The following is a 144,179-nucleotide window of genomic DNA, read 5'->3' on the forward strand; positions in this document are numbered from 1 at the left end:
AGGTCTGTTATTTGATGAATTGACCCTTTTAACATCATGAAATAACCCTGTTTTATTTTTCTAGTAATAATCTCATCTTTAAAAAAATTACTATAGTCTAATATTTCTTGTTAATTCTCACTGCAGTTTGAGGTAGGTACATTATTACATTTATAGTTTTAAAGACTGAGTGAAACTGGCCAAGATTATATAACTAGTGAATATGGTAGAGTATGCTAAAGTTTTTGAACTTGACAGCAAGTCTCAGAAGTTATAGGTACTTTAATTCAAACAATCTTCTATGATAAAGTCCTATAACATGTCTTTTAAAAATTTTTTGGTTTTCACAATATTTATTTATTTAATATTTATTCCTACACACGAGTCAGTATTCTTCTTACTAATATTCATGCTTCTTTCATTGTTCTTTGCCTCCACTATGTTCATTCCCACCATAACACAACATAATCAAAGTAAGCCATGACCCAGAAATTAAAAGGAGCTGAGAATTGAGCCTTCTAAAAAAATCTTCAATTATAGCAAAATAATGTATCATGACGTATTTTCTTGTTTGTAAGAAAGAAATATTCATTAATGATTGTAAAGTCAAGTATAAAATTATGTGATGTAGTTATTACAATGTGCTTCTTTCATAAAATCACAGAACCTGATTTTATTTTATATTTTTTGGTTTCAAAGTTTACTACATTAAAAAAAAAAGAATGAAAACTTCTCTTGATCTTCTATTTTGAATGAATCAATCCTCTGTTTTAAATTGAGTAAAGGTTAATAGCTCAGATTGTTTTTATAGTCTACTCATGTCTCAGTCTTCTGTATTATTATTCAAATTATACAAAAAACATTAAATATTAACCCAAAATCCAATTGAAACTATCAATCCCTGAGATGAGAACGTTAGGGTCATATTACAGCTTTCCTTTGCAAAACAAGGAAAAAAAGTTTAGTGCATGGAATGCAGAAAATCCTGACAAGATTTATTTACAACTATTTGCTTTTTCTTTTTCAGGTTACCAGAATAAATATTTGTGCAGCTGAAAGTGTTGCTAGTAGCAGGTTCTTGATGGCTTCTCAGACAGGGCAAATATCTAGTCATAGCTTGAGTGTCAGGTTTGGGAGCAAAAACTGGCCTATTATATAAAGTGTTCTCATTGTCCATGCATGGCTTTAGCTTTGCCGGCCTAGACTCTCAGCACCCCATAGTGGTTGAATATATGCAACATCCACGATGTGTTCTTTTTTTTTTTTTTTTTTTTGCGGTACGCCGGCCTCTCACTGTTGTGGCCTCTCCCGTTGCGGAGCACAGGCTCCGGACGCGCAGGCTCAGCGGCCATGGCTCACGGGTGCAGCCGCTCCGCGGCATGTGGGATCTTCCCGGACCGGGGCACGAACCCGCGTCCTCTGCATCGGCAGGCGGACTCTCAACCACTGTGCCACTAGGGAAGCCCCATGATGTATTCTTAAAGTATCTTGGTGTAGTATGTACACATTTCTCAGGCTGCAAACTGAGGCAGGCAAACATATAACTATTTTTCTAAAAGTGGATTTAAATTCTATCTTGAACCTCCTATTTCTATCACTGACAGGCAAATTCAGCAGCCTTGGTCATTTGAAGTTTATACTTAGGCTTCTGCTCCTCGCATTTTCTCCCTGTTGTGACATCTGAGACCTGAATGGACTTATTAGTATTCAGGTGTTGGGGTTGAATGGGTGGGTAATGAACACAAAGTATACATTCTTTTAAGAGGTGAGTCTTTGGATTCTGGCTCTATCCCTGGTGCACCCACTGCCAGTATATGTCCCTTTAGGTACTTTTCCATACAGAACTGACTTCAGTGTTTTTCTGCCTCAGTCTGGGGCCCACAGAAAACTTAGACAGTGGTTTCAGTTCCTCCTACGTCTAACTATGCCGTGTCACCACTTCAATATTGCTGTTCCCTTATCACCATAGCATGGAGCACACATGCAAGAAAAGTTTCCTACCCAAGTCTCAGATGGACAGCAGGGCACAGTATGTCTCTACTTGTATTAATGAGGATAAGTTAGATTATGATGTGGTGACAAATGCTCCCCAAATCTCAGTGGCTTAAAAGGACAAAGGTTTATTTCTCACTTGTGTGTCATTCCTGGGTCAGTCATGGTACTGCTGGTCCATGCCCCCTTTACTCCTGGATCCAGTAACTGGATGATGGAACTGTCTCTGTCTGGGACATTGCTGATATCAGCATAGAGGAAGAGAGAACAGGAGGAACTTTGTTCTGGCTAGTAGTCCAGCTCACACTTTATTGACCAAAGAAATCAAATGGATAAGCAGAGAAGTATAATTCTTCCCCAGGGAGGGGTAGCTTATGTTTTTAAATAATACACTCTACCACACTATTCCTGGGTTCATAACTTAAGGGAAGGATCTATGTTTCTCTGATAATTTAGCTTGAGGACTGGTGAGGAGTCAGCTACTTCATGCTCAAGGCTATCAGTGTTGCTTCTTCTCCAGCTCAGTTCTCCTCTCCAGTAAGGGAGAACATTATCTAGTCTCCAGGGAGGCTGGTCTTGTTCTTCATCTGCTTTCTTTTAGTTGATTGTTTATGGGGAAAAAAAAGTTTATGTTCAGCTTCTTTCAGCATTTAGCCCTTTGAAGCTCAAGAGCAGCCATCTTTTGCAAATCACAGATCTGGGTCCCAGGACATCTTAGTTATGTTTTTATAATGTATTTTCATATCTGCTAAAGCAATATCCCCATCATGACTTTTATTTTCAAAATTGGTCACTCTTTTTGCAAACATAAAACTACGCAGAATTAAGTAGTGATGGGATGAATATTTAAGAAGTATTTTTGAATGATTCACACATGTCATATGAGATGGTTTGCTCAATTTAAATGAAGTTTAAGTTGATGTTGAATTTTGGTATTTGGGGACTATTACTGGGATTTTCAATACGGCTTTCCACTTGAAGTTACATGCAGTTGAGAGATACTCTACATGGCCATCACCTTGCTTGTGCCATCTCTCTTTTCCTTTGGTTTCTTTAGAGTTAACCTTTTGCTCAGGCTTTCCTCAGAACCTTCTAGCTAACTGTTATTTTGAGTACCACTCACATCTCACTTTACAGCTGCCATTCCACTTCCTCATACCATTCACCTGCTGTAAGCATCCTCATTGCTAATTAGTACAGATGAGCAAAACTGAACAGTGATTCAGTTCATATACTTCCCAAAGATAAGAAGAACAAATCTGTGAGCTCCTGCCCTTACACTTGGAGGTCCCAGCTGAGTTGGGGGCAGAAGAACATGAACCTCTTTTCATAAATCCTGAGAGGGAGAAGTTGTGCCTCTGTCCCACATTGCTTCTCACTGTGGCAGGTGGCTGGCCTGTTTTTAGTTTTATTTGCTTATTTATTTATTTTGCAGCATTTATTCCCTGCCAAGGAAATGCTGGCTGACACAAGTTCTCCAAGGCCATAATTGTTCCTTCAGCCATCGCTATTCCTTTCTATCAAGCACTGTAGAATTCCAGCCCCCCTTCCCCTTATAGAAACAATGTTATAAATCTTCACATCTCCAGGAACACAAAATACAACACTTTGTATACAGGAAGCTGATCAGCAAATGTTTGTTGAAAAAGTTTTGAATGATTTTCCAGCCAGTGCTCTTTAAGGCAAAGTATACCCTCAGGCTTTGTGTTCACCATTTTTTGATGTTAATTTTAATTTGGTTTTACTGATTTAAAAAAAAATTTGGTAGAGAAGTGAGACACTGTAGAGCCTATGAGGACTTAAAGAAAGTTCTGGTGGATAATCCCTGAGTTTCTTCCTAAAAACCAGAATTGGGGGCCACATCTTTCTCTTTACTTTGCCTCTTGTCTTCTTTTTCCTGTTCCTGACTGTAGGTCAATAAACTGGATGTTCTCTCTGCCCCCTCCCCTCTGCATCTCTTTCCTACATCACTTCCTTGTCTTGTGCTCAGATCTGAGCCACATTTGTTGAAAACCATCTAGTTAGAATGTCTTCTTCCTTTTGCAACACAGCTCACCATGTTTCCTTATCCTTTCTTCCTTTTTAAGGATTCATACATTAAAGGTAATCGCATCTGGCTCTACAGAATCCAGTTCAGGAAGTTCTCAAGTTACAACATAATGTGTTGCCAAAGTGCCTTTGCTAATAAGTTGTTTGGAACTTGGAACAAATTTCCCAGCAAAAAGTAGGCTTTAAGTGGTACTTAACAGTTCCCAGTCCAGCCTACAACAAGTTACTCACTCAATATACTACATATCTGTTGAGTCAAGCATTTGCTACGTGCTGGTGGTTGAGAATTTTTGTGTTCATTACATTGCCCTTCAGCACTGTGCTATTTGAGTTGAGCTGTTCACTCCCCTGGCCTCATTCTCATCTGCAAGAATTTTGCTTGTGCGGGTAAACATGATCGTTCTTTAGCGTTAACATTGTTAAGTTGTACCTCTCTCTACGCAGTTCATCTGTAAGACAACAGAGTCATTTTCTGCACACCCAGGTGAAGCAACAATAATTTGGGCACATGTTGATCAAAATATAGCCTCCCTGTGAAGGTTTGAGGCACACCATGCTGTCATGGCCTATGGGATGAGATCCACTGCACAAGGAATAAAGCATTATAAAAACATTATTTTCAGAGAGAGTGGAATTTCTTTGATGGTAAAAGGCAGGTCCAGATTGTTTCCTGGGATATGGTTCCTAGTTGGCATACAGAAAGACCTAATATCAATACTGAATGATGAATGAACGAACGAATGAATGGCAAAGGGCTACAGGAAGACATGTCCCGCATATGCTCTCAGTTTTCCCCAAGGTTTTAAAGAATGAGGAGGAAGGACTCACAATATTTCCCTCCTGAGGTCACCGGGAGAACCCAACTCTGCACGCCTGTGCCCTCTTTTTGCTTTGCAGAGCTCAGAGAGAACAAAGTCTTCACGACAAACATTGTTTTACTTTGCACCTTTCTTCTTTACCAAATGCGGGTCAGTGGAGGTTTTATGTTTCAGCTTTGAAAAACAAAGTATCCAAGAGTATTGACCCCAAGAGGCCCAGATTTCTCTTACAAGAACTTAAAATATCTTTTGTTTCCTGTTTCAATAAAAAGGGGCCCAGGAAGGGTCCCAAGCCAAATGTCTGTGAACACCTGTGACCTCTGGGGGCTGCCTGCTCCCTCAGATAGCTTTGGAGCTGGAGTTTTAGAGCAAGCGGTCAGCCTGGCGGTGAGCTTGCCTCACACGTGGGCTGTACTTCCCTGAAGCCACTTCAAACAAATCTCTCGTCGCAGTGTGAGGAGAGTGAGGAGAGGGACAGGAGGACAGTGATTTAATACGGGGCTCCGAGGTACGGCCCTGTAGGGCCTGTGGGTGCTAGCGGTCCTTGAGTGGGCGCCATCTCCCCCTGGAGGCCGGCCACACTCCTGGGGACCAGTCCCGGGCAGAAGGGCATCAGCAGAAGAGCCCCCGAGCGCCGATCCGTGCCTCGCCAGTGGGGGGCGCTCTCCCGTGGGAAAGGTCGGGCAGGGCGGGGAGGGGCAGGGCGGGACTCGGCCCCTCCGCCCCCTTGGCGCCACCCCTCGCTCTGCCAAACTTTCCTCGGGTTCCGGGCGGGTCTCAGCGTCCGCTGGAGAGGAGGCGCGCCGCCGCCTGCCCGCTCGCCGCGTCGCCCTCGGCTGCTCGCGCCCGGCCCCCGGTCTCCCTGTCGCGCTCGGCCCCGAGGGCATGCGGCAGCAGCAGGGGTCTCCGCTCCCGGGCTCCGCGGCGCGGGCGAGCGTGAGCGGTGAGTGGGTTTCCGGAGCGGCGGCCGGCCGGGGCGCGTGGGGAGGCTTTTCGGGGTTGCCTGGCGTCCAGCCCGGGCCCCAGACCCATTCCGAGTACCTGGGACAGCCTTCTTTGGGCGGTGTGTGGCGCATCTTGCCCTTTCCGCCTTCTTTAAAATTTTTTTTTTATTTTAGGGGGGAGAAGCAGTCGGGATGCAGAATCCGCGTAGCGCCCGCCCCAGCTGTGGGCTGGTGGGCTGGGCGCAGAGGAGCGCAGAGCGGGGCGCAGGCTCCGCTCTGCTTTTGCACAGGTGCTTCTTTTCCAAACTCGGTTTTACAGCCGTCGATGGTGAACTGAGGTTCTCTCGTGGAGCCTAGGGATATAACATTTTCCAGCCTTCAGTTACTCCCTAGCCCGTGGTGTGTTAGGCAACAGCTCGAACCAAGCAAGGCATCCAAAGATTCGGGAAATGGTTATTACGAACTAACTAGTGACACTGTTGGGGGTTGTGCTTTGAGAGTAAGTGACGGTCCCCGCGGTCCCCCTCTCACCATCGGCAGACAAAAGTGCTTTGTTCTGTAGCAGCGTTACTTTATTGCTTTCCTTCAACAAGTTGCGACTACCTAAAATGGCTTAGAAATTTCTCAAGCAAGTACTTTGAGGAGTGACTGTGAGTATTGGAAACAATTTAGTCTTATTACGGTCATCATTTAAACTGCCCTCAAAAGCATTTTTAAACTGAGTATTTTCCACGAAGTGTGTTCCTGGTGCTTCGTTACTGTCATTGTTGTACACTTCGCCCTCCTCACTTCTTTGCTGCCCTGAGTATTACCTGGCCTTGGAACGTTACTTTAGAAGTTAAGGGCCTCTTAGCTTCTCAAGGTTCCTACTTGCTTTTTGTAAGTCGGAGAATAAAGTAATTGCCAAACGGGTGATCTCTTTACAAGTCGCGTATTATTTCATGCACTGCACAGCATGTCATTAATGCATGAACTTTTGTGTTGCTAAGGAGAGTTGCTGGGTTTTCCAGTGAACTACCTCTCAGCGGTTGCTAGCCCAGCTTACAGTGAGGAATTGCATCCAGCTTTGTGTGGTCTGAGTCCTGGGAATAGAGTTTTCCTCTTTTTTGAACAGAAGTGATACAGTTAAAAACACACAACCTTGGCTCTATTAACACCATGCTAGTCTAAACAAACTGAGCCATTCTAAAAAGACCAGCAAGCAAACCCTACCAGTGGGGTTTATGTACTTGAGATAAGCTTCTGGACTTGTTTCTTGTGCCATGAGACTGTATGACTGTATCATGTAGGGACTGGACATCCAATCATCTGGATGTAACTTATATTGATCGTTACTACCAGGTAACTAGGACAATAGATTATTTTGGCACATTTTCAGGTTTTCTTTTGTCTTTAGAGTTCAAAACTTTGTAGCTTCGATTAAACGAGAAATAACACATTTCTTTTCTAAATCTGACAAATGCATAAATAGTAGTTACCAGCCTCTTTATATTGTTAGATCAGATCTATTTTAGGTATCTGGCTGTTTTACAAGATGTTTGATAGAACAGATCTGCATATGTTTTCTCTGAATGAAGACTGAAATGAAAACATTCCAATATGGGATTATTTTCATGTATGTCCATCAGAGCCTACTTGAAAATCTACATGCTGATTCTCTCTCAGTTTTCCAAAATACACAGGCACAGAGGAACCACTGCACACACAGCATTGTAGCCAGGCAGCAATCAAGGTACACATTCTCAAAGTGGTGCACACATGCCCAAGGCTGGCTGCCTCTCCCCCAAGTTTTTCATCTTGGAGCAGAAATCCACCATAACTTAAGCCCAGCGTCTTATTTCTTTGGGCCGCGGCAGGGGGAATCACTGTAACTTGAATGGGAATTACTATAACTCGAATTACCCATTAACCATTCTCCTTGGACTGTACATTAGTTCAAAATGCTCTGTAGCCTGTGATTATAACCAGCATAGTGGTTAAGTCTGATTGCAAGGTTCTAAGTGGCAGAGCCCAGGCCTAAGGTATTATTAATGTGGTGTAAAGAGAAGAGCAGGGCTTTGCAGAGAGACCGGGCTTTGTTCCAGGCCAGGCTTCGTAACCTTGTATACTTTGCTTCACCTCTAAGCCTTAATTTCCTTGTCTGTAAAAATGAAGATTATATCCACCTCCCAAGATGAAAAGAGAAAACACTTAGCAGGGTCTCTGATATACAGGAAGTATTCCTTATATGTTGGTTGCCCTCTTTTCCTCCTAGGTAAAGTATTGACATTTCTATAAACATGGTGCAAATGTACATTGCACTGGTGAGAGTGCAAAGGTAGATTCCCAAGTCCTGGGTGATTTAGAGATGTTCTGCTCGCGTTCCTTACTTGCTTTCCTCCTCCCTTGCCATGGTCCTTTTGCTCTTCCCTCCATCATTTCTCCTGCAGGTACTGAGCTGCCTCCTGTCTGGCCTTGCTGATCCTTTGTCCCTCATCCTGGATTCTGTGTTTATGTGGAGGAGACCCCTGGAACTTAGTTCTACCATGGATGGGAGAGATGGAGGTGAGGGGTTTAGAGCTGTCTGCAGAAGCCCTGAGAGTTTGTGCTTTCACAGTGCTGGGTTAGAGAGGCAATTTGGAGTACAGGGGTCTGGGTTCTAATCCCAGCCCCACTCCTGTGACCTTGAATAAATCACTTATCATCTCTGAATCAGTTTTCTCATTCACACGATGGGGATAATAATTCCTTTTCTAGCTACCTGCATGGGTTGTGTTGGGTCCCATTAAGTCAGGCATGTGAAAAAGCTTTGTACCTGGTGAGGGCCACATAAATGTTGGATAAAGAGACAGGGCCTCCAGATGTGGGACACCCCAGGCAGGCTGTAGGGGGTGGGAGGATCTCCATGTGGGTGTTGGACGTGCTAAGTGGTCATTGCTGCCGTCTCTCCACACCCCTCTTTCCTGCCTTCTGATGGCAAATCCTTCTGATTTCAAGGAGGAAATCCTGCCAAAGTTTGAGAAACTGCTCTGTGGGAAATATGAAAGGAAGAGAAATTTCAGGGCTGAGATTACCTAACATTGTGTGATCGAAGGCACAGGGCAAAAGGTCCAAAGAAGTTTTAATTCCCTCTTAGAACTACCTGTACTGTCTGCTCATCTCAGTTCTTAGTGGACAGAAACATAGGGTTAACTAATCAGCCAGTGAGATGGAGGAGAGTGGTACTGGAGATCATCAGACGTTGAATTGGGGTGCCCTGTGCCATCCTCACTGGCCTGTGCCTTCTTGCTAACTTAAGTCTCTGAGGTTCACTCTGCAAAGCACTAAACTGACTCAAGGCATCCCCCCACCCCCCCACACAAACAACTAAGCTAATTATTTAATTCAATCTGAGAGGTGTGTCTTGCTCTCTGCCTGACCTGCCTCGTGAGCCAGGAGAGTAGTGCCCAGTGAGAGGAAGATCTGACTTCCTGGATTGTCCCCGCCCCCTCTTTCCTCCCCAGACTGATGCCAATCATCCTTATTCCTCTTCATCTCCTGGCCTGGCCTCTGCGGCCCCTGACCCCTAGCCTCTTGTCCTGTCTGCCTACTTCCTTGAACTCCATTGCCTGTGCCCCTCCCTGCTCCCATGGACCTTGCTTCCCCTCCTCAGATGTGAATCATTCATATACCTTAGTCCAGGCCAGACTGGGTGTCGCTCTGGAAAACAGCCTGCCCAGTATAGCCTGCCTCACCCCTTCCAAACAATGTTAGTCAGCCCCGTAATTACTCATTAGCTAGTCCTATGTCTTTATTGTTCCCTGGGACATTAAGCTGCAGGACCTACTAGCCCTGGTTTTGTTTTGTTTTGTATTTTACGCAGGCCTCTCACTGTTGTGGCCTCTCCCTTTGCGGAGCACAGGCTCAGCGACCATGGCTCACGGGACCAGCCGCTCTGCGGCATGTGGGATCTTCCTGGACTGGGGCACGAACCCGTGTCCCCTGCATCGGCAGGCAGACTCTCAACCACTGTGCCACCAGGGAAGCCCTAGCCCTGGTTTTGATGCAGCCGTGTGCAGATTCAGTGGTATCATCAAGGGTGGCTTGGCAGGTGCCGGGGGTGGGTCGGACGGCACTTTAGCCTCCCCCATAAGTGCCACTAGTTTGCCCAAAGGCTCTGCAAACAAACATGCAGTCTAAATAAAAGCAGCGTGCTTGCTTTGCAAATGCAGCTTTAAGGCAAGCCCCCTTTCAGTCAGTCTGCCCCCAAACCCCTCCTCTTCAGAAACTCTGGAGCTGTCTCCAGATGGACTCAGACCATGTAAATCAGAGGTGGTCAGTGGAGTCAGTCAGAGGCATTCACTTCCCAAGGAGAGCTAGAAATTTAACGTTAAGGCTCAGAGCCCTTGAGAGTAACTAGTTATTGAAGCTCAAAGCAAGGCATCAGGTATAGAACATCACTGAATCATTTGCCTCCTGCCCTGTTTGATTTTAATAGGCCAGTCCTTTAAATGGGAGCCCTTTCCCTGAACTAAACTGTCACATGGGTCTGGCAAAGAGAAAATACATATAATTTTTTTCTATAAAAATGGCCTTAGGATTAGCGTTCTCCAAAGGGATGGAACCAATAGGACATATATAGCTGTTTATAAGTGGAGGTTTATTATAAGAATTGGCTCATGGGATCATGGAGGCTGAGAAGTCCTGCGGTCTTGCCATCTGCAAGCCGAAGAACCAGGAAAGCTGGTAGTGTAGTCCAGTCTGAGTCTGAAGGCCTGGGAACAGGAGCTCTGATGTCTGAGGGCAGGAGGAGATGTACATCCCAGCTCAAGCAACCAGGCAAATTTGCTGTTCTTCTGCCTTTTTGCTCTATTCCGTCTCTCAGGGGATTGGATGAAACCCAGCCACATTGGTGAGGCTCATCTTCTTTACTCAATCTACAGATCCAAATGCTAATCTCTTCTGGAAACACCCTCATGGACACACCCAGATAATGATTTACCAGCTACCTGGGCATCCCTTAACCCAGTCAAGTTGGCCCATAAAATTAATTCTTGCACCACCAAACCAGGAAGTTGACGTGGGTACAACACTACCGTCCACAGAGCCCATCCATATATCATCAGTACTTCCCCAAGTGTCTATTTTTCCTGTCTGATCTAGGATCCATGTTAAATTTATTTGTCATGTCTTTTGTAAAATAGTTCCTCAGACTTTTCCCTGTTCCTAAAGTCCTTGCAGTTGTACAGGTCTTAACATTTTGTAGATGACTCTCAACCTGGGTCTAGCAGGTGTTTCTTCAGAACCAGACTTAGGTCATATGTTCTTGGCAGGGTACTCTGCTCTTCTCAGCACATCACATTAGAAGGTACACAATGTCAGCTTGTCCACCACTGGAATATTGGCCTTAATCACCTGGTTATGTTGGTGTTTGCCAGATCTCCCCACCTTAAATTCACCATTTTTCCCTTTGAAACTTACTGGTATTTGTGGGGAGGTGTTCTGAGGTTATGCTAATAGCCTGTTTCTCATTAAACATCCACCTACAGCCTTATCATTCACTGATGACCTCTGCCTGAATCAGCCACTTCTCTGAAGGTTGCCAAATGGTGATTCTTTATTTCCATCACTCCTTCCACATTTGTTAGTTGGCATTCTGCTATTAGGAAGAACTTTCTTTCTCCTTCATGCATTTATTCATTTATATTAGGAAGTATTCATGGATTCCTTTTGTATACAATATGTTGAGATCTCTTACTATAATTACTTATTTTGATGCTCAAATTGTTCTCAGTTTGGCCGGTGAGAGTCTCTTTGAACTGGCTCCTTTGTCCTTTTGACATCCTTATCATCCATTGAACATTTAAAAATTTTCTGTCACCACAAGGCATCCCAGGCTCATCTTGTACTTTCCCTCTCCTGGTTAGTCATCCTTTTCGGTAGAGAATGGTATTTAGAAACCAAGATACAGAAGGTTGATTGTGTCCATTTTTACTGGGGTATCTTAGATCTCTCAAAGGACAGAGCTAGGAAATATATGTATATATGTATTTACACATACACATTTATATATTTTCTACATTAGGCCATATATTGTAAAATCATGAGTTCATACTAATACCTCCAATTCCAGTCCAACACCCAAGGACCTTTCTAGTCTTATCCCTTTATATCTTTTTACATATCTTCTCTGGCAGTTAGAAACTTGACTCTCATTACCTTCAATATTTTTACTTATTTGCTCAGAGTAGCCCGCCTCTCAGCCACAAAGGCCATCCTGCCTCTGTCCATCTCTCTTCCCACTGCTGCTCATCTTTGGTGCCAGGCCTGCTAACCCGTGTGTCTATGCAACTTTATTATCAGCCTCCAGTCCCTCCAGCTCACTACTCTGTGTGGCTCCCCAGCCACAGCCCATGCTTCTGTGCAACTCCCCAAACTCTCTCCATCATGCTGCGTTCTCAGCCACATGCTGACCCCTCAGTTCTGGGGAGGGAAGAAAAGAGAAGGCAGAGGAAGAGAGAAGAAGATGGGAATGAAAGAAATCAAAGATAGAAACAGCATATACATTTTTAAAGGTTTCCATGGATTGCTACTAGGTCATTACTAGCCTTTCTCATTTAATTTCCAGCCTAATTTCTATAGTCAGATAATTGATGTCTGTGGCCTAGTTCAACTGGTAGTCTCTATTTTGTTGATGGAGAAAGTAAAATGCTTTAGGAGAAACTGTTTCTTACGTTATATCGTTCAATATGTTAGAAGTAAACTGGGTTGCTTGCTCTTCTGAGCTTTCTCTGAAGCAGGCAAACTGACTAATCATCGCTATTTTCTATCGTGTATTTAGAGTTTTATTCAGTCCTTTTCATTTGATTATGGATTTTTCCCATAAACTCTTGTCAACAATTCTAAGTAGAGATACATTTACAAATTTTTATTGACATTTACCACAACCACATTATATTACGTCTAGAATCACTAAATATTTGCAAAAGGCATTAATGTCATTATGGAGAACAAATCTGCATTTTTATTTCTCTTGGGGTTAGAGGATTAACTAACGAAAAAAGGCTCCAGTGGTCAGGGTGGTGAAAAGAGCCCTGGGCTAGAAGGATGAGAGCTGGTCAAAGTGAATCAGTGTCTCCCAGTTTTAATTTTCTTCTCTGTAAGATGGAGAAAGCTACACTGCCCATCTCACCATGGGATCAAATGGCAAAAGAGACATGAACTCACTTTGAAAACTGTTCAGTGGTATATTAGTGAATATATATATATATATATATATATATTTTTCCCTTTTCTCCACATCCTTGGATGTTTATTTATTTATTTTTATTTATTTTTAACATCTTTATTGGGGTACAATTGCTTTACAATGGTGTGTTAGTTTCTGCTCTATAACAAAGTGAATCAGTTTTATATATATACATATGTTCCCATATGTCCTCCCTCTTGCATCTCGCTCCCTGCCACTATCCCTATCCCACCCCTCCAGGCTGTCACAAAGCACCGAGCTAATATCCCTGTGCCATGCGGCTGCTTCCCACTAGCTATCTACCTTACTACGTTTGTTAGTGTGTGTATGTCCATGACTCTCTCTCGCCTGTCAAAGCTCACCCTTCCCCCTCCCCATATCCTCAAGTCCGTTCTCCAGTAGGTCTGCGTCTCTATTCCCGTCCCACCCCTAGGTTCTTCATGACATCCTTTTTTTTCTTAAATCCCATATATATGTGTTAGCATACGGTATTTGTCTTTTTCTTTCTGACTTACTTCACTCTGTATGACAGACTCTAGGTCTATCCATCTCATTACAAATAACTCAATTTCGTTTCTTTTTAAGGCTGAGTAATATTCCATTGTATATATGTGCCACATCTTCTTTATCCATTCATCCGATGATGGGCACTTAGCTTGTTTCCATCTCCGGGCTATTGTAAATAGAGCTGCAATGAACATTTTGGTACATGACTCTTTTTGAATTTTGGTTTTCTCAGGGTATATGCCCAGTAGTGGGATTGCTGGGTCATATGGTAATTCTATTTGTAGTTTTTTAAGGAACCTCCATACTGTTCTCCATAGTGGCTGAACCAATTCACATTCCCACCAGCAGTGCAAGAGTGTTCCCTTTTCTCCACACCCTCTCCAGCATTTATTGTTTCTAGATTTTTTGTTGATGGCCATTCTGACTGGTGTGAGATGATATCTCATTGTAGTTTTGATTTGCGTTTCTCTAATGATTAATGATGTTGAGCATTCTTTCATGTGTTTGTTGGCATTCTGTATATCTTCTTTGGAGAAATGTCTATTTAGGTCTTCTGCCCATTTTTGGATTGGGTTGTTTGTTTTTTTGTTATTGAGCTGCATGAGCTGCTTGTAAATTTTGGAGATTAATCCTTTGTCAGTTGCTTCACTTGCAAATATTTTCTCCCATTCTGAGGGCTGTCTTTTGGTCTTGTTTATGGTTTCCTTTGCTGTGCAAAAGCTTTGAAGTTTCATTAGGTCCCATTTATTTATTTTTGTTTTTATTTCCATTACTCTAGGAGGTGGGTCAGAAAGGATCTTGCTCTGATTTATGTCATAGAGTGTTCTGCCTATGTTTTCCTCTAAGAGTTTGATAGTTTCTGGCCTTACATTTAGGTCTTTAATCCATTTTGAGCTTATTTTTGTGTATGGTGTTAGGGAGTGATCTAATCTCATACTTTTACATGTACCTGTCCAGTTTTCCCAGCACCATTTATTGAAGAGGCTGTCCTTTCTCCACTGTACATTCCTGCCACCTTTATCAAAGATAAGGTGTCCATATGTGCGTGGGTTTATCTCTGGGCTTTCTATCCTGTTCCATTGATCTATCTTTCTGTTTTTGTGCCAGTACCATACTGTCTTGATTACTGTAGCTTTGTAGTATAGTCTGAAGTCAGGGAGCCTGATTCCTCCAGCTCCTTTTTTCGTTCTCAAGATTGCTTTGGCTATTCGGGGTCTTTTGTGTTTCCATACAAATTGCGAAATTTTTTGTTCTAGTTCTGTGAAAAATGCCAGTGGTAGTTTGATAGGGATTGCATTGAATCTGTAGATTGCTTTGGGTAGTAGAGTCATTTTCACAATGTTGATTCTTCCAATCCAAGAACATGGTATATCTCTCCATCTATTTGTATCATCTTTAATTTCTTTCATCAGTGCCTTATAATTTTCTGCATACAGGTCTTTTGTCTCCTTAGGTAGGTTTATTCCTAGATGTTTTATTCTTTTTGTTGCAATGGTAAATGGGAGTGTTTTCTTGATTTCACTTTCAGATTTTTCATCATTAGTATATAGGAATGCCAGAGATTTCTGTGCATTAATTTTGTACCCTGCTACTTTACCAAATTCATTGATTAGCTCCAGTAGTTTTCTGGTGGTCTCTTTAGGATTCTCTATGTATAGTATCATGTCATCTGCAAACAGTGACAGCTTTACTTCTTCTTTTCCAATTTGGATTCCTTTTATTTCCTTTTGTTCTCTGATTGCTGTGGCTAAAACTTCCAAAACTATGTTGAATAATAGTGGCCAGAGTGGACATCCTTGTCTTGTTCCTGATCTTAGTGGAAATGCTTTCAATTTTTCATCATTGAGGATGATGTTTGCTGTGGGCTTGTCATATATGGCCTTTATTATGTTGAGGAAAGTTCCCTCTATGCCTACTTTCTGCAGGGTTTTTATCATAAATGGGTGTTGAATTTTGTCAAAAGCTTTCTCTGCATCTATTGAGATGATCATATGGTTTTTCTCCTTCAATTTGTTAATATGGTTTATCACATTGATAGATTTGCGTATATTGAAGAATCCTTGCATTCCTGGAATAAACCCCACTTGATCATGGTGTATGATCCTTTTAATGTGCTGTTGGATTCTGTTTGCTAGTATTTTGTTGAGGATTTTTGCATCTATGTTCATCAGTGATATTGGCCTGTAGTTTTCTTTCTTTGTGACATCCTTGTCTGGTTTTGGTATCAAGGTGATGGTGGCCTCGTAGAAGGAATTTGGGAGTGTTCCTCCCTCTGCTATATTTTGGAAGAGTTTGAGAAGGACAGGTGTTAGCTCTTCTCTAAACGTTTGATAGAATTCACCTGTGAAGCCATCTGGTCCTGGGCTTTTGTTTGTTGGAAGATTTTTAATCACAGTTTCACTTTCAGTGCTTGTGATTGGTCTGTTCATATTTTCTATTTCTTCCTGATTCAGTCTTGGCACGTTGTGCATTTCTAAGAATTTGTCCATTTCTTCCAGATTGTCCATTTTATTGGCATAGAGTTGCTTGTAGTAATCTCTCATGATTTTTTTTATTTCTGCAGTGTCAGTTGTTACTTCTCCTTTTTCATTTCTAATTCTGTTGATTTGAGTCTTCTCCCTTTTTTTCTTGATGAGTCTGGCTAGTGGTTTATCTATTTTGTTTATCTTCTCAAAGAACCAGCTTTTAGTTTTATTGATCTTTGCTATTGTTTCCTTCATTTCTTTTTCATTTATTTCTGATCTGATTTTTATGATTTCTTTCCTTCTGCTAGCTTTGGGGTTTTTTTTGTTCTTCTTTCTCTAATTGCTTGAGGTGCAAGGTTAGGTTGTTTATTCGAGATGTTTCCTGCTTCCTAAGGTGGGCTTGTATTGCTATAAACTTCCCCCTTAGAACTGCTTTTGCTGCATCCCATAGGTTTTGGGTCGTTGTGTCTCCACTATCATTTGTTTCTAGGTATTTTTTTATTTCTTCTTTGATTTCTTCAGTGATCACTTCATTATTAAGTAGTGTATTGTTTAGCCTCCATGTGTTTGTATTTTTTACAGATCTTTTCCTGTAATTGATATCTAGTCTCATGGCGTTGTGGTCAGAAAAGATACTTGATACAATTTCAATTTTCTTAAATTTACCAAGGCTTGATTTGTGACCCAAGATATGATCTATCCTGGAGAATGTTCCATGAGCACTTGAGAAAAATGTGTATTCTGTTGTTTTTGGATGGAGTGTCCTATAAATATCAATTAAGTCCATCTTGTTTAATGTATCATTTAAAACTTGTGTTTCCTTATTTATTTTCATTTTGGATGATCTGTCCATGGGTGAAAGTGGGGTGTTAAAGTCCCCTACTATGAATGTGTTACTGTCGATCTCCCCTTTTATGGCTGTTAGTATTTGCCTTATGTATTGAGGTGCTCCTATGTTGGGTGCATAAATATTTACTATTGTTATATCTTCTTCTTGGATCGATCCCTTGATCATTATGTAGTGTCCTTCTTTGTCTCTATTAATAGTCCTTATTTTAAAGTCTATTTTGTCTGATATGAGAATTGCTACTCCAGCTTTCTTTTGGTTTCCATTTGCATGGAATATCTTTTTCCATCCCCTCACTTTCAGTCTGTATGTGTCTCTAGGTCTGAAGTGGGTCTTTTGTAGACAGCATATATAAGGGTCTTGTTTTTGTATCCATTCAGCCAATCTGTGTCTTTTGGTGGGAGCATTTAGTCCATTTACATTTAAGGTAATTATCGATATGTATGTTCCTATTCCCATTTTCTAAATTGTTTTGGGTTCATTATTATAGGTCTTTTCCTTCTCTTGTGTTTCTTGTCTAGAGAAGTTCCTTTAGCATTTGTTGTAAAGCTCTTTGGTGGTGCTGAACTCTCTCAGCTTTTGCTTGTCTGTAAAGGTTTTAATTTCTCCATCAAATCTGAATGAGATCCTTGCTGGGTAGAGTAGTCTTGGTTGCAGGTTTTTCTCCTTCATCACTTTCAGTATGTCCTGCCACTCCCTTCTGGCTTGTAGGGTTTCTGCTGAGAGATCAGCTGTTAACCTTATGGGGATTCCCTTGTGTGTTATTTGTTGTTTTTCCCTTGCTGCTTTTAATATGCTTTCTTTGTATTTAATTTTTGACAGTTTGATTAATATGTGTCTTGGCGTATTTCTCCTTGTATTTATCCTGTATGGGACTCTCTGTGCTTCCTGGACTTGATTAACTATTTCCTTTCCCATATTAGGGAAGTTTTCAACTATAATCTCTTCAAATATTTTCTCAGTCCCTTTCTTTTTCTCTTCTTCTTCTGGAACCCCTATAATTCGAATGTTGGTGCGTTTAATGTTGTCCCAGAGGTCTCTGAGACTGTCCTCAGTTCTTTTCATTCTTTTTTCTTTATTCTGCTCTGCAGTAGTTATTTCCACTACTTTATCTTCCAGGTCACTTATCCGTTCTTCTGCCTCAGTTATTCTGCTATTGATCCCTTCTAGAGTATTTTTAATTTCATTTATTGCGTTGTTCATCGTTGCTTGTTTCATCTTTATTTCTTCTAGGTCCTTGTTAACTGTTTCTTGCATTTTGTCCATTCTATTTCCAAGATTTCGGATCATCCTTACTATCATTATTTTGAATTCTTTTTCAGGTAGACTGCCTATTTCCTCTTCATTTGTTAGGTCTGGTGGGTTTTTATCTTGCTCCTTCATCTGCTGTGTGTTTTTCTGTCTTCTCATTTTGCTTATCTTACTGTGTTTGGAGTCTCCTTTTTGCAGGCTGCAGGTTTGTAGTTCCCGTTGTTTTTGATGTCTGTCTCCAGTGGCTAAGGTTGTTTCAGTGGGTTGTGTAGGCTTCCTGGTGGAGGGGACTAGTGCCTGTGTTGTGGTGGATGAGGCTGGACCTTGTCTCTCTAGTGGGCAGGTTCACATCTTGTGGTGTGTTTTGGGGTGTCTGTGGCCTTATTATGATTTTAGGCAGCCTCTCTGCTAATGGGTGGGGTTGTGTTCCTGTTTTGCTAGTTGTTTGGCATAGGTTGTCCAGCACTGTGGCTTGCTGGTCGTTGAGTGAAGCTGGGTGCTGGTGTTAAGATGGAGGTCTCTGGGAGATTTCCGCCGTTTAATATTATGTGGAGCTGGGAGGTCTCTTGTTGACCAGTGACCTGAAGTTGGCTCTCCTACCTCAGAGGCAGAGCCCTGACTCCTGGCTGGAGCACCAAGAGCCTTTCATCCACACGGCTCAGAATAAAAGGGAGAAAAAGTAGAGAGAATTAGTAGAAGTATGAGGAAAGAAAGAAGGAAAGGAGGAAAGGAAGGAAGGAAGAAAGAAGGAAATAAGGGAGGGAGGGAGGGAGGGAGGAAGGAAGGAAGGAGGGAAAGAAGGAAAAAAGACAGAAAGAAAGAAGATACAGTAAAAATAAAATAAAGTATAATATAGTAATTGAATTAAAAAATATTTAGAAAAAAAAAAAGGGACGGATAGAACCTTAGGACAAATGTTGGAAGCAAAGCTATACAGAGAAAATCTTACACAGAAGCATACACATACACCCTCACAAAAAGAGGTAAAGGGGGGAAAATCATAAATCTTGCTCTCAGAGACCACCTCCTCAATTTGGGGTGATTCGTTGTCTAAAGGAGGGAAGGAAGGAAGGAAAGAAAGAAAGAACGAAGGTAAAGTATAAAAAAGTTATTACAATTAAAATTAATTATTAAGAAAAAAATTTTTTTAAAAAACCATGGACGGATAGAGCCCTAGGACAAATGGTGGAACCAAGACTATACAGACAAGATCTCACACAGAAGCATACACGTACCCATTCAGAAAAAGAGGAAAAGGGAAAAAAATCATAGATCTCGCTCCTAAAGTCCACCTCTTCAATTTGGGATCATTCCTTGTCTATTCAGGTATTCCACAGATGCAGGGTATATCAAGTTGATTGTGGAGCTTTAATCCGCTGCTTCTGAGGCTGCTGGGAGAGATTTCCCTTTCTCTTCTTTGTTCTCACAGCTCACAGGAGCTCAGCTTTGGATTTGGCCCTGCCTCTGCGTGTAGGTCGCTGGAGGGCGTCTGTTTTTTGCTCAGACAGGACGGGGTTAAAGGAGCCGCTGATTCGGGGGCTCCGGCTCACTCAGGCCGGGGGTGGGGGGGGAGGGAGGGGCACTGCGTGCGGGGCGGGCCTGCGGCGGCAGAGGCCAGCGTGACGTTGCTCCAACCTGAGTCGCGCCGTGCGTTCTCCTGGGGAAGTTGTCCCTGGATCCCGGGAACCTGGCAGTGGCGGGCTGCACAGGCTCCGCGGAAGAGGGGTGTGGAGAGTGACCTGTGCTCGCACACAGGCCCCTTGGTGGCGGCAGCAGCAGCCTTAGCGTCTCCCGCCCGTCTCTGGGGTTCGCGCTTTTAGCCGCGGCTCGCGCCCGTCTCTGGAGTTCCTTTAAGCAGCGCTCTTAAACCCCTCTCCTCGGGCACCAGGAAACAAAGAGGGAAGAAAAAGTCTCTTGCCTCTTCGGCAGGTGCAGACTTTTCCCGGACTTCCTCCCGGCCAGCCGTGGTGCACTAATCCCTTCAGGCTATGTGCAAGCCGCCAACCCCAGTCCTCTCCCTGCGCTCCGTCCGAAACCGAAACCCGAGCCTCAGCTCGCAGCCCCGCCCGCCCCGGCGGGTGAGCAGACAAGCCTCTCGGGCTGGTGAGTGCCGGTCGGCACCCATCCTCTGTGCGGGAATCTCCCCGCTTTGCCCTCCGCACCCGTTGCTGTGCTCTCCTCCGCGGTGCCGAAGCTCCCCCCTCCGCCTCCCGCAGTCTCCGCCCGCGAAGGGGCTTCCTAGTGTGTGGAAACTTTCCCTCCTTCACAGCTCCCTCCCACTGGTGCAGGTGCCGTCCTTATTCTTTTGTCTCTGTTTATTCTTTTTTCTTTTGCCCTACCCAGGTACGTGGGGAGTTTCTTGCCTTTTGGGAGGTCTGAGATCTTCTGCCAGCCTTCAGTAGGTGTTCTGTAGGAGTTGTTCCACGTGTAGATGTATTTCTGGTGTATCCGTGGGGAGGAAGGCGATCTCTGCGTCCTACTCTTCCGCCATCTTCAAGCCGTCCTCCAGTGAATATATTTTGATGGATTACTCTACGATCCAGATAGAGTAGTCTAGAGGAAGCATGGTAATATGATTAGAAGGTTAAACATCAGGTTTCCAACCCCGCTGGCTAAACTCCTTTTATACTTATTCTCTGGGACTAAGTAGTTTCAACTGATAGTGAAAAACACCAGTTAGTGACCCTGGACAGGGTGGTAAAGGGGAGAAGTTCTTGGGGTTGTAATGCCGATGACCCACCCTGTCTGAGGGAGGGATTGCCTCCTTTGACCTCCCCTCCCTGGTAATCTCTCTTGGGATCCCCCTCCCCAACCTATTGGGAACAGACTTACCCTGTTGCTTTACTGGACTTGTCTCACTCCTCTGGACCTGGACTTTACATTGGCTATTTCATTCACTTTGCCCCAGTAACCCAGTAACCTGACAAGTTAGATCTTGTCTCCCTTTTGTAACAGAGGAAATTGAGGCTCAGAGAGGTTAAGTAACTATCCTCAGGCCCCACTGATAATAACAGTAATGAAATTAACACTCTGTGTCAGAGGCTATTCTAAGCACCTTATTTAAATCTCCCTATAGTCTTAGGAAGAAGGTGCTGTTGTTATCCCCATTTTATAGATGACAGAATTAAGGCACAGAGAGGTTAACTAACTTGCTGGTACGTAAGGCTTCACACTCAGGCCAGTTACCTCCAGAGGCCATGCTCTTTTGCTCTTTTGATATCCAGTTTCCCCAACACCATTTGTTGAAGAGACCGTCTTTTCCCCATTGTATATTCTTGGCACCTTTGCCAAAGATCAATTGATCATATATGCATGGGTTGATTCCTAGGCTCTCTATTCTGTTCCATTGATCTATATGTCAGTCTTTATGTCAGAACCATACTTTTTTGATTACTGTAACTTTGTATTACTATTGCTTTGTAGTATATTTTGAAACCAGGAAGTATGAGGCCTCTAGATTTGTTCTTTCTCAAGACGGTTATGGCTGTTTGGAATCCTTTGTGCTTTCATGTGAATTTTAGGATTTCTTTTCTATTTCTGTAAAAAAAAAAAAGATGCTGCTGAGATTTTGATAGGAATTGTTCTGAATCTGTAAATTACCTTGAGTTGTATAGCCATCTTAACAATATTAGATTCTAATCCATGAACACAGCATGTCTTTCCATTTATTTATGTCTTCTTTAATTTCTTCCATCATTGTGTTGTAGTTTTGAGTATACAAGTCTTTTGCCTTCTTGGTTATGTTTATTCTTAAGTATTTTATTCAGTGTGATACTATTGTAAATGGGATTGTTTTCTTAATTTCCAAAAAGCTTGCTCGTTGTTAGCGTGTAGAAATGCAGCTGATTTTTGTATGTTGATTTTGTATCGTACAACGTTACTGAATTCATCGATTAGTTCTAACAGTTATTTTTTGTGGGATCTTTAGGGTTTTCTACATATAAGATCATATCATCTACAAACATGATTTTACTCCTTCCTTTCCGATATAGATACCTTTTATATCCTTGTCTTGTCTGGCTAGGACTTGAGATACTTTGTTGAATAGAAGTGGCCAGAGTGGGTCTCCTTGCCTTATTTCTGGTCTTAAAGGAAAAGCTTTCAGTTTTTCACTGTTGAGTATGATGTTCATTCTGGGGGTCATGCTCTTTAACCACTCTGCTTACCTGCTTATCTGCTGATATTTGAACGCAGAACCTGAAGCCTGTGTTCTTCTGCCACACCACATTGTCTCTCCTCTGCTTCCTCACCCACTTCTACACTCCTGCCTCCCTGCTTTGTTTCACGCAGCAGAAGAGGGAAGTGGCAGTCTCTTAAGCCTAGTCACTGTGGCTCTAGGCCCATACTCTTAGGCAGGAGAAGAGTCTTTCCTGGACTGTGGTTATTTTAGTGTAAGTATAGGATGCCTTTGTTATTGGTCCTTGTTAAATTGAAGTGTTAGAGCATGAACAGTTAAAATTCCAGAATGCCAGTTGTATATTCTATTGAGTTTTGGGGAAATTTTGAGTTAACTTTCTTGGGAGGTACTATCTACCATTTATTGAGTATACCCTATGTCCTAAGCATCTTGCTACACACTTTATATACATTGCTTTAATTATCCTTTCAACAATCCTATATAGTTGTTGTAGTTATTATGTTGTAGTTATTTTTAGAGAGGAAGGAAAAGTCTCTGGCCAGATCGGCAGTATGCCAGGTTAGAGCCATCGCTGAAAGCGGTGAGCCTACATCTGACCCAGGTTCAGCTGATGCCAAAGCTTCTGCTCCTTTCCCCCCCGCTACCTGGCCCTCCTATGTGTCACAGCCTGCCACGCTCTCCTTGAAAGTGTTTAGGTGACCAGAGCTCCACGGGTCTGGCCTTCCATCCTCTAAACCCTGTTTTAAATACCCATGCTAAAATGTCCATTTCTTTATTTATTCTGACCAACGAACGTCCATTATGCACTGGAGGAATAGAAATAAGCAAACCACAGCAAAACAAAACAAAGCTCCCATTCAGAAGAAAGGGAGACATGCAGCAGACATGATGGAACCCCGCTGGGCAGCAATTAAGACTTCCCTGCCCTGGTCCCTTCCTCTGCTGTATGTGAGAGGCTTCCTGGTGGTCCTGACTTTGACTCTGTTCCCTGGGAAGTTCTTCCTTGTCCATTACCCTCTGTGGCCATATCTGAAATGGGTGTTGGAAAGTGTGAGCTCCAGGCCACTCTGTGGCTTCCACAGCAGTATAATTCCTTAAAAAGTTTATAGGCTTCTGGTCTGTTTGCTTCTAGTCAGTTCCATATACCAGTTACCACATCCAAATTCTATTTTGGATCAAGGTCTTAGGCATTTCTTTCTTCCCAACTTCTATGCTGGGCCCATCTCTCTTTTCCTCTCCTTAGTGGTTTCTGCCCTGAAGTCCTCTAAAACATGGACTTGGGCAGGAGAATGCACGCTTACTCTTTACCGTCGGCCTGACTTCTTTGTTCCAATGCCATGTTTTATTGAGAGGCCTTTGAGAAAGGCTGTGAGCAGTGATACTGTTTTCTGCTCTATGGGGTCGCAGAAGCAGTTCACTTTTCTAACCTTCCAAGGCCTCCAGCTTCTGGTTGCTGACCATTCTTTTCCACCTTTGCTTACAGACGATCCTTGCCTGAGCTCATCTCTTTCTGGGAATGCCTTGCTAAAAGCTGCGAGAAGCAGCCAGTGCCTGCACCTAGAGCTGCCGGCTTCTTAGGCAGAGAGGCCTCCAAATACAGTGATTTGAAGACAACAGTTTATTTTTCTCTCTTGTTAACAGTCCTGAGGTGAGTGGTTTGAGTTTGAAGGGCTTCTTTTATCTTGTTTTTCCACTATCCACCAGGGCAGTGTTTCTCAAACTCCCTTTGTTTCAAGACTGGATTTTTTTTATTGCCAGTGTGCCGAAGACCAATACTTTTGGTTTATACTCCACTGATCACGCACTTGTATTTCACAGCAGTGTCAAATTGTCGCAAACATTTCTAGGTGTTTATTCACAGTGTCTGTACTTATCTCCTCATTAATGGAAACTTGTCCCTGGACTACTCGGAGTTGTGCTTCTAGGGCTTTGCCCTGGTCTGAATGTTCAGTGCTGATCACAGGGCTGCTTGAGCTCCAGCTTGCAGGAAGGTGAAAGAACTCGGAGGCACACACGCTATTTCAGGGCTAACCTGGAAGCAGCGTACTTCATTCGTGCCAGTCCATTGGCAAGAAGTTAGTCACATGCCTCCCTGTAAGGAGGCTGGGAAATAGAGTTTTTTACTCTATAAGAAAAGGAAAACATGGTTTAACACTTTGTGCCGTAGACCATAAAGCTAAACAATGATAAAAGAAATATTTATGAGAGAAATCGCAGGGCAGCAGACAATCATGGGCAAATGAGTTAGAAGAACTTTTGTGAGTTCAGTGCCTTGTCACTCAGGACAGGGCCTCTCGGAAATAGAGTCTGGGGTCCTGCTGGCCTTTTCACGCAACCAGGGGGTCAGAGGCTGGTTGTGCAGTGAGGTTAACAAGAGGGAAGTTCATGCGAGAAGAGGCTGAGAACCATTCTCAGGAGGAAATCTAGAAATCAAATACCCAGGTTTGGAGCTGGAATCCACAAGGTGGTATTCAGAGCGCTGGGGCAGGGGCAGATCTGAAGGCTTAGGACACTGCAGCAGTCAGGATCAGTGGGCATCAGGAAAGGGGTTCCAATAGTCTACCGTGAGCCCAAGCAAAGCACCGGAGGAGGGAGGACAAAAGGTCCTGGCCAGTGTGAGCCGGACGAAGCCTCTCCAATCCCAAACCTCTCTGCCAGCTTGCAAATGCTATGCTACAAACAGCTAGTGAAGCCCGAGGCCACCATTGTTTTAGCCCCTGCATTAAAACCAGGTGCTTAAACCTCAAACTTTATTCCTGTCCCGACAGCTGAACTGAGGGAGGTTTCATGTCCCAGCCTGCATACATGCTACCCTTATGGTGACTTTCTTCTTGTTTATCTTGAAGGCGGTTTGGGAGCTTAGCATGAGGGAGAGAGAACATGAGCGGTGTCAGGGCTTGAGCTAGTTCAGGAGTCATGCACATAGAGGAAAAAACTTGAGCAATCATAGATCTTGTGGAAGAAAGTTTAAAGGGAAAAGAAGAGGGGGCTGAGAGCCAAGTCTAGGAGTACGTACACTTCAAGGCTGAAGAACAGCCTTGAAGAACAGGAGACAGAAATACTGAGGACAGTGGGAAAAGAACCAGGAAAAAGTAAGGTCACAGAGGCTTGGGAGGGGAGTTACAAAAAGAGAATAACTCTCTCAGCGTTCACAGTGAAACCAAAGAAAAAGAGGACTAGAAACAAAGGAATTGTTATTGAATTATTCAATAAAATTGAACATATTTTTATTATGTGCTGATTACAGGCAAGGTTCTGTGTTTGTGCCTCAGAGAACAGGGAGACAGAAGGATACTAGCTCTGCTTCCAACAGGTTTGGAAGTGAGGCTAAGACGAATCAATATTTAATATGCTGTGCTGAATGCCACAGGAGAGCTACCAAGTATTTGTCAGCCAAATTTCTTGGAAGAATAGCCTATACTTTCTTTCCACTTCCATATCACCCGAGCATTATTCAATACAGTGTGATCAAGTTTCTGTCTCTTCTGCTTTCAACCAGTGAACTAAAACTAACCAACACGTGAACCAGACACGCGTTGTCCATGCACCTATATTGGGCATCAGGTGCACAGACATGAGTAAGAAACTGTGGTGGCCCTTCAGAAGCTCACAGTATGGTAGTAAAGGCTGACACTGAGGCAGAGGCTGCTTCTACAGTGCAGTATCAGGGGAGTCCCCCTCCAGTGGCTAAAAGACAGTCCGAATTTAGTAAATAAAAAGTCACCTTAGGAGAATGAATATACACATGTCCGAAAGTTCCATGTATATAGATGTGTACAGGTTCCAGAGTCAAGGACCACCTCTGGTCTCCCCCAAGTGCGTTTGTATTAATTTACAAAGAGTAGAGGTGAAGAACGCTAGAATAAGATGAGACTGTTGATGGAATAGAAATGAGTTTATTCCTGACCTCCCTCCCCCCAGCGCCTTGAGCCCCCATGCTTCTTTGTCTACTCAGTGACTAAGTCTAGCTTGTGTCCCCAGGGTCTAAAGGTCATCTGCCATTATAGCATCTCCACCTAGGTTGCAGCCTGCAGAGCTTCTTGGAGAGTAGCACTTATCCAGCATCTCCCACGGCTGGCCCTGCCACTGGAAATGCCACTGTGGAGGATGGATCAGTAGTGCCACCAAAAGGCAGTCCTCGTAGTGATGGCTGCATGGCCTTGCATCGGGCTGCAGTGTCCCCTTTGGCTCAGGTTGTCATTACCCTGACCCCCTCTGCCCTGCTCTCCTCACAGCACCTTAAGGAAAACTCTACTGCTTCTTTCTCTGCAGTGTCTAGATTCAAACCAGGCTAACCTTAGGTCCCAATAAACACTTCAACCCATGTCATTTATTTCCATGGTATACAAGAACACAGAGTTGGAACTGATCGTTGATTACACTGGAGGACATCTGTGAGGTAGACTTCAACATGCAGGGATCTGTTGGAATCCAGTGCAATCATCTTTATTGTATATAATGCCTCTAACTATGGGCAAATCACTCATTGACTGAATCACTTACTGTGTGTAGTGAAATTTACTAGGGTTCTGGTACTCTAAGGGGACATAGGGGGCATCCAAAGAATTGTGATACTGGCCCATGCCTTTGGGAATACGGTTTATTCCTCTTTCCTTCTCTGAGGGTTGTTACACTTATAGCCAGGAAATATTATGTGTACTATATCTTACTAAAAGATTTAAGAAAAATCTATAACATATTAACACCTTACAAATAACACTGTTGTATTACAATGTCCTTGAAGATATCTGTATTGCTCAGAGTTCCACAGGAAACATGATATCGTTAATTTGGTATCTGGAGCGGGGGATGGTAACTTGGTAACTGGGGGAGGGCAGAATTCATGGAAACCAAGAGATGGTACAATGACCCAGAGCTAGAAACAGCAAGGAGCTTTTGACACCCCTCAACCTGGAAGCCAAGGGGAGGGAGAAGGAGAGGCTGCCTGCCAGGTACTAACCCAGCCAACCCATAGCGACCTGGCAGGGAGGGAGCAGGGGCATCAATGTCTCAGCCTTGCCCCACCCACTCCTCCTCACCTCTCGCTGTACCTCTGAGGGCAGAAGCTGGAGGGCAAGGAAGCCAGTTGATTCAGTCCTGCAGGGCAAAGAGCAAGTGGAGGAGGTTGGAGAGGGAGCTGGAGGGACCAATGGATGAGATCAGGCACAGCGTTCAAATGCCTTTTATATGCATTTCCGTGACCTGGTTACCTTCATACAGATGTGCTGTTTTACTACGAGACATGCATAGGGTGGGAGAGGGGGGCAGGATGGGAATGGCTATGAGTTCCTTGCTTTAGTGATGAAACAGCAGTACCCTCCTTTGGAGCCTCTGAAGCCTTCATTAAAACAACCATTTCCCACTATAGCCACATGCTTTGAAAATATGACTGTCCTTTCTGTATAGAGTTTCAGAATTCAGTCAGGCACTAACCTGAGCTGGTGTGCTTTCCAGAAGCAAGGAGGGGTCACTGCAGATCACTATTCACCTATTGCTGGGAACAGCGGGGGATTATTTAGAAGAAGAGGCTGTTGAATATCCTTCTCAGGACTGGTGGCAGGAGACTGAGTCACGAAATGGAGAGTGAGCCAGGGAATGAATGCAGTTCATGGTTAAGTCAGGACAAACAGTTTGGACCAAAATTTTCTCTGTTGTGAATTTTATAATGTAAAGAAATCTAATTTTCTTCTTATGGGAAGTCATTGGCTGTAAGTAGGAACTTTGAAATTTCTCAAAATATATTTTCACAGAATGACGAAGTTCTTTGTACAAGAAGAATATCTCTTTCAGAGATGAATGTCCACACTTTAAATTTTGGCATTCTCTCCTCCTTCAAACATGTGATTACATGATGATCTAAGGATTATTTGGTATATAATAGAACATATGGGGTTATATTATATATAAATATTATTCATTTTAAGCATTTTGATTAGTGTCTTTACTTTTAAGAGGGTCAAAGGACAAAATGTTGTCTGTCATCTTTCCAGCCTAATGAATTAGATGAGATTAAAATCATATACAATTGGTAAAGTAAACACAATTAAAGATTTACATTACATTTGGATAAGCTGAGTCAGGGAGTTTGCTGATCGTATAAAATCCCTGTCTCACCTCGTTTATTTGGTTTAGTTCTGTATGTTTTCAAGTTTGCCTTCCTGTTTAACCAAGAGGTTTAAGAGGTCTTCAGTCATCAGTGACATCTGAGGAACAATACATTTGATTATAGTTGTTTATTAAACAAGTCCTAGGGTAGCAGCTGTTTGTATATACCGTGGCCTTTTGTAAATCCACCCACTCAATGGAGAGAGAGAAAGCAGTGGTTGAAACAGCTGACATGCAACAGACAGTCCTCCCTACCTACAGGACTCAGAAACGTGCCCTGGCACAAGAACCTGTTTATCCTGCTGAGCTCTGACTGCATTTGCCCCTGTGTGTCATTGAGCTGAAGATGACTTGAGGCATGGAAGTTTCTCATTTCCCAAGCGCACTGGGTGTGTGCCTGCTTCTCCTCTGTGGCTGCTGTCTTGGGAACTTTACAACCAGTAGAAGCACTCGGTGTGCCGTGGGATCTTGTTGCTCTGTGGAGAGCAGGGGGTCACAATCAGAACAGTTTTATGTGCGTGAGTTTACCATTCGTTCTTAAGAAACAGAGTAATGAAACTTTAACAAAGTTGAGTTCAGCTTTCTTAAGAGAAATGGTCTAGTGTATTAAGATAGGGTAGCAGATCTGTAAAAGCCCTACACTTAACAGGTACCCCTAAAGTAAACGTATTAGCTTTACCCAAGAATATCGAGGATCTCAATACCCTGTCATAGATAATATCTGTTTAAGTTGAATCTCCAATAGGTGGCTACTCCTTTGTGTTATTTTACCACAGCAAAGAGTAAAATAACTGCTTATGAAACCTGCAGGCTTTATTTATCTTGAAATTACTGTGGTATAGTAGAATTGATAACATCCTCTCCCCTCTCTCTTTTTAAAATCTATTTTTAATATTTATTTATTTATAAGACCGTTTTATATTTACAGAAAAATTGAGCAGATAGAATAGAGAGTTCCCATGTTATACTGCCACTCCTACACACGGTTTCCCCTCCTATTATTAACATCTTGCAGTAATATGGTACATTTGTTACAGTTAATGAACTGATATAGATTCATCACTATTAAGTCCCACTTTATTCAGATTTTCTTACTTTCTACATAATGTTCCTTCTCTGTTCCAGGATCTGAGATACACATTATATTCAGATGTTATGTCTCCTTAGGTTCCTCTTAGCTGTGACAGTTTCTCAGATTTTCTTTGTTTTTGATGACCTTGATGGTTTTTGAGAATGTCTCCCAACTGGGATGTGTCTGAGGTTTTTCTCAGATTAGGCTGGGGTTATGGGTTTTGGGAAGGAAGATTACAGAGTAAAGTGCCATTCTTAACATATTTTATCAAGGTTACAGACTAGCAACATGACTTATCACTGTTGATGTTGACCTTGATCACCTGGCCGAAGTCATGTTTGTCAAGTTTCTCCACTGAAAAGTGAGCCCCGCCCCCTTTCATACTCTCCTCTTTGGGAGGCAGTCACCATGCACAGTCCACACTTATGGAGTGGGAGATATGTTCCCCTCCTTTAGAGTGGAATATCTACATAATTTATTTGGAATTTTTCTGTATGGGAGATATGTCTCTTCTTTTTCATTTATTATTTTTTTCAGTCATTTACTTCCAACAATATGGACTAATAGATTTTTTAAAATGCATTGGGTTATATAGTCCAATCCTACTTTATTTATTTTGTTGCTCAAATTGTTCTACCTTGGCCATTGGGTCTCCCTTTCTTTGGAAGTTATGTTCAAAGAGAAGTCATAATTTCTGATGTCCATACAGACAGGGGGTTGGGGGGTCTCTACGGTGGGACCGCCCTTCAGACCACCCTGTCTTGTCTGCTCTGGTAAAGCCTCTGTTCAAGGGTGGCAAACACCACTCCTCACACTTCTCAGCCAGCAGGGCTTGGAGCCAAGTCTACAGAAGAAAATGAAAGAGTTCTGAGACCTAAATTAGAGAGTATGCAGCAGTAGAAGAAAGTAAGAATGCTCAGTTTGGGTAGGGGGCACGTGTGCCCAAGGATACTTAATTTAATTCTACATCTAACTAGTATTTACTGAGTGCCTACTGCGTGCTGGGCATTGTTCCATGTGCTGTGGATGTGCTACAACAGCGCAAAGGCCCTGACTTCCTAAGCACATGGGGGGGACAGACCATAACCCCAAGCAGATGGTGTCAGGTAGTGAGAAATGCTGTAAAGAAAAATAAAGCAGAGGAAAGGGCGATAGTGCCGTGAGGGCAGGGGTTTGGGTGAGGTGCTTTTTTTTACAAAGGGGCAGGGAAGAGAATCTCTGGTGAAGTGACATTTGGGCTGGAATGAGGTGGCAAAGTGAGCCCTGAAGGTATCTGGGGGAAGAGGCTCCTGGCAGGAGGAGCAGTTTAAGGGCCTTGAAACTAATGGCTAGAATGAACCTCGAGGATCATATGTGGACTTAAATCTCCCATGCTCTCCTAATTTTTCCATTAACATGAATTATTAAAAGAATTCAGTGAGCAAACGTGATTGCTTAGAAGGAGTGGTCTCTTTTCTGGTCGTTAGCGTACCAACTAACCTAATCTCCAACTCCCATCTGGCTGGAGTTTCCAGAGAGGGGAGGATAGTTCTACATTTGTAGACCACAGGAAAGGAAAATGTGCACAGCACCAAATGATCTTGTTTCGATGCACCCTGTTTCGTCCTAAGGGGAAAAAGAAAGTGTTATTGAAAGTCAACTAAAAGGCCAGCAGTAACTTGTCTCGTAAGATGTAGCTCGAAATAAGCTGCTGGAGTGGTTTTCACATGTCTTAATTTTCATAATTGTTTCCACATTATGGGCTGGCTGGACAGTTTTTCAGAGAATCAAGTTTGGGAGAGCCTAAATGAAAGCTTTGCTCCTGAAGTTTTCATTTGGATTCCACATATAGACTTTCTAAACCATCATTTTATGAAGTCTTAAATTACTGAAGTTTGAAGTTGTGGTAATACCTCCAAAGTTTAACATCTTTGTTTCTGGGTCAGAACTATTCAAACCCTCTAAACCTTAAGTATAAAAAAAGAAAAAGAAAAAAGAAAACAGCTTGCGATTTGGCAGAATTAAAGTTTAGCAACGTTAGTCTTGAAATTGTATTGTGTGCCCTGCTTACTGTAAAATTTGAAAACATATTTTCAGAAAAAAATGCCTTTTCTGTACTGCTCAGGGCTTTTAAAACAAAATAAAAAAACCCGAAGTGTATTTAGAATGCCCAACTTTTTTTATAGTGCAAGACAGTCTTTGTACGTGATTTGATGGGATCAGTCTATTTTGGTAATCCCATGGTTGTTGTTAAGTATGACTATAGTTCTTGTTCTGTCTGGTGTTTCATTTGTCTGTAGAGAGAAAATGTAGTGTTGTAGAGAAGCACATAAGCCTGGGAGCAGAGCTGCCTGAAGAGAAGCCAGGATCTTCCACTTACTAGTTGTGCAACCTTAGGCAAGGTTGCTTCAGTTTCCTCACCTGCAAAATGGATATGCTAGTGGTATCTACAACACTGTGGGGAGGGTTAAATGAGATGACGTACATAAAATGCATAGCCCAACACCAGGCACAAAGTAATCACTCAAATATTAGCAATTAAAAATAGTAATGAAGTCAAGATATTAAGTAACTAACCCAAGAACACATAGTTAATTAGTGAAGTTCTCTAATTCGCATATTTAATGGGTGATGTGTAAGTTATCAAAGGCATTTAACTGAACCTCTTCATTTTAGTGGGGGAAGAGATAGTGTCGGGTGCAGATTCATTTTTTTCCTTCCACACATGCTGATGCTATAGACATGAGCATAAAAGGCAAGGTCCCTGCTCTGCTGGAGCGAAGTGGTCTAGCAGTGGGGGGTGAATAATAAAGGCAAACACACACAAAAAATACGTCACAACTGGTAGAGAAAATGAGGCTCTCTGATAGCGAGACCTGGGGGTTACTTTCGATTGGTCAGAGAGGGGTATCTCTGTGGAGGGGATGTTTAGGCTTAGATAATAGAATCATACTTTAAGGTTTGAGAGAGGTCGAGAAACTATGTCGATAATTTGTTATAAGCTCACTAAAGTTTTTGGTAATTTCCAGCTAAGAGAATATGGTGATCTGTAGTTAATATGTACTGGGGACTGTCAACAAGCTTGATAGCATATGGCAGAGAGAAAAAATCAAAAGTACTAATTCAGAAACTTCTAGTTATTCATATTTGGGGCTCTGGAGCAATTGTGTTAGGAAATGTTTTATAAGAGAGTTGGGAAAAGTGACGTCTTGATTTGATCAGTTGTCAGCATATAAGGTTTTGTGGTTACATGAAGTTTTAAGTAGAAAACCATTTTATTTTCATTAACACTGGAAAATGCTAAAGTGCGCTGTGCTGGTAAGAGTAGTAATAATGAACATAAGTGAATCCTTGAGGCTTTTCCTTTGAGCATTAATTTTGATTTTTCATTGTCGTAGTTGTCAAAGAAAGGTAGATTAAGTAGAATGTGTGCTCCTAAGACAGAATTTGTAGACTAGCATTTAAAAGTCTATTTATTTATTTATTATAGAAAATGTGGAAAATAGAAAAAACTGGAAAGAATTTTTAAAAAATGACCCGCAATTCTACCATTCTTAATTAACCATTTACACTTTGAGTTTTTTTCCTTATTTTCTTTTTATATCTTTTAAAAATCGTTAAGACATACAAACACAAGCACATTTGTCTGTGTTTATATGTATGTTATATATGTATGTATACCTAAATACCTGTATATGTATACATACGTATATATTTATAATTAAAATAATGGAATATGCTTTTCCTCATATCACTACAACTTCATAGTAAACATGGTTTTCAATGGCTGTATAATATTCCATCCTGTGGAATCTTTTTCATCAATTCCCTACATGAACTTTTAATATTCTCATTGTCTATTTCTCCCAAAAGTAGAATTTGAGGCTTGGAGGTAGGGAACTGTGTGGTGGGAGTTCGGGTTAATCATGGTTTTCCTGTGGTTTTCAACTTTGGAAGACAAAACTGCTTCTCATTCTCAGGATGAATTTTGCTAAAGTGTGTCGAAGAACATGCCATTTTGGTTTTGATGGGGGAACGTTGAACTTGCAGGTTTTTGAAGTAGAATCATTGAGGTTTTAGGGCATCATCTGATTACAAATGCAACCAAATTTATGAACCAAAATAAATGTTAAGACCCCTTTAAAAGGAAATTAGGATCCATAAACAAGACGAAAAGACAACCCTCAGAATGGGAGAAAATATTTGCAAATGAAGCAACTGACAAAGGATTAATCTCCAAAATTTACAAGCAGCTCATGCAGCTCAATACCAAAAAAACAAACAACCCAATCCAAAAATGGGCAGAAGACCTAAGTCGACATTTCTTCAAAGAAGATATACAGATTGCCAACAAACACATGAAAGAATGCTCAACATCATGAATCATTAGAGAAATGCAAATCAAAACTACAATGAGATATCATCTCACACCAGTCAGAATGGCCATCATCAAAAAATCTAGAAACAATAAATGCTGGAGAGGGTGTGGAGAAAAGGGTACCCTCTTGCACTGCTGGTGGGAATGTAAATTGATACAGCCATTATGGAGAACAGTATGGAGGTTCCTTAAAAAACTAAAAATAGAACTACCATATGACCCAGCAATCCCACTACTGGGCATATACACTGAGAAAACCATAATTCAAAAAGAGTCATGTACCACAATGTTCACTGCAGCTCTATTTACAATAGCCAGGACATGGAAGCAACCTAAGTGTCCATCAACAGATGAATGGATAATGAAGATGTGGCACATATATACAATGCAATATTACTCAGTCATGAAAGGGAACAAAATTGAGTTATTTGTAGTGAGGTGGATGCACCTAGAGTCTGTCATACAGAGTGAAGTAAGTCAGAAAGAGAAAACCTAATACCATATGCTAACACATATACATGGAATCTAAAAAAAGAAAAAGGTCATGAAGAACCTAGGGGCAGGACGGGAATAAAGACAGAGACCTACTAGAGAATAGACTTGAGGACACGGGGAGGGGTAAGGGTAAGCTGGGACAAAGTGAGAGAGTGGCATCGGCATATATACACTACCAAATGTAAAACTGATAGCTAGTGAGAAGCAGCCGCATAGCACAGGGAGATCAGCTCCATGCTTTGTGACCACCTAGAGGGGTGGGACAGGGAGGGTGGCAGGGAGGGAGACACAAGAGGGAAGAGATATGGAGATATATGTATATGTATAGCTGATTCACTTTGTTATAAAGCAGAAACTAACACACCATTGTAAAGCAATTATACTCCAATAAAGATGTCTTAAAAAAAAAGGAAATTAGGAAAATTTAAAGTTTTTTGGTAGTATGTTAATTCCTACATCTTTCTGACAATTTAATCTTGATTAAACTGATGAGTTAATCAAGAATAATATAATTTTAAAATTAGAAATGTGCTTCTCTTAGCTGTCTAAAGCATATAGCAAAATAAAAAGGGTTTTTCATTTTTGATAGGACACATAATAATTGCATACATAGGGACTTCCCTGGTGGCGCAGTGGTTAAGAATCCATCTACCAATGCAGGGGATATGGGTTCGAGCCCTGGCCCGGGAAGATCCCACATGCCGCGGAGCACATAAGCCCGTGTGCCACAGATACTGAGCCGGCGCTCTTATGCCGATGAGCCACAATTACTGAGCCTACGTGCTGCAACTACTGAAACCTGCAAACCTAGAGCCCATGCTCCGCAACAAGAGAAGCCATTGCAGTAGGAAGACCGCGCACCGCAACGAAGAGTAGCCCCCACTCGCTGCAACCAGAGGAAGCCTGTGCGCAGCAACGAAGACCCAATGCAGCCAAAAATAAATAAATTTATTTATTAAAAAAAATTGCACACATAAGAAGACACATAATCATTAAAATTTCTTATGTGGTTTTTGGATTTTTTTGTCTTGAATTTCTGTGTACTTTCAATACTGTTGAAAGCTACATTTTCCCCTTGGATATTAAAATTGAATTTCACTAGATTAGTATCTGCTATTCAACTCTTATATGTGCTGGTGGGATTAGAAATATGATCTGTCTCAAGGGCAGTTCAACAACATGTATCAGAAATCTTTAAATAAATTTATATTCTTTACTTCATCAACTTGAAACCCATGGATTAATCCTAAGGAAATAATTGGCCAAGTGTGTAAAGATTAATGCATAAGAATGTAGCCTTGCTTGTAAAAGTGAAATATTGGAAACAACCTAAATATGTAACAGTTAGGGATTAGTTAAGTAAAGTGTGGTATGTTCATACTGGAATATTATGAAGCTATTAAAATTATCATGTAGATCTATAGTTTTAATTTGGGAAAATTATCATGATGTAGTGTAGATATATTGCCCTGCTGTATCTTTGTTTTGTCCTTATTAAAATTGAATCCCCCTTCCTTGTAATTGAAAGGCACTAGAACCATTTGTCTCTTGACACCACTCCCGTTTTGTTTATTTTAAGCATATAAAATGATATTTTGCCTTTCATTATTTACAGCAGGGATGCATATATCTAATTCATTAAAAATATCATAATATCACTAGAATATGAATATATGAAAAGAAGACTGTCTATGATAAATTTCTATTTTGTACTACTTCAAGCTGATATTTGATCCACTTGTCCTGATTCTGGATGTGGTATTGGACTGTAGAATTTATAGGAGCCTTAAGAGCTGGGGATTTCTAGTAAGCGTTTACTGTTAGAGCCACTTCATTCCCGCCAGTGGACCGCTCAGTGCCTGGGCCTTCTGGATCTCCAGCTTTCCAGCAAAAAAGTTGTAGCCTTGTTTCTTGAGAGAGAGCCCGTGGTCATTCTCCCCAGAAGCTAGATTTTCTGGCCTTCAACCCCGGTTTCCATTGATTGGACACTTCATGGCTATAGCCAGACTACTGTGAGGCAGAACACCTGGTCTTCCTAATAAGCGTAGATGGATGGGCATTGTTTGAGTCCTTGCCCAGCCCCTCCTTGGCCAGAATCCCTCACTTTGGGGCTGCAAGAGATCTTGTCCTGAGATTAGTGTCTTGCCTGTCTGTTTGATACCCCATTTTGGGGTCTACTTTCAGACATGTGTCTGGAGGACTTGCCCCTCCTTGGCAGGAGTGTTCTCACACCCTTGGACTCCAGATCCTAGTCTTACCCATGGAGGCCTGGTCTTCTACTACCATCAGTGTTGAAGAGAGCCCAGGGAAGGAAACTGACTTGAAGTGATTGAGGTGGAAAATCCAATATGCAAACTCACACTGGTACAATTTGGATTAGGAGAATAAGAAAGAAGTGAACAAAAAGGTAAGGAAGGAGGATTGAGGCCAAAGTCGCCAGCCCTGCACCACATGCTTAACAAGTGTTGTCATTGTAGTTTGAAACTAAAATATGGCAAAAGCAGATCGGGATTGGAATCAGAAGTGGTAGAAAATTAATCTCTTGGGGAAGCCATTTGGTCATGTGAAGAGTAACTCAACACCTGTTATCTGGGCAAGAATGTGCCTGGCATTACCAACCTGCCCTTGATTAATGAACAGAACCTATAAGTAAGAAATGAGCTGGAAACCACCAGGAGAAGCCTTAACGTGCTATGCTATAATTGTTACCAGTGCGGGGGGGGATTATTGCAAGGCTCAGAATATTTGACCTATTCCTGCCTCCATGACCATTCATTCATTCAGCCAACCAGCCAGCCAGCCATTCAGCAAATACCTGTCTTGAGGCAGCCAGGGCAGATGGGTCCTGGGGTTATCATGGTGAACAAAATAGACACAGACCCTCCCTCCCTGCACTTGCACCTAACCTGGGAAACAGACAACGATGACTGATATGAGATAAATGCTGTGATAGGTGGTCGGGGGCCAGGGTCCTGGAGCAAAGGACATTTACACTGAGATTTGAAGGATGAACAGGGGTTGACTAGAACAAGGGGCTTAGCAATGGCACTTGGTGGTTTAGTGATTGACTTTTCCAAAGAGTGATATTTGTTTCTTCTTTAAATTTCTTTCTAGGATGTTCAGTTCTTCTCCACAATGAATGAGTGCTACTATGATAAGCAGATGGACTTTTTTTATAATAGGAGCAACACTGACACTGCCGATGAGTGGACAGGAACGAAGCTTGTAATTGTTTTGTGTGTTGGAACATTTTTCTGCCTGTTTATCTTTTTTTCTAATTCTCTGGTCATCGCAGCAGTAATCAAAAACAGAAAGTTTCATTTCCCCTTCTACTACCTGTTGGCTAACCTAGCTGCTGCAGATTTCTTTGCTGGAATTGCCTATGTATACCTGATGTTTAACACTGGCCCAGTTTCAAAAACTCTGACTGTCAACCGCTGGTTTCTCCGCCAGGGGCTTCTGGACACTAGCTTAACAGCCTCCCTGACCAATCTGTTGGTTATTGCCGTGGAGAGGCACATGTCAATCATGAGGATGCGAGTCCACAGCAACCTGACCAAAAAGAGAGTGACGCTGCTCATCTTGTTCGTCTGGGCCATTGCCATCTTTATGGGGGCTGTCCCCACATTGGGCTGGAATTGCCTCTGTGACATCTCGGCCTGCTCTTCCCTGGCCCCCATTTATAGCAGGAGTTACCTCATTTTCTGGAGTGTGTCCAACCTCATGGCCTTCTTCATTATGGTCGTGGTGTACCTGCGGATCTACATGTACGTAAAGAGGAAAACCAACGTCTTATCTCCGCACACAAGTGGGTCTATCAGCCACCGGAGGACACCCATGAAGCTAATGAAGACGGTGATGACTGTCTTAGGTAAGAGGAACCAAGTCAGCCATTATTCCCCTTCATTCAGCAAATATTTGTTGAGCACCTGCTGTATACAAGGCACTTACTAGGTAGTAGGAATGCAGCAGTGAACATGAACAGACCTAAACCCTCACCTGTCTGGAGCTTATACTCGAATAGGGGAAGACAATATAAGTATCCTAATGGGGACAAACAAAATAATTTTATAGTATATTTTATTACAAAATTTGTAAAATAAGATGTTGAGTGGTCTAATGGGGAAAAATAAAGCAGGGAAGAGAGATAAGGAGTGTGCTAAGCTGTTATAGTTTGCAATTTTAAAAAGTGTTGTGAGGGACAGCCTCACCTAGCAGGTGACGTTTTAGCCAAGATGGGAAAGTGATGAGGGAGTGAACCATGTGGGTGTGGGGGGAAGGGTGTTCCAGGCAGGAGATGCAGTGAGCGTAGGAGGCTGAACAGCAAGGGGGCCAGTGTGGCTGGAGTGGAGTGGAGGGAGGGTGGGAGGTGATGAGGTCAGAGAGTTGAGGTGGTATAGGTGGAGTGACTCAGATTCAGTCAGGCTGCACAGTTAATCACAAAGCCTTTGCTTTTCTGAGGGAGAGGAGGAGAAGCCATTGGAAGGTTTTGAACGAGGGAGTGACGTGATCTGACTTGAATTTTTTTTTTTTTAACATCTTTACTGGAGTATAATTGCTTTACAATGGTGTGTTAGTTTCTGCTTTATAACAAAGTGAATCAGCTATACGTATACATATATCCCCATATCTCTTCCCTCTTGCGTCTCCCTCCCTCCCACCCTCCTTATCCCACCCCTCTAGGTGGTCACAAAGCACCGAGCTGATCTTGTGCTATGCGGCTGCTTCCCATGACTTGAATTTTAATGGCATCTCTTTGGCTGCTGTTTTGAGGAAGTACTGTAGTGGGGCAAGGGTAAAAACAGAACTGCTTAAGAGGGTATTTCAGTACTCAAGAGAGATGGAAATGACTAGGACCAGAGGGCAGTCTAGAGGTGATGCAACAAGGTTGCATTCTGAATTTTTTTTTTTTTTTTTTGCGGTACGCGGGCCCTGTTGCGGAGCACAGGCTCCGGATGCGCAGGCTCAGCAGCCATGGCTCACGGGCCCAGGCGCTCCGCGGCATGTGGGATCTTCCCGGACCGGGGCACCAACCCGCGTCCCCTGAATCGGCAGGCGGACTCTCAACCACTTCGCCACCAGGGAAGCCCCTGAAACTTTTTTACATGGTAGAGTCAATAGGATTTGCTGAGCAGTAAGGTATGAAGAAAGGCGGGAGGAGGAGGGGAGGGTGGAGCACGTCATTTGTGGAGATGCGGAAGACAGAAGAGGAGATTTGGAGGGAAAGTTGGGAGTCTGACTTTGGACTAGCTAAGTTTAGGATTTTATTAGACAGTGAATTGAATTTCTCCTATTGAATTGATCCTATTGAATCAAGAGTTGAGGATTTAGGTCTGGGCTGGAGATCTCTATTTGAGAGTCGTTTGGGGAAAAAAATGGTATTTTAAACCACAAGACTGGATGAGCCCACCATGGAGGTGAGTGTGGATGGAAGAGAGAAGAGGACTGAGGAACAAGTCCTAGGGTACTCCAACGTAGGGAGGGTGGGAAGGCAGGAAGCAATGTCACGAGAGCCCAGGAAAAGGAGAAGCCTGAAAACCCAGGAGAATACGGTGGCCTGGAAGCTGTGAGAAGGAAAGGGTGTATCAGCAATGTTAATACTCCTGAGAGGTGGAGCCAGATGCAGTCTTAGCAGAGTGGTAGTTGTTTGGTGACCTTGAAAAGATCAAAACTAGTGTAGCCAAGAGCCTGATGAGAAGGAAATGAAGAAACGGAGGGAGGAGAGTCTTTAAGACAGAGTTTAAACAGCTCTGAGGGGTTTTGCTCTCCACTGTGAGCCCTGGACCAAGAAGACACTTTTGGGGCAAAGAATTTTCCCTTCATTTTGTTTTCTCTATGGCAGGTAGCCAGTTGTGCCCCAATTCCAGTCCCGGGTTACAGGTAGAATTTGTGATATGTGGGCAAACAAGAACTTCTGTGGCTTCACAGGCCTTGTGTTCTATGTTAGAGAGGTCATTTTCTCACCTTGTGTGGTGGCTGCAGCCATGGGGACCATTATTGAGAGAGAGCCAGGAGTATATTCCTTTTAATTCCCAATGTGAAGGAACTATAAAATGAATTCTTGGGAAACAATTCATAACGGAGGATGCAGGGTATATATGGTGTGGTATGGGAGCCATCGTGATGTCTGTAGGTCCTGAAACTGCTAATAAGATTTGGAGGTCAGCAGACACATAGTGTGATAGTTAAAATAATTTCAAACTGAGGATTTATTTTCATTAACAAATATTTATGTAGGGTTTAATATGTGTCAAACATTGTCCTAAGTGTTTTACAGATATTAACTTATTTAATTCCCATGGCAACCCTGTGAGATAGGTGCTACTGTCATCCCCCTACCAGATGAAGAAACTGAGTGGAGAGTTTAAGCAAGTATGCCCAAGGTCATTTGTTGTTAATGGTGGAAGCAAGACTGACCAGTTGGCCTTTGGAGTCCACATGTTTATTACCACACTCTGTAGCTAGTTTTGCTTTATTTGGACATTTTACTGGCCTCCTCTTTGTCCTGTCTTCTGCTTTGACCGCCTCATTCTCGTTTTAGTGTCTTGACAGGAACATAGACAACAGTAAGAAAAAGAGTAATCACATTAATCCATTTTTCCACTCTTGAGCTAGAGCTGTTGATGTTTTGGGTATTTATTGGTAGCGTCAGCAACTCTGCTGCTTTCCCTGCTTAACTTGCAAGCATAATCATTTGCTTGGCTATGTATCTTGAGAAACTACCTGCCTAATTAAAGAGAAAACCTTTTTTCCAGCATGTTCTGTATTATATACAGCACGAGATGGCAAAAAAACTTCTGTCATCCCAGGTAGGACTTTTTGTGAGATGGTCATCACGGTCACCAGCTTCAGTGTCATATGTAACTTCGTCTGGAATGTATGGAAGGGCCTAAAACAGCTGTGTGGTTTGGGCGGGTGTGGTGTTGGATAAGGGCAAAACCAGAAGAAACAGTGAAATTGCCGAGTAGGTTAAGAGAAGTCAGGGCATCAAGATGAAACAACACTGGGGAATTGGTTAACATCAGGAAGACAGTTTGGTGTGGAGGACCTGGGGAAGTTCCTCAGTGGTGAGACAGAGGGATCTGGTGGAAGACAAGAAGTTTGGGGATGGGGGAAATGAAACCGAAGAGCTGGGTGGTATGAGGTTTTTAGGCTTCCAGCTCCTGACTTCTTCAGATAACAGATTTGGGTTTTAGCCCCACCTCTGGGATTTTCTACAGGGGTGATCTGAAGCACATTAGCTCACCTTTTCTTGGTTAAATTTCCTCATCTGAGGTTGAATAGGTAAACTTTAAATTCTTTCCAAGTTATGAAATTCAGTAATCCTACCATGACAGTAAGTAGCCAAAGCCAACACAGAGTTCGTGGATTGACTGTGTATCAAAGCACAGAGTCCCCTTCCATGAGAGCATCTTTCATGGTGCTCCTTAGGAAGGAAGCCCCTTAGTTGCTCTATCTGGTACATGTAAGAATTTGTTTGCCTAATACAGGTGTCTCTCATATGATAGTATATGCATTAGAAAAATCAACAGGACTGGCAGGACCTACCATCACTGTAGTCATTGGTTCTGAGTATATGGAAATTAATAGCTTAATACTTATTTCATTAATGATTACCTGATTTAAATATCTTCATGATAAAATGCTAAACCTTTCTATTTACTCCTTGATATATATTTTGTAGGAAAGGTTAATTTAAGATTAAAGATTCTTATATATGTAACTTCTTTTAAGTCTTAGAAAGTTAATCAATAAATATATATCAACTGTCTGTTAAATAGCATCTAAGAGACAAAGGGCTGCATGTATTCAGTTAGCTTAATCTCATTTCAGAGAAGGAAGAATGGATAATTAGGGGCGGTAGAGTTTGGGGAAGGCTTCTTAGGGAGCTTGGGGTGTGATCTGGAAGGATGGGTGGGATTTGTATTGGCAGGAGGGAAAGAATTCTATGTAGGAGAAACAGTGTAATCAGAAGTGTGATGGCAGAGACATGTAAAGCTTGTGCAGTAACACAAGGAAGGCCCCGTGGACTCAGATGCATGTTGAGGTATGAGGGGAAATAACTCAGCTATGAGCCAGAAAAGTTTAGTTGGCCATGGTCTTTGGAAGGAGAGCGGTAGACCAGATGACCTTTGTGTTTCTTTCTGGCTTTGGGATTTTGGTTGAACACAAAAAGCACACAGAGCCAGATGGGTCGTAGTGATGATGGTGGGGTGGATTTTAAATCTGTGAGTGACTGGAAAGGCATCTAGGCATTGTGTTCCCATTTCAGCAGCCCTGAGGCAGAATGCTGCTCACTTCTGGGTTATAATGTGTGATGGGCCTTTTACGTGAAAGAAGTTGCTTATTTTTTAATTTAATTAATTAATTTATTTATTGACTGCGTTGGGTCTTTGTTGCTGCGCGCAGGCTTTCTCCAGTTGCAGCAAGCTGGGGCCACTTTTCGCTGCGGTGAGCAGGCCTCCCATTGCGGTGGCCTCTCTCATTGCGGAGCACGGGCTCCAGGAGTGTGGGCCTCAGCAGTTGCAGTACACGGGCTCAGCAGCTGTGGCTCACGGACTCCAGAGCTCCAGCTCAGCAGCTGTGGCGCACAGGCCCAGCTGCTCCGAGGCATGTGGGATCTTCCCGGACCAGGGCTCGAACCCATGTCCCCTGCATTGGCAGGCGGACTCCCAACGACTGCACCACCAGTTGCTTGTTGAATGTTCTCATCGAAAAGACATTGGAGACATATGATCCTACTTTCCACAGGGCACCAAGGCCCTGCCAAGAGAGACTCCTGTATTTTGAAATCTTACTTGTCAGCCAGCCTAATCGGTCACAGCAACCCCAACACACAAGATCCCCCGTGTGGAAACCTCTTATTTATTGTCAAACAACATACGATGTGAACGGTGCACACATGGATGTTGTATTTTCCAGGAAATGGGCTGGGCTTTCTTTTATTCTGCAGTATCTTGAAATGCAAAAGAAAAGAAAGAGTCAAAGGATTTGTGAACCATACTTTTGAAATCTTTCATAAACCTTCCTGTCTCTTAGGATGGTGATTTTCAAATTGCAAGTTGTGACCTACTAGCAAGTAGTGAACTCAATTAGGAGATTGTTACTGACACTTTTAAAAAATGACATAAAGTAGAAAAGAAGAGAAAATATCAGAGTGCATTGCATATAGTAGGTATAAGTGTATTTCATAATGTTTGTGTGAGACTGGATTATGGTGTGTGTGTGTGTATATATATATATATATATATATATATATATATATATATATCTTACTATGGGTTATAGTGAAGAACATTTGAAAAGCCATGGTCTTAGGGTCCAGGTTACTTTTTTGGCCAATAAGGATAGAGCTTTTCAAAAATATGAGCAACATTACAGTTAAGGGACTTTGAAAAGGTTTGTGGTCATCGAAACAAAGAGCTGGAATTTTTTATTTCTCCCTTCTACTTTTCCACTCCGATCAATGCTGAATCCACCTTGCCTTCTCTCAGGGGAGAGGCGAGGGAGACAAAGTGGTGGTAAGAGAATAAACAGTACCAGGAGTTCTCATGCTAGGAAATGGGTGACAATTTAGTGCCATATAAGCCTTGCTGGAGTACTGCTAACAATCATACATGACATTTCTGCGACACTATACCTTTTTCAGTGTTTTAATACATTATTCTCATTTGGTCTCATGGAAATTCTGTATGGTAAGTGGGGAAGATAGCATTATCCTATTTTCTTCCTACTCCCCTAAATGCACCCTCTACTCAGCTATAAGTAATTATTTACAGTTTTTCACTTTACGTTGCTAGGCCTTTGCTTCAGCTGGAATACCTTTCCTCTTGTTTTGCCTGGGAAACTTGCATTCATCTTGTAAGATTCAACTCAAGGGCTTATCTTTTCTGAATCTTGCCTAGATGAATCTGATCCTACCTCCTTTGGGCCACTCTCTATCTTGTTCATACCTCAATCAGTGTACTTCATTTGTTTACATGCCTTTATCTTGAACTAGGGTGTACATTCTTTGAAGTTGAGGGTGTACATTCTTTGAAGTTTACATGCCTTTATCTTGAACTAGGGTGTACATTCTTTGAAGTTGAGGTCTGTACCTTATTTATCTACCTTTGCATATCTAACATGTAGCACGCTGTCTGGAACACACTTGTTGAGGTTATAACAGAAGGAATAAGTGAGGAAATCAAGGCTTAGAGGAGTGGCTTTTCAAAAGCGGAAATAAAAGTAGAACCCAGGTTTCCTCATGTGCAGCCTGACCTTTGGCAGGCTCTGGCTGTGACATGCCTGTGAGGTAAACAATGGCATGAGAGGAGTGAGTGGGTATCCCATTTCATAGGGTGGGAAACAGAGGTCTCTCTTGGGAAGAGGAAAACAAATGAACATTTGTTGATTGCTTACTATGAGGAGGTCTGCATCTTACACTCTTTTAGGATTTTATTTCATTTAACCCTCATAACAACTCCCTGGAGATCTGTTTAATAGATGAGGAAACTCGGATGGACTTAAGTATCTTCCCCATAGACCCATACTGGAAAAAATAATAATAGTTAATATTCACTGTGTGCAATACATGGTTTCTGAGACACATTTTATTGCATTTAATCTTCATGACAACGCTATGAGGGAGGTTCTGTTATTATTACCAGGAAACTGAGGCCCAGAGAGGTTCAGTGTCTTGCCCAAGATTAGTAGCAGAGCTGAGATTCAAATCCAAGCAGATTGGCTCCAGGAACCAATTTTTCAAGGTTAATTAGCAGCCTCTTGAAAGTGATAGGGCTAGAACAACATCTACCCACGTAATGACATTTATAACTTGTATCTCCCTTAATTTCTAGTTAAGTTTATTTCAGTAAAGGTACTTGATCTCTCGATGTTTACCTTGCTCTTGATTTGTTTTAAAGATTCTGCAGCTTGGTGACAGTTATGACAACATCTCCCAGGGAATGACAGCTCCACATTCTTCAAACTTTATGTTCATTAAAGTATATTGAACATAAAGTATATACACTAAAGAGTAGGGGCTTTGGAATAGGGAGGGAACCAGATTTAAATCCTGGCTTTGCAGCTTCCAAGTTGCATAACCCTGAGCAATTCACCTGACCTCCCTGTGACTTAGTTTTCCCATCTGTAAAATGGGGATAATATCAGTACCCCTGGCATGGCAAGTTTTTATGGAAACAATGAGACAATGCACTTAAAATACCTAGTGTAGTGCTTGACACATAGAAAGTACTGAACAATTTACATAGTAAGTACTAAGAAGAGTTAGGTAATCTGAAGAGCCTTGCCCTGTATTCAAGCAGAGTGCGCTTGTTCCCCAGTAATGTCACAGGTACTGTGGAGAGGGGGACTAGGGACCTACCGTTGGCGCCGTCATAACGGCAGGTTTTGTATTGTGGACAAGTAGCCAGGAGGAAGCTAACTGGATGTGCTTTGCAAAGGCTATCCGACAGCAGACAAATGGCACCAGTTAAGTTCCTGGAGACCCAGGCCAATCTGAAAACACGGTCACCACAGATCTGAAAAGCTCTGTGCTTGCGTTGCTAGTCCCTATAAACCATCTTCTACCACCCCCCCCACCCCACCGCCCCCAGTGCCGGTGAAATTCTGTTAATGATTCCTATCTCTGCCAAATGATCTTTGCATTAATAATTCATTTTGCTTTTGCAACATTTATGAATAAAACATGATAAGTGAGACCCTGACCATCAAGTGTTAGCTTAATAAGAATCCTGTAATATAGCACCAACATCTTGTGTGTGGATCTATAAAACATTCCTCATGAGAAACTGTCCCCATCTTGCTAATGAATCCTACCAGGATTCCTAGTTAACCAAGTACTATTACCACCTTTACTAGGATTGGGAAATTTGCCCTTTGTCTGAAAAGAATTGGGAACACACACACGCACGCACGCACGCACACACACAGAAACTAGGAGTGAAGAGAAACTAACTGTGGTCCCCAGGAATTCTGAAACGTTTGTTTTTAGCTTCTGTGACCTTGTAGTGGCTTCTACATCACAGAAGCCTGCTTTCAATGTTTGCTGCCTTGCATGCCTTTGTAATCAAGTATCTGTTAAAAAAAAAAAAAGTTAAAGCTTTGCTTTAAGAAACACTGAGTGAAACGATCAGATTTTTGGCACTCAAGAGTTTGCTTGTTGCTGTGCAGTCATATCAGAATGACTAATTCTTTTCAGAGTCAAGCCACCCAGGCACCACTACTCAGTACGTTTTGTCCAGGGGTGTTTGTACTTTTGTCTTGAAAACAGCTAATCAAAGGAGCACCTTTGTGGCAGACGCTTTTCCTCTGGGCTTCATGTCATTGCAGCAGGGGCCTTCGGGAGAGGGACCTTTGCTTCCAGGCAAGCTGTAAATGAATGAGGGCAAAAATGTAATCGCTCCCCAGGTGCTGCCCCCAACAATACAGTGTGACAGACCCCTCCATTCGGAGGAGGAACGTGGTGATTGAGAAAACCTCAACGTCTGATGTTAGAGGGAAGATAGCTGCAAATTTTAAAAAAATCCGTCACTGTATGCCTCTCCATCCCACCTTTTCAAATTGGCTGCGCTTCTTGATATCTTTTCTTAACCCCACATTTTTAGGAGTCTGTTCCTCCCCTTCTGCCTCTGCTGTACGTAGCCCTTTGTTATCTCGAGTCTGGCTTTTGGTTCTTTTATTTTTTTCCTGCTTTACTGTTTCAGATGCCTTCCTTTGCAGTCAGTTCAAAAGTCATTTTACCAGATCTTTGTCGTCGTTTCCGGTGTAATGACTGTTTTGCCTTCTTCCTGCTTCTGTTTCCTCCATATACCCCTTCAGCTCTGTTCTTCTGAATCCATTCAGCTTCTTTTATTTCCCTATCACACTCCCTCCTTCAGAACTCTTTTTTTTTTCTGGTTTTTCATCTTTTCAGAAACCTGAAACCTTCCTCTTCAGCCGGAACAATTATTGAATATTTCCTGAGTACAAGGTACAGGAACACTTCTCAAGTTCTACCTCTTTGTTTGTTTTCCCCCCAACTTTATTGAGGAATAATTGTCAAATATAATTGTATATTTTTAAAGTACACAACATGATGATTTGATAGACATACACATTGAGGAATGATTACCAAGATCAAGATAATTAACACATCTCATCTGTCACATAGTTAACTCTGTTCCCTTTTTGTGGTGAGAATGCTTAAGAGACACTCTCAGAAACTTTCAAGTAAACAGTACTGTATTATTAACTACAGTCATCATGCTATACATTAGATCCTCAGAACTTACACTTTCTAACTGAAAATTTGTACCTTTGACCTACATCTCTCATTCCTCCTCCCCCTGCCTCTGGTACCCACCATTCTGTTTCATTTCTGTGAACTCAGCCTTTTGTTTTTTTTTTAATAAAGATTCCACATATATGTGGTGTGTACAGCATTTGTCTTTCTCTGTCTGACTTATTTCACTTAACAGAGAAGTTTCATTACCCAACTACATCCAACTCTCCTGCACCCAGCCTCCTGGAAGGGTTAGAGTGCCAGAACTCAGTCAGGCCCTCTCTCAGGGCCTTGACTTCTGCCAAAGGAGAATGTCACATCACTTGACTAACTTAACACCTGGAACAGCATGGTATATGTTGATCCATGGTAGAATTTTTACCAAATCCGTGTTAACATTGTTTGTACTTTTAAAATTTCCACTGGGGACTGCATTCACTGTGTAGCTAAAGCAAACATTTTGGGGAGGAATTAGGAGTAAAGGGTGTTTGCTGGAATCATAGCCTGTCACAGACCTAGGGGTCAGCATGGAAGCTGGGATAAAGGGTGGGCAAACCAGGCAGTATTGGTGGGGGTATACCAGGTGGGCAGCCCTTCCCCCTGCTGTAGTCCAGGTACCTGCTCTTTCTCCCTCCTCACCAGACTGGTATCATAGCTCTGCAGAGTGTGAGAAGGAAAGATCCCATTACCTAGAAAATCAATATCTGTTGAGAGATTTATCCAAGTTCATCTTGTAAATCATTGCTAGTGTTGGGGCCAGAGCTCCAGATTTCCTAGTTTCTGCTTCTTCTTGTGGGTCTCTCTTCTTGCTTTGGTGAAAGACAACTGTGCTTGGGTACCTGAGTGGCAGTGATAAACAATAAGTTGTTTATTTCCATCAAGTCAGAGAGTTTACAGTGGGCCTATTTTATCCTTTACATTTTCTTAACAAGAAGAGATTTCTGCTTTTTTATTGAGTACCTACTTGATTTTAGGCAGTATACTAGCTATAAGACATGGCCTCTGTCCTGAAGGCTACGAATCTGTGCTGCTCTGAAGTTTTATGGTTGTCGGGAGATAGCCATGGTTTGAGTCAACGGTTGGGTTACGTATGAGATAAATTACACAACGGCAGATCTGCTCTATGTGGCTTTTTGGGCGAATGACTTATAGGGAACCCTATTTATAGGCTTATCTGAGGAATGAAGAAGCTTACCAAAAAAAAGATCAAAAGAAATATAGGAAAAAGAAATATAGATGAAGAGAAACAAAGAAATATATACAAGAGCCAAGTGAAGGGTCCAGGCAAATAGTGCTGTGGGTTTGGATGGTCTTTGGAGGCCTCCTTGAAGAGAGGGGATATGAGTGGATCTCAGTGTGACAAGTGGAGAGGAGAGGGTAAGGCCTTACCGATAGGGGGAAAGATAGGGTAGGAGACAGGCATACATACATCTAGGGAGACCATGCCAGGGCCGGGACAGGGAGGAGGGGGGAAACAGGGCAGAGGCAGGTTTCTGGAATAAGGGCCTTGCCTGGTTTGAGAAGTGACTGGACCAGAGATTGGAAGGCCTTGAATCCTGAGATTGTGTGGACTTTATTGTCAAGTGTCTACAGAGACTGAGTAGAATACCTTGGTGTGTGGATTGGGCCTAGGGTAGGAATAAGGCACTAGGGAGGGGTGGCACCTGTGGCTAACGGGACAGTTCAACTTTTGTTAAAAGCCCTGCAGGCGAAGTTAAGTAGGTCTGTGGCCAGTCATAAGCCCATAGCTAAGTTGCCTCATCTGGCAGCGGAGAGCCCCTGTAGGATCTTGGGGTATTGGTGGGTTGAGAAGAAGGTGGGAGCTGCGAGGTGGGCTGGAGAGGGAGAGATCACTTAGGGGACTGCTGGGATTGGCCCAGGGCTCTGTGGGCGGTAGGTAGCTCAGATGCCCGAGAGAGACAGAGCTGGCTCGTCATAGTAGGTGCTGCGGGAAAGTACATCTGTCACCAGCAGGCCCAGTCTACACGGGGAGGGAGGAGCAGCCAGGGAGGACCAACGGGGACTGCAGGGGAGCAGAAGGGGAGCATGAGCTTGTGGAAATCTGGTAGGAGACAAAGGTGGAATAAGCAGGTGGCCAAGGTCAGAGAGATCTGGAAGCAGGAATCCATCATGGGAACTGAACTAGGATTCAGGGCCAGGGGACTGGCAAAAACAAGATTGGACCTAATCAAGCTTTTCCCACTTTGCTTAAGGCTTTTCAGCTTTGCCCTTCCCCCTCCCAGCTGACCTCTCCTTCCTTGCTTCCTTCTAACCAAGAAGATAGAAGTTACCTGGCATGAATTCCCCTAATTTCCCTCCCTTCACCGACTTAGCCAACCTACAAAGGCCCCCTCTGTAACCTTCTAGCTTTTCTGTGAGAATCGTTTCCCACCTCCCCAGGGGCCTCATCCTTATTCTTGCTCTCCTGTGCTCTAGTTTTGGTCATTAAGAAATATAACCCTTGATCTTACCTCCCTTTTCTAACTACTGCTCTGTGTCCTTCCATTTATTATCCTGTTTTCTTAATACCTTAAACCATGATAAGCTAGCTCTGACCCTGCCACTCTACTAAGACCGTGCTGATGAAGCCATTCTGTTGCTTAACATTGAGTCTGTCTGGATTCCTTCCTCCCTGTTTTCCCTACCCCAGGCCTTCCTCCATACCACCAGCTGAGGGATCTTCCTAAAAAGCACAATTAACTCTGATCTTTTCTCGCTCCTCCTACATATTACATAAAACTCAAATGCCTTAGCTGGAATTGCAAGCCCCCTTTCACAGCTCTGTTCCCAGTCTTCTTTTCCAAATGCCTCTTCACCGCCCCCACCCCGCCCCAGCCCATGCTTCCGCTGTGTCAGACTTCTCACCACCACTCTGGAGGAATGCAGGGACGGCTTGATACTTGTGGTTTTTCTTAGCAGGGCAAACTCCTATCCATCTTTCAGGATCCTTCTCTGTGATATTGTCTGACTCTCTCAGGCAGAGTTAATTATGCAGTGCTTCTATAGCACACTATTTATATGCATAAAAGTATTTAGCTCACTTTATTACAATTTATTTGCTAAATGCTCTTACCTCTTACAAGACTGGGAGCTTGTCAAAGTCAGGACTGTGTCTATCTTCATTCTGCAGTGCCTGGCACACAGTAGGTACTCAACAAACGTTTATATAATGAACGAACAAACATATTTACTGGATGGGTCACTGGGAGGCAGCTGCCCCAGCCTCCATCCTTATCCTTGTCATAACCACAGGGATGGTCCTACTGCCACTCAGGATCCTTCTTACTAACCCTAGGGTATCTTAACATGATTTCCTGGAATGCAGGCCCCCTATGTCCTGCTTCTCACCAGTGGTCTTGTTTTGAGCTGGGGGAAATTTGAAGAGGGTAGCAAGTAAAGCTGGGATGGGAATTGACTTGTGTGAGGAGTGACCCTAAGGCATCAAAGGAGATTTCTTTGGGAGGCATGGGACTAGAGATTGAGGGAGCTCCAGAAAACACCTGGAGTTTATGTTACTTGGGAAGCAATTACATCAGGGCTGCTGACAGGTCCAGCTACATAATTTGTGGACCTCTTGTCAAAAAGGCAGGAAAGGGGAGGATTGAGAGTTTAGGGTTAGCAGATGCAACCTATTATATATAAACTGGATAAACAGCAAGGTCCTACTGTATAGCACAGGGAACTATATTCAATATCCTGTGATAAGCCATCATGGAAAAGAATATAAAAAAGAATGTACACATATGTATAACTGAATCACTTTGCTGTACAGCAGAAATTAACACAACATTGTAAATCAACTATACTTCAAAAAAAATTTTTTTTTTAATTATAACAAAAAGGCAGGGGAAAGAAGTGCTACTTTCCTTCCTTCTGCACATCTCCTCTACTCACACTCATGCTCATCGTCCCGTCAAACTTTACTTACAAAAATATAAGTTCAAAGGTACACTTAGGATTTCAAGGCGGCCACAGCAGAGCTTTAAGCCAGGCGCAGGGCCCTTGTGAGTGACTTGTGACTGCACAGGCTTCATGCCCACGAGGCTGGCCCTGGCTGCTGAGTTTGACCCCTTGACCTTAACTAGCCCAGGAGCCAGCTACTGTGATGCACAGCACTTTGAACGACTTAGGTCTCATTGAATTTGCTCCTTCAGTTTTATGAGGACCAGCCATGTGTGTCGTTTCATGATGTCTCCTCGATTGCGAGAGAGGTGTTTTCTTAGAGGCTTCCTTGTCTTCACTAGGGCCTGTGCCTGTTTCCAGGGTCCTGTTTCAAGGGTGATGCTCCTTATCACCAGGCTTGAGTACTGATGGGAGGTAGAGTGGGGCTGTGTGACTGAGACAGGCCCAGGGCTTTCAGATCTGGACTCACCCATGAGTCAGGGAACGGTCTGTTCCTGCTCTGTATCTGCTCTGAGTTGCCTGTCTGGGTCCAGGGCAAGGCTTCTGAGATAAGTGCTGTATTCAGAGCACTCCACCTCATGACTGGGTCACCTCAAGAGCCCTGCAAATGGACCTTGTGCGAAAGGTCAGGACTTGTCACTCGAACAATTCCTCCTTTGAGAGGTCCATGTTTTCCTCCCCAGGATACGTTCCAAGCTCCTCGATCCTGGGGCTCCTCATTGCTAGGTCTGACGTTCTGTGGAAGGCTCTGGGTTCCAAAGGAGTTGTAATGAGTTTATTCCTGAGGGTCCAGATGCTGGAAAGCATGTAGCCAAGTTCCTAGGATCTGCATGGCCGCTTAGGTATCTTGCTGTTTCTCCAGAGACACATGGCAAGCCTTTTTGTTTAGGCTTACAAACACACATTTATTTTCTCACAGTTTGGAGGCTGGAAGTCTAAGATCAAGCAGGGCTGGTTTTTACTGAGACCTGTCTCCTTGGCTTGTAGATGGATGTCTCCTTGCTGTGTCCTCACATGGCCTCTTCTCTAACCATGACATGGCAGACTTTTGAAAGCCATCTCCGAGTGGAGTTCAGTGCTGTCACCGAGACTAGGGAACATAAGGATGTTGAAGTGGCACAGTAGAGCTGAGTGGTTCTGGGCGCTCCATTGACTCTCTGTGCAGCTTGGAAGCTGAAAGTGTGTCTCTTCAGTAGCATGGAATGGACCCTCAGAAGGACATTGAAGTGGTCCTACAAGAGGTTAATGCTAATTTATGGGGTAATAACTGGACTCTCCTCATTTGGAGGGGAAACCCTTTTCCTCTGCTTTAAGGCAACCTGCAGTTCAGAGACGGCAGCACTGGCATGAGCCTGGAGAATCTTTAGGATTCCTGATTCTTCTTTGTTGACCTCTGTATAACAAGGGGCCATGTAGACCCTCCTGACTCAGGGAGTCTTCGCTGAATGCAGTCCCCAGGGACAATGCCAAGAACCAACCCCTGAATTCTGGATTTCTGTCATTTGGGAGAAATATTGGCCAGCCTGGGGGCCCTGCAGGGACAGTCTGGAAGTTCTTAAGTTGAGGGCTTTCTTGGATTCCCTCAATCTCAGGAATGACGTAACATAGGAGACTTCACTGTTAGGTGGGAGAGTTAGGCCTAAACCTCCCCAGATGGAAAAGTGATGCTTGGGCTCAGCCTGGGGGTGGTCTCAGTGATTATAGAGTGGAGGAGCCGTGGCCTTCAGGATCTGGCAAAGAAGGATGGGGATCTCTAAACCGAGGAGTTCCCTGGGATCTGGCTCTGCAGCCCCTCTGAAGCCCCTAGGGTTAGGCTCCGGGAAGCTGGGATTTCAGGGCAGCTTCAAGAAGCTTCAGACTCTCAGGAGAGAGTGGCCTCCTTGGATCGTTTAGAGGCACTGGCCATTCAGAGAACACAGCCAAGCCAGAGCTCATCAGCCAGAGGCAGCCCTGGACAATGGAAAAGAGAGTAGGCTAGGGTCCGAGGGTTCTGTAGGAGAGGCCTCATTCTCTTAAGGTCCCTTGAAGACTTTCTGGAGCACAGCAATGCCTGTTCCACGTTTGTAGGTCAAGGGCATAGGCTGAGATCACCCTTCCTATGCTGAGCAAGGAAGGCTAGGTGCAAATCTCGCTGGAGTCATGTATCCATGGGAGATAAAGTTCCCTAGCAGCTGTGGGCTCCTCTGGAGTTTCCTAGGGAGCTCTCTGGGCATTCCCTTGGCATGGGAAGTGGATGCCTGGAGACCTGAGAGGGCAGATGTCCCCCTGCAGTCCTGTGGCCACCTAGGTGGAGCTTTTCCCCCCGCACTTCCAGACCAGGATAGGGTCACAGAGTGATGGCAGGAGCCCCATGTAGGGTTGAGGAAGTAGTGCAGGTGGGGGCTGGCCACGTTCAGGAGGAGAGCACTGTTCCCTTCAAGCTGCCACTGTCCGATCTCTGTAGCAGGTGCAGGCTGGGGTGGCTGGCAGGCGGGGGCTGGGCTGTAGGGGTCATAGTGGAGGGAGGGAGCTGACTCTGGGCCTGTGCCTGCTGTTAAAGGAGGTACTGAGGGAGTGCCACAGAGTAAAGTGTAAAGTGGCAGGTCCTCAATGGCAGCACGGGCCCGAGAATAGTGCCCAGGAGCCACCAAGGAAGGGTTTGGGATCCAGCCAGGAGAGCTGGCGACAACAGATGCCACTTCCTGCAGCAGCCAGGTACAGGCAGCCCTCTTGGGAGCAGCAGCTGGAAGTCAGGGTCAGGGAAACCTGGCTGTGCATAACGGGAACCTGATCATCGACCCAGACCCGGCTGGGATCACCATGGGTGGATGGATGCATGATGGGCGGGGGGCCGGAAGGTCCCTGACAGGAGTTGGGGAGAGGCCCAGCCTCAGCAGACCTTGAGTGTCAGGTCACCATGGAGACCTAATTAGTGGGGCAGGGATATAAGGCTGACGCCACGGTTAAGGCTGAACTGAGGCTTGGGGCTCTTCAGATTCCTCCTGATCAGAGATAGGCTCTAACTGGTTCCAAGTGCTTGGTTTGGAGGGTTGAGGAAAGAGGACCCAGACAATTCATTACAGAATGTGGTGGTACTTTGCATCAAGATCCCCCGGGCAACATTTTCCACATATGCGGAGCTCTCTCTCCCCTCCTACACACACACACCAGTTGCTACTTCAGTGGTCTGCTGGCACATGTTTTGAAAAAACTACCAGGGTGTTCTGAATGCCCTCATCCCATGCATAAACACTTCAGAGGCAAGAGTTCCTGTGATGGCAGTGAGAAAAGAAAAGGAAAGATGGAATTAAAAGACATTAAAATGATAGATGCCTCAGAAGGTGGAGACATATCGACATGAGGGGAGCAGCAAAAGGATGATTTCAGCTTCAGAATTTTACATTTGGATGACTGAAAGAACAAAGAAAATGCTGGTTTAGAGATGGGAGAAGTTCAGTGAAATAGAGGGACCCAAACCCAAATCTCTGATAGAAAATATCATTTCTTTAAAAACCTTTAGAAAATACGTGCTCCCCCAAGCCCAATCTCTAGAATGACCTGCAGGGTAGACCCTCACAACTTCCAGATACCACATCAAAGCTGCATCATTTGCTCTGATAGGACCCATCTGTTTAATACATTTCTTCCCTTCTGCCTCTATATCATGGAGACTTAACACATTTTTTGTCCTTGTCTTGTTCTTTTCTCTATAGGAATAAACTATTTCGTTAGGTTGAAATTAGCCAGCATGAATTTGTGTCAGATCTCATTTGCCCTGACACAAATAACCCCTTTGTGGGTAATGAAAACAATTTAATGGTGTGGTCCAAAGGAGAAGACAATATTACTCAAGCGATTAACACCAGGGGACTTCTCGCTGACCTCTCACGATGACCTGCAAACTGTGCTTCCAGTATTATTGCACTCTTGAGGGAGCATGGAGTGAAAGCTTGCCCCCAGATATTTTAGAGAATGCTTTATGTGGAAAAAGTCATAAAATACAGGCAGAGAAAGATAAGTAGCTATAAGTGAGAGGGGAGAAGGGACTTCGGGAATTAACCTGATGACAAGGTCGACTTGTTTGGAGCAGCACGTCTTCAACACCAGTATGTCTGAATTGGGCACAGGACCCCGTTGCTATAGCATCTTGAAGACAAAAATTGCACGGGGTTCTGCAATATTGCGTTTTGCGATTCTCTAATAAGACTGCAACTTTCAAGGAAGTGCAAATTAGGCCTAGCATCTCTAGCCTTAATTATTCTTTTTTCTTTTAATATTTCTTTATTTTATTTCTTCATTTTCTTTAGTTTTTTGGCTGCATCGGGTCTTAGTTGTGGCACATGGGATCTTTCATTGCAGCGTGGGTTTCACTGCTCTCCATTGTGGCATGTGGGCTTCTCTCTAGTTGTGGCGTGAGGGCTTAGTTGCTCCGCCGCATGTGGGATCCTAGTTCCACCACCAAGTATCGAACCCGCATCCTCTGCATTGGAAGGTGGATTCTTTACCACTGGACCACCAGGGACGTCCCTAGCCTTAATTCTGAGTGTCGGATGAATGCCTTTGAGGCAGGGAGTGGTGCCTCCATTTGTTCATCTTTATATTGTACTATGAACTACACACAGTTGGGCTCAAGAAATGTTTGTTGATTTGAATTATCCAAGCAAAGAAATCTTTAAGAAGACAGTCTTTTCCTGCCTTGAGACATGGATGATACTCCCAAGGAAGAGAGGAATAATAATTATTATTTAAAACTAATGTCTAGGAGCAGTGTAATTAGTAGTTGTTTACTGTTTAGTTATATAGCTGAAACATCTTTAAAATGCCTGTTTTAACACTTAGGAAAATTTATCTGGGAAGTCTTTTTGACAGTCTTTTATGATCAATAAACATACTATCTCAAATTTGGTTTTTAGGCCCATAGTAGTGGGAAATTGATAAAACTTTGTAACACTGATTAAAATTTGCTTGCTTAGGCAGAAATAGAGATACAGATGTAGATAACAAACGTATGGACACCAAGGGGGAAAAGCGCAATGGGGGGTGGGATGAATTGGGAGATTGGGATTGACATATATACACTAATATGTATAAAATAGATAACTAATAAGAACCTGCTGTATGAAAAAAATTCAAAAAAAAAAGAAAAAGCAGAAAATCTGAATATACCAATAACCATGTAATAAATTGAAACACTTGTAAAAGAGGTATTCTCTGAAAAGGTATGACGCTCAGATGGTTTTAGCGAGAAGTTCTTCCCAATTCTGAGAAGGAATGATATTTTTGTCCTGTTTAAACTGTTATAAAGCATGGAAGACGTGCAAAATGTCACAGTTCATGTTATCAAATTATGTTGCTGTTCTTTATAACTACTCTTCCCCACAGCCCACTCAGCCCCAAGCTTTATGATTTGTAATTTGCTGCCTCAAGGATTTTTGAACAGTTATCGCTCCTCTTTTGCAAAAACTCCATTGAAGAGATCAGTTTAAGTATTTTCATGGTGGAGACCAGTTTTTCCTTAGAGGAAAGCCACGAAGACGTTCCCTTGAACTGGTAAGAAAGAAAGATTTATAATTCCCGAAAACATCAGGGACCTGTACTGTGTGCTCTGGCATATTCTAGAAAGCAGTAAAACCTCTGGGGAAAATGGCAGCACACGGATCTAGGACTGAATAAGAGGTGGCTTGGGAGCAACTGAGGAGCAGAGGTGACTGATGACAAGGGTTTCCTCCAATGCCTTGGTACTTTGTAAGACCCCAGAAGCTTTATACTACCTCAGTAATAGGAAGGGGACTCAAGGATAACTAACTGAATTTCCTGCCAACCTAGGGGCATATGTGCTTGAAGTTGGAAGCAAATTGACTTAAAAGTAATAAAAACTGTGATATTTCTGTAACAATTGAGTTTGTACATTAAGATCATACCTACTACATACAGATTAAAAAATTTTTAATATATTTCTGGTGAATTAAATCTGGGAGAATAATTTAAAAAATCACACTGGGATAATTCTACAAATATAAGAATGTTTAAATATTGAAAAAAAAATTGCTTGATGGAGGGAATTCCCTGGAAGTCCTGTGGTAAGGACTCCACACTTTCACTGCTGTGGGCCCGGGTTCAATCCCTGGTCAGGGAACTAAGATCCCACAAGCCTCACGGCACAGACAAAAAAAAAAAAAAAAAAAAAAATGCTTGCTTGAAGCTGAGGGAATTGGAGCCCACACACCTTATTTAGAAGTGAGCCCTCTTATTTGTTGAAGCCTTGGCAAGAGTTATAACTTACGGGACGATGGCTGGGTGGGACAAGTAGGACATGTCCCGCCCACTTGTTTGTACACCGTTTGTATATAAGGTAGCAGTGCCACAACAAGCAAACCTTCAGAAACTTCCCAGTGACTGAAGTATCCCTTTCTGCAATTTGGTGGAATCAGTGTCCCTGCTTTTTTCTAAGTCTTATTTTTCCTCCAGGTAAGTGCATGTTTGAATCAAGACCTACATTTTCTTCCTTTTTAAAATCCTGAGTATTTATTCTGAAGAAATTTTCCTAAACTGCTCTGGTTTTAGGTGCATAAAAACATTTATTTGAGCATAATTCAAAAGGTTAATTGGCCTTGGTGAAGATGGACCAACACACTTTGCAGGAAAAGAAACATACGGAGTTTTTTTCGCTGCAGTTGTATTTTATTTTATAGTTCCAAAGGTGCTTATTACTGCTCCTGACTAGACCCAGCCCCTTTCACGTTGGAGGGAATCATAGTCTACAGAGTCTATTCACCTACGTTCTCTCTGAGTAATGCATGGGATGAAGCGGGGGTTTAACCTCAGAGCATTTGATTCTAGTTCTGCAATCTACGGGAGAAATTTAATTTCTCTCCGCCCAAATTTCTTCACCTGGAAAAGTCATAACACAGATCCTTCCTAGAGTGTATCCTTAGGAATAAATGATAGCATGCTAACAAGAAGCTTAAACAATATACATAATGGCTTCTTGGAATTTAAAATGTTTTTAAAACTCATGCCATCATTTTGATTTAGCTACCCAATAACCCTGAGCAGTAGCCTCATTTTATGGGTCAGGAATAAATAAAGCCTAGAGAGGTGATAGAATTTGTTAATCTGAATGTTGGCGACGAGAGCTCAGAATGTAAATAATTTTATAAATATTAAAGTGTTCCAGCTCCAGAATTTAAATGATGTTTAAAACCTTTATTATTTTTGTTATTAGGAATGTGGCATTTGCTTGTTGCTAAAATGTACACATGACATAAATGTATTATATTTAGAAAGTGAAAGTCCCACTCAGCCCTCTCTTTAGAGCAGTCAGGACCACTGTTAACAGTTTGATGTGTCGTCTTGGAGACATTTTCCCTGCAAATAAGTGTGTGATACACACATATAGTGATTTTTGTACAGAAAGGTGTTCTTTTTTTTTTTTTTCTTGCGGTACACTGTTGTGGCCTCTCCCGTTGCGGAGCACAGGCTCCGGACGCACAGGCTCAGCGGCCATGGCTCACGGGCCCAGCCGCTCCGCGGCATGTGGGACCTTCCCGGACCGGGGCATGAACCCGTGTCCCCTGCATCTGCAGGCAGACTCTCAACCACTGCACCACCAGGGAAGCCCCCAGAAAGGTGTTCTTGATACTCATAATAGTTCTCTAGCTTGCTTTGTTCCCTTGACTATAATATCTTGGATTTGTTTTTTGTTTTTTGGGGGGTTTTGGGGTCATGTCAGTATCAACATATGTGTCTAATTCTCTTTGGTGACTATATAAGATTACATTGTATTCCATGCTGAATTGTTGATAATTTACGGGCTACTTCTAATTTTTCACCCTTATCAATAATGCTGCAGTGAACACCTTGTATATACATCTCCGAGGATTTGTGGGACTATTTTGTGGACTATATTATTTGAGAATTAACAGGTCAAGAAAATACCTGTTTCAAATTTTGTTAGATATTTCTAAATTGTCCTCCAATGGATCATATCAAACCTCACTCCCACAAACCGTGCGGTATTCTTTCTTCTCATGCTTTCCATCAGTACCAGGTTTATATAATTCACATACCTTTAAATGAAGTGTTCCTGCTTTAGCACAAGACGTGTGAAAGGGTGAGAGCTATCCATCTCCCAACTCCTGTCAGCAAACCAAGGGCAGAAAGCACAGAGTAAATCAAAGCTGACAGGGAGCTAGAAATGGAGAGACTTGGCTTCCATTCCCATTCATTCATTCAAATAGTCTTTATTGAGGGCCGTTATGGGCCAGGCCCTATTTAGGCCTCAGGAATAGAGTGATAAAAGACAAAGTACCTACTTTCGTGAACTTACATTCTAGTGGACGTGAACCATAAATAAATTAGAATATTATCTCAAATAGTGTGAAGCTCTCTGATGAAAAATAAAGCAGGGGAAGGGATAAAGAGTGTCAGGGAAGGGATAAAGTGTGGCAGGGCAGAGGCGGGCGGAGGGGAGGGGGGTGGTCCTGGAAGTTTCTCTGCTGATGTGACACCTGAATAGAACCCCCAATGCAGTGAGGGCTGAGCCCAGCGCTTATCAGAGAGGGTCCACCCAGACAGAGCTGGCAGCAGCAAGAGAAAAAGCCCGAGAAAGGAGCAGTTTGGTGGGTTCCAGAAATAGCCCTAAAGCTTCACTGACTCTTGATCTTCCAGAAGAGGATAATTGAGCTACTTACTTTCTTTATAGAAGGCCATGTTCAGGTGAAGGAACTTGGAAATGCTTATGTCTCTTTAGTAAAGCAATGCTCTTAGTGTAGACTGGGATTCTAACCGCTAAAATCCACCAGCAAGTCTCTGCCAGGGTCCAGCAGATGCGGAGTTTTCACACAGTCTCTCTCCCTAGCAGTAAGACTACCTGTGTTGAAACATAAAAGTGTAAAACGGACCCACTGCCCCTCCAGCCTGGAGAAGGTTAGACCAACACACTTTTATGACTGACATAGCCTTCCTCCCGCTTTCTTGCTTCCTAAGAACCCAGTTCTTTGTTAAAGTGTTTTAACACCACCAGAGAGAAGAAATCACAATCAAAAACCAAGTTTGTTTGGAAGATGGTTGCAGAAAGAAGCTTCCACTCTCCAGGCCTAGGAAGTTACTCCTGTGTCTAAGGGTGGGTCACCCCCGCCCCCCCTCCTCTGACTCAGGCAAAGGCTGAGGGCAGCAGCCAGGAGACTGAGGGGTAGCTGTGTGGGGCGTGAAAGAGGATGTGCTGAAAGCAAAAAGGCAGCTTTAAATGTGAGGATGAAAGCAGATTAAGAAGAGCCTCCATAGGCACTGAACTTCTGGCTCACCCCTGACACACACTCTAGGCTTGAGTTCCTTTTAGTGATGTGAAGACTGAGACAGGAGTTTACTTCCTCGTCAGCACTTGGTCCCCTCCTGTTAGAGCTCATCTTTTAAGGAAAGGATGAAGCTGCCTGGCCATAAGGCTTATAGAGGCCAAAGCCTTGCTTATTGGATGGTTTATGTTGCCTGCGTACCAGCTCCTCTATGTCTCAACATGTGGCGAATCTTTTTTTTTTTTTTCTTTGTCCTTCTCCAAGAGCCTTACGTAAGAAGGCTCAAACAAGAAAAACCTCCCTGTGAACAAAGCAGCACCGCTGGAAGATTTTGATATTCATGCCAAATGTGATACTGAACTTGAAATTCAAACATAGGACTGTTATTATTATCTTCTACTTCTAAAAGGAACTCCCAAGTCTACCCTCATTTACCTGCATGAAGAAAAAATGTGCTTACTCAGAAGTGCTTTAACAGATAATTTTTTTAAATGACAAGTTTGTAAGAGTGCTATGAATAAACAGACTGATGAGGTTTAAAATCTGCACGAATACCTTGCATTTTATAGAAATGAAAACTAATCTACTTAAGTGCATTTCTTTACTACATCTCTTCAAAGCTCTAACTTATGAAGCTAAAGGAAATGTAGGAAAATAATTTCTGCAAGTTTATTTACATCATTAAAACCACTTGTGTGGCCATACAGTATGTTCCCCCCATCCCAAACTCTTTGGGAACTTTTTGGCTTTTGACCAATGACTGAACTCCTTTTGTCTGCGACTCCAAAATTACAGCGAATGATTGATCTGATTGTGGTGGTTATGAAATATCTGGAAGAAACTATATATTTCAGTTTCTGGCCCTATGCTTAAATTTAGAGTTCCATTCATTTATTAACTATCCTCTTAATTGCAAAAACAGGGACCAACTCATGTCAGCTGAAGTGAAAAAGAGAGGAACAGCAGTGCCATAGAACCAAGAATGTGTAGGTCACCAGACCTAAAGAATGGCCTGGAACCAAGTCTTGGAAAGCCCTGTGTTCTCCAGGAAATTCTATTCCCTTTTCATCTGAGTTTCTCCTATGTGCTTATTTTATTCTTATCTCCTTCTGCAAACTGCTTTTTATTGTTCAGCTACTTCTATCTAGATTGTGCAAAATATAGCAGCCAGTAGCTCCTGTGTGTGTATATCAAGGTCTCTCTCTCCTATTGACATATTCTCTGGGATGGGACTCAACTGGCCCAGCCTGAAATCAGATGCTAAACCTTAGACCGTTCACATCTGGCCAGAAGCTGGCGTCTGTGGATGGGATTTTGATTGGTCCAGTCTGAGTCAGGTGTTTCAAAGGAACCAATTTTGGTCAGGAGTAGAATCAGGTATGCCAGGAACCTCACCTGTGTAACCATGTGGATGGAGTGTGTGAAGGAGAGCGAGAAAGAGAGAATGACAGAGCGAGACAGAGACAGAGAGGGATAAGGGATGTGATACTTAATTACTACAGATCTGAGACACAGACAGAGAGATTGAGAGGGGTATGCAGTCACCAGAGAAGAGGGAATCTTTGACTTGTAGGTGTCCATTTTAATCCCAAAACATGATGCCTTACACACTGCATAACTTGAAAGTGTAGAGGTGGGTACTTGGAGAATGACAGAAGAGCCACTGAGAATTTCCTAGAATCTTATGCGGGGAGGGGGTGGTCTTCCATTTTTCTTTACCACTAAAGGACAAACTCCACTTCAGTGAAATCTAAGGACTCTCCAGATTTTTAGTTGTAGTGGGGTTTTATTGTTACAAAAATTTTTTATTAAATTAATGAATAAAACAAACATTATCTGTCCTAAGGCACCATTGGTTGTTCTTCCAAACCTCTCAGGCAAATAAAGAATTTCATGATTATGCTACATTTTAAGTAGGATTTAATCTCCATCACAAAAATGGGAAATGGAGTTTCAGGAATTCATTTTTGACTTGGGATCTAGAAAGAAAAGATAGGAACCTCAGTGAATGCTGTATTATTTTCATTGCCAAGCATTGGCAAAGAATGGATCATTGTTGAGAACTGAAGGATAACGTTTATAGTAAAAGTTCTGGTTGCTGTTTCTTCACAGGGAAATTCCAGTGAGTATTTAAATGGGTCACAGACGTGAAGACCAAGGCTTTGGATTGCTGAGCAGAGGGTCTACTCCGAATGAAACTTTTCTCTATTTATGTGTCTCTTTTGGTGAAAACCAGCCACTGTTTCAGCAAACGGGGTCTCCATTCCAGTATTCTCTAAGCAAAGACACTGCCCCTAACAAGGGATGCAATACTCAGTTATTCCACAAAATCCTGGCACAGTGTCTATTCCTTTGGTTATATCTTTTCTTAGATCAAATTATTGTTTTAATAAGACATCTGCTTTGTTTTTAAGAGCAAACAATTAAATCCCTGTTGAGATCTGAGGATTAAAGTTTTTTCACTGTCAGTGAGTAAATTGTTCAGGAAATTTTCCCCGTAAAATGGAATTTCTTTGGTCCTAACCATTCTCACAAATCTGAGCTTGTCCTATTAGTTAGTCTTAGGAAACATTTCCCAAAAGCTTTCTTATAAATTTGTTCCTCATATGTAGGAGTTTATCTTTTATGTAAGTAAGTGGTGTGTCTGAAACTTCTAGATCATTTCCTCTTTAGAGTTGGTTAGAGCCAACTCATTCATCTGCTGTTTTTGTTAGTTAGTTGTTTTTGTTGTTTTTTAAAAGGTCTACTGATGAGATTATTTTGTAAGGAATCCATCCTTAAGCTGTTTCCTTGATGCTTTGTAACAAGTATTTGGGCAGTGATGTTTAATTCTAGGACGAGCATACTTTTGAGGTTTGTCACTTTATCTTTCTCTTGCCTGTAAAGTTGAACTAATGATATTCATTCCATTTTATAAGTGCTTTTAGTTTCTTCCTTAACGTGAATGCTAATAATAGCAAACACTTGTATAGTCCTTCTGTGTTCCAGGAACTCATCTAAGCACTCTACAGCTATCAACTTATTTAACTCTTACCTGAACTGTGTATTATCATTATCCCCATTCTAGGCAGAGAAGTTAAGTAACTTGCTCAAGGTTACACAGTTAGTCATTGGAAGAGCTGAGATCTGAATGCAGATTGCTCCTGGCATGTGCTTCTAACCCTGTACCATATTGCCAAGCTCTGTCATCGCTTATTAATTCAGCAGTCACTCACCGAGCGTCATCTAGGAGACCACCAAAAATCAGACATGTCTTTCCTTCGGGACCTGCAGTCTGTGGTGCAGAAGATTGGGGAAATTGATAATTGTAAGTTTTATGATAAACACAGGGGGCTCTGGGAGCACTTAGAAGAGGCACATAACCCAGCTTTGAGAGATCATGGGATCTCATCTCTAAAAGGGGAACATGATAATCCCTACCTCAAAGGGTTGTTGAGAGGACTCAATGACTGGATGCATAAAAATGCCTTGAACAGAACCACTCATATTAAGTGGAAGCTACTGTTTTTATTAAACTGAGCACTGGAAGCTGTGGAGTTGTGTGAGGAACTGGCCCATGGATCTTTAAAGTGTGTTGGAAGCAGAGGGAGCTGTAGGGACAGAGACCCAGAAACGAAAGACAACATGGCCTGTTCAGGGCACTGCCAGTAACACAGAAGGTAGGAACAAGGGGTGAGGGGAGCAAGGATGCTGGTGGGTCAGTCCGGGAGAGGTCATCAGGGACCTGCTGGTCGGGCTGTAGACTTTGGACTTGTCCTGAAGATGTCCTAAACAAGGAGGCAGCTTTGTCACACTTGACTCATATAGAGATCTCTGACCACACTTTGCAGAACGTAGAGGCAGGAGGGCCATTTGGAAAGCTATTAAATTAACGCAGGCTTGGGATGATGGTGAGCCGATCTAAGGGAAGCATAGGATGGTTGGAAAGAAACAAATGCATTAGAGAGATGTTAATGAGGTAGAATTGACAGTACTTGGTGATTGTTTGCATGCGAAGGTGGGAGAAGGGAAAAGTCCTTTGGGATGACACCCAAATTCTGGCCTGGACAACTGAGTGGACAGTGGTCCTATTGCCTGGAACTCATGGCATGTAACCCATATATGAGTGCAGTTTCTGGTAGCATTGAGAAAGGAACCATGAGAGATGGTAGAGTACACAGTGAAAGAGGATGACCTATGAAAGAATCCACGATGGATCTGTCATCAATACAGGGTGGCACAGATTTCTTAACATTTGTACAGAGAGGCTAATAACCAGACTGTTGGCAACAGTGATCCTCACCCTCAGATACCTTTTGCTCTGAGGATCCCCACTGGCCCCCTAGCCTCCAGAGCCTGCCCTAGCAGGAGATGAATGCAACTTGTTTCTCAAGGAGTTGGCCTCATGCTCTTTATGCCCCAATACATGTTAGACCTGTGTTTTACAGAGCACTGGTGTCCTAGGGGGAATTTTAAAATCACATGCTATTATGCCAGGAGGGACCTCAAAGTCCATCTAGTTCAACCATCCCTGGAGGATATTTCACAAGCAGATGTGATAATACTGAATTACGTGTATTGTAAGGATACCATTCCTGAATCACACCATTTTTCTTCCAGCTCCAAATAAGATTGTTTTCACCCTAGTTTTTGTGTCAATAAGAACATATCTCTCCCCAGCCTCACTACCCTCCTGTTTCTGTATCTTGTTACCTCCATTAGATTTCAGCCTTTCTTTTCAGTGGCAACAAACTGATATGAATAGTATTTGTGTGTCATATATATATATATATATATATATGTATATATACCAAATTTCCATGTTTTATGATGAGAAACTCCTGCCTAAGTTTGGCATTTCATATACCCTCTGTTAATTCCATCAGAGTTGATGTCACTTGGGTTTTTTCTAGAATAGGAAAGGACCCCAGATTCTCCTAACTGGCCCCAACCTAGCTCAGAACCTGCAGGAAAGCGTATCTGCTGACCATGTAGAGTCAACCTGGGGGAAGTTTCTGTCTTTCTTTAAATAAAGTGCTATGTTCATATCAAGGGAGTTTTTAAATAAATAAGTGATAAAGTAAATGTTTTTCTTTCAGGGATAGAATTATTTTTTTCCTTAAGAATATAGGGCTTTTAATCTGTTAAATAGATCAGCCTTAATTGTATGATTCGCTAGTAAGATTTACTAACCCCTCTGTGTCTCAGTTTCCTCACCTATGAAGTGAAGCAATTAGAAAGCACAGAAATGACTGTTTATTTTGAGACCTGTGGTTTTAAGATTTTGTTCTAATTTTCTAAATAAAGTCCCAAATGAGCAATTATGGCTGACTGTAAATGAAATGTTATTCTTCTTCCCTAGGATGCGGTGTATACGTGGGAAAAACAACAGTTTTGAACTTTAAAATTTTAAATTTCATTTTCTGACCACCTTTACAAGATCTTTGAGTATTTTACAAAGATGAGCAGTTTTGTATGAAGTCAGAAGCTAAGTCATGAATTCATATTGCATAACTAACTACCTTAATGTTTGATGAAGAGTCTTACATGCTCAGCAAAATTGTAGAATAGATTTTTAACTAAAAAAATAAGAAGTGGTGCTCGAAAAACACCACATAAATTAAATAACGGATTAGCTCAGTTTATAATTTGTGATAAGGTTGCTAGGAGAGTAGATAAGAGCATGCTATAGATAGTATGTATATGTGGATGTCAAGAAGCCCTTTGTTAATTGGATGTCGTATTCTGGTGATCAAGAGGAACTGTGGGCAGGATGATAGAATAGTCAGAAGATTCACCAGTACCTGAACAGGTACCCCTGAGCCCTGGTGATTAGGGACAGGCTTGATGTCAACCTAGCAAGAATCTCAAGGATGCCAGAGAACTCTGCGCTTGGTCTGTATTTCCCCAGCAGAGCAGCAACGACTTAGAGAAGATGGAAGAAACATTACTTGCAGGTGTCAAAATATGTAGGTAGCAAAAAGAGAGAAGAATAGCTAATATGTTAGGTAGGAGGTTCCTTATTCAAACAACTGTCAACAGAGTAGAATGATCTGCCAAAGCAAGCGAGAACAGCACTTTATAAGAATAGATATGGTCGTTAGGTTTAGACAAAACACACACACACACACGTGCACACGCACACACACGCACACACACACACACACACTGCAGTTATACAACCAAAAAATAAGGAAGATCTTAAAAACAATATATGTATATACGTTTGGGGGAAAAAAAGAACTAAGGGTTGTTTTGTTTTTTTTTTTTTTCGCGGTACGCGGGCCTCTCACTGTTGTGGTCTCTCGCATTGCAGAGCACAGGCTCCGGACGCGCAGGCTCAGCGGCCATGGCTCACGAGCCTAGCCGCTCTGCGGCATGTGGGATCTTCCCAGACCGGGGCATGAACCCGTGTCCCCTGCATCAGCAGGCGGACTCTCAACCACTGTGCCACCAGGGAAGCACGAACTAAGGGTTTTTACTGACCAGAAGTGCTGTCGTGTAGAGGACATCACACTGTACGACTGTCCCAAAGGGGAGTGTGGTCATAGGCATGTTCATGGAATATGAAGGATCTATGCTTAGGAAAGAAAGTGTGCTGCTTTCTCTGGATACAAGGACGTCCACAGTGGTACCGTAGGGCCAGATCTGGACATCACATTTTGAGAGGAATATTGTCAGTGTAGTCAGTACCTACTGGAGAGTGACTGGGGTTTGAAAGGATCCAGAACAGATGAAGGAACTGGAATTGTCACCAAAGAAGAGAAGAAATGAGGACATAACAGTTATTTTAAAACATTATGTGTTCAAACAAAGGAATTATATTTTAGAAGTTTGGAAGTTAAAGCTAGGATTAAGGGGTAGAAATTAGAGAAAGAATATTTTAACTCATTATCAGAAGAATTTTGTAAAAATTAGAGCTGTTCTCCAATGGAGCTGGCTGCCTAGTGATACGGGTGGGCTTCCCCTTGCTGGAGGTGCTGGGTAACTGATAGATGACTCTCATGTGTAGTGCTACTTAGGGATTCTTACACAACGTGGGAGGATAGATGGACAAACTGTAAGAACGCTTGTGAATCTCAGAGTCTATGACTCTATAAAAAATGTTTGTTAGATTTATTGATAACATTTTTGTGCAGGTATGGGAAGACGACCTGATCTTATTTGAACTGGGAGCAAGCATTAAATACTTTAGTTGGTTGGGTGTATATCATCTACATAAAGCAAAACAATCTTGCCAAAGCCCTCATGCAGTACATTAGCTCTGGCTGGGCTAATTAGAATTGCCAAGCAAATGAGAGGATTCATAATAAAACCTCTACACGGTGAAAACTAGGTTCTGTGAAATTGAGGTTCCAGGGTATAGACGTCACTCCTGTTCATTTATCTTCTCGTTTGCTGTTGGCTCCTACCTGGTGATGCCAGAGTCAGATTCTGCTCTGATAGGATGAAAAGATCTTCTTGTACTTGGACAAATATCTACATATATCTTTAGACCCTTCTTCAATTCACTCATTTGATCACTCACTCATTAATAAGTATTGGTTAAGTGTCTGCTTTATGTCAGGCACTCTGCTAAGAACTGGGAATGCAAAAGTAAATTGGCTGTATCTAGTCGTAATCCTTGAGGTACATAGGGTCTAGTAGAGAAAACAGGCATGAAAATGAAAAATATTTGCAGCATTGCTAGTGCTGTAACAGAGACGTGCTGAATGGATGGGACTCCACAGGCTACTTCTGTCGCTCAGGTCTTTTCACTTAGTTCCTCCTATACAGCTATGTTCTAAAAGACTTAATTTTAAAAAATAAAGACTAAATATATTGAAAAAAGTCATTATCCTATGGGATTACTTAGGAAATAGCAGCTAGTTACTGCATCTCAAATAACTCCAGTTTCTTAGTATTTTTCCGCATCTTCCCACTCTGGAGTTTGATTCTGACCATCTTTAAACCTGGAAAGCAGGGTCAACAGCAAGAATGACTAACACATCATGTCTCACTCAGTGCTGAGCAATGATCTGGGTATTTTATGTATAATCAGTGATGTAGCCCTTACAGCAATCCCAGGAGGTGGGCGTCCTTATTATCTCCATGTTACAGATAAGGTAACTGAGGTACAGGTGGGTTAAATAGGTTAAATAAGAATCACCCAAGGGTACCCCAAAGCAAGCGTACCTCTGGGATTTGAGCCCAGTAGTTTGGCGCTAGGAGCCGAGCTGTTAACATGCTCCTCTGCCCAATGCTGTTTTAGGTTTTCCAAATATCAGATCACAGAAGGAGTACACATAAGAGATGCTGATCACGATGATGTCTTTGTGCTAAATGCTGCACTGAAGGGCCTTATATCTATTCTCCCAACTGGGCCTCACCAACCCCACGAGGGGAATTTTAGTGTCTGTTTTACAGATGAGGAAACAAGGCTTAGCAAGTTTAAGTAAATGACCCGAGTTTACCTAACTAGTAAATCCTTCAGTGTATGTATATCATTAGGTTAAAAGATCAAATTACTCATTGTACCCAATAATAAATAAACACATTTGCTTCAGGAAAATAAAAAGGTATATGTTGAAAGAGGAAGTGTTTAATGTTTTCCTGTGGGGGAGGGGCTAAAGGATAAGATGAGCTTTCTGTTATTTGAGTAGCACGATGTCTTTAGTTCCACAGTTTCAGTGAGACAGTATCTCAGACGTTATTTATTTGCCCTTTATTGAACTTAGGGTATTTGATGTACCCAATATCCCGGACCAAGGTAAATAGATAGTCTCTAGTTCAAAGGTAGACTCCTTTAAACTTTGAACCATCTTTCTCAGCATCTATATTTATGTGATTTGGATGTTTCGTCTTCACTGATTAACAATGTATAAACTATTTATTGTCATTTACACATTTTGACTTATTAATATCACTTGATTAATAGGATAGTAAAAGTAACCTTTTAAACACAGAGTTCTTTCAAGCTATGATACAATAGGGCTTAAATGTGTTTGATTAACCCAAATGTGGAAACACTTGGACTGTAAGAAGAACCTCAGACTCTTCTGTTCTAGATTATAATAAACCATCCCAAATCAGAAGAGGAGTCCTTGGTTTCCCAGGTACCTATGATAACATGGTTTATAGTTTCTCTGAGAGAAAAATGCACGGGGGGTTGTCCGAGCTTGCTGGTATTGCAGCACCAAGGTACAGTGCCTGATCTCAAAGGTATTGGTATATTTATATGTCATGTGTGTGGTCAGTAGGTTAGGGACATTTCAGCTTTCCTTTCCTGCTTCCTTGAAAACTGAGCAACTACTAAGCATCCAGCCCCAATCAGGTGTCAGGAATCCAAGGTGAGTATGGCAGCATCTCTGCCCTTCAGGTGCTCTCAACCCAGCTGGCCGGATGGAGGGATAATCCACTAATGGTGTCTGATTTGACAGTAAGTATGTGGAGAGCCTGTGGAAATGTGGGATGGGGACACTTGGCTCAGCCTGGGAGGAGTGTCTGAGGAAAGCTGCACATAGGAGGTAACAAGGGAGCTGCTTTCAAATGAGGAAGAGGAGACCATCAGGCCATCAGGTGGCAGAGGGGAGAATGTGAATCAAGCATGGCACCACAACCGGTTTGCCTCCTTCCTTCCTCCCTTTGGCCTGCCCTCTCTCTGGATTGGGTGTGTGTGTGTGTGTGTGTGTGTGTGTGTGTGTGTGATTAACTAGAATGCCATCGTATTTATTTGGATGGAGGAAATAAAATTACCAAGAGGTTTAGATACTCAATACCTGGCAAATCAAGTTACCATTAGATGTTTTTTTGTACAGAATCAGAAAATAGAGACATCCCAGGCATGAGAAAGGCTGACCTTGACCAAGAACTCTTCTCCCTCTCAATTACATACAGTTGTTCTAGACATCCCTGGCTCTGATGACATTCTTTCTTCTGAGATGTTAGTGCCTTTCAGTCAGATTTCAGAAAAGGTGTTGCAGGTCTGGGAACTATAATGTCTCTTTAAGATGACTTTGGTATAGGGCTGAACTTAAAAAAAACACCTTTTTCCTCTCATTTCCAGGTTCTTACAGGATACTTTGTTGGCATCTCCTTGTACTTGGCACTCCTGGCAGGTGTACTCCTGGCACTCCTTGTTTGCAGTGTCCATAGTCTCTTTCACTGTTACCTGTTATACATATTCTATTTATGTCCTCCAACCTTACTTTGCTTTCTTATCCTTTCATCCTTACTGTATACTTAAGCCACCCATTCCCTCATATTCCTTCTATCAAGCTTTGAAAGTTTGTTCAATGCAAACTGAGAATATGCTTCCAAATAATGTTTTTTTTTCTTTTTCTGATTACAGAGTTTGTTCATTAAGTTATTAAGCAGGTTGTGCTTTACCAATAATTTTCTTTTTCTTGAATATGAACCTGATGGAGAATGGCTTTTCTTAAATTCCTGTAGACCTACACCATTCACTGTCACCAAATTACATTTCACAGAGGAGTGCACAGAGTATATCAAAATCGAAGACTTTTCCTTTTCAGTGGAAGGATCCCCAAGTGGGATGTAAGCAGATATGGTCATCAAACTTTTAAGACCTAGGTTTGTATAAACTCCAGCACTTCACACATTCACCCTGAGCATGAGACTCCCTTGGGGCATCTGTTAAACATTCAGATTCTTGGGCCCCACTCCAGGCTCCTGGAATCAGAACCTCCAGAAGGGAACTAGAAGGGCTGTATACAAGAAAGGTGTTTGTAGGTGAGTTAAATGGACAAAGTCCTCATTTTCATGTTTTCTGTCCAACTGGGATGATGGGCAATTAGTAAATGAAGCAACCAACCAGTCAACGAATAAACAAGGTAAGTGCAGAGAGTGACATAAAGAAATCAAACAGAATAATATTTTAGGGAATGGCTGGGCTGGGCTACTTTATATGGCACAAAGGAAAGGCTCTCCAAAGGGTATACCTGGAGCTAAACTATGAGAAGGAGCCAGTGAAATCAGGAACTGAGAAAGAGCTAGTATGTCTCACCTTATTTACCTGTGTCCTGGGTAATTGACACAATTATTGGCACCTCTTGGGGCTCAATGAATTTTCGTTGGTTGATGCCTGCAGTCCTGGGATAGCAATGCTTATATCACAAATAGGATACAAGCACAATTCCTGAAGAAAAAGAGAAAATGAAGCAAAGTAGATAAAGGAGAGCATCTGGGATGAATAGGACATGGCTGGGGGTTGGGGAGGGTGGCAGCAGGGCAGCTAAGGAGTTGAGAAATAAAGAAAATTAGAAAACAAGGCTATGTTTGCACCTCTAGCATCACTGTATTGCTAATTAAAAGGTTAATCAGTAATTATTGCCATATTCTTGGGATTTGAGCACTGTGCTCTGACTAGCCTTGTCTTTAGAAAACAAAGACGGTGTCACATTACATTCCTTTAAAGCAAATTATGGTAAATACCAATTCCAACAAGCTTAGGGACAAGTTACATGTGATCAAAAGTAGCAAGTTAAAGGTGTTTTGACAGATTCTGAATGGCGCTCTGATTCATACACCTGGCAAGTTGAAACTGTAGATGTTTGTCACTTGGATTCTTTTTCTTCCCCATTTGGTAGTGGAAAGCATAACAAATGCAAAATGAGTTATTGGAGAAGCTGGCTACTTCAGAACTAGTGGGGTGGATTTACAGCAGACCATCTACACATCTGCATGTGGAGAAGGAAGCTGTAGGTGAAACTCAGAATCAGCCAGCGTAGGAGCCAGAAGGAAACTTACAGGTCATTATGGTCCAGATCCCTTAATATACAGATGAAGAAACTGGAGGCAGAGACGTAGAATGACATTTTCAAATTACTCTAGTCCAAGGTCTGGATTTGAATCAAGATCCCTTACTTCTTCGTTTAATAAGCTTCTATTAAGTACCTATTATATGTATGGCACATGGCCAAGCACTGTGTATCCCAAGCTGAAGAAGGTGCAAAAGGGATCTCCTCTGAGGATGTCAGTGTAGCAGGGTAGCCAAAATAGGATAGAGTGTAATTGTGTGTGTGTGTGTGTGTGCGCGCGCACACATACACACAGGTGTGGGCCTACGACAGCGACCAAAGCTTTCACACTTCAGCAAGCTTTCACATGACAGCAACACACCAGATGTGTTCATAAATTGCCTGAGGAAGCACAGCAGGGGAAGTGTCCGACACCATCTGGGCAGTCACAATGAACATTTTCTGAGTGTCTTCTGTGTTAGGCACTCTCCACCCATTATCGCAGTAAATCTCCCAAAAAAATCCTGTCAGGTCAGTTTCCTTCATGCTCATTCCATAGCTAAGAAGTGGAGGGAGGCTCAGGAAGGTGAACTGATTTGCCTGTGGGCATAAACCAGGATTTCAACTCTGGGTCTGCTTGATCTTTAGCCTATGGTCTTTTTTTTTTTTTTTTTTTTTACCATAATAGGGATGGTAAGTGGATGTCATCTCAAGGGCAAATTCCAGCTGATTGCTAGAGGCTGAGCACTGTGCTGTGAAGGCTTCCAGGCCATATCTGGGCTCAGAAGCGCATGGTGGATTAGTGATGGCGGCCATGGGAGTAGGACGGAAAGGGGTAGCCCTGAGTCAGGACTTTGTACTTCCTGAGCTATACCATACCGTCACTCTTCCAGGCCCAACTCTCTCTAAGTCAAGTCTCCTACATCCTGTTCCCTTCCTCTGAGCTCAAGATGGTATTTTGTGCCATCTGGGTGTCTAGAATCTTGTCTCCTTATCAGGTCAGCTCCCCTGTACATTGTCCCATGCTGCAACCCTTTTCAAAATTTTCAACCCCATCAAAGATACCCCTTTTGCATTGCCTCACAACCCTGCTCCGTGATGATGACAGCTTATGTGATATGTAGATTATTACATGCCTACAGCTTAATATGTTCGTGTCTAGGTAAGGTGCAGGCCTTCCTAATTCAAAGGAGTGACTCCAGCAGAAAGAAGTTCAGATCCTTGGGCAGGCTAGCTGGGATCTGTCAGTCTTTAAGATTATACCAGGCAAATAGCTGCTGACCTCACGCCTTTTCTTAGATGCTGTAGAGCCCTTGATATAATAGTTAGTGAGGTACTGAGGTACTGTAGGTCCACGCATACGGTGCTTAAAGAGGAATCTGGAGGTGGAGATGGTGTTTTCTTACTATTGCAGTTTATGATTTCCAGCTGTAGCCCTGAGTTAGACACTACAATTAGGTCTAGGCTGTGGTTCTAGCTAGTACGCCTCTGCTTTAAATTTTATCTCATAACTCCTTGGCAGCAAAGAATTTCAACTTTCCAAAGCTGGCCACAAATTTGAAACAAGTGTCTAAAAGCAGTTGTTAGAGTCAAAAGATACAGCAGTAGCAACAACTGTGTTAAATGAATCATTTGTGGAATGCTTAACTGCTCATCATCTATTTGAAGTTTCTCAGTGTTTCTTGTTTTCTGCAGTAAAAATAAGTCAGGTTTACTCAAGGTATATATTTTCATTCCTTTCACATATGTGACAATCTATTTTCTGAATTATTGGACTTCTAAAACACTGTGGGTAAATAAGTATGAATTTGAATGCAAACCACATCTGGAGGTGTTATTTTTAAATTATTGAATAAATTCTTTAGTATCATAAGAGCATTTTCACTTGAGTATTCTATTAATATGTAACTTACACATTGTAATACTTCTAACCAAGAATAGCTATTAACTTTAAAATTTTACTTTTAAAATTCTTTTCAAATAAGAAGACAGCTTCCATAGGATGAGGTTCCTAGCCTGACTTTTATGTAGAGTTGTAATTTTCTATTTTAGTAAAACAGACAGCCCTGTGGCTTAGTAGGTTAGCATTATTGCTGGTGCCCTGCTATTTTTTTCCTGGATTAAAAACAAAGAATAACAGAGTTAACATATTTAAAATATATCCTCTTGTTTGATGAAATGAGTAGCCCGTGTGCCAAAGTGAGACCATTCTGTGTGAGTGATTGCTTTTATCACTATGGATGTTTTATTTATGTGCCACTCACATGTCAAGTTTTCATTTTAATTGTATGTGTGAATTTTTAAACAGAGGAAAATAAGGCTAACTAGATGGAATGGAAAAGTATGAGTCCTAAAGAACAGGAGTCAAACAACTTGAGGTCTGAATCTTCTTTACATCTTGTCTGTCACCTAAACCCCAAGAACTATCTTAAATATATTGCAGTGAGGGGCCCTTCTCCCATATGGACTGGTGTTCTTTCCTATAATGTGTATATCTTCTTTCATATAATGTAGCCATGAGGTGTTAACCAGAGTATTGTTTGAAATATTTTGAAAACTTCCAAATAAGGGGGATGGTGGTTGTAGATTATTTCAGCCTAATATTGACTAGGGAGTTTGAAAGATTTTTGATTTCACTTGTCACCAATATTTTCAGTTGTAATTGTCTCTTCTAAAGTGTTAGACATTCCTTAACTTGATGTTTCTGATTACCTTAAATTGCAGTCATTAAATATCATTTCAGTACTTAATTGAATATTCTAGTGTATGATTCACTAGACTTTAGAAACTTGTATTGAATTCATGATACTGGTTTTTGAGTACAGCACTGAAACTCGTTGAATTACTAGAGGAAAGCTCAGTGGTAATCTAATTGGACTATTAGTGAGTCTCTTAAACAGGTACTGAAAGAACATAGAATATCATTAAAATAAAAAAACACAATTGCTTCTTATCAACATAACTGACCTGTCACGTGGCACTAGAAGGATGTTATATTTGTTATTCAAATGTAATCATCTGGAAGGCATTCACTCTTAGTGGCTGACACATGGCAGGTGGTTGCCTAGTAAGTATTTATTAATGAAAGAACATATGGCTTCAGTTCCACCTACTGCCGATGACTCCCAGGTTAACATTTCAATTTGGAGCTCTCAGAGCTCTGACCCACATTTCTGGCTGCCTTCTACTCTTCTATGCCTGGAGGAGCCACAGATATTCTAAGTGCCCAGTGCCTAAAACTGAACCACCATCTCTTCCTTCTAAGCCTGTCCCTCTTCTCTCTCCCGCTTGGTTATCAGAATCCCACTACCCAGTCATCCTGGATTCTTTCCTCTCCCTCACTTCCTAGATCCAGTTGTTTATACATCAAGTCTTACAGGTTTTCCTCCTTACCACCTTGCTGACCTGGCTACATCTCACCAACTCCATCAGATCCTTAGACTTTCCACCTGAATTTTAGCTGGTCTTCAGAGGAGTCTCCATGCCTAGGTCAGTGGTCCTATACTTCACCCTACTAAAGCATTCCCCAGGGAGCTCGTTAAAACCGGAGATGCCCAGATCATACCTACATCAGTTTCTCATTTGGTAGGTCTGGGTGGGACCCAGAAATCTGAATTTCAAGCAGTCAGCCCAGGTGATTGTGATGCACGGGGAGCGTCACATACCTCCATTCCATCCTGAGCACTCAGACACAGCTTTGCTTTAAAATATAAGACTTATCCATGCTCTGGACTAAAAATCTTCAAAGAACTACCATTCTACAGCGGTCATTTTCAAACCTAGGTCAGCGAGGTTCCCAGGGGTTCCTCAGAGGTGCCTCAGTGTATGTATGTGTAGGGGGGGTGGGGGGAGCACTGTAGTGTGAAGATGGGAGTAAATTCTCCAGGAAGATCTTTAGTCAACTCCCCCCACCATCTCCTTCTTTAGTCAGAGCAGCTCTGATATTGAAGTTTAACAAGAGATTTTCTTTGGGGAGTCATCCTCTACTTAAAAAAAAAATAATGATCTATAGAAGTAGGTTTCAATTTTTTTTTTTTTTTTTTTTCGGTACACGGGCCTCTCACTGTTGCGGCCTCTCCCGTTGCGGAGCGCAGGCTCAGCGGCCATGGCTCACGGGCCCAGCCGCTCCGTGGCATGTGGGATCTTCCCGGACCAGGGCACGAACCCGTATCCCCTGCATCGGCAGGCGGACTCTCAACCACTGTGCCACCAGGGAAGCCCTCAATTTTTATTTTTTAATCAGAACCCCACAGTGAGAAATAATGTACATTCTCTATCATGGCCCAATACATACACGTATTTTTCTGTGTAATTGAAACAAGTTTCATGAAACATACCGTTACTATACTTGATGTATCCTGATATTTTCTGTTCTATTTTATTTTTTAGAAAAAAGCTGGTTGCAACCTACTAAACTGATTTCACAAGCCACTGATGAGTTGCAACTGAGCCTGAAAAACCTCAGCTCTTAACCTTTCTCATTAGGTTTCCTTTGTGAACCGTGGAACCTAGAAATATTTTCTTAATCCTCCCATGATGGTGTATGACTCATACCATTCTAGGTGCTTGGGAGAGGTTAATTCATTACATACCATGGATACCTGAGGGCATTCACCTGATGAACTCCTGGCTGAAAAAGACTTATGGGTGTGATCTATGCAATAAATCCAAACTCCTGAGAACTGCCCAAAGCGCCCTTCCGGGTCTGACCCATGTTCATCTTTCAGACTTCATCTTACTTCCCTAGTCACCTTCCTGGGTTAAAACCATCCTAAACTTTGGAATTCCCCAAGTACATCATTGGTATTTCTCACCTCTGCACAGTCATTCTTGAGCTTCAATACTCAGCTCAACTGAGTGTCACCTCACCTGACACCTTCCTGGACAGTAATCAGAATCATCACATCCTGGTCCCCTGCCTGTCAGTGCCCGAAGGGCAGGACAGCACTGTCTGCGTCAGCAAGCGCTGCAGCTAATGCGTTACCTGGCCCCATGTGGGCTCTTCATAAACTTCAGTTATGTTCAATGGGCTCACCTTCTCGGCTACTGAGTATGGAGCTCTATCCTTCATTCTGAGGACACAGACAGGTATGAGGCACAGCCTACACGCTTAGGAAGCTTGCAATGGGCCCAAGAGACAGGACGTATATATTAAAAACTACCTCAGAATAGCACAACGCTCAAGAGTTTGCGTGGGGGAATCAGGCCTGGGTTCAAATTCTGACTCTTCTATTTGTTGGCTTCTGACTAAACCCAGGACAAACTCTGGAGCTGTTCTGAAGTTCAGATTCATCATACGTGAGACTGAAAATAAGAGTGGCAACTTCACAGGGCCATGAGTTTTAAACAATGGGTGTATGTAAAGCTCTAAGCACACTGCCCAGCCCAGAGCTCTTGGGAAATGTTAGAGTGGAATTAAGCAGGTAATATGCCCAGTGCCATGTGGATGTTGTAGGTGGAAAATGCCACAGGAGTTGAGAGGAGGGAATGGTCACTGTGGGTTGGACGTATGGGAAAGGTCCAGTGGAGGAGCTAAGCTTAGAATGAAAAGTAGACCTTAGATTAGGAGCCAGGAAGGCATTCCTGGCAGGGCGAACCAGAGCGCCAACCAAGGCCAGTGGAGGACAGTATATGCCTTGCCTGTAGACTAGTTTCCCTGCTAGTGTTTGTACATTTCATTTATGCATAAGACGTACTCAAACATTCTTTCCAAATAGAAGCTGAAGGTATTGATCTGAAGGTGATTTTCTTGTTCTAAAGAATTCTGCCCCCTTTCTCTTTTCCATGACTTTTTGCCAAGTGTGTATGGAATCTACAGTTTTGCTGACAGTATCAGCTTGATTAAACCATTTTGGTCAGCATAGAAAAACGGTTTGTAAAACTGGCCATGCATCATAATCACCCAGGAAACTTTTTAGTCCTACAGATTTCCATGTACCACCCCAGAGAGTCTGACCATTGGCTCTGATCTAGGACCAGGGGATCTGCATTATTAAAAAGCTCCCCTGGGAATTTGATGGCCTGCCAGCTTTGGGAACTAGTAGCTCAGAGAATTCATCTTAATCAGTTTTTAGCCATACTGTCTGATAATGGTGTCTGGGAAACCAATACGTCGAATTTGTTTGAATTTTATGGGGAGTTGAAACTCATAGTTTGTAGAATTTAGCAGTTTTCTACTTGGAAAAGAGTTCGGAAGCCACTTAACCCTCTCTCTCTCATTTAGGAAAAATCTCTTCCCTTTGTACATCTCAGGATGATCTGGGCAAAGTAAATACCCTGGCCGAGGGAGGCTCTCTGTCTGCCGAACAACAAATTCCTCTCCTAATAGCTTCATTTTCTTAAAAAGAAGTCTTACCTTCAAATTCTGCCTTTTGGTACTTTTCCGCTTGTCTCAGGGTGACCTTCAAGATAAGTCATGCTTCTCTCTATGTGATGGCCCTTCAGGTCTTTGGGGATAGTTAACATAATGTGGTTTTCCTTTGCCTTTTCTTTTCCAAGAGAAACATGCTTGATTTCTTCTATCAGTTCCCGGATAGATACCTTTAGATCTGCTCTTACTTGTTAATGCCTGATTTAGGGGGGAGGGGGGAAGATCCGGGCTTGGCACGTGTCTCTTTGAAAGCCTTGTTTGGTCCCAGCTGTCTTGGTCTGAGCATTGAGTTTAAGTACTCAAAAAACATTCATCTTAGTTTTTTCCTCTATAATTTTTTGGAAATTGATAAGGGACTGACTGATATCTATTTCTCAGGATGTACCCTCTGCCCCTGTTTTAAGAACTGGGACAGACAGAAACATTTGTATGTTTCTGACATCTTCCACATTCTCCAAGAATTCTCCAAAAAGACGGATTCCCAAGGCCAAAACCATTCCTGACATTTTCTTCTCTTTTAAATGTTTTTGGGGACCTCATATCTGCTGCTGCTGACATACAGTAAAAATCCCCAATGAATGAGCTGTTTAGATAAGCTGTGCCCCCGCTCTGAGATGTGTTTGGAGGTAGAGCTTGGCCGCTGGTGGAGGAGTTGGGGAGCTGCAGTTTCCCAGGGTTCCTGCTTGGAGTGCAATCATCACTTCAGACAGCACCGCTGAAGTACCCATGAGCAGCGCAGTGTGTGGCGGCTGTTCTGTCAGAGACTTGCCTTTTGTTGTTCTTGGAAACGGTGTAAAGAAAAGGTCAGCAGATTTTTTTTTTAAATAAATTTTATTTATTTTTGGCTGCGTTGGGTCTTCGTTGCTGCGCGCGGGCTTTCTCTAGTTGCGGCGAGGGGGGGCTGCTCTTCATTGCGGTGCGGAGGCTTCTCATTGCGGTGGCTTCTTTTGTTGCGGAGCGCGGGCTCTAGGCACGCGGGCTTCCATAGTTGTGGCACGTGGGCTCAGAAGTTGTGGCCCGCGGGCTCTAGAGCGCAGACTCAGTAGTTGTGCTGCACTGGCTTAGTTGCTCTGTGGCACGTGGGATCTTCCCGGACCAGGGCTCGAACCCTTGTCCCCTGCATTGGCAGGCAGATTCTTAACCACTGCGCCACCAGGGAAGCCCCAGGTCAGCAGACTTTTGTTGCTCTTCTTACCTGTATTTTTGTTGAAATTCTTTCGCCTTTCTTTCCTCCCCTTCCCTTCCTTCCTTCTTTCCTTCTTCATCGTTTTCGCTTCCTCCCTCCCTCCCTCCCTCCCTTCCTTCCTTTGCCAGAAATTCTTTCTGTTAGCAAAGCAGAGAATGACTTGGTTGTGATATACTGTATGCAGTTTCACAGTCAGGTATGATATTCTATGAACGGGACTTTAAAGGTCAGAAGTAGCCTCCCCCCTTCCCCATCACTTACTTTAGAAATAATATCCTTTGCAGCTCACTGCTGAGCAGCCTAGCATGTGAACAGGAGCACAAGCCCTGGGGCCAGGCTGCCTGTTCAAATCCTGGCCCTTCCACTTATCGTGGCTTTGAGCAGGTTACCAATTTCTCTGTGGTTCACTTTCCTCAGGTTTAAAATGAGGGTTTTATATATATATATATATTTATATATACCTATTTCCAAGGGTTGCTATGAGGATTAAATGGTTAATTCATATAAAATGCTTACAGCAGTGCCTGGTGTATAACCATTGCTCAGTGAAAAGTGTGTCAGTGTTGACTGAATGAATTATTTTATGAAATTCAATGCAAAAGGAAAGTGTATGTGAAGTACCACATTATGACAAACAGGGCATCAATTTGAAGATTTATTTACAGTGTTTAGGTCCCCTGATTAATCCAAACTAGAGTTTTATGCTAGGGAAAAAAGCTTTAATGATTTTTAAAAATCCAATTTTAAAAACAGTCTTTAGGAAAACATATTGGCAATTTACTTTTATCCTTTTTTCTGATGCGTGTGTGTGAAATATATCGTTCAAACAAAATTATATAAGATATATGTACAGTTTAAAGAATAACACTTAAAAGAGTATTAAAAATTTAAAACACCTGTGTACTTGCCACCCAATTTAATAGAACATTTTCAGTGTCTTTAGAACCTCCTTTGTGCCCTATCCTGGTGGCCCCCTCTCTTGTAGAAATAGCCATATTATAAATTTCATGTTAATCATCTTGCTTTTCTTCATGGTTTTATCACATATGGTTATAATGTTAGACATCAAATTATTTAGATTCTCTTTTTTAGCTATACAATTAACATTGATTTTGTTTATTAGTATACCGTTGACCCTTGAACAACAGGGGTTTGAACTGAGCGGGTCCATTTATGTGCAGATTTTTTTCAGTAAATACATGCTACAGTGCTACATAATCTGATCTGAGGTTGGTTGTATCTACAGATGTGGAATCATAGATACGAGGGCCAAATGTAAAGTTACATACGGATTTTCGACTGTGCAGGGGTCAGCACCCCTAACCCCTGTGTTGTTCAAGGATCAACTTATCTGGATTCATTTCCAGCATCTTAATTTTTTCTTTATCCCATTTTTCTATGTTTCCCTCCTTTCTTACGCATTGAGACTTTTTTTTTTCCTTTTCTTTACCTGCATCCTTCCCCCTCCATTGGTTTGGAAGTTATATACACTATTAAATTTTTTTTTTTTTATTTTTTTTTGTTTTTTGTTTTTTTTTGTGGTACGCGGGCCTCTCACTGTTGTGGCCTCTCCCATTGCGGAGCACAGGCTCCGGACGCGCAGGCTCAGCGGCCATGGCTCACGGGCCCAGCCGCTCCACGGCATCACTATTAAATTTTGACATGCGTATTTAACTAAGTATAAAGTTTATCAATATTTCTCCCTCCTACCCATTAACACAAAAACCTTGGAACACTCCCACTAGGATTTCTTTGGAATTCTGCAATCTCACACAGAAAGGACTCTTCACATCAAAGTTGGTAGCTACAGCTTTTGATGTCTGCTTTGTTTAGTTCTTCCCTCCTGACAACATAGTAACCCTGTCTCAGAAATGGCAGAGAGAACAAAAGTGTTACTTCTATGGGAAATACAGACCGCTGGAGCTGGATGCAGCCTTAAAGGTTATCTAAATTAGTGTTTTTCAAACTTTTTGACTAATCCCAACAGTCAAAAATAATATTTTATTTTATAAAAAATGCACACATAAATATAGTATATAAAACTGAAACAAAAGTTTCATGAAACAATACTTCTCTTGGTCTGTGTAATATACTCTGAGCTATTCCATTCCATTTGCATTTCCATTCTTTCATTAAAAAAATAAAAGGAAACTTTTCCAAATTCATTAAATTGATTGCATACTCACTAAGGTGCCTTGGCCCACAGTTTGAAAAACCCAGAACTTGCCTAACATTCTCAATTTACAGTTTAGGAAGATGAAGCCCAGACCGATGACATGGATCTCCCAGAGTTGTACAGTAAGTGAAGAATTAGGACCCAAATCCCTGATATTTTATCTCTAAGTTCACTTCTTTCTTCACGTATGTCAGCCAAACCAAAAATAATACAGGATGGAGAAAAAAGGGAGCCATTGGAGAGCTGTAGTTCTGAAATGGGAAGCGAAACCCCCTGAGAACTCCTGCACGTCTACTTTTGGCATATGTCTTTGACAAACATCTCATGATAACCACTGCTGAGTGAACCCAACACGGTATTAGACACCACTTTTCATTACCTCTGACTCTTAACAACCACTTCATAAGTCGGGATCATTATCCTTATTAAACAAGGGAATGACGGCTCAGAAGAGTAATTTGCCTCACTAGCAGCGTGTAAGGTGAGGGGCTGGGCGTAGCTGTCTGACCCCATAGCTCTCGGAGTTTCACGGCCTCATACTGCCTCTTTATAATTCTTGACCTGCTTATTATTATATCTCTCAGAAGGAAGATAAAGCACCACGAGGAATACTGTCCAGGTCTGACTCTAACCAGGAAGAGTAACTAGTTGGTGATACGGTTCACCGACTTGCTTGTTCGTTCTATCTCTCCCATTAGCCCTTTTGTTCCCGCACCGCATGGTCTTCACCTCATTCACTGTCTAGTACAGTTCTTGGCACATTGAAACCTCACAATGACTATTTTGTTCAGTGGATAAGTAAGGGCCTTCAGAAATCAGAAGGAGTTTGGCAGAAAGAAACCACGTCCCAGTATGGAGGCAGGTCCCATAGTGGCCCAGTGTACAGCCTGTGGAGGAAGACTGCCTAGGTTCAAACTTCAACGTCCCTTACAAGCTATTGGCCTGTAAGCAAGTTACTGAACTTCTCTTGTGCCTCAGTTTCCTGAGGATGATAATGATGTCTATTTCAGAGTGTGGTTCTATGAGTTAATAAAGGGAAGCGTTGATGTGTTAGCTGTCATTGTTATCTGTTGTTTTGATGACTAAGTAGGGAAATTGAACATGTGTCTCATATTTTAGGAAAAACATACCAGAAAGTTTGAGGTAAGCTAAGTATGATCATTGTGGGTAGAGACTCAGAACAGACCCCCCCTTCATGTGCCATTGGTGCTAACATTATGCTAAATAAATAAATGTGCTAATAAAATGCACATTGATATCTCATCGTGAAAGAGAAAGATGTATTTCTGACAAAAATATCTCAGCCTAGAACAGATTATTAAGCAGATGGCCTATGACTATGTCAAAAAGAATTTAGTGCTTACTCGGCAGCAACATGGATTTGTAAAGAATACAGTTTTTGAGCAGGTGAGTTGATTAAAAGACTAGGAGACTCCCATAGATGCAATGCATCTTATTTTCAGGAGAGCATTTGGAACGTCTGATTTGGAGAACAGCAGAGTGCAGGGTTAAGTGTGTGAGGCTTCCCCACATAGACCCTGGGATTTGGCCTCAGTTTTCTCACCTGCAGAGTGTGGATAATGACTGCACAGCCTCCTAGTGTGATTCGGAGAACAAACAGAAATAAGGTCCGTGTTGTGCTCAAGAAGTAAGAGATAAGTGTAAGCCCCTAATTACGGTACCTGGGTAAGCAGATAAGAAGGTGAAGTGGAACGTGGTTAAGAGTCTGTTTGCTTCTAAGAAGCCCAGTCTCAAATGCTCAGAGGAAGGCTGGAAGTTCGCTTTGCAGTTGTCAGAACAAATCCTCAAGGTCCCTTGACACCACTGACCGAAGACCGGGCGAGAAGAAACCCAAATAATTAGCCTGAGGTCTGAGTGGCTGTTGCTTCCTCTCTCTCCCTCCAGGGGCCTTTGTCGTGTGCTGGACACCAGGTCTGGTGGTTCTGCTGCTCGATGGCCTGAACTGCACGTGGTGCAACGTGCAGCATGTGAAAAGGTGGTTCCTGCTGCTGGCGCTGCTTAACTCCGTCATGAACCCCATCATCTACTCCTACAAGGATGAGGACATGTACAGCACCATGAAGAGGATGCTCTGCTGCTTCTCGCAGGAGAAGAACCCAGAGAGGCAGCCCTCCCACATCCCCTCCGTGGTCCTCAGCCAGAGCGACACGGGGGGCAGCCAGTATATGGAGGATAATAGCAACCGAGGCCAGGTCTGCAACAAGAGCAGCTCCTAGGCTTCAGTGCCCCTCTGCCTGGCCCAGCCTTCGTCTGGGAGAACTGTTCAGAATGGTTACCTGTCTCCAACTAAGCCCACGTACAGTGTTATTTGAGCTCTGAATGAATCATTGGGAAATTTTTTTTTAAATTGTTTTTCATCATTTGAAAGCATGGGCAGGAAAGAGAGGATACAACGCATTTAGAGAAAATGCACAGAAAGAGGGAAGGCAGCACGGTGGATTCCTGCCTGACATCCTGTGAACCCCTTGGAGCATCGCCCACCAGGCCATGCATCCTGGGCTCTGCCACCATCTTGTAGCCATTCCCTTTGTGTTTCCAAAGGATGCTGTTAAAGGGCTTAGGCCAAAATAAATAAAAATGTTACTTGAGCCACCTTATGTAGCTGCTTGGAAAGCCTATGTAGTTCTTTCTGCATGCATTTGAAATTTTAAAAAATTCTTCAGCAGTGATGTTTTTCTCCTCAAACAAATCATGGCCAGTAGCTAGGTGTTCAATAGGAATCTCAGAATAACAAATCAGTCAGGGCTCCAGATTAATTTACTTGATTTTTAACTGAAAGAACATTCTGAGGAAAAAGATTTACTTTGAAGTAATAACAAAAAAGGTAAACGTTAAAAACTCTTCTTGCAGGAAAAAGAAAAAGAGGCTTTGATGTGGTCCTCTCAGTGTGCGTGCGTGTGTATACACACCTGTATATTTACACACTTCGAGTTTGTATTTAAAGACATCACAGACAGTGATGGTGAAATAAATTCACTGACCACCCAGACTTTCCAGTCTAGGACTACAGTTGTAGAAATGACCTGTTGTGCTCTAAAATAGAAAGAGGTGATTTGTTTGAAAACAGACATTCAGCAGTGTAAAAAAGTATATTAGCATGCGGGCTGAGTTCCTTGCATATAGGATCAAATTTGAGCTTAAATGAGTCTTTCCAGTTCCTTCCATGCCACTGGTGACTTGTCAGATTTAGTATTTAAAATAATTTTCACACCTCATATTTTATCCACAATTATTGACATGTTTCCACTACTTGTTTTACTTGTGGATTGAAGTTTGATCTGGGTTCTATTTAAAAGTTTTCTCCTTCAAAGACCTAAGTAGGCAACATGAAAGGCAAGTCAGTAAGAAAAAGAAAACAATTTATATACATAGGCTACTGACCAGAGTTTTCTATGTAAAGCATATAGAGTATCTTCTGATTCTAAAATGAGAATAACTTCAAGGCAGATATTATAGTATTTATGTAGTTTGCAAAAGAAGTTTACATTTTTTTTTTGCTATTGTGGTGTAACATTTACGTGCAAGAACTACTTGTAATAAAAGGATTTGAGAAGTCATGCTTTTAGATATAATGGCCTAAAATAGAGAGTAGTATGATTTGAAGGTATAGATTTCACAAACTGTGTAATAAGTGGGTCTATCTGAAGCTTATACCAAAGCTACCTATAAAATAAAATAAAAAAAGAGGATCTGTTTTCTATTGTTGGAGGTGCATTATTACCTTGTGTATTTTCTAAGTAAAAATATGGTTTGCGGTAACTATAGCACATGCGTCTATTGCAGAAGAAAAATCAGATTTGCCAGGAAGTACATACTCTCAGTGTTTCATGTAAGCATTTTGAATCTACAGCTGGGCAAAGGGTGGAGAATTGAGATTGAATTCCCATCCCTGAGTAGCTACTAAGGGATCTTTAAAGGTTTTATTTTGAGCAAAGCACCATTTTTAGTACCCTGCAACAGAGTGTCATGTTCAGAATGGTGTCTGGAGGGGCTCCAACTATGGAGACTCGGGGTGGAAATATATAGCTTTTGTTTTTATGCACACACGTATCTTAGCACTGGTGCAAGAGTAGAGGAGTCATGTATATTTGCAGATGACAAGTGCCAGCCATCACAGGGCTCACCAAGAACACAGCAAACCCATCTCTTAGTTGGGGAAAAAAAACAAGGAAAGAATGTTCCTATTCAAATCCTAGGACCCCGAGTTTATCTGCAAGTCATTGTGATGATGGTTCTAAAAATTTGATCTAGACCTTTCCAGACCAGCCCTTGACTCAAAGCATGGGCTACTCCCGAGCCAAGCAAGATTTCATTTTCTCCTTAGATTTGTAGCACTGTCCAAGGTGTTCTGTTAAATCTATATGGGTGAGAGTGTTTAGTCCTTCGTGAAGACTGCCTGCTTGGAAAGAAATAATTTTTTGGAAGTAAACTGAAGTTTCTTGGTGACATTTTTTTTTAAGTGACTGGTAGACTTGAGGCCATAATGTAACTTTTAGAAGCCCTAAGCACTGAAATGATTATGCCTCCATTTGTGTAATTCCAAATAAAAACCATACTTAACCATAGAACAAATGTAAGCCTTGAAAAAAACTCTAGTTTCCTTCACAGTTAGCACTTTGATGCTTTATATAAATGTTGATAATCAAAATTTAGCAATTTCGATGCCCCTGCTGCCCTGGCACCCTGAGTTTGGATGGCCCAGGATCCGGGCCTGAGAGAGCCCAGCAGCAGCAGCATCAGGCAGTGGGGGGACCAGGGAGGCATGGGGGGTGCAGCTCTTTTCATTTGGCGCTGCCCCACATGGACTACAAGGCATGCCATGCCCCGTGCTTGTAGACTAACTGTGGGAGGTTGAGAGTGTTTTGTTCTTATTAGCTCATCAATTCCCTAATCATTCAGGGAGTGGGGGCAATAAGAATGCTTGACCCTCTTTTAATTGATTGACTAGGCATAATGAAGGCAAGCCCCATGAAGACATTCATGAAGGTGACTTAACGACAAACACAAGCCCTGTTAGAACTTGGAGTGAAAATAACCAGAGCGTTGTTCTACACGATGATGCAACTCATGGCATACTACAAAGAATTTAAACACACACAAAAACAGATCTGTTTTCTGGGATGTTTACCAGAGAATTCTATCCCCTTGGTGGACCACTAAATGTGAGCTTAAATTGGAAACTCCTAGAGCTCCTTCCAACCTTACACACTGTCTTTCAGGCATAGGAGTTGGGGTTAGAATCACTTAAAGACATGAAGGAGGTTTAAGAGAAGATGCATTTTGTGAGGGATGCTCTCCTGAACACGTCACATAATTTACAATACTCATAATGTAAGACTGGTTTTCACAGAGGAGTAAACATTAGGATGGGAGATGCTGTTGCTGTAGGGTTTTTTTTTTTTCTTTTCTTTTTGGCCCTAATCCTCTATCTATTTTTACATCATTCTCTCTAGTGCCTTTTAGAGTGTGCTCTCTCCTAAATTAATAGATGGTAAAGTTTTAATGGCAGTGGTTATGGGTTCAGAGTATTTTATTATATATAACTTCTGAGCTAAAGGTTTATGGTGCAAACAATAGGACAATGGTCACTAAAATCACAGGGGGAGATTCCTGTACACGTGAATAAGAGGGTGGGTCATGTTATCTATATAATGCAGTACCTCTGCCTGTCAATCCATGAACATGGTTTGCAATTTACTGGGTCAGCCAATTTTGGAATTTGCAGTTCTTGCCAGCTTTTTAGAGAGTTGCAACTTTATAAAAAATTTTCTGTATTAGCAGCTTCAAGTTTACATAATTCAAATTTCCAAAAACCTCATCTGTATTGTATTTGTTACTGAGATTAGCACTTACACATTCTTTGTTAGTCGTAAGGTCGTATTGAAGAAAAGGGGGTGGCACCTGTCAGAAGTCCATGTTACATCTTTGTGCATATTAGAAAACACTGTCCCTTCCTCAAGACACTTTACCTGCATCTATTGGAAAGCATCTAATACATTTTGTATTAGAACTTTTGTTAGAACTTTACTACTACTTGTCAGACAACTTCCTAACACATATGCACATTCACAGTATGACTGGCACACATAGAGTCGTTCAGTTCACCACTCACCCAAATGTTATGACAACCACCTTAAAGAAAGCACAAGATTGAAATTCAGAATACCTAGGTTCTGAGTTCTGTTCTGTTCTGTCCTAAACTATCTATGAAATTCTAGAATTCATAGATTTCTGATCTCCTAAATGATAAGCTTAAATGATCTGTAAGGATCTTTTCAGCTCCAAAATTCTGTCATTCTATACATCACCTCCCAGATGTGAATCATGGAAAGCGCCCCAAGTCTTTGGATTCGTTGGGTTTTACTCCTTGCATAGGGATTTCAAATAAAATGAGCTCTGTTTCTATTTATTGCAGTGGTTCTCAAGCTTTAGTGTACGTAAGGATCACCTAGGGGAGACCATATAAAATCTATGAGATTGAGGCCGGTATGAAATGTGTAACTGTAAACCCATCATCAATAAGAGAAGGAATTTCTGGAATACAATGGAACTGCTAATCAAAATGGAGAACCTAAGAGACTTGAAGATGTGCTTATGTGTGCTAAAGTGAACTTAAATTCAAAGTGTGTGAGTCGATGTTTACTCCATCAAGGCAAATGGGAGCCCACAAATTTACTTTTACATGTAATTTAACCAAAATCTTTGAATAGTCCCTAGGTGCTAGGGAACAAACAAGCAAAAAGTCCCTGCCGTTAAAAGAATGAACAAAACCATAAATCAAACATACACACAAGTAATTGAAGGGAAATGAAATGAAAGGGAGCTGAAAATATTAAGGATGGACATATGTGGAGGTAGCCATCCTTCAGATATCACTTGGAACATTGTTTGATATTGGTGGTGTATTTTTTAGATCCGGCCTCTGTAATATAATTCTTAATATAGAATTCTCCAAGACCTAGGGGAAGAAAAAGAAATCACATAAAGGGGCTACTCTGGGAGTTAAAATCAGTTTACAATTTATGAGTTGGGGATCTGGTACTGATCATCTAAACTAGACTTGTCTTTTTCTTAAGTGGACACCTGACCACAGGTTTATATAAATTAGGAGATGGGATATTTAAGTCTTCAGTTCGAAAAACAGAAACCACTCTGGGTACTTGAAGCAGGAAGTATTTAAAATAGGCAATTAGATGCTTATAAAATAGTTGGAAAGGCTAGAGGAGCAAAGGTGAGGGAAGCCCATTGTTAGCTGTCAGGTTTGCAGCTAACCTGTAGGGAATTATTGCCACACAGGTCAGGAACTTGTGGAAGCTGCTTCCTGAGGGATACTCAGAGGCCACTGCAAAATCTAACATCTGCTACTAGGGGAAGAATATGGCTCCTGCTTCCCTTCTGTCCTCCTCATATCTTGTCTTTGGCACTGGCAGAATCTAAACTGGGATATTTGCTGGCTTTGTACTCTGAGAAATAGAATTCCCAGGCTTCCAACCTTTCAGATTCAGTGGAGAGCAGAGAAAGGACCAGCAATCCAGCTGACTGCTGACAGACAATACAGCAGATGGAAAAAGAAAAAAGGAAGGGAGTGGGTCATCTTGGCTTCTGAGACTTTTGCCTTGCGGAGATATGGGTCCTATTAGTTTATCTTGACTGTGGGTAGAAGATAATATAACTAGTTCTAGAGTAAGGGATGAAAACTCTCTAAAAAGTAAAGTGTTGGTATGTGTAACTTATGGGTTCCCCCTTACAGTATATGGGTCTTCTGAAGGCTGAATGGGTAAATAAGACAAAAAAGAGCATAAGAGCATGGTTTACTTATTGGCTATTCATTATCCAAACCCTGTGATATCAAAACTGAGATTAGAGCACGAGAAATAAAACGTGTGGTCACAGTTGATATACAGCCGTGGCAAATTTAGTACTACTTAATCTTTCCTTTAGGTTTCCAGATGATGAGAAGAGGACCTTGAAACAATAATGAGTGAGCCAAGGTAGGTGTAAAATACAGATGTGCAAAGTTATTTGAAAGTCAGAACTGTGTGTTCCATGGCCTTAAAAGAGGCAATGGATCAAGCCTTTTCTAGAGTTGAATGGTAATAGATCTAAGTTTCAGAGTTTGTGGTTTTTTTGGGGCAAGTAACACTAAAGTTTCTTCTTTTGATGGAAATAAGGGCCTGATTTATGCATCGTTGTGAGGAAGTTGTAATGTAGGGATTATCTTGATTTTACAAATGAGGAAACTGAAGACCACGAGATTGAATGAGTACTTAAGTGACTGAGCCAGGATCAAACTTAGCTAGCTAGGTTCTTCTTCAGAGGTTTTTCTCTATTAAGAAAAAGTTTCCTACCACTGTATATAGCTTCAGATTTCAAAGAGCCAATGTTTACTAATAATAGGTTAGCCATTTCAGGGACTGAGAACGTTTACGCTCATTGAGCAATTGAACTTCTAAGAATGTATGCTAAAGAAATGACTCTAAATTAAGAAAAGGTTTATTACACAAAGGTGATCAAAACAACATGATTTATAACACTGGAAACTTCTAAACAATGTAAATATTCAAGCATGTGACAAATGTAAGGCATTGTAGTCAAGCACATGGACTCTGGAATCAAATTGCATGCATTCATGTCTCAGCCATTTCACTTACTAGCTCTGTGACTTTGGGCAATTCCTCTGTGCATTAAGTATCTCACCTATAAAGTGGGGATCAAGAGTCTACCTCCCTCACAGAGTTGTAGATTCAGTAAATTATATGTCAAGCACTTAGAACAATGCTGGGCACTGTGTACTTATTGTTATTGATGGAATGCTATTTGGCAATTTTAAGTTATGGGTATGGATAATCTAATAACATTGAAAAATGTGTATGATGTAGGATATGCCAATGGAGTGGATATGGCAACAAGAGATTTGTCTTAAGACAACTTCAAGTATTTTGATCCAAACCACTACAAAAATGGGATTTCTTTTTACGATGGAGAAGGTGGTAGGAGCAGCAGATTCGGGGATGGGCAGGAATCAGGAATTCAGCTTCAGTGTGATACTAGATGTTGCAGAGGTACATGCAGGTGGAGATGTCGAGAAGACAACTGGAGAAACAAGTCTGCTGCTCGGGGGGAGAGGTCCAGGCTGGAGATATTAATCTTGGAGCCACCAGTGTATGAATAGTATTTATAACCACGAGGCTGGACTAAATCACACGGAGAGTAAGTGTAGATGGATTAACAGATTTGAGAACTGACCTGTGGGCATTTGCAATGTTGGAGGTCAGGGAAATGAGGAGTCAGTTGAGGAGACAGGAGGAGCAGCCAGTGGTGTAGGGAGAGAACCAAGAGTCAGTGAGACCCGGGAGTGATCAACTGTATCAAATACTGGGCTTGAGGCTTGAGAAGTGACTGCTGATTTGGCCTTGGAGGTGTTTGGTGACCTGACAAAGCTGTTTCAGTACCGTGGTGGTGAAAGCCCAATTGGAGGGGGTTCAAGAGAGATTGGGAGGAAAGGATAGGAGACCAGTGAGGACTGTTTTTTTTTCTGGCCACGCCACGCAGTATGCAGGGTCTTAGTTCCCTGACCAGGGATCAAACCCGTGCCCACTGCAGTGGAAGCACGGAGTCTTAACCACTGGACCGCCAGGGAAGTCCCAGGACTAGTTATTTTTAAATTACTGTTTTTATTTTCCTAAAAAGGCACCAGAGAAATGGGGCAGTAGCCAGAGAGGTATGTGAGGTTGGGGGGGTCAGGAGTGGGATTTATTTTCAGGTGGGAATTATTACAGCTTATTAGCTGCTGGCGAGAATGCTCCAGGAAAGAGGGAGTAAGTGATGATTCGGGAGAGTCATGGTGGTAATTGCTGAAAGGAATGGGCTCCAGGATATAAGTGGAAGTTTTGGCCTTTGACAACAGTGGGGACATTCCATTCATAGTCAGAGGGGGGAAGGCAAGGTATGCACACAGGGAGCTGGAAGATATGTCGATGGGGGTGTGTTCACTTTTTTTTCCTATCTTGTCAATGAGTGAAGGCTTCACATCCTTAGCAGAGAATAAAGATAAGGCAAGAGGAGTTGGAGGTTTGAGTAGAGAAGAGGAGGTGAGAAATCACTGTCCAAGGGAGTAGGCCGGTGAATGGGCCAGGGGATTTAGTAGGGCTGCTGGACCAAGGCCCACCCAGTGAGATTTAAGACCATTCAGAAAGTTCACGTGTTTCCCTTCAGCCTGACTAGTTACCTGGTTGCAGTCGTGGTGCAGACAGAGAGTCGAATTGTTTGTCAAGTCATGTCTGGGCTCCATCCTAACCAATTAGATCAGAATCTCTGGGACTTGGCCCAAGCTGTGGGTACATCCAAAGGGATTGCCATGTGTAGCCAGAGTTCAGATCCATGGATTAAAGCAAGAAGGTGAAGGGACGGTTCACAGAAGAGCCTGAGATCCAGTACATCCTGCTGTGAAAAAATTCAGTGTCTGTTTAATAACCTAATTGTGGGCTGAAATTTTAACTGAGAAAAGAAGGCGAGATAGGGGAAATTAACACTGATGGAGTACCCATTATGAGTTAGGAATTGTGTTGTGCCCTATATACTTAGTACCCGGAATCAGATAAGAATTAGATAAGAATCTTGGAGATAAGACTTTTAACCTCTACTCTATAGTAAATAAGCTGAGATTTAGACAGGTGATGTGAGTTGCCCTCAGCTCCACTGCTAATAAGTCGTCAGGCCAGGATTTAGATCCGGAACCAATTTACTCTAAAGTTTTGTGTAAGATTTTGTGGAAGATGTGAGACTTGAGCTGTGTGCTAAAGGAGGAGTATGGTTTTGATTTTGGAGAGGCAAGAAGGCTTCCCAGCTAGAGGGATACTGTGAGAAAAAAGGGCATGGAGTCAAGAAAGAACGTGATGATTACATGGAAAATTCAGGAAGAAAGGCGCCTCCCACGGCCAGGTGGGTTGAAGTAAATGAAGGAACAAATGATTCAACCAACCAACCAAGTGAGGGAGTGTCTGCTGTAAGTGGCCAGACAGCTGGGCAGCCTGCCAGCATACTTAGGGCCCCAGGAAGTTGCATTGCAGAACTGCTAAGCAAACGTTCCCTGCATTGTTTGTACAATTCATTATTTTTAAGAAATGTTAGCTGTTGGGCTCCATTGAGATAAAAGATGGCCTCTGAGTATAATCTCATTATCATCTCTCACCCTGGCTGGGGAGATTTATGTGTCTGCAGAATCTTAGAATCTATACTTCTCTAGCTTTAATCTCAGGGTCGATATCCCAACACAGCACTGCTCATAATAAATAGCTAGTAGTAAATGATGAAGTAGGCTACTGTGTTTTATTTTATTTGGCATGCAAGCCAATCAATTTTATAGCTGTCTGTTTGAGTGCTGAAAAAGAATTCTGGAGACAGCAAAGAATCATATGAAAAACTAGAACACACTGACAAAAAGAATCTTTATCTCCCCCGCCTCCCCCATGGAAAGAGGCCCTAGATAGACTGTTGATTATGCATCTAATAAGGCAGCTGCGCACGGAAATGGCCCTTTTGATTGGTTTGCAGAGTAACTATTTTATGCCCCTTTGGCCAGTAATACAGCTTCTCGTAGGCACCTGCGTGGTGTACTTGGCGACGACATTGGTTTGCTTGCCTTCCCATAGAGATTTTTTACTTTGAGGATATGGAAAATCATAATTCCTGAAGTGGTAGCAAGAGAAAAAAAGAGATACGAAAAATAAAATAGCATCTGTCCTCAATAGTAGTGCTGATTAGAAAGCTGAATTTCTCCTCTCTCTGCCTAGTTATTGCTTTTGGAAATACATGTGGTTCAGATAAGGTGGAAAGTAGTTTGCCTGCCCTGCGGTAGAAACAAAAGTATAAATGATCCCATCAAAAAGTATGCAATAAATTCAACATAAAAGGCCACATTTAAGTATACTTGTTATGCTCGTCTGACTTTCAGTTTCTGACCAAAATAGTTTTTTTTATTTCAAGTCATTCATTAATGCAACATGCTCTCACTATTCATTCATTCACTGAGCATACTTTCAGAGAATCCACCTTAAAGCAGACAGTGTGCTGGGTACTGAGAAAGATACCGAGGAAAATGAGGTTGACTCTAAGCTCAAAAAGAGCTTACATTAGTGACTAAGCCTCTTCCAGTAGATATTCATGGGGCAAGAAAGGGGCTAAAATCGGTGGTTGCCCACACTGTCCAAAATGTATCGCCAGAGTTATACCCAGAAGTGCTGTATGCATTGCCATTGCACAACTTACAGGCTATGGCATAAAATTCACTGTTGTTATGGAACTAACTGGAATTTTCCTAAGAACCAGTGACTGCAAGGGCATTTGCAATGTGATGTGCACATTTTATATAGATTATGTGAACAAGTTATAGGCATACTTTAAAAAAATTATTATTGCTATTCCAAGGTGTATCTCTTGATTTTCATTTCCTTTATTATTTTTAAATTATTAAAACCCATTTGATTTCCCCTACAGAAGTCTATGCAGAAAGTCGACAGATGTCTATCTAGAGAGGAAGAGTTAGGGGAAACTGGGAGGGCTACGACAGATGTCACATGGACTGTTAAGGGGCTCACTGTCATCGAGTGGAGGGCATTTCAAGTTAAATACAGACTCTAGCACCGTTGAGGATCAGCCCCTTGCTTCCACGACACCAAGTCTCTTGGTTGCCCCTTCTCAGTCTCTTTTGCTTGTTTCACTCTTCTCCCTGGCTCCGCAATGCTGATGGGCTCTGCCACTGGTCCAGTTCTCTTTTCTATCCACCTCCACTGTGTTGGTCATCTCATCTAGTCACGTGGCTCTAAATACCATACATATGCCGACAGCTCCGAAATTTTTATCTGTAGCCAAGACCTCTCTGTCTCTCTCTCAAACTCTAAACTCATATAGAAAATTCTCCCTCCCTGAGGGAGAGATAAATTAGGAGTTTGGGAAACATATACACACTACTATGTATAAAATAGGTAAACAACAACCTACTGTATAACACAGGGAATTATACTGTACTTAACATCTTATAATAACCTATAATAGAAAAGAATCTGAAAAAGATATATATATATATATATATGTACAACTGAATCACTTTGCTGTGCACTTGAAACTAACACAACATTGTAAATCAACTATGCTTCAATTTTTAAAAATTGGGAGAAAAAGGAAAATTCCTGGGACTTCCCTAGTGGCGCAGTGGTTAAGAATCTGCCTGCCAATGCAGAGGACACGGGTTTGAGTCCTGGTCCGGGAAGGTCCCACATGCCGTGGAGCAACTAAGCCCATGCACCACAACTACTGAGCCTGCAAGCCACAAATACTGAAGTCCACACACCGAGAGCCTGTGCTCCGCAACAAGAGAAGCCACCACAATAAGAAGCCCGTGCACTGCAACAAAGAGTAGCCCCTGCTTGCCGCAACTGGAGAAAACCCCCAGGCATCAACGAAGACCCAACACAGCCAAAAATAAATAAATTAATTAAAAAATTTTAAAAAAGAAAATTCCCCTTTGAATGTCTAGTATACATTCACTCCCACCCCACACCTGATCTACTCACAGCCCACCCTGTCTCAGTTGATGGTAACACGATTCTTCAGGTTGCTCAGGTCAGCAATCTTAGTGCCCTCCTTCACTTCTTTTTCCTTCACATCCCACATCCAATATGTCAACAAATTGCCTAAGCTCTTTTTATCATAAAAGCAGAATTTGCCCACTTTTCACCACCTCCAGTGCTACCTCCTGGTCTGAGCTACCTTTGTCTCTTGCCTAGATTCCTACATAGCCTCTGATTGGTCTCCCTGCTTCTACCCTTCCCTTCCTCCCATCTATTCTCCACACTGTAGCCAGAGTGATCATTTTAAAATTCAGATTAAATCATGTCATCCCTCTGCTCTTAACCTTGCAATGGCCTCCCATCTTATTAGAGAGATGCTAATGACCTTCAAGATCTAGCCCTGTCACCTCTCTACCTCTTTCCCGTGTACTCTCCCCCTCGCTTACACCACTCCAGTTACACCATCTCTTGCTTGTCCTTGAACATGTCAGGAATGCTTCCACCTCAGGACCTTTGCACTGTTGGTTTCTCTGCCTGAAATGGTGTCTCCCCATATATCTGCATATCCCTCACCTCCTTCAAATCCTTACTCAAATGTCTCCTTCTTCATGAGGTCTGCCCTGACCAGCGTATCTAACGTGCAGCCCACCCCACGCCCGGCACTGTTCTCCCTGCTTCCTCCACTGCATTTTTTTGGTGGTACTTATCCCCTTCAGTAAGGCTCCTTCCACTAGAACTTAAGCTCCATGAGGCAGGGATTGGTGCCTGTTTTGTTCAGTGATCCATCCCAAGCACTTAGAATAGTGCCTGGCAGATAGTAGATGCTCAATAAATATTTGAACATAAATAAAGATGAATGAATGTATTATATGCAGGAGGAAACCTCCTTTTAGGGACTATCTCTATCTACCACAATTTGTGTTCATATAGTCCTAAGGGAACATAGGGACACTCTTCTGAACATCTGCTAGACACACAAATTCTAGTATTCCAAACACTAACATTTTTTTGCGTGTTTGTTATAAACTGGGCACCGTGGGAAGTACTCTACATGCACTTCTCTTTTAATCCTCACAACCCAGTGAAGAAACTTGGAATGATGTTACCTCCACTTTACAGAGAGGGGTACACCATCTCAGAAAGACTAAGTAATTTTCTCAAGCCACACAGCTTATACATATAGAATAGTTTCTTAACCACTCTACAAATCCACCTCCTTTAAGTAAAGACCTACTGTCAGAATTCGCTCTTTGAGATTCATTTTTCAATGATTTGTTTAAAGTCCTAAGAGAATTCCTACCCAGCTGTTTGAAACTGGCAGTGGAAAGACCTTAGAAGTGGGACCAACGAGTCAGGCAAAACTGTAACAAGAATGCCAGAATTCAAATGGGTACCATTTTAATCACTAACCCTAAGAGTTGATGAGCCTAACAGATTGAAAGGATATGAAAAGAATCCAGGATTCTGAAGTTCAAATGTCTTTAGAGATAACCAGAAAATATATTTTTATATGTTGAGTTAATAAATGCAAAACCTCATCAAGTGAAGTGTGTAGTCCATGTGGGAGGAGGGTTGGTGCAGACTTCTGTGAGAAGTTAAACAAATTCAGTAAAACAGAATGTAAACTCAGGGCTCGATTATGAGACAGCCTCATCCAAAGGGCATTGATAGCAATGCTATAAATAGAACTACTCCCAGCAGTGTTGCGACCAGAAAGGCACCCTTTGACCACCTCTGGGCATTACCACATGATTCACTGGAATGACAGCTCCTTTGTGCAGATGGTGGGTTGAATGGTGGTCCCCAGAGAGACATGTCCATGTCCAAATCCCTGGAATGTGTGCATGTTACCTTATGTGGGAAAAGTCTCTTTGCAGATGTAATAAAATTAAGGATCTTGAAATGAGATCATCCTGGCTGGACTACCTGAGTGGGCCCTAAATCCAGTTGCAAGAGTCCTTATAAGAGACAGAAGAGGAGACACACAGAGAAGGTTATGTGAAGATGGAGGCAAAGATTGGAATGATGTGGCCTCAAGCCAAGGAATGCCTGGAGTCACCAAAGTTGCAAGAGGTGAGGAAGGATGCTCCTCTCCAGCCTCCAGAGAGAGCAGGGCCCCGCTGACACCTTGATTTCAGACTCTGAGCTTCCAGAACTGGGAGAAAATAAATGTCTGTTGTTTTAAGCCACCCAGTTTGTGATCATTTGTTACAGCAGCCCTAAGAAAGCAATACAGACCTTAAGCATCACTCAACCACAGGCTGGTTTAGATTTAAGTATGGATGTGTTTAAGGAGATCAGCCTGTGGTATATTAATATTTTGTGTGAAGGAAAAGCATATATTTGGTATTTAATGTGCCTGCAGTGTTTAACACAATTTGGCCTAATTTTAAAATTACCAGATATTAAATTCCAATTTATAATGTGTGAATAGGGGCTTCCCTTGTGGCGCAGTGGTTGGGAATCTGCCTGCTAATGCAGGGGACACGGGTTCGAGCCCTGGTCTGGGAGGATCCCACATGCTGCGGAGCGACTAGGCCCATGAGCCACAACTACTGAGCCTGCGCGTCTGGATCTTGTGCTCCGCAATAAGAGAGGCCGCGATAGTGAGAGGCCTGTGCACCGTGATGAAGAGTGGCCCCCGCTTGCCACAACTAGAGGAAGCCCTCGCACAGAAACGAAGACCCAACACAGCAAAAATAAATTAATTATAATGTGTGAATAATTGCTTTCAATTTTGTTATAATTTTGCTAAGTTTATACACAGTATTGAAATATTAAAAGAAGTTAAGGTCACCCTTATTTATAAGTTTGAATTATGATGATTCCTTGTTATTTGAATACTCAGGAAGGTTGTGTTAGTTCAATCAAAACATGGAAATAATAATTTAAAAAAGAAATAGAATACATTGATTTATAAATGCAATTTAAAATGCTTGAAGGTGTTAGTTTAGCTAAGCTTAGAAACAGGATCATATATTATTCAAAGGCCTTTGACATAGTTTTAAAATATATGACAGGCTGTATGTAGTATACAATGAACAATAATATTTGATGCAGAACTTAAAAGCTTCAGAAAAAATAGTTTTTTTAATCTGTAACTTCAATAAATTGCACGTTAATTTTTAAAAGCAACATTAACCTCTGAGTAGTTTTTACTGCCTCAAAACCACTCGAGGGCACCTAAAAGCTCACATTTAATAGAAGCGGCATAAAAGAAACTTTCCAACTATGGCATCGTTCAGTAGCAGGGCCCGAGGAGGTAGTCAGCGGAGTCAGTCAGTGTCTGGACAGTGTGAAGGTGATCTTTGCTGTGGGGGGAGCAGCAGAAGGCCGTGAACTTCGCCTTTGTTCTGGTGGGCGCCTTTGTTCTGAGTGAAAGCGTTCCTCGGAACACAGAGGAACAGCGGGTCCAAAGGCCTCTAGTGACTGAACAGATAACGTGAGCTCCATCAAAGCTCAGCTCCACTCATTCCGGCTTCTCCTCCCCAAGAGAGCACGGTGGATGTGGCATGCAGGCAAGTGTTTGATTTCTGTTTCTTTATTAGCTTAATTTGAGGAACCAACTCTGTCTCCACAAAGAAAACCACAGAACGATCATTTTGAAGTGGTGGCCATTTCTGGCTTTAGTCTTTTAATTCCCATCACTGCTGCATGTATCATTGGTTCCCTCATGTGTGACTGCTGGTCCTAAAATTTCCAAGTTGGCCCCTTGGTCAGGTCTGGGTGAGAGAGCCCTGGGCAGATGCTGCCATGACCTGGGATATTGAGCGTTGGTCTTAACTTTACCATTATCAGTCCTTAAAAGAACCACAGTAAATGACTTAAGGCCTGTAACATGGAAACCATAAAGAAACTCTAAAGAAGCAGAAATGATTTTATATGAAGAAAAACCTGAAAGGAGAGTTGCTAATGATCTTAAAATGTGTAACCAGTTTTAAGACTGTCCTTAGTTCTGTCCACCTCTCTATTTACTTTACTTTAATTTTCTCAGCATGCTCCAGGGGCTGGGGGTAGAGCAGTGCGAGAAGCAAGGTGGTGGAGAGGAGCTTGAGGCCGGCACGCCGAGATGGCATCGCTCAGCAAGGCCTGCAGAGAGGTGCATCCCAGAGCTGCATTCTGTCCAGACTTGGACTGCAGGAAGCTCAGTACCCTTTCTCTGCTCTGGGCCCTACTTGCCAGGTCCAGAAAAATAGGCAACATCCCACTTGCTACTTCCCACTACCTCCTTAAGAGAACAAAGACTCTGGTTTTTACTGGGTTGAATGAACAGGATGTTTTTGTGTTTATCTCCATGGAGATTGTTTGGTAGGAAACTAAAGCACAGTATACCAAAATTTTTATTATTATATCTCCTTAGAAATTGTTCCTGAGGGACTTTCCTGGTGGTGCAGTGGTTGAGACTCCACGCTCCAGTGCAGGGGGCCCAGGTTCAATCCCTGGCCAGGGAACTAGATCCCACATGCATGCTGCAACTAAGAGTTCGCATGCCACAACTAAGGATCCTGCATGCCACAACTAAGGAGCGGGCAAGCCATAACTAATGAGCCCCTGAGCCTCAGCTAAGGAGCCTGCCTGCCGCAACTAAGACCTGGCACAACCAAATGAATAAATAAATTTTAAAAAGAAGAAATTGTTCCTGAAATCTCTTTAAGGAAGTTGAGTGTCCATCTGTAGCTGAGAAATAAGGAGGAGCATCCAGGTGCCTTCTCTGAGAAGTCTTCCCCAGGCTACCCCATGTGAGCCAGCTGTGCTCCCTTCTTCTTCCCATTTATTTGACAAACGCTTGTTTGGCACTTGCTATTACTGGGGATCTAGCAGTCTCTGACTTCAAGGAGCTTTCAGTAAAGAGAGAGAAAAGTAAACAGATACTCACAATGCAGTGTTAGAAACACTATGATGGAAGTGGCAGGCCTGCTGTGTGTGGTTACGTAGGTTGTGTGCTACACAACTCCAGGTGGGGGCAGGGTGCCTTTCACATTGCAGCCAGGGGAATGCACAGCCACATGTGGCAGCCTTGGTAGCTCTGGAGGCAGATAGGAGGGACAGTTAATCTGGTCAGATGAAGAAGAGCACAGGGTGGTAAATTTTAAAGTGGTTTCTGTGCTTCCAATCTCCCATATTCACATCTTTCTGTCACCCCTTCCCCCTAGAGTGTGGCCAGATCTGTGACTTTATTTTAACTAATATAATATGGAAAAGGTGATAGGTTGTTGCTTCTGGATTTTGTTGTATAAGAATGTAACATCTCTCTTTCTAGGGGACCCTCTCCTTTGCTGGCTTTGAAGAAGCAGGCCGCCATGTGAGCTTCCCTATGGAGAGGGCAACATGGCAAGGAACTGAGAGCAGCTGACAGCCAGCAAGAAACTGAGGCCCTCAAACCCACAAGGAACTGAACGCTGTCAACAACTATAAAAGCTTAGAAGTGTATCCTTCCCCAGTCAGACCTTCAGATGAGTACCCAGCCCTGGCTGATACCTTGACTGCAGCCATTTGGGAGAGGATCTAGCCTTGAAGCAGAGGATCTAGCTATCATGCCTGGATTCCTGATTCCACAGATATTGTAAGAAAACAAATGTGTGTTGTTTTAAGTTACTAATTGTGTTGTAATATTGTTTTGCAGCAATACCTAACTAATACAGGTGTTTCGGGAAGCATCTCAGGTCACATATACACTATGTTCCCATGGCACTTTGGAAAATCCTCAGAACAGCATATTGCAAATGCCCATCTCCTCTCTCGAAGCCGTTGACCATGTCTTATTCACCTCTGAATTTCCTCATCTGTAAAATAGGTTAATAATAGTATCTACTGCTTAGAGCTGCAAATTAGATAATTCAAGCAATGTGCTTTACACTGTGCCTGACTTAGTAAGTGCTCATTAAATACTACCTCTAAATCTCCAGGGTATAACACAGTACCTGGCATATGTGTTATACATGTTTGTTGAATAAATGGTTAAATGCAAGAATTGATGGAGAAGTCCAGTGTATCTCAACCTTATGGCAAAATGAAAAGTGTCAGAATTTTGGCCATGATCCCTCAAGGTCTGCCAGAAGAAACCAAGGATGTATTCAACAGTGATGCTAGGATGACTAAGCAAACACCGGCAGAAGCAGGCCCAATTACGATGGCATCTATTAGAAGCTGCTTCTTTGGTTCTGCCCACTCTGGACACCAGGTTCTTGACTGAAATTGATATGTGGTTTCACCCAGGGGTTCTTTTAATTCAGGCTTTATGAACCCACATTTTTTATTGAGAAAAATAAACAGTTTACATACCAATATACAACGCAGTATATAATAGATTGAGCAGATTGTGACTTTTTAATTCCTCCTTTCTAAGGATCTGATATAGCCTTTAATCCTCCCTTTGCTACTTCTTTCATTCATTATGCGTTTATGCGTTCCACGCACAAATATTTACTGAGGATAACTCTATGCTGGTCAGTGGGTTAAGCACTGGGACTACACAGTGAGCAGAACAGAGCTGCTTGCAGTCCTGGGGCTTATTAGTTGCACATCTGGTTGGAATCTCTTCTGTATATCCTGTCAGCCCCCATACTACTCCCTTGCTGTTTGTGCTATGCTGGAAGGTCCTACTCTTGTTTTAGTGGTCTCAGTATTCTTTGTAGTCTTTACCCATTGCTTATGCACTTGCTTCAAGAAGAGTCTTTAGATATTGAGTCTTCATCAATTAAATTTTATGGAAGGCTTTCTTCCCTCCGGTAAGCTCCTTCCCATGGGACTAGACAAGTGATTTTGCAACTAATAGCCTCTTTAATCTGAATGTTCTTTGTGATCTCTTTTCTGTGTTTTCTCTGAGGAGCAGGGGAGATTGGAGGGCCCTTTGATGGTTAGAAAATCTTATGGCTTGGAACATGAGCTTAAAGTGGATCCTGCCTTGAGTAACACCCAGACACTATGAAAGCAAGATGGTGGGATGCCCTATCTAACCGACTCTAATAGCTGCTACTTAGCTGTGCAATGCGGTGCAGTAATCACCAACAGAAGCACAGCGAGAGCAGCAAGGAGAAAGCCCAGCCACAAGCAATTTGGCGCATCCCTAGGAGTCCAGGAAGGATTAGCACCTGATGCCCCCGCCCAGCCTACAGCTGCTGCTGATTTTTTAGCCAAAGTTTTGGGTCCACCAGGTAGAATTATAAATCATGACAGACTTGCTTTAAAGTTTGTTTGATTTTTAAAAGTAAAACAATAAAATGAGCAGTCATGAACCTATCACCCAACTTAAGAAATAGAATGTTATAAATATCATTGAAACTCCCTGTTTCAACCCTGAGTAGGGTTGCCAGATTTAGCTAAAAACAAACAATAGTGAAAAAGGACACCTAATTAACGTTCTTTTTTTTCTCTAATTAACTTTAAATTTCAGATAAGCAATAGATAATTTTTAGTGTAAGTACACCCCATGCAATATCTGGGATATACTTATACTAAAAACATTATTCATTGTCTAAATTCAAAGTTATTTGGGCCCCTATGTTTTAATCCGGTAACACTACCTGTGTTTAGTTGACCCCATTGTATCACAGATTTGCCAACACTTAAAATTGTCAGACTTTAAATTTGTACCACTCTAGTAGGTGTAAAAATATCTCTCATGATTTTATCTTGCTTTTCCTTGATTAGTAATAGAATTAAACTACATCTTGTGTATTGGTTGGCCCTTCCTGTTTCCTCTTCTGTGAGAAGCCTTTTCATCCCTGTTCCTCATTTTCTATTGGGTTGTTTTTAATTTTTCTTACTGATTTTTAGGAGTTCTTCATGGATTCTGTTAATTATATGCATGGAAAATATGCCCTCTCAATTTTGGCTTGTCTTTTCACTCTCTTTATGTTGTCTTTCATTAAAAAGAAATTCATAATTTGAGTTTTTTAATTTCTCAATCTTTTCCTTTATGATTTGTATTTTCTACATCTTGTTTAGAAAATACTTCCTTACCCAAGGTCATAAAACATTCTTCTATGTTGATATATAAAATTTTTTTAAGTTTTTCTTTTACATTGAAAGTTTTCTTTATTTTACCTGGACTTTATTTTGTATATGATGTGAGGGAGGAGTCCAGAATCATCTTTTTTTCCAATATGGATAAACACTTGTTCCCACACTATTTATTAAAGAGTCATTTCCACCACCCCCACCCCCAATACACACTGCTCAGCAGTGCCAGTGAATCAGTCTTTATATATTTATGGATCCACTTCTAGGCTCACTATTCTTTCCTTTGGTCTATTTGTCTATCCGTGTTCCAATACCACACTGCCTGATGTACATAGATGTATGAATCTTGCTATTGACATTTGCCAGGGTAACCCTCATCCCCATTCCATCACACACACACCCTTGTTCTTATTCCTCAAAAGTATCTTGACTGTTTGTGAGCCTTAGCTCTTCGGTGTAAAATTTAGAATCAGATTAATAATGTCTGTAATAAACTATTGAGATATTGGTTGGAATTGCATTAAATTTGGAGAGAGTTGACATATTTATGATATTGAGTTTTCCTACCTATGGACATGGTATATCTCTTTATCAGTTTAGGTCTTCTTTAATGTTTTTCAATAAAATTTTTCTTCATAAAGGTCTTGTCTATATAGTTTTATTTCTATTGTAATGGTATCTTTCTTTTTTACTTTGGCTGCACTGGGTCTTCGTTGCTGTGCACAGGCATTCTCTAGTTGCAGTGAGCGGGGGCTACTCTTCATTGTGGTGCACGGGCTTCTCATTGCAGTGGCTACTCTTGTTGTGGAGCATGAGCTCTAGGGCACACGGGCTTCAGTAGATGTGGTGCGTGGGCTCAGTAGTTGTGGCTCGCAAGCTCTAGAGTGCAGCCTCAGTAGTTGTAGCGCACAGGCTTAGTTGCTCTGGCATGTGGGAGCTTCCGGACCAGGGATAGAACCCAGGTCCCCTGCATTGGCAGGAGGATTCTTAACCACTGTGCCACCAAGGAAGTCCCTGTAATGTTATCTTTTAAAAGTTATATTACTATAATTCTTATGGCTGCTGTATGGAAAGGCAATTGGTTTTTGTTTACTCAGCCACTTTGCTAAATTCTCTTCTTAATCCTAATAACTAGACAATAGATTCTTTTGGATGTTCTCTATAGGCAGTAATAGCATCTGCTTAATGATGGTACAATCTTATAATGATTATTTTATTTCTTCTTTGCAATTTGAATACCTTTCATTTATTTTCCCTTTAAAATTTTACTAATGAATCAAGAGAATAATGTTGAATAGAATGATAGCATCTTCAGTTTGTTCCTGATTTTAAAGGGAAAGCTTATAAATTTTACCATGAAGAATGATATTTTCCATGTCTTTTGTTTTAGCTTTTAATTAAGAAGTAACCTTCTTACTTATAATTTTCAGGGTTTCTATCACAAATTAGGTTGCTTCTTCTCAAATGCTTTTTCTGCATCTTTTGAGATGATCAAATGGTTTTCCTTCTCTAATGTGTTAATATAATGAATTACGTTATTTTTATGATGTTAACCCAACTTTGCATTTCTGGTATAAACCCAGCTTAGTATGATGGAGTGTCTTTCACATTCTTCTGGATTTGGTTGGTAATAGTTTGTTTGAATAGTTTGCTTTTGCAACTTTGGTTATGAGTAAGAGTGACCTATAAAGTTTTCTTTCCAGTCATATTTTATTTGATTTTAGGATCAATCTTATACCAATCTCACAGGATGGATTGGAAGAATTTAAGATTGGTGCAAGAGGATGCTCAACTAAGTTTCAATTGAAGCACCAAGATTCAAAAGATATAAATTTCCAAAGTGAGATGATAGGCCAGGAGAGCCTTTTCAAAAGAAATAGCTGGGAATTAGTTCCTTGACATCAACCCCTCATCCTCTGAAGCATGTAAATGACTTGAGAGAGTGGAGTTTGATGGAGATGTCTCTATAAGATTTTCCAATTTTTTCCTTTGGAAAGTGTTACTGGTATGAATTGAGCCAATTGAGAAGGGATTCAATAGTTCCCCTTGGAGAACTCCATATGAGTCCTCTGCAGCTAGGCAGGTCCAGTGGACTTGTCTGGCTCCTACCTAGAACACGGAAGGCAAGATCAGAGCTGGCTAGAGTGAAAGAAAGGTGCTGCTGGGCTTGAATCAGCTTGCATTCCCCAAATTTGCCTGGGCAAAGAATGCATGAGTCTTTCCTTGGCTATATACAGCCAGGTATGCACAAAAGAGCTGGCACGGGGTCCTCCCAGACTGTTTCAAATAGAGCCAGGTCAGCTGGAAGGTGAACAGGTTTCATTACAGGGGAAGCTGGAGGTGGATGCTGGGGTAGGGAGATTTGGGGCATTAAATGGGTGTTAATAAGCAACTTCTAGAATGCAATGCATTCGTTCAGATCAAACGAAATCAGCAGTGGTGTGGTAAGAAAATAGGTTCTCCACAGTTCACAGGAAAGCGCTCCATGAGAGAAAGAACCAGCTTCGAATACCCAGCAGGTCCAGAGGGAGCAGAACACTCTAATAACAGTACCAGTCCAGTAAAGACTTTCTCTTCCCCTTCCTTCTCCATCTTCCAAAACTGGACAGGATCAAAAACAATGCTGAGTGAATGCGCGGTGCATTGGGGGGCGGTGGGGGGAGGGTGTCAGTTCTTAAGTTATTCTCCTTCAGCTCCAAGCCCACCCTTTCATCCTCTGCTCTGTGATGCTGGGGCTGCAGCCCTGCAAAACACACCTGTGCTTTACCAGTTTGTTCCCTGTTGGATTCTGCCAATCAGGGTGCTAGAGGGAGACTGGAAGGCTGGAGGAACAGAAGAGACGTGCCCTCCCTGCTTCTCTCCTGTGGACTTCTGTCGGCTTGTGGTCCTTGTGAGTGTCGCTCCAGCACCACTTCTTCACCCCTGCAGTGGCAGTTCCTTCCACAGCACCAGACAATCCCATCTGCACTTTCTACAAAACTTGCAGGACCAGACTCGTCATATCCACTCCTTCACTCTGAAACATGACTGCGTCTTGGCCACCTCCTCTTCGGAGTCTGGGTTCTGACCTCATGGGCTCCTTCCTCTGAGCTCAGAGACACCAGCACCAGCCAAGCATCACTTCCTCCTCAGGAGCCAGAGTTTCAGCTCTGCAGGGTCCCTTGTCTATGCTTTGAAGCCTTAAGAATATTAACCTCATCCTTTTATTCCTTCAACCCTGGAGATGGTAGCTGCTTCTTGAAATTACTACATTTATGATACCTTAGAATTCTCTTCTTGTCTCTTCAGTTGCCTGGTTAGTAACTTTACATTTAGTTAATGACTCTTTATATTAACTTCTTTCTCAAATAACTGGTATGTTTTTTGTCTCCTTGATTGGACCCTGACTGATGAGGGAGGGATGATTGAGAAGGTGGAAGAGAGAAAGAGAAGACTCTGACTCCATCTCCTGCCCCCCCAGATAGGTCCTGGTCAGCCAGCCACAGCCCCTAGCTCGGGGAAAAGAATGGAGTGAAGTCTTAACTTTTTAATTGAAAGTCTAGCTTATTATATTGTACTGGGCATTTTAAGTTACTAATTTGATTCAGGGTTTATGTCTAAAAGTAAATATAAGCATTTCTACTATTCAATAATAACCACAAAAGTCTGAGTTTTCATCCAATGGCAGGGTGAGAAGATTTAAAGGGACAGTAGGAGGCAACAATATGATCACTTTCTTAATTACATCCCGTGCATCCTGCATATTTAACATACTGGTTGTATTCTGAGGCTGTAATTAAAATGTCTCCTAGAACTCACAAATAGAACTCTGGAAACCTAAGATTTCTTTTGTGGGAAGATTCTTTACTAGTGATTATGCTTTCTAGTTCTTATTTCATCAACTTTGGTAAGTTATATTTTTCTAGGATTTTTTCCATTTGAAATGCACATTTTCCAACTTACTGGCATAAGGTTTTCTATCTTATATTTCTATTATCCTTTTGATCTTTGTGTGTTCTCCTTTTTCATTCCTAATATTAGTTGTACCTTCTCTCTCTGTATTTTTAAAATTTCCTTAATCAGTCTTTCCAGGGGTTAATCTCTTCAAAGAGCCAGTCCTTGGCTTTGTTGATCACCTTAATTCTATCTATTATCTGTTTCTTTCGTTTAAGATTGTTTCCTTCTTTTTACTTTCTTTGGGAATATTCTGTTGTTTTGTTTCTCCCTTCTCACGGTTGATGCTTCGCTTATTAATTTTAAGCCATTCTTCTTTTACCAAATAAACATTTAAAGCTGTTTTCTTTCATGTGTACTTTGGAGAACCCATCGTCATCCTCTGTCATGGCCGCTTTTCAGTGATCTGAGTGAATTCACTACATACCATAAATTTTGAGTGCAGTGTCATGCGATTCTTGCTCTTTACACTTTTTGATTTCATGTTGACCCCCAAGTTAGTAAGTAATGTGTTTTTGCTTTTTTAAAACTCTTTCTTGAAGCATAATAATAGAAGTTATAAACATATATTCATATAGCACAGAAAAGCACACACATAATAGCTTGAAAAAGTTTCAGAAACGGTACACACCCATGTTTCCACAGATTAGGATTTAAACAGAGATAACGAGCACTTCTTTACTGAGGTGGGAATTCACATAACACATTAGCCATATTGAAGTGTACAATTCGGTACATTCACAAGGTTGTACAACCACTAGCTCTATCGAGTTCCAACACATTTTCATTACCCCAAAGAAAACCCTATCCCCATTAAGCAGCCACTCCCCATTCCTCTCTCCTCTCAGGCCCGGCAACCACGATCTGCTTTCTGTCTCTGGATCTTTAAGTGATGTGCTTTTAAGTGTCTAAATGTATGGAGGTTTTAAGTTGTAATTTTTTTCTGCTTTCTAACTTAATGATGGTACAGTCTTTTTTTTTTTTTTTTTTTTGTGGTACGCGGGCCTCTCACTGTTGTGGCCTATCCTGTTGCAGAGCACAGGCTCCAGACACGCAGGCTCAGTGGCCATGGCTCACGGGCCTAGCCGCTCCGTGGCATGTGGGATCTTCCCGGACCGGAGCACGAACCCGTGTCCCCCGCATGGGCAGGCGGACTCAACAACTGTGCCACCAGGGAAGCCCCGGTACAGTCTTATAATACTGATTCTTTAAACTTTTTTGAGATTTGATATTTGCTTTAAGCCTTAATTCAACATCAGTTTTCGTAAATGTAATGTGTGATTTGGAAAGAATATATACTTACCAGTGGTTGAGTGCAGTGCTTTGTATAAGTTCTTTACATCAAACTTGTTAATCATGTTGTTCAAAATCTTTTTAACTTGACTGAATGTTTTTGGCTGTTTGATCTATCAATTACTAAGGAAAAAGTGTTAAATCTCCCACTCTGATCATGGATTTGTCAATTACTCCTTGAAATACTGTCAGTTTTTGCTTTAGTGATAGACTTTTCAGAGAACACAGAGAGGCATGAATCAAAGCAGAAACTTCAAATGTGCTACATTTGCAAAGAGATTATCAGCTGGCTCAGTCTTTTCTGCCATATTAACCCAATTTAGTCAGTCTTTCCAGAATAAGGTGGCCCTTGCTCTATCTCCTGCCCCCTCTCTTTTCTCTCCTCCCATTCCAACAATACGTACACTTAAAATCCAAAGAATGGTCTAAGGAGATGTGGAATAAAAATACTTCTAGACCAAGTATCTCAAGATTAGATATCCAGCTATCCAATAAGGGAATTCCTTATTTCATTTAGCAATACAGCTGAAAATATCTTTAAAATTATTGTTTCACTAACTACCATACAACCTTATAGTTTTTCGTTTTCTGCAAGGGTCACTGGGCACCAGGACAGTATTGGGCTGCGGGTAGACCAAGCACTATTGGCATCTCGTGTCTGTGTGGTCTCCAGTGTTGTGCTGCTTCTTCATCCGGCAGTGAAGGATGAATGGTGATTCGGTCCACTAGCAGGGAAAGCCTCTATCATCCCACCGCTGAATTCACTCTGTGTTTATTTGCTACCTTAGCCAGGACAGGAAAGAGAAGCATAGGTAGTGAATGGTCGGGCCGGGTCCAGCATCTTTATTCCTTGTTACCTTCTACATCTAATACAATTGCTGACGGAAATAATTACTGTCTTTACCTGCTGGCGACATTCTATTTTGCTTATGAGACAGGCTGACAGATGTGCTTTGAAAAAAGCAGCAAACGCCTTGCACTGAGCTTGGATTCGTTTCCCTTAGCAGGTGATTTCAGTAACTTCATGTCATTTTTCACCTGGCAGGTCAAGGAAAGCCAAGTTTTGAGAGAAATAAAGCTTGTTCCTTGGAGTGGAGCAATGCCACGGAAGGTGAAACAACTTCATTTTTCCATGCAGATGTGGGTGCCCTTCTAGTTTTTGCAGGGAGAGGTGCCTGGATTTGCTCCGATCAACTTGTGGTGCTCATACTAATTGGTTGTTTGAAATGGGCTGCCCAGCTGGCAGCTGTATGAGCCGCCAGAATGGCCCTGGGGTGGCTGAGTCATTTCTCTCCCGAAGACTGAATGGCCTATTATTTGAAAGGGAAGATGGAGCCAAACCAGTTTGTCCCAACTTGCTGTGGGTGACCTAGGGAGGGGGCCGCCTCTCCTGGCTCTTGAACTCTGAAGAAACCATTTGCATCTTAGCACAAGAAACAGCCTGGGGAGCTGGTGCTACCTCTGGTTCCCTGGAGCCTGGAGGGCAGAGAAGGTCATCAATTCTGCTGGGCCAGTGTACAGTGTGAGAAAGAGACCCGGAGATGAGTCATGGTGTGCAAACCAGGCAGCTGGCGTGGCTTATAATATTTGGGGTTCTTTACTCTACCCCAGGACCCTTGTCTTGATCATCTTTTCTGAGCTGAGAAGTAATGGCAAAGAAAAGGACTGTGGAGCAGATAATGACTTGTGGTGATGAACACTCTAATATTCACTTATAGAGCCCTGTATGTAGCTAGTCCATGTACATGTATTTATTGAACATCTATTATGTGCCAGGAATGGTACTGAGTGCTGTGAGGGATATAAAAACAGAAGCCCAACAAGATCTCTGCCCTCAAACTCCTTATAGTCTAATCAGGGGCCCAAGACATAAATACAAAACATTAAAGAACAATACAATAGTTAAATGAGGCCAGAGTCATCAACATTAAAAAAAAAAGCCAAACTCACTTCTCACAGTTGATAAATTTCTCTCAACCCCCAGAGGTGGACAAATGACTTGAATCTTCAGCAGAACTGCCTGTGTGAATAATAATGAACAGAGGCAACATTCTTGAGGGCTTACTATAGATAGAACATTTCTAATCCCCTTACCATGATTTTATTTAATCTTCAGAAAAATCACTAAAATGTAACAAAAATCTTAAAGAGTGAGGCACGATTCAGGTTTAAAACTAGATACTGCAGTAAACACCACTCCTTTGAATTTCAGCCTTGGCCCGATTTGTGTCAAAGCCTGGAACAAAAATTCTTTATGCTGTCACACGTTGCATCTGAGAAGTTGATCCAGGTCCAGGCTGTAATATTGTGATATAGACTCATAAGTGTACAAACAAGCCCGTGACACTGCGTCATAGGGGTTAAGGGCAGGAGGCACGAACAAACCTTGGTTAATAGGACAGCTTTGTGGAGGAGAAAAAGCCTTTCAATACTGTTCAGATGTTCTATTTACAGATTAGGAACTAAGGTAGAGATTGAAAGTTTCAACCTATGAACTTTCAACCAAGCATCTCAAGATTAGATATCCAGCTATCAAATTGTTTAACAAAGGAGCAACTTGGTTCTCATATGGCTGGGGAACAACTCCTTAGGATACCAGAGTGTAAAACTGTGATCTTTTACAGCCTCACTCTTCAGCGTTCTCAGGGGACTTCCTCTGGGGTAGCGGAATACTGCGTGAATAAGATGTAATACCAACCTTAAGCGCCTGGCACTTAAGGCCCTGCTCAGATTCAGGGCTTTAGCCCCTCTTCAGCGCCATCTTCCAGTGGGACACAGAGTTCACGCTCTGACAGCATCCATTGGCTTTTGCCACCTTGCCATCAGCCAGCTCAGTGGGCATGCAGAGCATCTACTGTGGGTCACGCACTGTGCTCACCTTGGTCGCAGATGCCATGATGTCCCCTGCCCGTGTCTGGAATGCCCACCCACTGCCCATTGCCTGGGCCCTGCTATGTGTCCTTGATGACCAAGCCTACGTTGCATCCCCTCCAGGGAGCCTAGGTTGGGTGACATATTCTCCTCTGTGCTCTCATTTATTGGTGTTGTGTCTCTGGGTGTGGCTTAATCCCTAGACTGTATGTTCCTTAAGGGTAGAGACTCATCCATGTTGTATCCCTAGCACTTGTCATCGAGCTTGGTGCATAGTAGGTGCTCAATAGATGTTTGAACTTAAAAGGAAAGGCTAGTGGGGACGTATGTGAGAGTCTTATATTCAAAGTCATCGGGAGGGTAGGGTAAAATGGGGCAGTGCATGTGTTAAGTGACTGAATGATTATTTTCCCTGGGGAGGAAAAATGTGCGCAGATTCCTTGGCATTCTTTTCTGTGCAGGGGAATCTCTGCTTTCTGTGGGCTGATCATCATCTCCACTGGAGGCATGTCCTACTCTAGAGGGGAGGGTGTAGATCTCAGCCCAGCCCCTGCCCCTTGCAGTGGGGGAGGGTAAAAATGAGAGTAGGTGTTACTGACCTAACAGGATCAAAGATGAGGATGGGTACTAGGAAGGACAGAAGTTTGAGTCACAGTCCAAGATGCTATGACTGGTTATGTGATGACTTGCGTGGCAGTTATGGTCAGGAAGCCCAGTGTGGAAAACTGGAGGGACAGAGGCCCCAAATTCTGTGGCCACTCTGCCAGTGGCCACCAATAGCACAACAAGAAGAATAAACACTTGTAGAGGGCTTTACTATCAGCGAGGCATTGTTCTAAGCCCTTTCTATAGTCATGTAACAGGACTAGCTGGGGAAGAAGGGGTCCAGGTCTACAAAAGCGTCCTCTGAAATGTACTGACTTCATAGAGAATAGGGAATTGGTGCGGTTTCAAGCACCTCCTCAGAGGAGGTCAAGATCAGAGCGAGGAAGAGTACATGTAATCCTGAGGTTGGCCTTGAAGAATTAGAGAAACCACCAGCCTATGTCCCCAACCTGGCCCAGCAGCCAGGCCTCCGGTAGGGGGAGCCTTTGGGGGCCCGGCTTCCTCTCGTAGCCTTTTCGGCTGCCCATCCCGATGAGCTCAGAGCGGCCCCTTTGGAGTGGCCCTGCCACACCCTGGATGCCCCCAGACCGCCCCCTCGCCACCCCGAACCTGCCTGTCAGGATCGGGCTTCCTGCTGGGAGGAATATAAATATGGATGGAGCATGGCATCTTCAAACATCGCACAAGAGCAGAGGGACAGCCAGTTCCAAATGATAATATTTGAAAAGCCACAGGGAGCCTCTGTTGCTGTCGAGTTAGAATTGCTCGTCTTTCATGTGATTAAAGAAGCCCTCGTGTGGTTTTTTTTCTTTTCCTTAGAGACATACCAGGGTGTCTCCTCTCCTACTACAGCACTGAATGGTTTTTAAGGTTTCTAAGTAGACTGCATTTACATTTGCTACTCATTCTCTAAATGAAAGGCACGCTGAAACACATTAATGAGCATCCTGATTACTGCAGCCCTTGAGAAATTAATTAATGACAATGCAGTGTGCATGTGACATTCCCCCTGCTCCCCAAGATGAGTCAGAGAGCCCAGGAGCTGCATCCAGCCCCAACCGAGAGCCACCACACACATCTTCAGCCAAGGGTCTGCTTTTCCTGGACACATTTTGAGTTGCTTTTCCTAGAGAATGCTATTCCCTGGATAATTAAGCAATAGTGTCTTTCTCATGGCCTGGAGTTTTCCCCCTAAACTAGGTGGTCTTAGCTGGAAGAGCCTTTAGTTTGTCTTGTTTCTTTTCCTTCTTCTTGTTTTTTGTTTATTTTTGTTTTTATGTTTGTTTTTAGAAACCAGTATTAAGCACCAGCTCTTACCTGGTCTTTCCCTTATAAAATAACCCACACTTGGGGGCTTCCCTGGTGGCGCAGTGGTTGAGAGTCCGCCTGCCGATGGAGGGGACACGGGTTCGTGCCCCGGTCCGGGAGGATCCCACGTGCCGTGGAGTGGCTGGGCCCGTGAGCCATGGCCGCTGAGCCTGCACGTCCAGAGCCTGTGCTCCGCAACGGGAGAGGCCACAACAGTGAGAGGCCCGCGTACCGCAAAAAAAAAAATAACCCACACTTAAATGGTGCTTATTTTGTCAGGGACTCTGTGTGTACACATTTATTTATTCAATCTCACAATAACTCTGGGGTAGGTGCTGTTATTATCCGTGTCTTATAAAGAGTGAAATAAAGGAACAGAGCTGTCAATTAAGTCACTTAAGGTCACACAGCTAGTAAGTGGCAGAGTCAGAATCTGAACTCAAGGGATTGGCTCAGAATCCATGCCTTAACGACTAATCACATCTACACCTACCCAAACATTTGTATTTTGGGTCAAGTTTTTAAAATCCAAAATGTGTTTATTGAGGTGGTTTCTTATTTATCTTGATTCGGTGTGCTTTCTGTGCTGCTTCTGCCCGAAGGGACATCCTTCAATGACCTTGTTTTGCCTCCCAAACTACTGTTTGAGCATGGATAAATACCGGGTAATTTTTTTTTTTTTGCGGTATGTGGGCCTCTCACTGTTGTGGCCTCTCCCGTTGCGGAGCACAGGCTCCGTACGTGCAGGCCCAGCGGCCATGGCTCACGGGCCCAGCCGATCCATGACATGTGGGATCTTCCCGGACCGGGGCATGAACCCATGTTCCCTGCATCGGCAGGCGGACTCTCAACCACTGCGCCACCAGGGAAGCCCAATACTGGGTAATTTCACAGCATCCAAACATTTCACATCCAGAGACAGGAGTTGGGCTCTGCACCAGGAGTTTTGTTTGTGTTTTTTTCTTCTCTTCTGGGGAGGGATGAAGGAGATCCTTCATAAGAAGCATATTCTCAGGCTGAAGAGGGTGGAAGGAAGTTGACATTTTTTAGATGAGGATCCAGAGGCTCAGAGAGGTCTATTATCTGCTCAGGGTCATGCAGATTGGTTTTTGTTGTTGTTGTTTTCTGTGTGTGTGTGTGTGTGTGTGTGTGTGTGTGTGTGTGTGTGTGTATGTGTGTTTTCTTGGTCTGACTCTGCAAAACTACAAACTGGCTGATTCCAAATTGCTGTTCTTTCCACCACACTGCACTGTGTCCATGCGGTTCTACTGGATGAAGCATTTGCTGAGATGGCTACGCTTTACACTTATTTCTGATCTCAGGGCTAATGTAAGAATGAAGCAACCTTACAAGTGTGAATCCCATATGCCAGGTTCTTAAAAGAGTTGTGCAACTTTTTGGCACCCCCAGGAAGCCCTGAAATAAAGCTGAGGATCAGAGTAGCATTCACGGTCATCCTGGTAGCAGTCACATTTACCTCATAAAAACAGAGAGGCTGCAAAGACTCAGCAAGACACCTCCAGAAGTAGCTTTAGTTGGCCAGTGTTTCCAGGTAAGAGAAAGAAAACAATCCTAAAAGAAAGCGATTTGCACCAAGAGCAGCACGTCTTCCAGGCAACACGCAGCCTCAGAAACCTTCTTTCCCCCGCACAAAGCCCTGTGGGCCTGGGAGCACCCTCCATGCGGTAGCACAGAGCAATGTGGCTTACAGGCTGGGAACAGGGGGGTTTGAACTCAGCCTAGACACAGGCTCAAGCCTCAGCGCTGCCATGTCCTAACTATGAGGTCTGAGGCAAACTAGGTCCTTCTTCAGCCTCTGTTTCAGTATCTATAAGCTGGGAGAGTAATTGTACCAGTGTCATAGGACTTTTGTGACCAGACAATATATGTAAGGAGCACACAAGGTGTAACATACACAATAAGCACTTAATAGTAGTAGCTATTCTTCGCGTCCATAGTGCTCGTTGCCAGATTCTCCTTTCTTCTAAGCACCCACTGCTCCCTCTGAAATGCCCTGCACTCAGGATTCTGCTCAAAGGGCAGCTCATCAGCAGACCTTCCCTGACCACGCCACCCAGGGGAGCTCGTATCCTCCCACCTTGCTTTATGCTTTTCCTGGTGTGGCTCACTATCAGATACCAGGTTACACAGCCATGTGTTTGTTTGTTGATTGGCTGTCGCCTTCCCAAGAACACTAGCGCCATGATGACAGCAACTGTGTCGGGTTCACTACTGGGTTCTTGGTGGCTAGACCAGTGTCTGCCATTTGGGGGGTACCAAGTCAGTGCTTCCTGAAGGACCTGAGTACAAGGCATCTCTTCTGAGTAGATTCTGATTCTATACAATGGCACAGCCTAAAAGTGGACGTCGGGCACAGGAGCTGTTGTGTACCTGGGACAAGCCTTGGGTTTCAGGGTGACAGCAGAGTGCCCGAGAGGCCTGACCCTCTGAGGCGCCGAGCTGTGCTCCAGGGAGCCCTACACCCCGAAGTGCCCAGCAAACACTGCCCTGGGCTGGAGGGATCCGAATCCACGCGTCGCTCTCTTTGCTGGAAAGTTATAGCCTGAAGTCACTATCGGGCGCCCCCCTCCCCTCTCTCTCAGGATTCATTATGGCTGGTGCAACTTCCTCAAGGACCAAAAAGCACGTCTTAAAAGTAATCCGTGGCAATGGATAGTTTACTGCTTTTACACTCAGGAATGATTTTTTTTAAAAGGCAGCACAGGACTTCCCTGGTGGCGCAGTGGTTGAGAGTCCGCCTGCCGATGCAGGGGACGTGGGTTCGTGCCCCGGTCCGGGAAGATCCCACATGCCGCGGAGCGGCTGGGCCCGTGAGCCATGGCCGCTGAGCCTGCGCATCCGGAGCCTGTGCTCCGCAACGGGAGAGGCCACAGCAGTGAGAGGCCCGCATACCGCAAAAAAAAAAAAAAAAAAAAAGATAGTAAAGGCGGCACATAGCTCAGATCATGATTTTCAATAAGTAAAAGCAAAAGTGAGTTTTGTTCCTGGCTGCTACTGAGATGCAGCAACCTGTGTTGGTCACACCTCCTCGGCCCCCCGGGGCTGGCACCTGGTGGGTGGGTACGAAGAGCTGCCTCCTTCCTGCTGCTGCCTGGGGAGAAGCCAGAGGAAACAAGGCTCAGCGAGCATTCTGCACCCTGACCCCAGTGCGCCCAGCCTCCTTGGCTCACACACCCCATCAAGATCCAGAGAGAGGGTGAACTGGATACAGTAACGCACCTCAGAGTCACCAGAGCCACCAGTGGGGGTTGATTTAGAGGAGCCTCTAAAGGGCATGTGGTTTCTCCAAAGTGCACAGTGCTTGTAAATTCTAAGCACTTGAGAAATCGAGCAAGAGGAAAAACTAATTAAATAATATAACAAATAGCAAAACAGAGAGCATGCTCTGTAAACTCTAGCATGACCTAGCAATTCATGCTAGAATTTAGTTAATTTAGATAATTCATGTTCGAATTTAGTTTCCTGCTGGGTAGTGAGATTGGCAAGGTAAAGAAGAAGCTGTCTCTGGTCATTAGCTGTCAATTACTGTCAATGCTGTAGGCAGTATTTCCATGTTAACACACATGTGATATAGCATCACTATGACAGTAACTCTACTGCATAAGGCCTGTGGACAGATGCAATCATGAAGAGATATAATACCTCGAATCATGCATTTGGGTGCAGGGAGAACCTGAACTGTCCCGATGATGCAGCAGGGTGGGTCCGGAAGTACGCAGGGAACATGTTTTTCCTTAGCCATTCCACGTAAAATCACAAGTCTGTGGCTCTCTGGAAAAACCTAGCTGGATTTCCTGGGCAACGTTCAGGTCTCTGGCTGTGGATGGGTTGTTTCTATTAATTATTTTCTCCCTGGCTTGGAGTGTTTCTTTGATACACACGGCTCTTATTGAAGGGAACATTTATTTGGGATTTCCTGGGCAAGGTTGTGCCAGAGAAGGAGTGGCCTCCCGCTAGGCAGGGATGCTCTCTCATCGACGTACACAGTTCCCACTGTGGAAAATTAGGATACCGACAATCTGGTGTCCTAACAATCTCCTGGGAGGCTGGAGAACTCGGTCCACACACCAGATGCTGGTCCCCACCAGACAGGGCCAGCAGATAGCCTGTGACCGTCAGGACCGCAGCCTGGCAAGCAGATCTGAGAGCCTATGAAAGAGCTCCACGTTGTAAGTTTCATCCTCAAAACAATCCAGGTGGTGGGAAGCTTTCCTGCTCTCTCCCCTCCAACTCCTGCACCTACTTTGTGCCCCCATGAAACCTGATACTTCGTTCTAACACGGCACTTGTAACATTTTGCACTGATTTTTTTCCCCATATCTGAAAGCCTCATGAGGACCCATGGGGGAGCCTGAGCCTGGCACAGTGCCTGGAACATAGCAGATAATACATGCTTGTTTGCTTATCTGTCAGAGGACCTTCCTGCTGAGCCTTGGCAGGGTGTGTATTTATGCACGGGAGCAGCCTCCGCCTTATAATCAAATGCATGATGGATCTGAACACAAAATGGGGCCAGGTGTGTAAAGAAATCCAACAAGATAGCTTGGGTCAGGAATGCTTACAAAAATTTCCTGGCCCAATCCCAAGGGCAAGGATGGCTCGAGTACCTGGGATTCAGCTTAGCCTGGTCAGTGGAATGTTCCCTCCTCTCCTGCAGGGCCCTTTGTGGAATCCTGGGAGACAGAAACTTAGCCCCAGGTCTCGGCTGATTGAAAACAAGGTCACCTTTGACAGTGACTTAAGGTCTCTCAGGACCCAAATCATATTCAGTTTCTCACCCTGTGGTGATAATCATGTTGTGGAAATCAATAATACACCCTTGTGTAGCAGACATCTGGCCTCCTGGGGTTTCTGTGATTGAGGAATGCGCACTGATGGTGGCAAAGAAAGGACTAGCCTACTTGGTTAGATCGGAGTCCTGTGGGAGCTGGGTGGGCCCTGCATGTGAACAGAGAGAAGAGGATGGAAGGGCCTTGCCCTAAGGAGTGGACTGGAAGGCTCACTGCTCCAGAAAAGATGGGCCTTTCCCCAGCCTAAAGTGGGATCCAGAGCCCCTTCTCTGCAGCTCTGAGACTTGGTTTGGTCCTTCCTCACTGTGGAGTTGCTCGCCTGTGAAGGGAGGGCATGTGTCGAGGGAACCCCATGCACACTGAGAACCAGGCCCAGGTTTCCCTGGAGAGGCTTCGTGGCCCACAGAGCTTGAGGAATTCCTTCCTAGCAGCCTGTCAACTTTACCCACTTTACCCGAGATTTTGGCAACACAGATGCTTTTTTAAAGGGTAGATTTATTTCATTGCAAACAAAAGGGCATTCAGGCCCCAGGGCCCTGGATGGGTCCCAGAGTCTCCCATGCCCACCAGGGCCCAGGCTGCCTTCTCCACCCAGACAGCATCCTCCCTCCTGGGCCAGGCCAGAGGCTCCTGCATGGGCTCAGGGGGGCTGCACTGTCTCCCAGATGAAGGTGAGAAAGATGGATGGACCGCTGCAGGCAACTAGCTCTGTGGGAACACAGAGCCCAGGCATCTGCTCGGGGCAGAAGCTCCAGGTGCCCTGTGAGAAAGCTGTCGGGGCCCTGGATGTGCAGTCAGGGGAGGCTGATGGGCCGGGTGCTGGCTGCCAGCCAGGGAACACAGAATGTTCCTTCACAGAACAGCGAGTCCATCTGGGTGGGCAGCCACTCCACAGCCAGGCTCGCCTTGGCTGTGCCTTTGCCATTTGGAAGGCCACGAGCTATCGTTGTTCTCTCAGATGCCCCTCTGCAAGGCCAAGAAGGCCGGTCCCATTGTCCCCTTGCCCTCCCCTCCGCCCTCCCACCTGCAGCCCAGATGCTCTCCCCCTGCTGCCACCTGTCTTTGTACAAGGCATGTCTTTTATTTTATTTAGTTATTGAAATTTTGAATTTTATTTTATTTATTTTTTATACAGCAGGTTCTTATTAGTTATCTATTTTATACGTATTAGTGTATTTATGTCAATCCCAATCTCCCATGTCTTTTAGAAGTCTTTCGGGACAGGTCGGGAGGAGAAGGGCATGTTTTAATGGGGACATGAGCCATTTATTAAAGTCACCCGGCCAATCTCCTGTCAAATGTTAAGCTTTTCTGCCCCGCAGAAAGGAAGAAACACATCTGTGGAGTGTACACAGAACTGCTCAGAGAGGCTAGGCAGGGAGCCTGCTGCCACAGCACCATCAATTTCATCCTCATCGTCATCAAAAAGCATCTGATTGCCCAGACATCCAATTGAGAGGGAGATTTGGGCGGGAGGCCGCTGAACTTGAAAGGAGGAGGCGTGGATTTCAATCTCTGTCCTAGCTCTGTGCCTCTGAGCATGGCATGGGAAACCAAATTGTCCACTGCTGTTGTACACACAGCCCTCGACCTCCATATATCCCCAGCCCATGCCCATGGCAGACATGGCTAACCAATCCCTCTCCCCAAGAGCCTTAGAACATGGACTCTTTCTTTCTTTTTTGGCTGCGCTGGGTCTTCATTGCTGCGCGCTGGTTTTCTCTAGTTGCAGCGAGCAGGGGCTACTCTTTGTTGCGGTGCATGGGCTTCTCATTGCGGTGGCTTCTCTTGCTGCCGAACACAGGCTCTAAGGCGCGTGAGCCTCAGTAGTTGTGCGCGGGCTCAGTAGCTGTGGCTCGCGGGCTCAGTAGCTGTGGCTCACGGGCTCAGTAGTTGTGGCTCGTGGGCTCAGTAGTTGTGGCTCGCGGGATCTAGAGAATAGGCTCAGTAGTTGTGGCACATGGGCTTAGTTACTCCACAGCATGTGGGATCGTCCCAGACCAGGGATCGAACCCGGGTCCCCTGTATTGGCAGGTGGATTCTTAACCACTGCGCCACCAGGGAAGTCCCGAGCATGAACTCTTAACACAGAGCTCCCGACAGCCAATGCCCACTGATTTGAAGGGCACTCAAGATGAAACCTAGTTGCCATCACTACCCTAGGAATTTATAACCTGGAAATGAAATTTTGTACCAAGGACAGACCAGGACATTAAAAAGAGAGAGAGAGAGAGAGAGAGAGAGAGAGAAAGATAGGAAAGAAAAGAAAAAAGCTTAAAAATCAATAAAGAAATAAATTCACCTGAACAATCTGGACTGTCCAGATGAATGATACTTAATTTTTAGGCAAGATATCTGCACTGAATCATTTTATTTGGATAGACCCAGAGTTAGAGAGATATTGAAACATACCTTAAATCAGACGTGTTCTTTCTTCATACATATGGAGTTCTAGAAGGGAAGGAACCTTAGTCCAGCCTTTTCATTTCAGAGATGAGGAAATAAAAGCCTCAGGGGTTGTGATTCCCCAGCCCACCCAGCTTGGCGGAGGCCACGACAGAAAAGAACCCAGGTTTTCTGGTTCCCATCCCAGTGCCCTCTCCTCCACTGACTACACTGTCTTGCTTGGCATGAAAAAAAAAACCCAAACAAAAAAACACAGCTATTTAAGGTACAGGCAATGAATGGTTTTCAATGGTGTTTGTGGTGAAAATTAACGAACCAATGGCCCCCTCACTGAGACCATAAAATATAAAGTACCAAACATTGCTTAATTGAACAGGGGGTCAGAACGCCTTCATTCTGGTGTCACTCCACCGCTCCCTATTTGGATACCTAGGGAGAGTCACCTAACCCGTTTTTGACCTGGGTTTTCTTGCCTATACAGTGGACACCAATACTGCTGCCTGTACTTGCCCCACCAGGATTTAGAAACAGAAAGCAAAAGATGTGGAACTTCTGGCTCCAGGAAAACAGCAGTCACCATGAGAGGGGTGATGAGCCATCTGGTAGTGTCTGTCATTCCAGGATTAGTGGCAACATTGGGCAAATGTGTGGGATAAATGCACCGCAGCTCAAGGATGACTCAGGTGCTTCAAAGGAGGGCCAGCCAGGCTTCAGAAATGGTCTTTATTTAGATGGGAATGTCAGGAAAAGGAAAAACTCAGAGGGAGCTTCCAAATGATGAAGACTTGGTCCAAGTTGGCAGGTGACCCAAGGGGTCCTTCCCTTCTCTTTCTTTGTCAGATGTCTCACGGAGGGTTCTGACATCAGGGTAAGGTCTAGGATGGAAACACTGCATCCATGCTTAATGAGTGTTAACTGAGGAACAGCTGATAGCATTAAGGACCAGCGTGTAACAAATTAGCACACAGGGGGTAACCCAAACACATTTCCCCATTGCATGTGTCAGGGCACCTCGCTGGGTGTTCCTGACATTCAGGAGCCCGGCTTTGGAACCTCATGCCCACCACACCAGAAATCACATCTATCTGGCACATCTGTACTTTTTCTGCCAAGTATTAATTCACATTTATAATAAATAAGGCATTTACACAAGTGGAGACGTTCAGAGTTCAGGATCTGTTCTGGTTTGAACTTTTCTGCCATCTCTGCCCTGTGTAACATCAGGCAATCATGTAACCTCGCTAATCCCTATACTTCTCTATGGCAAGGTCTTTGCCATAGGAAGTGGCAGTGTGTTCACACAAAATATCTTTCTAGGACGTGAATTAAACACCTGTTTCTCCCAGGTCTGGCAGTTTGCCATACTCCTGCAAAGGAAGGGCTGAACTGGCTTTATTCTCTTACTTCAATGGAGGAAAGACCTGTGAGCAGAAGGCATTTTAGGGAGAAAAAGGCTCCAAATGAGCCATTAGGTGGCGCAAGAGTTCTACCAATGAGACCACAGCTGGCCCATGGCCCTTTTAGAGAAATTCTGGAAAGGAATTTGAAGCATCCTAGAATTTCAAAGCAGGATTGGGCCTTAGAGATCACCTAGTTCAACCCTATCATTTTGAGGCCAGGTAAGTGGAGATCAGAGAGATGAAAGATCTTTCCTGGTACAAACAACCAGTTAGTGCAAAACTGGACTGAGAAACCAGGTCTCCTCCCTCTGGATTAAGCTCGTTCAGTCAGGCCACCATGTTTTCTTTCTCTCCTTAATGTGTGTCTTGGATTCTTGGCCACGACTGAAGCGAGAAGTGGCTTTGGTGTTGAGAATTAAACATAGGAAGGACAGGAAGGGAGTGGAGTTGCTAGGTCTCTTTCCCAGCAGTGTGGATGCACCTCTCAGCTGACCCAAGGGCCTGGGCTACAAGGTACAGAGAATTCAACTGTAGTCCTGCCCATCCAGGCTCAGTCTCTGCAGCCGCTGTTGTCCTGCCCCGGGCTGTAATTGATCAGATCATGATGCTCAAAGCCAAATAGGACCCAGCCTGGAGGAGGCAATGCTAGGTCCACTCTGCTCCGCGCTTGCCAAACACAAGTCACTGTCCTAAGACTTGGTTTTAGGCTTTAGTAAAGCGTTTAGGCCTTTAGGCAAAGGGAGGGTGAACTCCGCCATCAAATTTCCATCCAAAGACCACAGGGACCCAGAAAGTGAACCTGCCATGGTTTTTATTTTTCTATGTTCTTTAGTCTTTTGCATATGCCCTATCTTGTTCCAGAAAGGAATGAAAGTACAGCTGAACAGTAGGAATATTTCACAGAGACCAAGAAATATTTGATGATAATGATGATTCATTCAACAGAATCTATCCAAAAATATTTATTGGATGCCAAATTTGTTTTTATATATGTTCTGGTTGATGTTGACACTCCATCAACCAGAAATCACATCTATCTGGACATCTGTGGTTTTCCTGCCAAGTATTAATTCACGTTTATAACAAATAAGGCATCTACACTAGTGGAGAGGTTCAGAGTGCAGGATCTGTTCTGGTTTGAACTTTTCTGCCACTTCTGCCCTGTGTAACACTGGTCAATCATGTAACCTTGCTAATCCCTATACTTCTCATCTCTAAAACTGGAGTCATGTTTTGATTCTAAATTATCTTACAATGACAGGTAATGCCACCTAGTATCCAGATGTTTCCTAAATACTGTTCTCCCTTGAAAGGAACCAGAGCTCCTTTGGAAAAGTGATTGATTATCGGACTGAGGCAGGGAAAACACAGGATAAATCTGAAACATTTTGGTGGTGCCAAAAAGCAAGAAAGTACCCCCAAAAGGACAACAGCAGCATGTCAAAAGGGCACAGGACATGTCAAAAAGACAACAGCATGTCAAAAGGGCACAGAAGCTAATCTGAAAGAACTCCCAATGGCCAGAACTAGAACAATTTGAGCAGCAAAATAAATAATAATAGAATCAGATTATAATTCATAGCCTGAAATACTCCTGAGTCAATACTGATGTAAATAAATTGTCAAATTAATAAATAAATAAAAGGGGAGAGAAGGGACAACTTTACAGAAGAATTAAAATTAATAAATGAGGGAATGAGGCACATATAAAAATCACATTTAGAATACTGCAGGCAAGATCCACAGATGCATGCTAAAATCAGTGGGCAGAAGTTTGAAGGGAAACAGATTATTTGAATAGTCTGAAAGTATCTCCCTCAAGACACTTGTTAATTACAATGGGAATATAATAACTTGACAGTGGGAAAACCCATCAGACACCGCCTTAACCAAACATTCATGGTCAATATCACCAGTTATAAGACACACTGGCATCACCAACCCCTGGGTATGATGGACTGAGACAGGCACATCACTTCTATGTACTCTTTTTTTTTTTTTTTTTTTGCGGTACGCGGTCCTCTCACTGTTGCGGCCTCTCCCGTTGCAGAGCACTGGCTCCGGACGCGCAGGCTCGGCGGCCATGGCTCACGGGCCCAGCCGCTCTGCGGCATGTGGGATCTTCCCGGACCGGGGCAAGAACCCGTGTCCCCTGCATCGGCAGGCAGACTCTCAACCACTGCGCCACCAGGGAAGCCCCTTCTATGTACTCTTGATAAAGACACATACCTTTGATCTAATCATAAGAAAACATCAAACAAACCCAATTTGAGAGATAGTCTATAAAAATAACTGATGAGAATGCTTCAAAAGCATCAAAGTGATGAAAGACTAGGAAAGACAGAGGAGCTGTCACAGATTCGAGAAGACTAAAGAGAAATGACAACTAGATGGAATGTGGGGTCCTGGATTGCAGCCTGGAGCAGAATAAGGACATTAGTGTTCCTGACAGAGGGGATGGCAAGAGACGTGGACCCCTCATCCTCTGGCAGGAGGGGGCCTGAATCAGCCTCTGTTACCCCCTTGCTGTTTATCATTTTTTACATGTGCCACGATGGGAGAGAAGTTAGAGAGCACTGAGGTTGGGGACCAGACCAGTGGTGAACATTTCCACTACCCCTCCTGCTTCCGTCTTGCAGATTGGCAAAGGGCCAAGAGCTACCTCTGAAATCAGTGACCCTGACCAGGCTGGGGCTGGTGTGTTCTGGGCAGAAACTCACATCTGTGGGCTCCAGTTTGGACCTGGTTTTATTTTTAGGAGACAGACCAGAACTTACTAAAACATATAGTATACTAGGAAAAGCTCTGGGATAAAACACATCTGGGTTTAAATCCCAATCACAGTTGTGCAATTTAGGGTAACACTTAACCTCTCTGATCCTTGATTTCCTCATCTATCAAATGAGGATTAATAATGGTACTTCCCATTAAGTGTTGGTCAGAAGGATTTAATGAGACATAGCAAAGACTCAGTAATGGGTTGTTTGCCTCTTTCTACACCTGCATTTTTGGTGGTGTTGGCAAATTAAAGGCAGGTTACCTTGGAGGCATTAGGCTTCTGTTTAAAGTGAGAGGCAGCCTAGCGGGGTGAAGTCGCTCAGTCTGTTTTGGTTGAAGTGCGTCACTAACAACATCACAAATCCCCCTCCATACAGAGACTAGATAATAAACATTAAAAGTTAAATGCTGATTTAATGAAGAACCAAAACCCAAACAGATCAGAGGTCAGAACTTAGATGGACTGTTGGGGGTGAAAGAGGGAAAGGCAGAGTAAAGAAGAGGCAAACTGACTTTCTATTCAACATCCATCCTCCCAGACTTTCTTAGTAATGAACTTGAGTTGTATGCATGGTGACCACACACCAACCAAAATACCATGTTTCCCAGCTTCCCTTGCAGACAGTTGTGTCCATATGACTAATTTCCTGCCAATGAAATATAAATGGATGCTGTTCAGTGGAACTTCCAGGAAGGCTCCTTAAAGAGGAAAATGGTTGAGAAGTGTTCTTTTTCTCTTCCATCTGCTTCCTAGCTGGAAGGCAGGCTTAATGGCTGGAGTGATTGTGACCATACCTGAAGCATGAGGCAGCCTTGAGATGGAAACCACATACTAAAAGAGTGAGAGAAAACCCTGAGTTCCTGATGAGATGCAGAACCACCAACCAGGCCTGGGCTACCTGCATCCAAACTTCATAATAATGTGTTTATTACACATTATATCCAGCCCGTTAATAGTAGCCAATAGAAATTCCTACCTGAGGGACTTCGCTGCCAGTCCAGTGGTTAAGATTCTGCGCTTCCAATGCAAGCGGTGCAGGTTAGATCCCTGGTCAGAGAACTAAGATCCTACATGCCACGTTGTGTGGCCAAAAAAAAAAAAAAAAAAAAAATTCCTAGCTGATACAGGAGTATAGGAAGACATGAGATAAAATAAAATTTGATGATTGATGGTGATCATCACAGTGAGAAGGATAAATCCCTTTGGTGGCCTTGACCTATTCGTAGCCCAGGTAGACACAATCCTGGGTAGGTTGTAAAACATCATTAGTTAGGATTTAAATGAGAAGTGCCAGATCCTATGAAAGTGTGATTTTGATTTTCATTTTCTGGTGTTATACAGAACAAAAGGCTACCAGGCCTGATGCCATGCGAGAAGGGATTCTGCATAGGCTCTGAGGTTAGTTCACTTGTCCATCCATTTATCCCATCTATTTACCTATCCAACCATCAACCCACCTACGTATCCATATTCATCCATCCAACCATGTGCCCACCCACTCACCAATCCATATCCATCCATATCCATTTATCCATCTATCCCATCCAACTATCTACCCAACCATTCATATCCAATCATATCCAACCATTTATCCATCTATATCCATTCATCCATCCACCCAAGAACATCTAATCATGGCACTCTGTGCCAGGCAGGGAGCTACTGATGGATGAGACACAGCGCCTTACCTTGAAGAACTCTTGTTCCAGGAGCCCAAATAGGGGTATAAACTACTCAGCAAATGTAGTTGAGCCTACAAGACTTCACCTGATTTCCCAGCATAAACATAAATTGGTGAGCTAGCGATGTTGAAAAGAAGGAAGTTAAAAAGCAAATAATAGTAGATCCTTATTTTCCCCAGGTATTAGTAATAATTATTATAGTTTATCATTTATAGAATGATAGCTTTGTGCCAGGCACTTGACATGCACTATCTCAGTTCATCTTTACAATGATTCCCCAAGATGGAAATTTGTATCAGTTGGAATGCTCTAAGTTGCAAGAATCCAAATACTCAGTGGACAGTGGCCTAAATCGAAGAGTCATTTAATCATCTCACTTGACAGAAGGATGGATGAGCAGTTCTAGAGAGGTTCAGCCACTCAGTGATATCAGGGCACAGGCCGAACATCTCTACCTTCTTTTGGCCTCCCTTTCATGGTTGACATGGTTATGGCAGCTGCAAACATCACGTTCTCACATGACAGCATCCACAACAGAAAGAGAGGAATGTAAAAGAAAGAATCATTTCCTCCCATGCCTTTTATTATAGAGGAAAAATTTCCCCCAATTCTCCAGCAGCCTATTGGCCAGGACTGGGTCACCTCTAGCAGCAGAGGAGAATGGGAAAGCACGTGTCTGGTATTCTCCACTTCTAGCGTGAAGCAGGTGGGGAAGACAGGATTGGTCGTGTACTATTGTTATCTATTTTTATAGACAAGAAAGCTGAGACACGAGAGGTTACACATCTACTTGCCCAAGTCACACAGTCAGAAATGGCAGAATTCAGATTAAAATTCAGGAAGGCCTGATCTTGGGCTTGGACTCAATCACTGTATACGTGCCTCATCTGCTGTAGAAGACCGCAACAAATTTAACAACTTTCCCATTCATTGTATTTCTCTGTTCTTCCTATTAAACCTCCCAGTTTGTGGTAGTTTGTTACAGCAGCAATCAGAAAAGAATACAGAGGCAAATGTGGAAGCAGGCACCCACCTGAATGCCTGCAGACAAGGATGAGATGATGGTCAAGGTGAGGCAGAGGTGGGCAGGGAAGGGGGAGGGGCCTGTGTGAGGACTCAGCCTCAGCTGCCCTGTGCTTCCCCCTCCACTGTGGTCTACCTTTGTAAACTATCCTCACCACCCCAGACCCCTTCGCAAAGCAGGTGGGAGACTCCCGTTGAGAGCTGATCACCTACCTCTGGTCTCTGTGCTGGAAATACACCACATACCTTCTTTCAGGGCTGAAGGGCTGATGATCAGCCCTCGATTTCAGGGGCTCTTCCCCATTTCCTGGGCCACACTGAAGGGCTCCACTGTGTTTCTCCTCCAAAGTGTTTTTCTTGCTCTAGCTTTAAATGATCTGGCTGACGGGACTGCTCTCTCCGGCTTCCCTGGGAGTCTTGGTTCATTACATCCATTAGCACTTCCCGGGATGTTCCCAGCAGGAGCTTTTCAAAAGCACCTGTTCAAACAGGCAGCCACCTCCCTTCCATGAACTTTGGCATCCTGGCTCCATTCTGGTTTCCTCCCCCGTCCCACGGCAGTGGCGACATCCCAGGCGGCCTCTCTGCAGTGTGAGACATGTTTCTGGTTAGAGAAACTGTGCCCTTGGGTTTTACACGGATTGCATTCCTTTGCAGTAGATGTTCCCTGATTGGGAAGATAATCACTTTCAGTCTACAGAGAAAGCGAAAAAATACCCAAGTGAATAAAACCTGATTTCAACCTTAACCCAGGAGGTATCCTTGTTTTACCTGAATTGACTGTGATCACAGGGCACTGTGTGGACCACTGACTTGGGTTAGAAACCTCATTAGGGGGTGTCTGTACAAAGACAGGGAACCTGTCTCGAGCTTCAGACGCAAATTTCCTTGCTGTGGGCCCCCAGTCAAGTAAGGATGGGAAGAGGTATATTTGGTCTTTTGCAAAAGCATTTTGCTCTCCAAATTGCTGGATGAAGATCAGATTGTACTTCACTGTTAAGCCTCCAGAACACATTATTCATTGCATGTAGAAGACGGTATTGTGTGGGATCAGCTATGCAGACAAGCAGCAGTATTTGAGTCTCAGACATTGAAAACTAAGAGTCCACATAATAATAATGCCTCGATGTTGTAAAACATCAGTGGAAGGTATTTAATCCTGCTACATTTTGTTTTAAACATCTTTTTCTCATTATTTAGCCAGAGGTATGGATGATACACATGGAAGCCTCCAAGAATCTATGGGCTAAACGTGGGTATAGTCAACTTGAAGGGCAACAGACAGCTGAAAAACTGGCTCATATTGACTGAGAACATATTATTCTGACAAAATAACAACAACGAGGACTATAATATATTAACAACAACAGAAAGTATGAGCACTGTGGAAGCTTCTAGTGAAATAATGGGAAAATGGCATGCATGCTGCCACCCTCTTCCTGTGATAGTGGCAGATTTCATTAATCAACCACCATACCTCTCCTGCTAGACCAGAATGTTGCATTAAAATCCTTCTCTGCGTCATCAGAGGACAGAGTTAGCGTGCAAGATTAAACTCTAGTCTGCAAACTAGAGTCACTATTAGCAATTTCATTCAAACCCCTTCAGTTTCTGAGGATTTAGCTCACAAGAATGCCCATGTGTCTAGAACAATGTGTTAGGCACTGGGAGAAAAGCAATTCAATGGATCTCTTGTTGGGCTAAATGGAATGAATTTGTAAGATGGGGGAAATTTTCCCAGGAAAGATAATATTTGAGTAGATGGTCTCTACTCTCTCTTCTCCTCAGAGGAGCATGAATAGCCACGAGTATACAAGTACACTCCTGGGGCATCCCAGGACACAGAAGGATGAGTCTGGGGGAGAGGTTAGGAAAACAGTCATTCTGTGAAGGGCCTTGAATGCCACACTAGGAGTTTTCTGCAGCAAATGGAGAGGCGACGATAACTTGTGAAGGGTGACCCAAGGCTCTCCATGGTTTAGAAAGACCCCCCTTTCAGCAGCATGCAGGAGGTTTGCACAAGGGTGAGCCCTGAGAATGGAATCAATTATCTTAAAGGAAAAGATGTAATCCCTTCCTCTCCCTTCCTCTCTGCCACATCACAAGCCTTGTGCTCAGCTCCTTTCTGGATTGAAGGTCTTTACACTGATCTAGATGACTCTTCCTGAATGTGGGAGTCCCTCTACTGCTGCCATTCTCCCAAAAGTCTGGAGGCCTCAGTGACCTGTCCTACTCTAGGCTTGATCGCTAGATTGGAAACTCCCTGAGGGCAGGGACCAGGCAGAAGCCCTCTTGATGTCCCAGTACCAGCTTATTCCTGACCCACAGCAGGTGCCCACAAATATTTGTTGAACTAACTCTTTGTAGGATATTACTTTTTTTATTAAATATACCGCTACTGCATGTTCTGTGCCAGCTGAGCTGATCTTGATATTTTCCAAGCAGGAAAGAAAGCTTTTTCCCGGACTCCGTTCTCTAATCTCCTTCCACTTCAAGAGAAAGCCTTCTCTCCTCCCTTCTCGCAAAACCCAGTTCAAACTCATCCCTTCAAAGAAGTCTATTGTGAATAACAGGCAGACCTGCCCATCGTTTCGGAACTTGGGCTTTACAAGTCTATGGGACATGTGCTCATAATCTGCCCTGCCTCTGGGGAAAGCTTTGCTGCCCCTTTTGTCTCCAGGGGCTTTGTTAGCTCAGACTCATGAAATGTTATAGCTGGAAGCAACCGTACACAGCCAACCTTGTCGTGTTATGGTAAAGAACTGAAGCCCTCCTTTACCAGGCTTGTGAGTGGCAGAGTCAGGATTAACTCGGTCTCCTGACCTTTCCATCATCCACAAAAACCTCACAGCTGCCTCTCCTATTCACTGGGTGCATGATCCATGAATTCTCTTCAAATAGTTTTTAATGGTGATGACAGCCATATAGAGATTACTGACTTTGAAAGGGACAACTTGTTTTTCAAACAAAATCCATTTTACACTACAATGGCATGGAACATGATTTTTAGGGGATGGTGTCAAGTGCTCTAGAAGACTGGACAGTCTTGTCTCCCAGTGGATGTCACCGTATTGGCGAATGAGGTCCATACAGATTACCACTGGGGGTCAGAGTTAGTAGATAGACTGAGTGAATGAGGGAACAGTTACAAAACACCTTCCACAGGGCTGGCCCTTACTTGGGTCTCAAACTGCTTATTTTGTTGTTGTTAATGCTTCCAGATGTTACAGCTCAGGCCTGGGATGTTACCATTCACCCCTGAAGGACCCAGGAGAAAGCTGGAGCTGGGGAGGCTGGACTGATGGCTGAAGGGGAGAACTAGCATTTATTAAATCCAACTCAGGGCCAGGACCAGTGCAGGAAACTCCCATATCTCACTGATTCCTCTCAAACCCAGCACAGCAGGCGCTGTTGTTTAGGTGAACCTCATCACGCTACATACAGCAGCTCAGAATCTAGCTGTCAGTTACACGGTGCTGCCTGGAAATTGTAGGTTGTTCATTTGTTTATCTTTGAATTATGTACACTGTTTAAGAACATAAATCATTTGCATTCATAGGTTTCCTTCCTGTAAAAGGGGTTAATAATAGTTCCTACTTAACAGTGTGGTCATGCGTGTAAGATGCTCAGAATAGTGTCTGATACATGGCACCCACTCAAAGTTTCTTTGCAGACTGTAATTACTATAATGATGATAATTGATATTGTTTTGGTTTATTCAGTGTTACATGTTGTTTCCTTTTCAAAATGAAGTTAGTTTTTTTTCTAATAACAAAAGTAACACAAAAAAATCAGAAAATAGTGACTAGCAATAAATAATATTAAGCACTATTAATATCCTGGCTAGATTATTTTAGATCCTTTTTGTATACATATGCACATAATACAAGTACACACGCACACACACACACACACACACACGTATATCAATCTGTTTCCAAAATACATTTAAAAAAAAATTTTTATTATTATTCTTTTTTTCTTTTTTATTTATTTTTTTGCGGTACGCGGGCCTCTCACTGTTGTGGCCTCTCTCGTTGCGGAGCACAGGCTCCGGACGCGCAGGCTCAGCGGCCATGGCTCACGGGCCCAGCCGCTCCGCGTCATGTGGGATCTTCCCGGACCGGGGCACGAACCCACGTCCCCTGCATCAGCAGGCGGACTCTCAACCACTGCGCCACCAGGGAAGTCCTCCAAAACACATTTTAAGCTATGAGGAAATTAACCCAAATAGCAGTAATTCATTTAATCACTCACTTATCCAAAAAAATTACTGAGAGTTGATGATGTGCCAGCCCAGCTAAGACTGGATGAAGTGTTGAGCAAGGCCGTGCTGGTTTTCAAACGCATTTTAGACACTTTTCACAGCTTGAAATGAGTGACTTTGAGAAGCGTGCAGGATTTCTGTAGGAGACACAAACCTGGCTGGCTGGGGCAGAACACACCCCTGGGCTCCCTCATTTGATACTCTTTTCTCAAGTGCCTTGAGGACATTCAGACCTTGGCCCTCCCCCTCCCCCATGTACTCCCCCCAACCCTCCCCCTCCCCAATACACACATGGGCCCAGGAGGTGGGAGCACCCATCCCTCTGATTGACTTTGTGAGAAATTTTTTGGGTTGTGTGAAAACAAAGATCTTAGTTTTTACGGGGTAGCGTGATTGTTTCAGCCGAAAGCTCGTTCACTGATTCCGTATAAGAAAAGTAATAGGAGTACTATTTACTGCTGGCAAATAATCACACTTCATCCATCTGGGGCCAAGGCCAGCACTTGTACTCAGCCATGTTCGGGGAACAATTTGGGCCACTCCATGCTACTGCAAGCTCTGCCAGCAAGCTCTGCCCAGATTGCTGGGGAAGGAGTAGTGGGTGTGTATTATTTATGCTCCCGTTCAAAACAAACCCAACAAAAGAACAAAGCTCTCCTTCTGCTGGCAACGTTAGCGGCCCCGACATATGGCGCTGCCCGGTTCTTTCTGCTGAGGAATGGGCGTCCAGGTTGGGCGAAGGTGCTGCCTGCAGCCGTCTGCTGGGTGCCAGCTCTTTTCACTCGGAGCTGAATTCTAACTGTGAAACAGGGAAGGAGGGGCGGGGGAGGAGAGAGGCTGGGAGAGAAAACACGATTGATTTTGTGACAAAGGAGATGTGCCCGTCCAGATCATTACACACGTGGTCCAAGCCCATTCTCTGGGAGAAGCGTGAGATCATGTGGGGAGGGGGGTGGGAAGGTGAAGGGCAGGGGTCTAAAGAGAAGGAGGGGAGGAGAGCAGGGTACCTGGAAACCTAGACCTGCAACTGGAGCTGTTTGTAGGTTCCCGACCACAATTAACTCTAAAAGGCATTGTGAAATGCCTAGCCTCTCACAGGTGCTTATGAAAACTGTCGCAGTGAAAACACCCACAGTGGGCGAAAACTGTATTTTCAAGCATGATTTGGGTCACAACATTGATGTTTAGTAAAACGTGGCATACCATAATCTTTTGTGCTCAGGGGTTCTGAAATGAAAGACGTGGAGAATCCATGCAGGGCTGGTGGCATGAGTTAGGCCTTTTGGGGGCAGTAAACTTTGCTTCTGCGTCCCTGAAATCTGACACACACAGCAGGGCAAGAGGCAGCGGCAGATGTCAGAGCACTGAGCTGGGGTGTGTGTGCACGCACGCATGTGTGAGCATGTGAGCAAGTCCTTGCAGCAATTAAAATGACTTACAGTGTGTGCTTTTTAATGTCATGTACTGCATGCTGTTGTACCCTGAGTGACTCACCACGTCTGGGAGCACTGGTGCTGGGAAAGACAAGAACATACATAGATGCACATTTTTACCTTTGTTTTATCTATCTGTCTAGAATCTAAAAATAATACAAATGAGTCTATATACAAAACAGAAACAGACTCACAGACACAGAAAACAAACTTATGGTTACATAGATGCACATTTTAAAAACGAACTCAAAACACACATTCGTCCTTGGAGATCATGAAATCCCCCAAAGACTTGGTCTCTTGGCTCAAACTCCAAGCAGTGGAATTTATTACGTTAAGCTAAGATTAACTGGGCTGTGTCAGGGTTTATTCCCCCTTTGTTTATCCTCCTCCCAGAGACCCAGGGATCATAGTTCCGTTCCTGAAACCACACCTGGGACCGTCACAAGATGAGCCCTTTTCTTCTTGCCCCCGGGCATGCCCAGGGACCAGAGCATTTCAAGGGTTGCTAATTCCTCAGCAAAGCCAGAACAGGTGGAGATAGCATTTCTCTAAGCTAAGATTTTTTTTCCCCCCTATACTTGGAGAAAAAAAATAGGAAAAAAAGTTTAAAGAAATGTGAACACTTTTATTTTCTTAAGGGTATTTCTCTTTTAGAGTAAAAATAACATGACAGTCCCTGGCCCTTGTCTCTACTGTCTTCCCTGGAGAGACCCGGAAGGATTGTCCAGGGGTCATCGGCCCTTGTGTGAGGGATGCCCTGGAAGGTGTCCCCCCTGGCACTGATGGGAGGGGAGATCTGGGGGACTGTGACATGCCTTGCTCTTGCTGCTTGCCTGTTGGAGCTCATTGAGTTGTCTTTCTCCCCAGCCAGTGAATAAAATCTGAAAGTATAGGGCTTCCCTGGTGGCGCAGTGGTTGAGAGTCCGCCTGCTGATGCAGGGGACGCGGGTTCGTGCCCCGGTCCGGGAAGATCCCACATGTCGTGGAGCGGCTGGGCCCGTGAGCCATGGCCGTTGAGCCTGCGCGTCCGGAGCCTGTGCTCTGCAACAGGAGAGGCCACAACAGTGAGAGGCCTGCGTACCGAAAAAAAAAAAAAAAAATTCTGCAAGTATAAAATTTAGTTTGTAAGAAAGAGGAGAGAAAGGAAATCCAGTATGTGTATCTGCTAACAAGCACGGCTTAATGTTAAATCCAGGTTTGTTTCCAGAGACTGTACTGTCTCCTGCAGGGACCCTCAGCTCCACAGTGAAGCAGCTTTGCTCTAGAGTCACTTTGATTGAGGCCTCATCAGAAAATGAGGTGTGTGCAGATCCCAGGACCTCAGAGTTGGGAGACAACAACCCCTTAGAGCAGGGGTGGGCCCAGGACCAGCTAGGGGGCACTGTAGGCTTTCCAGGTTGGGAGGCAAAATTGAGCAACTGTTCTCACTGAAAAGCTAACAGATCTTCGGCCATTTACGCTTTACATTAAAACACGTAAAAACTATTCTTAGGTCTCAGGCTGCACAAAACTTGCAGCAGGCTAACCCTGAAGTTCCTTGGCAGCCCCCCCTACAAGGGGCTGTCCAGGCTTTGCTTAAATACCTCTGAGCCACAGGATACTCACCACCTCCCAAAGTTGCCAAATCCACGCAGGGGCAGCTAAAATGGCGAGAACACACTTCTTTAGACTGAGCTACAATTTGTCTCCTGCATCTTATTACTGAAGACTGACTTTAAGAACTGATTTTAATCATTTTAAGAACTGAATTAAATTTCTAGAAATGTTTTTCTGTGGAAATCATCCTCCATGACCTATTCCCCTGCCTAGCAGCCATGCTGTAACCTTTTCTGTTGAGTTAGAGCCATTATGCAAATAAATGATTGCATGATGCTGTAAGGCGAAGGAACCCTGAGGAGCTGCTGGAATTTGCAGAGCTCGGTCCTTGTGCTAAATGTCCCCGCACGGCAGTGCTCCATGAATTCTTGTTTCTTTTTTCAGTTTTGCATCCTGATCCCTTATTACAGAGATGTCACCCATGTCCTTTCTCACTTTCGTCTGCTGCCTACTGAAGCAGTTCACTCCCTCTTCTAATTAAAGGCTTCTAATCTTCCAGTGGACTAAAAACTAGCCCGCCAAGAGGGGACAGACCGCGGGACCTCTGGGGCCTTGGTACTTGACTCAAGTATTTTATCAGTGAAGTTTTTAAACCACTCAGAGGCAATGTCTTCTTTCTCTCTTCCTCTCTCCTGGGTCCCCGCTATCTTAATACCAGGTAGATTTTTTAATAAATGGTGAAAGTTTGCCCAAAGTCTTTATTACCATTTGTATAGTTTATGGTTTATAAATTCCTTGAGGGTGGTGACTTTCTTTCTCAACATGGTAACCTTAGATCTTAGCCTAGCTCTTCCTGTACAGTAAGAGCTCAGTAAGTGTTTCTGAGAGACTAAAAGAATGAGATGTTCAAGGGGCGTGTTGGGTTGATTTGTTTCAAGCTATTTTAATTTTTAGTGGAAGATTCTTTTGTTTGTTTGATTAACAGCAAGATTCGGGCTATTATATAATAGGGTTTAATAACCAACAGAAATCAACCCTTAGGGATATAATTTGATATCAATAGACATAGCCAAAAAACAACATAGGGCTTCCCTGGTGGCACTGTGGTTGAGAGTCCACCTGCCGATGCAGGGGACACGGGTTCGTGTCCCGGTCCGGGAAGATCCCACATGCCGCGGAGCGGCTGGGCCCGTGAGCCATGGCCGCTGAGCCTGCGCGTCCAAAGCCTGTGCTCCGCAACGGGAGAGGCCACCACAGTGAGAGGCCCGCGTACCGTAAAAAAAACAAAAAAAACCCCCAAAACCCCCCAGCAACCTAGTGGTTGACATGGGGCGAAGGGGGGAGATTAAGAGGTACAAACTACTATGTATAAAATAAGCTACAAGGATATATTGTACAGCACAGGGAAATATAGCCAATTTTTATAATAATACTTTAAATGGAGTATAATTATATAAATATTGAATCACTATGTTGTTCACCTGAAACCAATAAAATATTGTAAATCAACTATACTTCAATTTAGAAAAATACAGACAGCCAACTTCTAGTATGCTGTTTCCACAGAGCTGACACTGACTGTCATTTAACACGGATCTGTGGGATTTATGTAAATGTGAGCAGCTGTGTTGGCCCTGCTCCTGGAGTAAGTTCAGGGCTCTTGGCTTAGCTGCGTGGAAGTGGCTCTGTTTGTAGTTCCGGATGCTGGCAGGTAACAGTGAGCTTTAACTAATTACACCTCCCATCACCCCCAGGAGGCAGGTAATGATTATAGACGTGCTTGGCTGAAGTAACTCAGAATGTCTTAATAATCACTTAATAGAATCTTATCATGTGAAGCAAATTGCATTAAATGGGCAAATGAAGTTGATTGTGAGAAGCAGAGTTAGGAAATAAAATGCTATGGGGGGCTTTATATGGGAAAAATCCAATTAACACCTTTTAAAAAGAGTTGGCCCATGGCTTTTTCATATCCCTCTCGGTGCCTATCACAGGGTTATGCCCTGAATAAATACTTTCTCTTGATCGATGTGAAAGAAATTATAGGCAAACATAGAGAATGTGAAAGGATACATGGGGGAGGAGAAGGAGACAAATAGTAGCCATCTGATATCACAATTCCACTTAGAAGCAAAATGCCAAATGATTTGATTGTGGAGCTACTGTGACAAGCTTTACAATAAGGACACATTAAAAAAATTTTTTTTAATTGAAGTATAGTTGATTTACAATACCATGTAAGTTTCAGGTGTACAGAACACTGATTCCGTTATATATATATATATATATATATATATATATATATATATAATTTTTCTGACTCTTTTCCCATATTGGTTATTACATAATATTGAATGTAGTTCCCTGTGCTATACACAGGTTATGGACACATTTTTTTCTTATTTTATTCTTAAGCAAAATTGCTGTCATTACACAAAATGTCAACCAAATAGATTGTGTGTGGGATGGATGTGCCCTCCATTTATCCAAATCTGGGGGACCCTAGCGTTGAAAGAGCCAAGCCTGATGTTAAGGCAGCAAGGTAACAAATTTGGTGAAAAGAGAGTTCAGGAGGGGGTAGGGTACATATAAACACCGTAGGGAAGGCAGCTGGAATTTTGTATCACAAACAAAGATAAGGAGACTCCATGGAAGCCGCTGGGAGAGTCTTGTGACCGATGGTAAAGAAGGGGGTGGATTTTGCTCAGGAGAAATGGTTCTGGGAAGCATGGTGGTCAGTGTCAGAGCTGGGCTTTTAGAAAGAACCAGTAGGTGGCAGAAAGACATGGACAAAATCCGACTGCATGTCCAGGATACCCAGATCCAACATGCTAGGAGCAAGGGCATGGGAGGCCAGCACAAAGTCAGGGGGCCTGGAGAGTGGGATTCTGGGTTCAGCCAAAGCAGCACCAGACCAAGGAGGCTGTACAGGAGACCAAATTAAAGCAACAATAAAGATTGCACTCTGGACATAGCACAACAGGGTCATTGAGTCTGAAAAGTTGAATTGTACACACACATACACACACCAGAAACTACACACCAAACTGCTCCCAGAGGACTCCCTATGGAGAGGTGGGCAGAAAGGGAGTAAGAGAGATGAGAGAACTTTTATTTTTTCTCTATACAGTTTCGTGTTATTCAATTTTCTTCCCTTTAATAAGGGACATGCATTTGGGTAAAACAACTACCACCTATTTACCATTTAAAAAAATTAAGTGGGAGGTGGTGGAAGCATGTACTACTTTCCAGAAAGGGCACCAGGGCTTTGGTCTTTGCCGGGAGAACTTGCTTCCCTTTTTACTTGAAGGACAACATGGACCCTAAAGCTGTGTAATAACGTTTAAGGGGGGTGTTGGGATCTATTCTTCTCACAACGCAAATAAATTTTTACCCTCACCTTCTTCCTGGAAGCTCTGCAGCTCTGTCAGTCTTAGCAGCCTTTCTGTAACCACGGTTTGCCTGCATTTCCTTTACTTAATGCTTCCGTTTGCCTGCAGTGGTCGTGTAGACCTGCATTGCGCAGCCTCCCTAAATCATCCCCCATTCTGGGGCCTGAGTCAGGCGGGGCCCTGCCATTACCGCCTACTAGCCTGTTCTGCTGCTTGGGTCTCCTATCTGTGATGGACAGACCTCAGGGATGCATTTTAGCGTCATTCTAATTGAGCGCGGAACATTGTTCTCCTGGGTCGTAGGCGTGACTAATGAGAGAAAACAAGCAGGTGCGATGGGCAATCAGGGTCACTTTTCTCACATCCAGGGCCAGCAGCAGCGGAGACGAGGGGCAGGGAGTGAAGAGACAAAGCCAGCTTTCCAGCATCAACCTAAGACGTGAGCTGCCTGCTGCAGCTTCCAGGCCAACGCGGAATCTGTCTACAGCGGCTCAGTAGTGATACCCTAATGGGTTTTAAAACCTTGTAAGGGGTGCTCAGATGGGAATCACCGATGCTTCCAGAATGCAGTTATGTCTCTCACAGCGCAGATTCCTGCTGACTCCTTGGGGAATTTTAATAACATGTCATTTAACAAATTAGAAGGCGGAGCAAATTCAATACGGTAAATCAAAGCAAAGCTTGAGAAACAAAGTAAAAGCAAGCAGACTTTTTCCAAGTGTGCAGATTTGAAAAAGTAAGGTTTCCAAAGGATTAGCAATAAAGGAGAAAGTTACCGTAGCAACACCCAAAGCCGGCCTAGCTAGCTAGCCTCCACCTGCCTTCAAATGTCCCGCTCTGTGGAGGGGCAGAGGTGGGAGGCGTTTGAGGGAAGTTTTTGGATTTTTTTTGTGTTGGGGGGGGAAAGAAAAAAGAAAGAAAGAAGCTTAATGGATTGTGATTCACCTTTAAATACCGGGAACAGCCCTGTAATGGCAAGATTTCTGGAAAGGAGCAGATGTCTTGAGAAATGGTGACTGACCGCTTGGTGGCGCTGCTGCTCCACTGCTGCGTTCTACCGAGGCCTTTCCCTCGCTGGTAGAAGACTTCCTCCCTTTACAAGCAGGAACTCTTTTGGTGAGCCGCCCTAACATTCATTTATTCAGAAAATATATTAAGTATCTACCATGTGCTGGAAACCATGTGGGTCTCTGGGGATAGGCTGGTGAACAGAACAGTTTGTGGACAGAACAATCTAGCAAGAGAAACAATCAAGTGAAATAATGACACGTCGTAATTAGGTCTGTGAAGGGAAAGGGGCTGCTATGATAGAAGTAACCGTGGGAAGCTGTCTTTATACAAGACGGTCAGGGAAAACCTTTCTGATGAGTTTTTAGTCTGCACACCCCACCCCCTCATCCCACCAAGTGATGGAGGAAGAGTGTATCGAGCAGAGGGACTGTAGGCAGCCACACTGGCTGGGGCACAGCAAGGAAAACAGAAGTGTGAAGAGGCGAGATCATGCAGAAAGCTTTACTCATGGGAAGACCTCAGTTCACATTTTATTCTTAGGGAAAAGGGAAGCCTTTGAAGAGTTTCAGCAATAAAGTGAGATTATTCAACTTAAACAGTTTGCTTTTCACACTGTATTGTGATTTCTGTTTCATCGTCTTTAGATATATGTAGACACTTTGAAAAAAACATATTCAGTATTGTAACAATTTTACATTTTCACACAGCTGTGGTTTTTATAATACAAACTATAGGATATAAAACTTAACAAAATCTCTGCTAGTGGGGCAGAGTTTAAGAAGTTTGAGAGAAGTAAAAAAAAAATATGGTGAGAGAGGGCTGCATTATGGTGAGAGACAGCAAACTCTCCTCATAGCATTTCTCAAACTGTGTTGTCATTACTCTTCACCTTGTCTTCTGCCCCCACAAAACTCTGGGATCCTGTCTTATCTACCTCAGTAACCATAATGACTAGCATAGGAACATAATAGAATCTCAGTAAGTGTTGGCTGGGTGGACAAGGAAAGGATGAATGGATGGAGAGATGGAGGAATGGATAGAGGAATGGAGGGATGGATGGATGGATGGATGAATTGATGGAGAAATGGATGGGGAGGCAGAAGATAAGAGATGTGGAAATAACCATGCTGGATAAGTGAATCCTTAGAGAAGTTTAGTGACACTTTCCCAAAGATAAATCATTTTCAACTTCCAGGTATAAGACAAAGCATTTCCCTGACCTCCTTGTGTGCGTACCAAATATCAATTGAGCACCTACTACATGCAAGGCACCGGGCTAGACTGGGGACACAAAATGAGTAAGACATCATAACAGTCCTCAATACTTATAGCCAGTAAAGGAGATAAGACCAAATCACAACCAATACACAGTTTAGAAAGTGTTATGTACACAAAGTGAGTTGTGGATTAAGTGCTGCAGGTGTTGAGAAGAGGGACAGAGGACTTTGAACTGTTAAAGGAAAGCTTCATGAAAGTGACATTTGAGGTATGGTGGGGTGGGGTGTGCAGCCTAAAACCTCATCCTCTCAAAGGATGAGAAGTTTCCTTCTGGGGTGACATCTCTGTGAGCCTCTGCTAAGAACTAGGAGAGGTGGCTTGTTCCTGACCATGCTGTGCTAACAGGCAAAGAATGCAAAGCCCTCTCCCATCCCTACTCATTGTGTGAGTCCAGGGTGCTGTCGCCCAGCGCAGGCAGACAGCCCAGCTTCCCAGACCACGAGCTGTAGGCCACCATTGAAGAGTGCTCTCTGGGGATGAATATTCTTGACCACATCTTTCCCAAACCTCCCAAGCAGTGTTTGTGTCTTCCTGTTAAAGTCTTTAGTTTGGATACACTCCTCCTGTTTCTACTGCAGTATTTTTCCAACTACAGATCACGGTCCATTAGAGGGTCAGGTAATCAATAGAGTGAATGTGACCAGCATTTTGAAAGTTGGAATAGCATAGAATGGAAACTATTAAGGGGCATTTCATAGTAAGGGAAGTATCATCTTGTGAAAACTTTTTTCAGTTAAATGTAATGTGTGCCTGGTGGCTGTCCCACCAGGTGATCCTTTTCTTAAAGACTCTAGGGGACAAAATTCCTTGCCAGAGTCTTGCTACCCTACTTGCAGGGCAATTCCACCCTTCACAGAACCAGGAGAGAGCTCCCAGTGTAAACTTAGATCTCCTCTGGGTCCCACGAATATGTAGATTCATGCCATAATTTAGTGGAATCAGAAAACATTTTTGTACTAAACATAAACATTTTTTGAAAACAGATGTCTTTTTTGGAGTGCTACTAAAATATTCTCAATTCCCCATCTCGTGCTTGTGTGCATGTGTCCTACCGCGACTGGCCAAAGAAGCTCTGTGCCAACACTCTGAGCACCGTGTCTCATCAGGCAAGAAAATACAAGTCAAGGGACCACAAAATGCTCGAGCCAGGGAGTCAGCCAGAGCCTCATAAAGCTGTGAAGCCTCTTTTTTTTTTTCTTTTTAATGTTATTTTTCCACCAGTTTGGTTTTTTTTTTTTTGAAATTTTGAATTTTATTTTATTTATTTTTTAATACAGCAGGTTCTTATTAGTCATCCATTTAATACATATTAGTGTATACATGTCAATCCCAATCTCCCAATTCATCCACCAAAACCCCCACTACCGCTTTCCCCCCTTGGTGTCCATACGTTTGTTCTCTACATCTACGTCTGAATTTCTGCCCTGCAAACTGGTTCATCTGTACCATTTCCCTAGGTTGCACATATATGCGTTACTATATGATATTTGTTTTTCTCTGACTTACTTCACTCTGTATGACAGTCTCTAGATCCATCCACGTCTCTACAAATGACCCAAATGCGTTCCTTTTTATGGCTAATATTCCATTGTATATATGTACCACATCTTCTTTATCCATTCATCTGTCGATGGGCATTTAGGTTGCTTCCATGACCTGTCTATCGTAAATAGGGCTGCAATGAACATTGGGGTGCATGTGTCTTTTTGAATTATGGTTTTCTCTGGGTATTTGTCCACTAGTGGGATTGCTGGGTCATATGGTAATTCTATTTTTAGTTTTTTAAGGAACCTCCATACTGTTCTCCATAGTGGCTGTATCACTTTACATTCCCACCAACAGTGCAAGAGGGTTCCCTTTTCTCCACACCCTCTACAGCATTTGTTGTTTGTAGATTTTCTGAGGATGCCCATTCTAACTGGTGTGGGATGATACCTCATTGTAGTTTTGATTTGCATTTCTCTAATAATTAGTGATGTTGAACAGCTTTTCTAGTGCTTCTTGGCCATCTGTATGTCTTCTTTGGAGAAATGTCTATTTAGGTCTTCTGCCCATTTTTGGACTGGGTTGTTTGTTTTTTTAATATTGAGCTGCATGGGCTGTTTATATATTTTGGAGATTAATCCTTTGTCCGTTGATTCATTTGCAAATATTTTCTCCCATTCTGAGGGTTGTCTTTTCATCTTCTTTGTAGTTTCCTTTGATTTGCAAAAGCTTTTAAGTTTCATTAGGTCTCACTTGTTTATTTTTGTTTTTATTTCCTTAACTCTAAGAGGTGGATCAAAAAAGATCTTGCTGTGATTTATGTCAAAGGGTGTTCTTCCTATGTTTTCCTCTAAGCGTTTTATAGTGTCTGGTCTTACATTTAGGTCTCTAATCCATTTTGAGTTTATTTTTGTATATGGTGTTAGGGAGCATTCTAATTTCATTCTTTTACATGTAGCTGTCCAGTTTTCCCAGCACCACTTATTAAAGAGTCTGTTTTTTCTCCATTGTATATCCTTGCCTCGTTTGTCATAAATTAGTTGACCGTAGATGCGTGGGTTTATCACTGGGCTTTCTATCCTGTTTCATTGATCTATATTTCTGTTTTTGTGCCAGTACCATACTGTTTTGATTACTGTAGCTTTGTAGTATCGTCTGAAGTCAGGGAGTCTGATTCCTCCAGCTCTGTTTTTTTCCCTCAAGACTGCTTTGGCTATTAGGGGTCTTTTTTGTCTCCATGCAAATTTTAAGATTTTTTGTTCTAGTTCTATACAAAATGCCATTGGTAATTTGATAGGGATTGCATTGAATCTGTAGATTGCTTTGGGTACTATAGTCATTTTCACAATATTGATTCTTCCAATCCAAAAACATAGTAAATCTCTCCATCTGTTTGTATCATCTTTAATTTCTTTCCTCAGTGTCTTATAGTTTTCTGCATACGGGTCCTTTGTCTCCCTAAGTAGGTTTACTCCTAGGTATTTTATTATTTTTGTTGCAATGGTAAATGGCGTGTTTCCTTAATTTCTCTTTCAGATTTTTCATCATTAGTGTATAGGAATGCAAGAGATTCCTGTGCATTAATTTTGTATCCTGCAACTTTATCAGATTCATTGATTAGCTCTAGTAGTTTTCTGGTGGCATCTTTAGGATTCTCTATGTATAGTATCATGTCATCTGCAAACAATGACAGTTTTACTTCTTCTCTTCTAGTTTGTATAACTTTTATTTCTTTTTCTTCTCTGATTGCCGTGGTAAGACTTCCAAAACTATGTTGAATAATAGTGGCCAGAGTGGACATCCTTGTCTTGTTCCTGATCTTAGAGGAAATGCTCAGTTTTTCACCATTGAGGATGATGTTTGCTGTGCGTTTGTCACATATGGCCTTTATTATGTTAAGGTAGGTTCCTCCTTTGCCCACTTTCTGGAGTGTTTTTATCATAAATGGGTGTTGAATTTTGTCAAAAGCTTTTTCTGCATCTATTGAGAGGATCATA

General features: G+C 43.0%; 1 protein-coding gene across 6 annotated transcripts; it reads left to right on the forward strand.

Moving 5' to 3' along the window:
• The first annotated feature begins 5,592 nt into the window (after window positions 1-5,592).
• Window positions 5,593-90,034, forward strand: LPAR3 (lysophosphatidic acid receptor 3). Of its 6 annotated transcripts, XM_089920247.1 has the most exons (5): window positions 5,593-5,781; window positions 5,957-6,432; window positions 23,681-23,845; window positions 37,341-38,097; window positions 84,020-90,034. In XM_089920247.1, exons 4-5 carry the CDS (start codon window positions 37,362-37,364, stop codon window positions 84,349-84,351), a joined length of 1,068 nt encoding a protein of 355 aa, XP_089776373.1. In that variant the 5' UTR covers window positions 5,593-5,781; window positions 5,957-6,432; window positions 23,681-23,845; window positions 37,341-37,361; the 3' UTR covers window positions 84,352-90,034. The 6 variants fall into 6 exon arrangements, with proteins under 6 accessions (XP_089776373.1, XP_089776376.1, XP_089776371.1 ...); XM_089920250.1 differs by lacking the exon at window positions 23,681-23,845; XM_089920245.1 differs by lacking the exon at window positions 5,957-6,432.
• The last annotated feature ends 54,145 nt before the right edge of the window (window positions 90,035-144,179 follow it).

This window comes from Delphinapterus leucas, chromosome 1 (genome assembly GCF_059928025.1).
Source record: "Delphinapterus leucas isolate spDelLeu-1000000601 "Yukka" chromosome 1, BTC_Dleu_Yukka2, whole genome shotgun sequence".
Taxonomy (NCBI): domain Eukaryota; kingdom Metazoa; phylum Chordata; class Mammalia; order Artiodactyla; family Monodontidae; genus Delphinapterus; species Delphinapterus leucas.

What these genes read in the sequence shown, in the direction of transcription:
- LPAR3 (XM_089920247.1), top strand. Translation starts at nt 37,362, where the DNA reads ATGAATGAGTGCTACTATGATAAGCAGATGGACTTTTTTTATAATAGG. An exon ending in GACGGTGATGACTGTCTTAG is followed by an intron (nt 38,098 to 84,019) that starts GTAAGAGGAACC and finishes CTCTCCCTCCAG; the next exon opens with GGGCCTTTGTCGTGTGCTGG.